We start from the raw sequence: 143,437 nt of genomic DNA, 5'->3' as shown, positions 1-143,437 counted from the left end.
AGGAAGGGGTCATTTACTGGCACAGCATTTGACAGGGGCTTGGTCAAGTGCCTGGGTTTGCCTCCCAGCTCAGTCGTTGCCTCGATGGAGAATTTGAGTAATTTGCTTAACTTCTCTGCATCTCCATGCCTTCATCTAAAATAAAGATAATACCCATTTGATGGAATTGTTGAAGAAAATCGTATATACAAAGTCCATGCTACTAAGTAAAATCTTCCTCCTCAGTTTTGTAGAAACCAATACTCCACAGAGAAGGGACAGGGTGAAGGATGGCAAAGCTAAAAGGGGGCTGCTGGATATACAGAAGGGACAGGTTCATAATTGGCCATTTAGGGAGACACCAGGTTTTGCCTGGACAACTTCAACCTTTTGAAGTGTGTGTCATGAAAACCAACTACTTTTTCTCTGTTGGACGCTTCCCGTACTGTCAGGCAGAACAGGGATGGAGGAATACGGAGGTGGGATGAAATGGGGTTGGGGGGATGACCATGCCAATTCCTATAGTCGCTCTGTCTTCACATTCCAAAACACTGCAAAGCTGATCTGACAAACCCTGTCAGAAAGAGACAGAAAATGCCAAACAGGAAGAGAGGTGGCCTTGGCAATGTCAGACACCATGATGCTCCCTCTTGCTGGAGTGGCACCAGGCAGAAAGCCAAAGGTTTCTTAACAAAACAAAACAAAACTAAGCAGCTCAGCAGGCTATAGACCATGATTTGTTGGGGAATGTGAGCAGCTACAAATAGCCAAGGCACTCCTAATATGTGTAAGATGTTATTATTCTTGCCACCTAGCCCAAATGTGTACTATCTCAACCCAAGTCCTCCAGAAGATGGTATCAGTTTGGGGGACGGTGGGGCTGGGTGGAAAGGGAGGATTTAAGGTAGCATATGCCACAGTGAGGAGGAGGGGGGGAAAGAGCAAACCGCCATTTAGTGAGCAGCCTGCATGTTGCTAGGTACTTAGCTAATTTCATCTTCCAAACAACTCTATAAGTGGATATTGGCATTATCCCATTTCTCAGATTAGAAAACTCAGGTGCAGGCCGGGCACAGTGGCTCATGCCTGTAATCTCAGCACTTTGGGAGGCTGAGGCAAGTGGATCACCTGAGGTCAGGAGTTTGAGATCAGCCTGGCCAACAAGGAGAAACCTCGTCTCTACAAAAATGAAAAAAAAAAAAAATTAGCCAGGTGTGGTGGCACACACCTGTAGTCCCAGCTACTCAGGAGGCTGAGGCAGGAGAATCACTTGAACCCTGGAGGCAGAGGTTGCAGTGAGCTGAGATCCCCCACTACACTCCAGCCTGGGCAACAGAGCAAGACTCTGTCTCAAAAAAAAAAAAACTGAGGTGCAAAAAGGTAAGTATTTTCCCAAGTTTACTGTGCCAAGTAATTTAATGGAATAATTGGGATGAGAATTTGTCTCATCCCAATTATTAAGAGAGCGTGTCACGGCGTCTGACATCACTAAGGCCACCACTCTTCCTGTTTGGCATTTTCTGTCTCTTTCTGACTGGGTTTGTCATATCAACTTTTCCGTGTTTTGGAATGTCAAGACAGAGCGACTATAGGAATTGCCACAGTCATCTGCCCCATCCCATTTCATCCCACCTCCCTATTCCCCAATCCCTGTTCTGCCTGACAGTAGGGGAGGCTTGCCCTCTTCCCACCACCCCAGGGCCTGTAGATGGCCTGTATCTACAGCAGTCAGTACTCTCCTCCAGCCAATGACCTCTACAGGCCTGGGACAGCCTCAGGTTCTGACACCTTCTTAGACCCCCACTCCCCACAGCAGGCCCAGCCAGTGGCACTTCAGGCAGGAAGGTGGCTGCATGAACTACCACGGCTAATGTCAAAGCTGCAGCAGGCACTTAACTGCCTACTGCAGAGATCCCCTCCTGCCCTACTCTAAGCGCATGGACCACAGCCATCTCCCCAAGGGTGTCAGGGTTTCTCAGGCTGCTGAGGACCTCAGCAACTCAATTAGCTCAATGACCATGAACTTGTAACAGAAAACTCAGGCAAACGCACCAGTGCTCTTAGGCAGGCTCCATCATCAAGCCTACTGAAGTATGACACATTTCTCCCCTGTTTCCTCGAGAAATACCTCAATTCTGACTATATCTTTGACCACTGATGTCTAACCTTGTGTACACTGTGTGACCACACTGAGCTTCAGTCCCACCTGGAAAATGGGTAGCACTGTGACTTTCAAAAGACAAACTCACAAACTCACAGCCCAGTTCCATCACTTACTAGTTGTACAACAACTCCCTGCAGGCTGGTTGCATGGCAGAGTTTCCTTTAGCAGGAAATGGGGGCCCGTACAATTATTTATGTGGTAGACAGACAGAGCATTAAGTAACATGGAATAGCAAGTGAGAACGTTGTTCTTTCCCCAGTTCTCTTTCAGTGGTTCAAGTTAAGGCAAGAAGAAGTGCCTGTTTGGTTCTAGTGCACTATTTATTTGTTTATTTATTGATACGGAGTCTCACTCTGTCACCCAGGCTGGAGTGCAGTGGTGCAATCTTGGCTCGCTGCAACCTCTGCCTCCTGGGTTCAAGCAATTCTCTGGCCTTGGCCTCCCGAGTAGCTGGGATTACAGATGCCCACCACCATGCCCAGCTAATTTTGATATTTTTGGTAGAGACAGGATTTTACCATGTTGGCCAGGCTGGTCTCGAACTCTTGACCTCAAAAGATCCACCCACCTTGGCCTCCCAAAGTGCGGGGATTACAGACACGAGCCACGGTGCCTGGCCCGGTTCTAGCACGCTTTAAAAAGCTAACACTTGTTAATCTTCCTTAAAGAGATCAGGCCTCAGGTCCAGAGTATTATCTAGTTGGAACTTGATAACACTGCTTTGTTTTAATTGTTTTTCTTTTCCTGGTCATCTCCTATTTGTGGTAGTTGATGCTGGCTTTCTATTTACAGTAGCAATAACAACTTGTCTTTTAGAAAATACATTTGTTTAAATAATAATGTTAGTCCATTTTAAAGAAAATTATTAAGTAAAATAATGGTTTAGGTGGCACACAGAAATGGCAAAACTTGTGAAGACAGAACACAAATGGCCAAATTTTTGTGAACACTGTTAAAAAGACTACAGACTGCATGCCAAATGCTTCGTGTACACCAACCATATAGTGGGTACTCAATAGATATTAGCTCTTGTATTCTAATTTTTTTTATTATTAGCCTTGGAATTTAATGGCACAGCTCACTGCTGAAGTACCCAAGAGCTCCCATTTCTGTTTCATGGTGCTCTGGCACTAACACGGCATCTTTTCTAATAAAAGAAGAGTGTGGCTGGGCATGGTGGCTCACGCCTGTAATCCCAGTACTTTGGGAGGCCAAGGCGGGTGGATCATTTGAGACCAGGAGTTCAAGACCAACCTGGCCAACATGGTGAAACCCTGCCTCTACTAAAAATACAAAAATTAGCCAGGCATGATGGCAGGCTCCTATAATCCCAGCTACTCAGGAGGCTGAGGCAGGAGAATCGCTTGAACCCAGGAGGCAGAGGTTGCAGTAAGCCAAGACTGCGCCACTGCACTCCAGCCTGGGTGACAGAGCAAGACTGTCTCAAAAAAAAAAAAAAAGAAGAAGAAGAGTTGAAGAAAAGGAAATCTATCGGGGGAACCAGCCCCCAGTATTTTAAAGTAGGTCTTTTCTATTTTCCCTAAGTGTCGGCCAGTCTAAGGAATAAAGAGAAAGAGTACAAACAGAGAAATTTTACAGCTGGGCTTCCGGGGGTGACATCACATATTGGTAGGACCATGATGATGACCCCGAGCGACAAAACCAGCAAGTTTTTATTAGGGATTTTAAAAGGGGAGGGGGTGTAAGAACAGGGAGTAGGTCACAAGGATCACATGCTTCAAAGGGCCATAAAGATCACAAGGCAAAGGCAAAATTAGAATTACTGATGAGGGTCTATGTCCCGCTGTGCATGTACTGTTTTGATAAACATCTTAACAGGAAACAGGGTTCGAGAGCAGAGAACCGGTCTGACTAGAATTTACCAGGCTGCAATTTCCCAATCCTTGTAAGCCTGAGGGTACTGCAGGAGACCAGGGTGTATTTCAGTCCTTATCTCAACCGCATAAGACAGACACTCCCAGAAGGATCGTCTATAGACCTATCCCCAGGAATGCATTCCTTCCCCAGGGTTATTCCTTGCTGGGAAAAGAATTCAGCGATATTTCTCCTACTCGCACGTCTGTTTATAGGCTTTCTGCAAGAAGAAAAATATGGTTCTCTTCTGCCTGACCCCGCAGGCAGTCAGACCTTATGGTTATCTTCCCTTGTCCCCTGAAAATCACTGTTATTCTGTTCCTTTTCAGGGTGCACTGATTTCATATTGTTCAAACACATGTTTTACAATCAGATTTCATTTTGTTCAAACACACATATTCTACAGTCAATTTGTACAATAGTGGTCCTGAGGTGACGTACATTCTCAGCTTACAAAGATAGCAGGATTAAGAGTTAAAGTAAAGACAGGCATAAGAAATTTTAAGAGTATTATTAGGGAAGTGATAAGTGTCCATGAAATCTTCACAATTTATGTTCTTCTGCCTCGGCTCCAGCCAGTCCCTCCGTTCGGGGTCCCTAACTTCCCCCAACAGAAATCAATTTCAAAAGATGAACTCACAGCCCAGTTCCATCACTTAATGGTTGTACAACTTTGGGTAAGTCAAGTAACCTGGCCAAGTTCAAACTCTCCATAATAGCTACCTTTATTAAACACTTATTACATGCCAAGCCACCTTGTTAAGGAACTTACATCAACCATCCTGTTTAAATCTCATAACAACCCTATAGAGGGCGCATTATTATCTTCATTATACAGATTAGGAACTAAAACTCAGTGAAGTCACTTGAGGGACTGCATGTCACACTGCTGGGGAATGGCAGCATCAGCATTCAAACCCAGTTCTTTCTGACTCCATACCTACCTCCCAGAGGTTGAAATGAGGATTAAAATATAGTAGAGAGGATGCACCTTCTGCATAATACGCATTTGATAAGTGGTTCTGCCTTAATACGTTTAGAATATTCCTAAATATTCATAGTTCGTAGAGGCAATGAACGAATGTTAGTTTCTCAAACTGAGTTCAAAAGATGCACAAGAGGAAAGAAGGAGAAACCAGCTGCTGTTTAGGAAGAGTTAAGTCAGTGAACATCCGGCTCTCAGCATCTGCAGCAGGAATAGAGCTTGCATTCCCCCGGCAATTTGCCTTGCAGCGAGATAGCTAATGAGGTTGAGCAGAGTGGGTGTACACAGCACATCTGCCGCTGCCAACCACGTTGCACTTTAAATGCTCAAGACTGACAAAGAGGGCATTGTGGGGAAGAATTACCCACTTCCAGCCCAGCACAGGGACCGACTTGCAAATGACAGGCTGCAGCACAGGCTGCACAGTGCTGAGAAGCCAGAAGAGGTTGAGAGGCACTGATGAGGCTGGCAGAAAGCTGCAGTTAGAGCCATGAGTCCCCAAAGAGCAACAACAAAACAAACACAGTGCGACTAGGGAGAGTTGGGAATGGCTCAAATCACTCTGTTGTCTACATGTGACAAGAGCACCCTCAGAAGTAGATAACTGCCCTGATTTAAATGAAAAATAAGGTTCAGACTGCTGGTCCCACACTTCAGGTGCTTGTACTGTACAATCAATTACATCATTATGATGAGATTACATGCTTAAGTTTTTTTTAAATCATCATAAAAAGAATGCCTTAAAATTTCCATATACTGGTAATAATTTTTCAGTTTTCTCAAAAATTAAGCTGTGAAAGGGAAAAGAACATTGTTCATTGGAGAAAGTACCCAGATAGCGTGGACAGGACATTGAAGGATTGCTGACAGGATGCACACTGTTCCTCTCTACATTGCTAGGGAGAAAAGATAATCGTATCTACAGGGAAATGGCAGGAGAGAGAGAACTGGGTGACTGGAGGCTCTGTGTTGGAGAGACAAAAAAAAAAAAAAGACAGTTCCACAGAAGCATTCATGGAATGATTCCATTAATTTTGAAGGGCATGAGCTGATAGATGTTGGTTGTACTGGCTTGTGTGTGTATTGTGCAAATGAACCCAAAGGGGACAGATAATGCTTCAGGGTCACCACCTGTCATATGCCAATACCTTGCATTTCAAAAAGGGTTAAGAATGGCTGACTTAGTCCTTAGAGTACCTGAGTGGGAGTCAATAGACGTGAACACCATTCTTTCACATCTGACTCATTGTGGGCAACATTAATTTCCTATTTACAGAAACCACTCTCCGAAACATAATAGATCCTATTTATTCAATTTACTACCTACAATATCTGTCAGAGGTTACTGATGTCCAGAGGCTCTACTAGGCTTCCCCCACTGACTTGGAAAAGCTATGCTTTTTCAATTATGTTCTTAAAATGGCAGCATTCAATGTTTGTCTCAATCACATTAAATTAATAGTCGACAGGTCATGAATTGTTAAAAAGACTTAAAAGTGCTGAAGGGGGAAGAAAACTGTATCAAAGTAGGTCAGTCCACCCAATGACAATCTTACCACAAAACAGTCCCATACCAGCCAATCCCCTCTCTCAGCCAAGGCCAGAACAATTCATCACCCTGGTTCAAAAGCATGTATTTAATGCCTTCCAATGACCCAGCCAGCCCTCAAGAGATTACACCAGAAGACAGAAAATGATTTAGAAGCTGCATTTCCTTCACATATAAGACTATGCAGTAGGAGAAAGGTAAATAAACATTATACAGATTCCTTTCTTTATCTTTACCTTCCTCCAGCTCCTCCAGCTTAAATTGTAAGAGTAAGGACTATAGTTTTACTTGTCTAGCCAACACTTATTTTAAAATTCAACAAAGCTATATTGCACTTCATACTAAGGTACCTCTTGGTGCTATTACAGAATGAGAGTTTTTTTTTTGACAAGTCCACATTTAAAGGATGCAAGATAAGTTGAAGACAATATTTATACATCTGCCAAGGGCCATCTATCTCTTTAATAAGATGGTTACAGTATTCTATTTTTCCCTTTCTTTTCATCCCTTATTGTTGTTGTGATGTTATCTGTGCAATAAACAAAAACCAGGAGAAAAGCCTAAAAAGCATCTGGTCTTTTCTTAACCCGTTTTTTAAGTAATAAATTCAAAAAGAGCTAAATCACCATAAGCCAGACAGATGGACAATCCTGCCAAGGTGGCGGCCTTCCTTTCCCCAGCACACTGCTACAACAGATACTAAGATGGAAGGATGAGGCTCTTCTTCCCACACGGCAAAATGGGACTGGATAATGAGATCGGTGGCCAGCCTCCTACACAACCCAAACCCATCCCAATTCTGTCTTCCCTTCTGATTTCTCTCCAGAGAGACAATCAGTAGAGTGATGGGAACTTTGGTGAGCAGAGCACTGGAAGAGGCGCTCTGGCCATTGTAAAGAACTGAATGAGAGTCCAACCCTCCCAGACCACTGCAGAAACACAAGAATGACAGACAATTCTCAGCAGTGGTCTCTCTCTGCTCCAGTCTATTCTTTACATTACCACACTGACCTTCCTTCTTGTAACGGACATTTGTTGGTTTGGGGCCCGGCCTTCAAGTACTGTTTGCAGCCACAAGCCTGTCTTCACTTAGAAATTCACTCCTCCCCTGCTTTCATTCAATGTGGTTGGGTTGGAGCCAACCCCACTCTGAGTTGGGGAAGGGGGACTGTGAATTTAAACTAGGCTTAAGGCACCTGGCACAATGCATTCTTCCAGTAACAAATACTGGTCCTGAGGTGTGCATATAAACCAAGCCAGGCGGTCCCAGCCATCTAGACTTAATTCAAGGATAGTTCTTGGAATCACTGGGAAAGCTAATGACCTCTCTTCCCCTAGACCTCAGTCTTGGAAGATGTGAGCCTGGAGCTCATGCACCATCCCATCACCATGAGAGGAAAGCCTGCCTGAGAAAGGAGCCTACACAAAGGATGCAAAGCAGAGAGACACAGGAAGAAGCCAGTTCTATCACTTGCGCTGCTGGATCAAGCCACGCCTAAGGATGTCTCTATCCCTGGACTTTCCAGTTAAGCCTATTTGGATGGCTTTCTCTCGCAAGCAACTCAGAGTCCTAATAGAGATATTTCCAATGCCACTGATTTCCAGATATTACCACTTATGCTCAAAAACTATCAATGGTTTCCTACTGCCTATAGGATAAAGTTGAAATTCCTTAGCCTGGCACCAAGACCATCCACAAGATGGCCTCAAGTTACTTCCCCACCTTTATTTTGAATTGCTATCTTAAATGTAACCCTTCTTCTGTCAAGCTGTACACTCTGTCTCCTGAATATTCACCTTCGAAAAACAGTCTTGTTTTTCTAAGAAATATCGTCTCACCCACTGCAGGCCCCAGTGATCTCTCTTCTCTGAATTTCCATCACACCCACTGTCTTGAGCTTTTCTCTGACACTCATCATAAGCTACCTAACTGCTCTCATTCTTTAACCATTATTTAATGGGCATTAGAGGTACTGAGGAGACGTGATATCTGTCCTCAAGAAACTTGCAGACTAATAGGCGAATCAATGACCAAATATTTATGCAAAGAGTATTACAGAATTAAGATAAGCAGTAAGAAAAATAAAAGGCCAAGTTTTCATCAGAAGGCATTCGTCAGAAGCGGCCTGATCTTTTGTACCTAAAAATAAGACCATAAGCCCCTCAGCCGACTGAACGGACCCCCTCTTGGCCACGTGGTCCCCAGAGAAACCTTAAAAACTGCGTTCCCAGCCATGGCCCGATGGAAGGTCAGACATGCCTCATTATACCTCCTTCCTTTTGCAGTTTAGACACAACAAGGCACCAGCACTAATATGAAAATAGAGATCACACAACTGACAGAATGGACCCTTTGTAGCAATAAGATACTAAACTATAAACAGGACCTAAGGCCACACCGGGCAAGGGTTAAGTCATATATCCTACACTTAAAGGATAAACTCTGTTCTAGCTGCCACAAGATTTTTCTTTTCCTCCAGAAGCTAAACAAGTGCTGGCCTGGAGTAAGCAATACTGAAACAATGGCAGCATATCCACTGCCAGATGCTGACCCACCGACTCCCTGCTCCACAAGCCGTAACTACAGCTTTGATTGGACAGGAAACTGATTTCAATAACTTTCTGCTGGTAAGAAAACCACCGACCATGCACTGGCTCTGGCCGGTTCACAGAGGCTATGCACTTGAGTGCCTTTGCGTCCTGAAAAGACCTTTTGACATATAGGGCCTAACTGTAATATATTTAAATGTTAAGTCTTCACCCCAAAGTGAACATGGGTTGTATGTAACACGCATGTTTATTCAGTATGCGGGTGTTAGGACCACCTTCGTGAATATTCATAGCTCCTCCTGTAACCTGTTGAGTATGTATATTTGGCCAACCCATTAAGCTTATGCTCTTGTCTTACCCCTTTCTCCCTCAAAGTGCCTGCCTTTTGGGCTCTGTCAGAGGCTATGCTTCCCAGCCTGTCAGGACAGCCACTGTGCATGCTGTAACCCTTTATAGAAAATAAAATCTCCTTTCGAAATTTATAAAGTGTGTAATTTTAAAGTTAACATAAAGAAACTTAATCTAAATTATAGGGGGCAGGGGAGGCCTCCCTGAAAAAGTAATCATCAATGCACAAAGAAACGGCCAGGGTGGGCCAGGCACAGTGGCTCATACTTGTAATCCCAGCACTTTGGGAGGCCGAGGCAGATGGATCACGAGGTCAGGAGATTGAGACCATCCTGGCCAACACGGTGAAACCCCGTCTCTACTAAAAATACAAAAAAAAAATTAGCCAGACGTGGTGGCGGGCACCTGTAGTCCCAGCTACTTGGGAGGCTGAGGCGGGAGAAGGGCGTGAACCTGGGAGGCGGAGCTTGCAGTGAGCGGAGATCACACCACTGCACTCCAGCCTGGGTGACACAGCAAGATTCTGTCTCAAACAAAAACAAAAAAGAAACAGCCAGTGTGGCTGGAAGGGGAGTGATGGCAGCTGGGAAGGGAGAAGCCAGTAGAGGCAAAGTATGCTGACTGTCAGAGGGCTTGGGAACAACTAAACTTTAATCCTACCAGCGAAGGCATTGGGAGATTTTCAGCAGAGAAGTGGCCTGATCTTTTTGTACCTAAAAAGATCACTCTTGTTGCCATGTGGAAAATGGATTACAGGAGAGTTGAGACAGACAGCTGTTACCACTGTAAATAAACTTAAAAAAAAAAATTCTAAGCTCCCAACCAATTGAATGGACCCCTCCTCCTGGCCAAGAACATTCCCAAGTTAACCTGAAAAACTAGGTCAGGCCATGATGGGAAGTGGAGGTCAGACATGCCTCATTATACCATCATCCCTTGGGAATTCAGGCCGAGGGTGACCAGCATTTAACATTAAAACACACCTTAAGACTGATGAAACAAGCCAGGTGCAGTGGCTCACTTCTGTAATCCCAGTACTTTGAAAGACTGAGGCAGGTGGATCACTTGATGTCAGGAGTTCGAGACCAGCCTGGCCAACATGGTGAAACCCCACCTCTACTAAAAGTACAAAAATTAGCTGAGCATGGTGGTGCATGCCTGTAGTCCCAGCTACTCAGGAGGTTGAAGCAGGAGAATCCCTTGAACCTGGGAGTCGGAGGTTGCAGTGAGCTGAGATCGTGCCAATGCTCTCCAACCTGGGTGACAGAGCGAGATTCCGTCTCAAAAAAAAAAAAAAAAAAAAAAAAAAAAAGACTGACAAAACAGATTCTTCATAGCAATAAGATACCAACATGGCAGATAGGGGGCCCTAAAAGAAATCAAAGTATTTTACCCCAAAATATATTTCTTTGACCTTTTTTTGTTTTGTTTTGTTTTGTTTTTGAGACGGAGTCTCGCTCTGTTGCCCAGGCTAGAGTACACTGGCATGATCTTGGCTCACTGCAACCTCTGCCACCTGGGTTCAAGTGATTCTCCTGCCTCAGCCTCCTGAGTAGCTGGGATTACAGGCACTCACTACCACACCCGGCTAATTTTTGTATTTTTAGTAGAGACTGGGTCTCACCATGTTGGCCAGGCTGGTCTTGAACTCCTGATTTCAGGTTATCCACCCACCTCAGCCTCCCAGAGTGCTGGGATTACAGGCGTGAGCCACTTCTTCTTTGACATATTTTGAAACAGCTCTTGCAAAGTTTGTCTCTACAATCTATAGATTTTCCCTTTCCTTTCCAGATCTTTTTCCTGATCCACGAGGAAATTAACTAAGAGTCTGGCACCTTTTTAAGTCTGATAAGAAACATTTACAATCTATTCTCTCTGAAGCCTGCTACCTAGAAGCTTCACCTGCATAATAAAAACCCTTGTCTGTATAACCCCTCATCTTAACCCTAAACACGCCATTTATTGGTTCCAGGTCTTTAGATAAACTCTTTTCAACCAACTGCCAATAACGAAATCTTTGAATCCACCTATGACCTGGAAGCTCCCCACCCCACCCTGCTTCAAGTTGTCCTGCCTTTCCAGATTGAACCAGTGTACATCTTACATGTACTGACTGACATCTCATGTCTCCCTAAAACATATAAAACCAAGCTGTAGACTGACCACCTGCACCTGTTCTCAGGACCTCCCGAGGCTGTGTCCCATGCATGTCCTTAACCTTGGCAAAACAAAATTCTAAATTGATTGAGACCTGTCTCAGATACTTTTTGGTTTATGCAGTGGTACAGGAGACAGATGATGGTAGCTTAAACGTTGGTGATATGAGTGGATATGGAGAGAATTGGGTGATTTCAGTTATACTTTGGAGGCAGAAGCTATATGACTTAGTGATTTACTGGATATACAGGCAGGGGAGATATGAGCGACAGGAGATCACAGGATGATGCCTGGGTCCCTGGTTTCAACCACTCCATGAAGAAGGGCAACACTGGAGGTAGAGCAGACTTGGAGAGATTTATTTCAGGTAAGTTTAATGTCACATAGTTGTAGAATAGGTGCATTTATTAAAGACAGTTGTAGATATGGGTTTGAAGTTTAAAAGTCTAGACTCTTAAGTATGAATTTGGAAGCCTCTGGCATGTAGAAGTCTCTGGCATGTGCCAGAAGCCACAGGGGTGGATGAGTTTACTCAAGAAGAGTGTAGAGCTAAAAGATGGCCTGAGAGAACTCCAATTTTCAGAAAGTTTACTTGTTGGGATAGAGGCAACATGGATAAGAGGAAGATATTCCCAGCTTCCCAGATAGACTGAAACTTCTTGAGAAGAGTAACCTGTCTCATCTCATATTTCTTTGAAGACAGTACAGTACTTGGAACTTAACAGGTGTTAAGAAACATTTGTGAACTACACTGAATAACGGACAGAGGATCAGGCTGAGAATCGGAAGTGTATTCTAAAATTTTATGATTCTGGATTATGAGAAAAAACTTTAGCCCACATTCATAATTTAACTGGATGTGACAGGCTCTCATTAATTAAACTGGTATTAAATGGAATCTATAGGCACAAACACTGTATAAGGCTGGGAACAGAAAATAAAAAGGGGTGCAGGGAAGGAAAGAAAAGTACTTCCCATCTTATTTAGTTATTTAATTCTTACCACGTATCTACGAGTAACAATCCTGCATAAGACAGGTTTTACAGATACGTGATTGCTGAAGAAACTGAGGTTCACAAAGTTTCAGTTACACGGCCAATAAACAGGGGGACCAGAATTCAAACAAGTCTATTTATCTTCCAAACCTGCGCTTTTTCTTCTACTGCACATTGTCCTCCAACCCCCGCTCAACAACTCACAGTCTTAGAATGAAAGTTAACTAACAATGCAAATTGGTCTACAATTAAATGTCAAGAGCCGTGTACCATGAATGCTACAGTTTCAAGGGGTGAACAATATGATACAGATGGTTAGGAAGGTCTGGTGGACTAGCTGGATCTTGAAGTAAGGATAAGAGAATATAAGAGTCATGGGACAGGGCAGCAAATCCTGAAGCCACACCATCAACACGAAAAGCAAAGTTAAGCCTGGGTCCCTGGTTTCTCCTTTTATGTATGTGCCTCATTCAGGTTCTTAGAGAATATATTCCCAGAGTTAGGTGGCATGTCAGTGATGATGGATATTGGAAAGGAGCAGGTATAAAACTTAAAATCTCTTTCATGACAACTAAAGGTCTGAAAAAGCATGTAACTTTAGCTCTAAATATAGTGTTCACTGGAAGACATGACGCCAATCACAAGTAAAATAATGGCTGTAATAAAATAAGGGAGGTTGTCTGTGAAAGCTTCATCTTGTCCTAATGTAACTCTACTTGCATCAGATCCCCTACTACCTTATTTTCTGTTCATACCGCGAGACCCTTGAGAGGCAGGACCATTATCATAGTCATTTTCTCATCTCTCAAAGGCTTGGCACAGTGCTTTTGATCCATGTTAGTTATTGCATAAAAATGTGTTTTAAAATATTAGAAAATTTGTCCACAAAAGGAATGGTGAGCTTGTGAATGCAAAGAGGAGGCAACGAGGATGCCAAGGCTTTCCCCCACTATAACTGGGGTTCTATCAACCAAAAGGGGAAGAAGGGAAACAGAAGCCAAATGTTCCACGTTCCATTTTCAACATCAACAATTTCCAACCTCCCAAATTAATTAGTAAACTGAGAAACATTCTGAAACTGCCAGAGAACTATACTTAGAGCAGCTACAAATTACTAACTCATTTTAATTCATTTGAAGGAGTATTAAAGATATACTCTACAGCAAGGACAAAATCAGTCGCCTATATGTACTGGGCCAACCTATTCTCAACTCTTCCAGTGATTAATTGGATCTGTTTGCAACAGATCTGGCCAGGGAGAGTGGGGTGACCAGAGCCCAGGAAACAGCAGAGTTCGACCTCTTTCTTTATAAAAACTAACTACATATAAGGCTCAGTCTTTCATAAGAGGTCACATTTATATCATGCTTAAAAGCGTGCCGATGGCTTTCACTTTCATCATCTCATTCGATTTCCCCACAATAATCTTGTGAATAAGAAGCACTTAACACAGTGCCCATTAAGAGTGCAATCAAAGGCCGGGCAGGAACCGGTCATCCCATTTCACAGATGAGAAATATAGGTTCAGAGAAATAAAAGAAAGCGATTGAAGCTCTCTCTCTCCAGGGCTCCCAGAGGGGACAGGGCTCAGTCTGCACATCTGTGAAATGTGTGCGTGGGTTGAGATGATTATCTCTGAGGTGTGGTGCATTCCATGACCTCCGAGAAGCTCTACACGGCCACCCGCGGGCCCTAGGGCGTCAGCCGTTCCTACACCCCGGGCCCTCTCGGGGACCGAGTTTCCCAGACTGCTCTTGGTCCCTCCGCTCCCACCCTCCTCGCTACCCCCGTCCTCCGCCCTGCCCCGTGAACCCTCTCCGCTGCCGCCTCCCCTCGCCCACCTCGACGGCCATGTTCGTGGGTGGGGAGAGGCCAGCCCGACCCTCGGACTGCGGGACTCGCGGGCTACTTTAGGTGGGCGCGGACCTGGGGCTCTAGCACTGACTAGGTCACTGCACCTGCGCAAGAGTCTCCGCCACTCTTGTCCGGGTGGGAATCAAACTCTAGCGCCACCCTTCAGGGCGCTGCGGATTTGTTTCTAGATCTCACTCCCGAGGCTACCCAGGGCCTTTCTCTCTAACCCTCAGGAGGAAGAGCAAGCTCCATAACAGACAGAAGTTTAAATTGTCATTCCCAACTGCTAATCAGGAAGCGGAAGTTAAACTCTTAGCAAAATGGCAGCACCTGGAAAGACAAATGGAGCCAAACTACCTGGGTTCAAATCCTGACTCCACCACACGCTACGTAGGTGACCTTGTCCTTTATTATAGTTTCTTCATCTATTAATATGAGGTTTGAATGTATAAATAGTTGTAAATCAACTGTACCAGAATAATGCCTGGCATACAGTAAGCATTATATAAGTGTAAAGTATTATCCCAAATATTTTACTTGGCAAACATTTTATCAATACTACTCTCGAAATAGGCTTTTTGATATTGTTAACATACGATTACAAGATTTTCCCTCTCCTGTCCCCTTAATTGCCAAGAAGTGTTTTCTCCTTTACCTGAGATTTTACCATCCCTCTCAATCTGCTGACCATAAGCCATTTTTCCAAAGGGGGTGTATGTCTTAGGTTGTACTTGTATATAAAAGAAAACTTATAATTTTGATGTGTTAAGAAACTGAGATGTAGTTGTCACTCAACATTTGACTAGTGGGGGCTCTCTCAATACTTCACTACTTAGTACAAATATTTCAATTAACAAAAAAGCCCTACTTTCATTTCTGAATCTGTGGTCTTACTTTCCATAAAACCTGTAGTAGATTGCAAAAACAAAACACTTCTATTCCTGTATGCATTTCCCTTTGCAACATGTGTTAACTGTATTTCTCATCAAGAGATGAAGTCTATTTCTCTACCCCCTTGAGTCTGGGTTGGCTTCGTAACATGCTTTGACAAATAGAATGCAACAGAAGTCCCACTGTGGAATTTCTGAGCCTAGACCTCATAGGCTTTGTAACTTCCACCTTCTTTTTTTCTTGTTGATAGGGTTACCAACGATCCTGATCTGCCCAAGGCTGAGGAGTTTCCCAGGATATGGGACTTTGACTGCTAAAACCAGGATAGTCCCATGCAGAGCAGCATGGCTGATCACCCTACTTGCTGCCATGAGACTACCACCATCCTCGAGGATGATAGATCCCAAGGAGAGAGTGACCCAGTCAACATCCAGCCCCATCAGCATGTGACTTATCCAGCCCCAATCCAGTCACCAGATAATAGCAAATGCATGAGTTAATTCAGGTGAGACCACCAGAATGATCTAGCCGAACTTATCTCAAATTGCTGTCCTCTGTTGGAGTTTTTCTGCACATAAAAAATAAAATTGCTGTCCTACACAACTGTAAACAAGCGAAATGGTTGTTTTTATAAACCACCTAGTTTTGGAGTTGTTTGTTATATAGCAGTAGATAACTGTTACAATACCGCAACCCTTTAACTACAGGGAATTGTGCTTAAAACCTAAGGAGTAGACTCCAATTTTAAGACAATAAAGCCCAGCCCTCCCTCACCACTTGTTCATTTCTTAGACTCAAAGAATATTGGTTGAGTGCTTACTGTGTACTAGGAACTGTATCATGGGCTTAGCATCCACTACTGAACAAGACAGGTAAGTACTCTGCCCTCAAAAATCTTATCCAGTTTGGGATACAGATATTAAATGAATAATTATAAGTTACGGGGTGCTTTAAAAATAAATGGGACTGAATAGAAGTGAAGGAGTGTAAAAAAAGCAAGTCTTTTTTAAAAAAGAAGTGGCATTTAAACTCAGTTCTGAAGTAGGAGTTATCCAGGTGAAAATTGGGCTGAAGTGTGTTCCAGGCAGAGAGAGCAGCATATGGGAAAGCTGTGGACTAGGAAGGCTCTTGATGAGGAGGGACAAAGTAGCTGGAGTTTAGGAGCTAGGAAAAAAGAGGCAGAAAGTGAAACTAGAGATGCAGGCAGAAGCCCAATCCTGCAGAATCTTATAGGCACAGTGAGGTTAAAATGCACCTATCTGGCATCCATCTTTTCAAAATATGTCCAGCTCCATCTGCTTTTTCTTAAAGACATCTTATGAGGCAACTGTGCTATATGGAAAGATTGATAAACTGGAAGATAGAATGCTGTATTTGTTCATTTTGTGCTTCTGTAACAGAATACCACAGCCTGGGGAACTTATAATAAACAGAAAGGTATTGGCTCACAGTTCTGTAGACTGGGATGTCCAATATTAAAGTGCTGACGTCTGTCAAGGGCCTTCTTGCTGCATCATAACATGGTGGAAGATCAAGGAGAGGGCGAGAGACAGCAAGAGGGGGCAAACCCACTCCCTCAATAACAAACCTATTCCCATGATAACAACGTTAGTCCATCCATGAGAGTGGATCCCTCATGACCTAAACCACCTCTTAGAAATTCCACCTCCCAATACTTTCAAAATGGCAATTAAATTTCAACATGAATTTTGAAGAAGACAAACATTTAAACCATAGCAAATCCCTAAATCCATTTCAGCAAATAATTAAATTTCACCAACCTAGGTTTTCTTATCTATCAAAGGAAATAATAATCCCTATACACTACAATATATATTTCAGGCATGGGATGGGTACAAAGTGAGTTAGTATGGGAAGGAACACTATAAAATGACAAGCGTTCTATAAATATAAGGGCTATGATATTGAGGTGCTGATAGGCCCACGCCCCATGTTTTTGGTCACATATTGTGTTTGGTTCCACCTATCCCAGTAAGAATCATAGATGATTTCATCATTCCTTTTGCTGTGCCCATGGATTCTCCCCATCCCAGATAAATAAATTTTGCCCTACTTTCTTACTGAACCAACTGATAATTAACACTCTAACTTCTGTGTTGCACTTTTTAAAGGTTGTTTAGCATTAAGTGTTTCATCGTCTGATTATGCATTCATTCAACAAATATTTTTTGTGCATCTACAACTGCGTCAGGCACAATCCTAGATATGGAGGATATGATCATGAACAAGACAAAGTCCCTGCTCTCTAATAGAAGAGACAGATACCAAAAAAAAAAAAAAAAAAATTCTGTAAATGTAACGGCAGGCAGTGACAAATGTTATGAGGAAACAAAAAGCTCAACAGGAAAACAGGGAGTGATGGGGTGAAATATTGTTCATTTCAAACAATAGTGTTATGAATGAACTAATTACCAAGGAAGAAAAATTGTAGTCAGTGTCCAAGGTTTAAGAGAAGCCAAGAAGCTGTTATTTCAGCACCTCTGTCATTAGTTCAGCTCTTTCATACACCAAAGATATTGGTCGTTTATTGTGATGTGGGGCATTGCTCTGGTAGGGTGAGAGGAGACAAGATAAAAATCATCAACTTTTCTTCAAAGGGATCACTATAGTTGGGAACATCACGAAAATGCACAATGCTACAGGACATTAATTTTGCTCAGTGCCATGCAAAAGGCAGATACCTGTATCCTTTCCTTGCCCGTCTCTCCCACCATGCCTGGTCACCCTTGGCTCTCTATATGCTCACCCCTAGGAACTCCTGATTTTTTTCACTTTCTCTCTTAAAAGTTCATGTCCTTCCTGTTTCAGGACTTTTGCTCATTTTGCTCCCTCAGCCTGAAATGCTCCTCATCTCTTCCTTTACCAACTTAATTTAGTTTTCCCTGACATGCCATTTCTTTAGGGAACCCTGCCATAGGCTGTTCAGACTAAGTCAGTGTAACAGTTAACTATAAACAATAATGCTGCGTAACAAATAGCCACAAAAATCTCAGCAACTGACAACTTAAGCATTAATGAACTCCCAAATGTGCAGTTTAGCTAGAGGTCAGCTGGCCTGGATTGGGATTGGCTGGGCAGTTCTGCTAACCTTGGCTGGCCTCTCTCATTCATCTTCAGGGATGAGGAGCCAATCGGGGCTCCTAGGCTTCACTTAGCTAAGGCAGTTCAGCTGGGATGGGTCTGCTCCACAGGTCTCTCATCATCCTCATGAGACTAGCAGGCCAACCAAGGCATGTTTTCAAGGTGATGGCAGAGGAGCAAGAGGGCAAGTGGGAACACACTAAGACCTGTCAAGGCCCATGCTTAGAATTAGCTCACTGTCACCTCCACTTCATCTTACTGGCCAAAGCCAGTAACATGGCCAAGCCCAAAGTCAAGGGGTTGTGGAAATATACTTTGATGTTATGGAAGAAACTTCAAAGTCACATGACAAGTTTGAGAATGCAAGGAGAGGTAAAGAATAGGAGCAGAAAATGCATTTTACCATAATCAAATTCCCCTTCCCACCATCTCCAAGCACCCTAAACTTCTTCATGGGGCTTGCCACACTTAAAATCATGTTACAGAGTAAGAATTTATTTGTTTGATGTTTTATTTTCTCACTAAATAATGAACTCCACAAGTGTAGAGAATAAGTTAAGATTGTTTATTTCTAACATGGCATCTAACACTGCACTTGGCACATAATAGGTGCTCAGTTTATATTCATTGATTGAATGAATGAATGGCAGAAGCATTAATGGGAGGCATTCACAGGAAGGAGAAATAATTTCTGCATGAGTTAAGCAAAGCTGGCTTCTTGGAGGAAGGGGCTATGAGTTAAGGATTAAGTGCATTTCTCTTCAGCTCACTTTACTCCCTCTGACTGGTTTCGAAGCAGAGACTGGAGTTTACATCTCTTTATTCCAAACAGCAGGAGGCTTGCTACTTCCCCTACCCTCCCTTTGTGGGTGGTGGCGAGGCCTTTGGGAGGGTCCAGATGGTGACTGAGGATGCCCTGGACTGAAGCCGCAAAATCTTTGGATTCTCCATTCATGCCCTCTCCGGTTGCCACTTCACCTTCAGCATCCCAGTCCTGCAATCCTTTCTCCACGTGGCAAGCAAATTGATTTTGTGAAAAACTTGGTATCAAAAGTGGCTTCCCATTTTCCCTAGGATTATGTTTGAAGTCCAGGCAGGTGTCAGAACCGTTCAAACCAGAGCAACTCCATCTTAAATAGGAGCTGGGTAAAATAAGGCTAAGACCTACCGGGCTGCATTCCCAGATGGTTAAGGCATTCTAAGTCACAGGATAAATTAGGAGGTCAGCACAAGATACAGGTCATAAAGACCTTTCTGATAAAACAGGTTGCAGCAAAGAAGCTGGCTAAAACCCACCAAAACCAAGATGGCCACTAGAGTGACCTCTGATGTTCCTCACTGTTACACTCCCATCAGCACCATGACAGTTTACAAATGCCATGGCAACATCAAGAAGTTACCCTATATGGTCTAAAAAGGGGAGGCAGGGAGGGGAACATCATATACCGGGGCTTGTTGGGGGGTGGGGGGGTGGGTAGGAGAGGGATAGCATTAGGAGAAATACCTAATATAGATGATGGGTTGATGGGTGCAGCAAACCAGCATGGCACAGGTATACCTGTGTAACAAACCTGCATGTTCTGCACATGTATCTCAGAACTTAAAGTATAATCGAAAAAAAGTAAAAAAATAAAATAAAATAAAAGGGGAGGCATGAATAATCCACCCCTTGTTTAGCAGATCATCAAGAAATAACCATAAAAATGGGCAACCAGTAGCCCTCGGGCCTGCTCTGTCTATGGAGTAGCCATTCTGTATTCCTTTACTTTCCTAGTAAACTTGCTTTCACTTTACCCTATGGACTTGCCCTGAATTATTTCTTGTGCAGGATCCAAGAACCCTCTCTTGGGGTCTGAATCAGGCTCCCTTTCCTGTAACAAAGGCATGGCCTACAGCAGCCTCAGCAACCTCAGGCATGGCACGTCCACCTCCCTCTTAGACCTCATCTCTTTTCTGTGCCCTGCCTTTCACCATGTAAGTGCCAGCAATACTATACTACTTTCAATTTCTAGAAAACGCCAAGCCATTTCCTGCCTGGGCCTTTGTTCACACAGCCTCCTCTGCGTAGAACACCCTGCTCCACTTTCCCCACCCTCACCACTGGCTTCTAAGGCTCTACTTATTCATTATATCCTCTGGAAAGTTTTGCCTGACATCTCTAGAAAATTGGTCTTCCCCTCCTTCATTTCCACCTCTCAGACTTCTATTATAGCACATGAAGTACTGTTTAAGAGTATTCATTTCTATGATGAAGTGGTTAAGATGAGAAATTTCAAATGTCAGCTGTGCCACTTGCTTGTGTTAGATGACAGCCTTTTCTTCACAACATATTGGTTAAATAGGTTAAAAGCACTCGGAACATTGCTGGCACAGGGTGAGTGGTCATTAAGTGTCAGCTATTGTTTTCTTTTCTCTTCTTCCTTCCTTGTCAACATGTTTCCTTTCTTGCCTAGGCTGCTAGGAACCTCTGAGAAAATAATAGGGATAGTCAACACATCTATAATCACCTCCCTGGTTAGGGGTTGCTTTCTTTCCAGAAAGGGAACAGACATTAAATCAATAATTTTACAACTAAGCAGTGAACTACAATGTTGATGGCCACTGTGAGTAAGGAGTATAGGTGCTTTGAAAACATATAGATTGGGAAAATTAAACTGTGTGAGGGGTGGTGTGGTAGGCAGAGTAACAGCCCCCAAAAATGTCCCTGTACAAATGCCACAACCTGTGCATAAATCATCTTACATGGCACAAGGGACTTTGCAGATGTGATTAAATTGAGGATCTTGGGATAGGGAGGTGACTCTGGATTACCACGGTGGGTCCTTATGTAACCACAGGGGTCCTTGTACATGAAAGACGGAGGCAGGAGCATCCATGTCAGAGTGAGAGGACATGAGAAAGATTTGACTGGCCACTGTGGCTTTGAAGATGGAAGAAGGGACCATGAGCTAAGGAATCAGCAGCCTCTAGAAGCTGAAAAAGGCAGAGATGGCTTCTTCCCTAGAGCCTGCAGAGGAAGTGCAGCTTTGCCGATGGACGCCGTGATTGTAGCCTTAGTGAGACCCATTTTACACTTGTGAGCTCCAGAACTGATAATAAATAGAAGATAATAAATGTGCATTGTTTTCAGTCACCGAGTTTGAGGTTATTTGTTACAGAAATTGTAGGAAACTAACACAGGTTGTCAGCTCAATGCATTTTTGGGAGAAAGGGAAGAAGGGAGAAAGGAAGGGAAGAGGGGAGGGAAGAGTCTAAACCTGGGGGTGCTGAACCAGTAGAAGGAGATGGTCTCTAGGGTCTGCTATAAGCTAATAGCTTCAGAGCTGTTTGTGGGAAGGAAAGCCTCTTGCCAGTCAATATTTACTAAAGGGGAGTCTTGACCTCTGTGCTGTTCCTCACGCTGCTTTATTATGAGCCACCTTTAGCCTTCATTTTAAAACACTCAAAATCAAACACACTGCTGGCCCCAGGGCTCCTGCAAACATATGGAGTTGAGATCCCCATGGACACAGGAGAAACGTTTTAAATGTAGATTAATACTTTAATATGAACCCAGCTCCAGCACAGTAATCCTTCATGCCACGTAGCAAACCCCAGGGGAAGCTGTGATTGGTTTGGTGGGATCACCCAGTCATCTCTGTACACAGAGTCTGCACGGCTGTGCCCTGAACTGCCCGACGGTTAAAACAGGATGGAGCTGAGCCAAACTTTGTTTCTCAGCCTCTGCCCTAGATTCTTCTGGGTGCCTCCCTGGCCAGGCCCATGGAAGACGGGATAAAGGCAAAGTCCAAGTTCAGAGCCGACTGTCATGTGCCACAGTGTCCTGGGATGTTCATATACCCTAGCGAGGCTTGTTTGATCTGGTTTTTAAAGTTTCTCTCCAGCAAAACCAATATGATCCTCGAATTCTCTCTCTTTCTGCAACAGCAGAAGTTGCTCTCTGGATGGAAAAGCCTCATTCCTTTTTTAAAAAAAGTTTTATTTTTATTTTAAGTTCCAGGGTACACGTGCTGGATGTGCAGGTTTGTTACCTAGGTAAACATGTGCCATGGTGGTTTGCTGCACCTATCAACTCATCACCTAGATATTAAGCTTGCATTAGCTATTTTTCATAATGCTCCCCCTCCTCCCACTCCACCCCTCAAGAGGCCCCAGTGTGTGTTGTTCCCCTCCCTGTGTCCATGTGTTCGCATTGTTCAGCTCCCACTTATAAGTGAGAACATGCAATGTTTGGTTGTCTGTTCCTGCATTAGTTTGCTGAGGATAACGGCTTCCAGCTTCATCCCTGTCCCTGCAAAGAACATGATGTTGTTCCTTCTTATGGCCGAATAATATTCCATGGAGTATATGTACCACATTTTCTTTATCCAGACTATCATTGATGGGCATTTGGGTTGATTCTTTGTCTTTGCTGTTGTGAATAGTGCTGCGATAAACATACACGTGCATGTTTATTTGTAATAGAATGATTTACATTTTGAGGGGTATATACCCAGTAATGGGATTGCTGGGTCAAATGGTATTTCTGGTTCTAGATCTTTGAGGAATTGCCACACTGTCTTCCACAGTGGTTGAACTATTACATTCCCACCAACAGTGTAAAAGCATTCCTGTCTGTCAGAGGTCTAATATCCAGAATCTACGAGGAGCTTAAACAAATTTACAAGAAACAAACAACCCCATTAAAAAGTGGGCAAAGGACATGAACGGACACTTCCCAAAAGAAGCCATTCATGTGGCCAACAAACATATGAAAAAAGCTCAACATCACTGATCATTAGAGAAATGCAAATCAAAACTACAATAAAATACCATCTCATGCCAGTCAAAATGGCGATTATGAAAAACTCATTCCTTATTTTTGACCACACTGCCTCTGCCAGGAATGTTCCACCCAAATGGGGTATTCAGATGGTGATTCCTGTCTCTCCTCTGAGTATCAGCTTTCAGATCTCCTTAGAGAGGCCACCTCCATCTCTCTAGCTAAAGTCAACTCAGTGCAGTCCCTCTATTGTACACCAGGTTTATCCTTCCAGGGCTTGTCATTGTTAGAATGCTGCAGTGTATACGGATTTGTTTGTTTGTGGAGCTCTTGCTCCTGCTTCACCCGTTCCCACTAGAACATAAGCCCCTTGAAAGCAGGGACCTCTTCGCTCTTGAATGTTGCTGTATCTTCAGGCCTTCAACATGTTTTGTTCCTGCCCAATAATCACATTCCCATTTCTCAACCACCATGTTAAGGGCTGAATCGTGCCCATCCCCCCCCCCCCCCGCCCAATTCATATCTTGAATTCCCAACCTCCAGTACCTCATCATATAGCTGTATCTAGAGATAAGGTCTTTAAGGAGGTAATTCAACTAAAATGAGGTCATTAGGATGGGCCCTAATCCGATATGACAAGTATCCTTAAAAGAAGAGGAAATTTGGACATAGACAAGTACAGAGGGAAGACAGTTTGATGACACAGAAAAAAGATGGCCATCTACAAGCCAAGAGAGAGGCCCGAAATAGATCCTTCTCTCACAGTGCTCAGGAGGAACCCACTCTGCTAACACATTGACCTTGGACTTCTAGCCTCCAAGAACTGTGAGAAAATCCATTTCTGTGGCTTCAGCCACCCAGTCTGTGGGACTTTGTTACAGCAGCTCTAGCAAACTCATACACATCACCACAAAGTGGACCAGGAACTTGCAAGAAAATACTCAATGGAATGTTCATTACCTTATCCATGAACATGCTAGCAAGAAATAGATGCCACTCTCAATTTGCGTAATTTGAGTTGAGTTTAATAAAAGGACTACCTGGAAGATGTGGGCAGGGTATGGGGCAACATAGGGAGGGCACAACACTGTGGGGGCGAGCAATGTGGGGAACCAGTACCACCCTGGGCTGCCAAAGAGAAGGAAGGGGACAGTTAGCAGGAAGCCGAAGAGAAAGAACATTTTGTGGAGAGAGAGTTGCCTGGATAAAAGCTGTGGTCTTTGGAGATCAGCCAGCTTGCAGTGATGCTGCGGGGAGCGGGGGCAGGGAAATAAATACCCGCACCTGACTCTTCCCTCCCACGCCAGGCAAGGCTCACAAATGGCAGAACTCACTGACGTGGTCCACATGGTCCAGCCTTCTGTGGCAGAAGCAGAGTAAAGAGGGGCGGAGAGTGGGTCTGGAGGGCTATGTGGAAGATTTCAGCATAACACCCTCTTTCCCCAACTATTGTCAAAGCACGTCTCTTCCACTTGCTAACTCCTACAGAGAAATGAAGCAAATGCACTTTCATCTTCACCTCCTGCAGGCTAGGAGTGCCATTTCTAAACAATGCTCTCGGTATTGAATTCCACTGCAGATGGCCAAATGAGTCTATTTATTGAGTTTTACCAAAGCTTTATTGATACCATGTTGGAGAAGGATAGCACAATCTCAGTCCTGCCTCACCCGGGCTAGAGAGATTGCCTTCCCTAATTATTCTCAGGCAAGAATAATCTACAAGTTTGATGTAAATAAGATGCGTCAGAAGCTCCATTTATCAATGCCCAGGAAGACTCAGAAATAGAAAGAGTGGGTGGCTAACATTTGCTGAACACCTATTAAGTGTCAGACAGTTAACTAGCTTAATCCTGGCAAGAATTATGAAGTTAGCCCAGGCTTAATGGTGTGGGGTTGTAGCCCCAGCTACTTGTGAAGCTGAGGTGGAAGGATTCCTTGAGCCCAGGAGTTTGAGACCAGCCTGGGCAACACTGCGAGACCCCTGCCTCAAAAAAAAAGAATTATGAAGAGATATTACGCCAGCTTCACAGATGAGGACTCAGGCACAGCCAGCAAGTTAGCAGAGCTGGGATTGGTGCTCTGGGGCACCTCACTCCAGTGTCTTCCTCTTGCCCCATCCCAGATGCCTTTCAAGGAAATGAAATGGCTCAAAAAAAAAAAAAAGCTAACAAATAAGGTTAGACTCTCAGAATAATAATAATGCCAGATACATTTTGAGTAGTTACCATCTGCCTAGGTACTCCGATTTACGTAAGTTATCCCATGAAAGCCTCAAAACCACCCTAAAGAAGTTTATGCTATTTTATCTCCATTTTAAAGATGAGGACCTTGAGTCTTAGAGGAGTTCAAGGACTTGGCCCAGGTAAGGCCTAGGCTCTCAATTCAAACCCCAGATAACCTGGCTTTAGAGCCCAAGTTCTTCATAAGAATTGGAACTGCAGAGAATGGAATTACGATGAACAAGAATACAGGACGTGGGTGAAGAAGGGAGAACCCATGTAAGCAGAAAACCCAACCAGCCCAGGGTATGCTTGCTGCCTTGCACTGAGCCAGCAAAGGGAGGTAAGAATATGGCAAAAAGTGCTCATGAAACCTTCCAGAAAGAACCTGCTCTCTTGGTGTTCGGGAAGAATACAGGAGACTAACTCAGCCCCAGCATTACTGATATTTTGGGCTAATTTTTTTCTTTTATTTATTTATGTATTTATTTTTGACGGAGTCTTGCTCTGTCGCCCAGGCTGGTGTGCAACTCAGCTCACTGCAACCTCCGCCTCCCAGGTTCAAGCAATTCTCCTGCCTCAGCCTCCTGAGTAGCTGGGATTACAGACGTGTGACACCACACCCAGCTCATTTTTGTATTTTCAGTAGAGATGGGGTTTCACCATGTTGGCCAGGCTGGTCTCAAACTCCAGACCTTAGGTGATCCGGCCGCCTCAGCTTCCCAAAGTGCTGGAATTACAGGCCAAGTTAATTTTTACTGGGATAATAAAATAATTATTGGAGGGATAATTTTTATGGGAGATAATTTTTATTGGATAATTTTTATGGGGGGTAATTTTTATTGGATAATTTTTTTTTTTTTTTTTTTTTTTTTTTTTGAGACAGAGTCTTGCTCTTTCGCCCAGGCTGGAGTGCAGTGGCCCGATCTCAGCTCACTGCAAGCTCCGCCTCCCAGGTTCACGCCATTCTCCTGCCTCAGCCTCCCGAGTAGCTGGGACTACAGGCGCCCGCCACCACGCCCGGCTAATTTTTTCTATTTTTAGTAGAGACGGGGTTTCACCGTGTTAGCTAGGATGGTCTCGATCTCCTGACCTCGTGATCCGCCCGCCTCGGCCTCCCAAAGTACTGGGATTACAGGCGTGAGCCACCGCGCCCGGCCTTTATTGGATAATTTTTATGGGGGGATAATTTTTATTGGGCAGGGTTGAGGTGGTCCTGTGCACTGCAAGGTGTTGAGAAGCATCCCTGGCCTCTCCTTTCTTAGATATCAGTAGCATCTACCTGCCAGTTTGTGACAGTCAAAGATGTCTATAAGCTCTTTTTTGGTTGAGAACCACCGCTGTAGCTCACAACAAGGGTGCAGGGTAGGAGGGAAACTCAAGGTAGAAGCTCTTCATCTTGCAGAGCCAGAAGTAAAACCTCCAGATGGAAGGGCTGACCTCCAGAAAGAAGGCAGAACCCAGGACCAGGAAAGCCACCAAGAAGATTTTGTGGTTTGGTGAAAGCACCATGGACTTCAGCACTGGATGGGCAAGACTCAAATCTAAATATGTCACTTATTGCTCTGCAGTGGGGTGGGAGGGTGGCAAATTGCTTCACCTCCCAGAGTTCCGGTTTCCCAGGCTCTCAAAAGGATATAAAAATATCTACCACACAGGGTTGTTGTGGGCACCAGCTGATGCCTCAGTGTTCTCTCAGATGATTGGTTGTCATTTCTCCTCCTCCCTCGTTTCTAAGACCAGCAAAGCCAAGTTCTGCAGCGGGGCTGTGTGACTGCTCTCCATCTTCCTGCATACATTTCACTCAGATGAAGTCCTTTGTCGCCCTCTAAACAGCTGGCCGAGGATGAGTCACCACCACAGGAGAGCCATATCCTAGAGAATGAAAGGGGAGGGGCATTGCAGGCAGTAAAAAAACCATCTTGTAGAAGGGCACGGAGATATAACAGAGTATGGAATATGTGGAATGGTAAATTGTCTGGAGCTCTAAAGCATGCAGAATGTCTTAATCCCAAAAACTGAGGCTGAAAGATTACATGGTAATCGGAGTTTGAAAGTTCTCACTGTTGTCTGGAGAACTCCTACTCATTTTCCAAGATCCATCCCAAAGAAGGAAAAATAGAGCTAGTTATAGGTGGATGCAAAGCATTCAGAGTGGGGTAATTCCAGGAGCTGGAGCCAACAGGGTGTTTGGGGACCAGCTTTTCAAAGGCCAAGCCCTTGCTCTGTTTCCCTGAACATTCCTGTCCCATTGTCATCCATCAGAAACGTCATCTTCTTTGTGATAGCTATTCCAGCTCCCCCAGGTAATCTACTTAATTTCACCTGCTCACTTTTCTGTGCTGTCACTCTTCTAATGTTATCTATGTTGTACTGTAAAAGGTTGGTCCCATGACTGGCTCCTCTACAAGGCAGTATGCTCCATGGTGGAAGCGGGGTGCATATATCTTAGTCATCTGTATATTCTGCTCACCTAGCACAGAGCCTAGATGACAGGTATTGCCAGTGACCTGCCCAATATCCATCCTTCCCTTCTTCCTTTCCAATAGAATCCCAGATGGGCAACATGCTTTATTAAAGATATTCGTGTCCCAGACTCCCTTGAAGCTCCGATGCCATACGACCCAGTTTGGACCAGTGAGATGCAAGTTGAACTCTATAGGGTGTGCTTCTAGCAAAGCTGTTGTTTTCCTGATAAAAGGTCAGCCCCAGGGGGCTCTTTACCTTTGGCCTTCATTTCTAACCACCTTTACCCCATCTTCCCACCTAGAAGCTTAGACTCCACACATAGAGGTGGAACAGTCATCTTGAGACCATGAGGATGCAAGACACACTGGGGATAGCTGCGCAGGTGCCTGAAGGGATCCTGAGTCCTCAGGATCTCCTTGAGCAGCTGCAGCAGCCTAGGACTTCCTTTGTCTCAATGGTCATTAGATGCAAAAAACAATTCCCAGTTTGGTTAATCCACTGGCTGGGCTTCTGCTTTGTGTAGCTAAATGCTACAACTTGGCACATAACCAATGCTTAGGGAATTTTGATGACCCAGTTGAATGGTCAGTTCTCCCTCTGTGCAGCTTAGGCCACTCAGCCTCCAGTGATGCAATAAAGAGCCATAAGGGATCTGCAACTTTGATAGACTCCTTGGGTTAAAAATTCTCAGGTATTCTCTCTCTCTTTTTTTTCTCCCAAGACAGAGTTCCACTCATGTTGCCCAGGCTGGAGTGCAATGGTGCGGTCTTGGCTCACTGCAACCTCCACCTCCTGGGTTCAAGTGATTCTCTTGCCTCAGCCTCCCAAGTAGCTGGGACTACAGGCATGTGCCACCACATCTGGCTAATTTTTGTATTTTTAGTGGAGATGGGGTTTCATCACGTTGGCCAGGCTGGTCTCGAACTGCTGACCTCAGGTGATCTGCCCACCTCAGCCTCCCAAAGTGCTGTGATTACAGGCGTAAGCCACCACGTCCAGTATCTCTCTATCCTCAATGCAGCAAGGACTCCAGGGCTTTCTCCTTCTGGGAACCCTTCTTTCTTAGAAGACGCTAATTTTGGAGACCATTTCTAACTAGTTGATATACATTTTGGGGAAATCTGTGAAACTGTGGCGTGGGTAGAAGCATTGACTTTGGAATTGGTTGGACCATTTGCCTTTTCTTTCTTTCAGCGGATACATATTGATGGGGTGGAGGTGTGTGGGCAAAAACAGTCCTCCTTAAGGAACTTAGTCTAGTGGAAGAGCAGAGCTGCACTGATGAGTGACTGATTATAAAGGGAGATAAGTAACACGTAGAGAATGCCAGAGTATACAAAAGGACTCTTCTGGTGTTCAGAGAAGGCTTCCTAGAGGAGATGCACTTAGATTGACATCAGCAAGTGACCTGGATTCAAATCTCTATCTGTCACTTACTATTTGATATACTCCGGGCAATCATTTAACCTCTCTAGGCTTCTATTTCCACAATTGAAACGTCAAATTTCTCATATTTCCCTCTCGTATTTGTGAAGCTTAAATGAAACAATGTTCATGGTGCCTGGCCCACAGGAAGCACTTCTTAGACTGTCAGTCACTCTTACGTTTTTTGTATCAGACCAAGTTCCTGACTTCTCCGGCCTGGGGTTGGTGTCCTCAACACCAGTGCTCAGGGTGGGTCAGACACTGTTAATCTCTGCCAGTTCAAACCTGTGTAGATGGGCTCAGAAGATCTGGGGAGGATGAGAACAAAGGCTTCAGGCAACAGTAAAAGATAATTAAGTCCCCAGGGCCGACCCCAGGAAAGTCTCCATTTCCTCTGCCTTGGCCCCTTCCTGGGGTCCCTCAATTACCCCAAGATTTCACTGGAGTCAACCTAGTCAAAGGGATGGCTAGGGTAGGGAGACAGTGGGGATCACCCCTGGGATATCCTGGGGAGATCCAAAGATACTGGGCTCTGAGGGGGCTGCATAGAGCAAAATGAGCTCCTTGAACTCAGAGTGTCTCTTCCCCAGTCCTCCCACCAGGAGGGCCGCAGGGCGGGCCCACACTCGAGGGAAATCCACTTCCCTTCTTTGACCCCCAATTCCCTTACCTGTAAAATAGGTAATTGGACTAAATTAGTGGTTCTTAAGCTTTGCTGCACATTAGAATCATCTGGGGGAAATTAACGCCCCCCACAGATACCAAGCTGCCGCCCCCCAAACCAACTAAATCGGAACCTCTAGGGTGGAAGCTGAGCATCAGCGCTGTGACTCCCTAGATGGTTCCATGTGCAGCCAGCGTTGAGAACTGGTGGCTCTGAACGTCTTTCCAGCTGTAAGAATAGATGCTGCTTCCTGGCTGTGTGAACTCAGAGAAATGACTTTAAAACTCCATCCCTCCACTTCCTCATCAGCAAAGGAAGAGTAAGAATGATACATCCCTCATCAAGGTATCATAGGATTAAAAGGATGGATTTCTATAGAGTGCTGATAAGAGGGACTGGGCAGCATGGAAGGGCTCCAGCAGGGCAGCTGGAGGTCCCTGTTGCTGCTCTTGTTATAGCTGTTATTGTGATTATGGAGAAGAAGGAGGAAGGAGAAGAGATGGAGGTTGGGGGTGGGGAAGAAGAAGAAACTCTGTGTTAGGCCCTGAACTCTGTCCCTCTCCCCACCGTGGCCATGACCTTCGCCTCAGTCACAGCAGTAGAAGTAGGACAAGTTCTACTCTCACATAGTGAAGAACCCAGGGGGCAGGTGTGCACTAGCTTTTGGGAGTGCCCCCTTAGTAGGAGAGAGAGTGGGTAAACCCACTCTCCTTAGTGGGGCCTTAGTGTTGCACTGCCCAGCGTCTTTGGGGAGCTACTAGAAGGAGTCTTAGACATTACCTAGTTCTAACTTTTTCTCATTTAAGCAATGAAGACTCTGAGTTACAGAGAGGTTAAGTAATTCACTCAAGGACACACAGCCTTGCACCAAGCCAGGTCTCAAGTCTAGGTTTTTAAACAAAAAAAAACTTCAGTCTCAAAGTCATTAAAAAAAAAATTATAATACTCTGCAGCCTCCTCTCAGAGGACAAAATCCATCAGCATTAATCAGTCTTTTTTACTTTGGCAGGGATGCCTTATCTCTTCCTTCTAAGCAGACACAGTGCCTGCAGCTGAAAGAGCAATTGTGATAATTAATAATAATATTTTGCACTTGGAATTTTCCCCTGGCAGCAGCTACACTAAAAGCATCTCCTCATTCAGCCACACATATCAGCCAATTGACCAGTCCACAGGAGCTCCTGGAGCTTCTGCTGCTGGTTCCACAGCCCTGCACGGGGTCCTGGGAGGAACCCAGCCGCATGGGAAATGCTTCCAGCACTCAAAGAGCTTGTTCAGGGGGCCATGCAAAAGTAAACCAGACTAGAGGCTGTCACTGAGAAAGGCATCTGGACTCTGCAACATCACTCTCCTAGGCACAGTAATAAAAGCCAGATATTATAGGAGCTTCTGTTTGATTTACCATCTTATTTCCTTCATCTGGAATGATGCCTGAAGTTCATTGGCCAAGGGTAACTAGCATCCATTCAGGAATAATGCCCGAAGGCACCTATTCCAGAGGGAGGGTTAAATGAGTTAAAACACATACAGCACTTAGAACAAGGCCATGCATATGGTGAGCACCCCATAAATGCTAGCCTTTGTTGTTGTTAACTATATGCCTTGGTGTCTGCATCAGCAAGGATCCCACTGAGAAACAGATGGAGTGCCCAAAAGGTTTACCAGGAAGACAGCATAATAAAGAGACTATTTTTGAGGTGTGGGCAGGGTTAAGGGAAGCCATAAGGGATAGTGAATAGCTTTCTGGCAATAGCAGAGAACTGTTACCATTAAAGGACAAGACCTTAAGGCACAAGGCAAGGGACTAGCTGCTGGTGAGAGCTGGAGCCACAGAAGAGGGAACTCCACAGGGGCTGTGGCCACTGCAAGACCCACAGTAGCCAGACAGGTAGGAGTGGGGAGGATAAAGGCCCCAATCTCTCTTTCTTCCTTCCTTGCAATCTCCTCTTGGTACCTCCTACTGGAAGCCAAAGCCAAGGACAGATGAAGATGGGGTTTGCAGTGGCCGGCCTCTGGGGACACAGAGCAAATCCGAGAACAGCAGATGATGAATCTAGCACGGGGCAGTAAAGGTAGGGAGGAGCAAACAGTGATTAACCAAAGTTAAGCACAACCAATAATTCAACATGGCGGCGATGCTTTGGTGTGACGATGCTTTGGTGTGACGATGCTTTGGTGTGACAATGCTTTGGTGTGACGATGCTTTTCATGCCATTGGCCCTGGAATGTTGCAGTTGCATTCTTACATGCCCTCCACACTCAGTTCTTTCTTAAACATTTTAATTTTTCTGGAGAATGTAGTATACCTGTTCCTTGTTCTAGAATTCTGGCCGTGGCCTTGGGCCAAATGCTTTAAAGCTTTGAAAAGGTAGACCCTAGGAAATAGGTGTGAAACTGTGGGAAAAGGTACACCCACATCTAAGCAGCCAAGGAGAGCATCCCAATAGCAAGGCAGGTTCACACTCTCACTACCTGGAACTCCTCTCACAACTCTAATCTCTCCTCTCCAGGAAGGGAGCCTGTGTGCTGGGCATACTTCCCACTTGCTCAGCAACATAGAGGTTTCTTTCCCTTGGGCTCTGGAGTTGGACAACCTGTGTCTGGCTCTCAGCTATCCACACTCAGAGGCTCTCTGCATTTCGGCGAGTCACTCAGCCTCATCTGAAAATGGGGATAGTAATTGTCCTAACCTCATAGGGGCATTGTGAAAACTCCATGAGACCATGCGCGTAAAGCACTCAGCATAATGTCTGGCACATAGCAGGTGCTCCATAAATGTCGGCTCTCATTACACCCCACTGACTGTTAGTTTCTTGAGGTCAGAGGTCATGACTTTTTAACTCTGGACCTCAGTATGAAGGACAGTGCTTGACACATACCTAGTAATAATTGTTGTACAAAGTAGGACAATCATTCCTATTTTCCCAGTGAGGAACCTGAGGCTCATGGAAGTTGTTTGCGTTGCTCAAGGCCACAGAGTTGTTAGAACCAGAGCTAGGATTTAAACCCATGTGGGTCTGATTCTAAAGCTGCATCTTCTACGTGGGTGGTTCTCAAATTCTAGCAAGCATCAGAGTCACCTGGGTGGCTTGTTAAAACATTGTCCATGTTTCTTATTCAGCAGATCTGTGGGCCCAAGTGTCTGTATTTCTAACAGATTTCCAGGTGACATGGATGGAGCTGGTCTGGGGACCACACTTTGAGAACTCCTGGTCTACACTCTCAGCCTCCCAGTCAGTGTCCATCTCCTCTGTGAAGCCTGCTCGGACTTCTTCAGTCTCCCACCAAACATCTGCACCATCCAGTTCCAACCCAAGCCCATAATCCTATCTCACCTTCCAGGCGAGGTCCTAAAGGTTGTCTGAGCTTTCCCACAGGACTGGCAGCTCCTAGTGGTCAAGAGCCCTGCACAGCATTGCCCCTCGACCCCGTTAGAGACCACCTATCATCTTTCCTTCCCTTCTCCACCCTCCCCCTGGGGCAATCTTGCTGTTCCATGCCTATCTGTATTCACACAAACATATAAACACTTGCAGCTTTTCCCTTTTTTAAAAACAAAAAAGGTTTATACTATACAATTTCTCTATCCCTTCCTTCCTTATTTCCTTCCTTACCTCCTTATTTCTTCCTTCCCTTCCTTTCGTTTCCTTCCTTCCTTCCTTCATTCTTTCCTTCCTTCCAGTTTTACCCTTCTGGAAGAAAATTTCTTCCCCATTCTTTTCTTTTTCTTTTTCTTTCTTTTTTTTTTTTTTTTGAGATGGAGTCTCACTTTGTTGCCCAGGCTAGAGTGCAGTGGTGCGATCTCAGCTCACTGCACCCTCCGCCTCCTGGGTTCAAGCAATTCTCCTGTCTCAGCCTCCTGAGTAGCTGAGATTACAGGCACGCACTACCATGCCCCGCTAAGTTTTGTATTTTTCATAGAGATGAGGTTTCACCATGTTGACCAGGCTGGTCTTGAACTCCTGGCCTCAAGTGATCTGCCTGCCTCAGCCTTCCAAAGTGCTGGGATTACAGGTGTGAACCACCGTGCCCAGCCTCTTCCTCACTCTTGATGAGTCCTCCAGGAGCCGAGCTATCATGACTCTGCTGACTGTCTCACCCCCCACATGCCCTCCCCTCTGAGTGACCTATCTCATTGGTGAGTCTGGGCTAAGGAACTGAGTGGCAGTAGCCCAGGCCCTTCCTCCCCGCTGTCTCTTGGGTATGAGCTGCCCACGGGGAGCCACGTTCTGTTTGGCTCTTCCAGTCCCTGCCATGGCCCAATGCTGCCTACACCTGGGTGGGCGAGTCTGCCTATTCTGAGTACAACATAAGGCAACCCACTTCCCCACAGAGCACCATCTCTCCCAGAGCAGCTTTATCTTTAGTGAAGGTGATATTTGGGGCTCCATCTGCCTTTCTCTGGTGCTTATTTCTCAGTTGGTTCAGAATGTGGGTGGGGAAAGAGGGTTATTGTTTATCAGCACTTACAATATATCACATACCTAAAGACCTGGCTCATTTTAAGCCACTGATTCTGTTGGGATGCTTTTGGTGGCACATAACAGACGGTCCAACTAAAAGTAGCTTGGACAATAAGGGGGCTGTTCTCTCATATGGTAAAAATTCTGTGGGCAGATCTCTCCACCCACCTCCTGATCTTAGACTCATTTCCTTCCTCAACTCCTGGCCCAGCTCTGGGTCAATTTTCCCATCACTATGCCCGCTGTAACAGGAGAAGGTGCACCACCAGGGCCCAATATCTGCTGTGCTACTTCTATCTGTGGGTCCTTGGCCAAGTGATCTAAATGCTCTGACCCTCAATTCCATCCTCTGTGACATGAAAATAACAAGATCTTCCTGCTAAGAGTGCGGTAGAGATGAAATTAAATCATCAAGAGTGCCTAGCACAGTCCTTGACACATAGCAGGACTCAGTACTTGGTAGTTCATGCCCCATTTCCCCTCCTATGACCTTCTCAGTGAAGAAGAAAAACTTAAATCATCCACTTTAGTGCTTAGAAATGCTTTGATTTATGCCTTAGCTGTGTGTGTGTGTTGCTCTTTGTAAATGGGAAGCCACCCTCATGTACCTGTGCTTTCAACCAGGTCCCAGGCAGTAGGGAACGAGTTTCTCCCATTAGCCACTCCCTGACCTATTTGCCTTTGAGACAGGAGATATTCTTGGGGCTAAAAGTGCAGCTCCTAAGGCACAAAACAGCATTTCTCTCTTGAGGCCACCTGCTGATACAGATGCAACAGGCACCAAACAGACACCCCGTATGAGTCCGCTAGGGCTGCTGTAACAAAATACCACAAACTGAGTGGCTTAAACAACAGACATTTATTGTCTCACAGTTCTGGAGGTGGAAGTCCAAGATCAGGGTGTTGGCATGGCCATGCTCCCTCCGAAGGCACCAGGGAAGGATCTGTTCCACGCCGCTCCCCCTGGAACACATGGCAGTCCCTTAGCACATGGCAGCATCACGCCAATGTGCACATGGCATTCTTCCTGAGCATACATCTTTGTGTCTAAATCTCTCCTTTTCATAGGGACACCTGCCATATTGGATTAGGGGCCCACCCTACTCCAGCATGACCTCATTTTAACTAAATACATCTGCAGTGATCCTATTTCCAAACAAGGTCACATTCTGAGGTGCTGAGCATTAGGACTTGGACATAGGAATTTGGGGATACGTTCCAACCCATAACATACCCCATGCTTAGCCATAGTATCTCTCAAACACATCACCCTCTTCCCTCTCTCTGTTCTTGCTCATGGGTTCCCTTGACCTGAGATGTCCTTTCCCTTCCATCTCTGTCAACATTCTACCCATCCTTTAAGGCCTACTCAAACACCACCTCCTCCATGCAGTCTTCCTTCAACCATCTGGTCAGAAACAGTCTCTCCGTTCTTTGTCTTCTCTGACATTCTCTTTGTGCCCTCATTATAGTGCTGTTCTGAAGTCAGCCCCACACTTGATTTAGTTGTGAGATGGTGTGTCCAGGGGCAGAGCCCAGATCAGCCACCTTCCAGCTATGTGGTCTAGGACCTCCTTACTCAAGTGTGGCTCATGGCCCGCAGCATCCATATCGCCTGATTAGAAATGCAGAATCTCAGGCCCCACCACAGCCCTACTGAAGCTGAACAATCTAGAGTTTATCAAGGTCTTCAGGTATTTCATAGGCACACTACAGTGTGAGAAGCACTGGTCTAGCACAAGTTACTTATTTGAGCCTCAGTACTCTAACCTGTAAAGTGGGGATGGTGATAGTACCTGCCTCATAGAATTGTTAGAGGAATAATCAAGAAAATGTGTGTACAGTGCTTAACACAGCACCTGCAGCAGGATAAGTAACTACTAAATAATGGCAGTTATTATTAGTATTAATATACATTCTTAAAGAGCAAAGATCAAGATTAAATAAAAGAATGCAAATAAAGCTTTCAGAATAACCTCGCTAAGCCCTCAACAGGGGAGAGCTGTTGTTCATCTTAATGACTCTCTCCTGTTTTTCCTACCCACCCCATCTCGGGCTGGTGCCTTGCTAAAGTGTTTATTGGTGTTTATTGAGAAGAAGACAGTGGCCAACTTAACAGGCCCATATGGAGAGGGAGCCCTGGGCCTCATCAGCGCTAATTGCATTCTCTGGCCAATGCCAAGGCCCTCCTCCCAGGCAGCTGCCCCTTGCCCCAGTTCCACTCCCAGCCAAGAGCCCTGGACACGCATACACAAGAGTTTCCTATCTTCATTCACCTCCTGCAGTGTCCACAGTAGAAAGAGAGAGAGAGAGAACATGCTGGAATTGTCACTGAGAGTGTAGAGAGGTTGTGGAATGTGATTCTGGAACATGAGACACTGAGTTTCTGCCGGGAAGGGAAGGGACAGGCATGTCAGGGCCGCCCACTCTGTGCTGGGATCCTCTTGGACCTTTGCAAGTTCCTTATCTCATTTTTTCCTCACTACAAAGTCCCTAAGAAGCCATTATTTTTCTTTTCATTTTGTAGATGAGGAAACAGAGGCACATAGAGATTGAAGAGCTTATGTGAGCTCACCAGGCTGGTCAGTGACAGAGTTGGGATTCCAATCTATGTCTCTCTGATCCTAAACCAGCTACCCTGAGACAGATGGGAAGAAAGGGGAAATGGGAAGACCTTCAAAACCCCTACTGCCCAGTTCTGTTCAGAGCAGAATAAAGACTAGCATGGAGAAGAAGGCTGCCACACAGGTGAGGACCACAGAGGAACCTTCTGGAGCAATCTAGAAGGAGGGTGTGTTTGAGCCGGGAGGAATTTCTGTTTTTATTTTATTTTATTTTTGAGATGGAGTCTTGCTTTGTCACCTAGGCTGGAGTGCGGTGGTGCGATCTCGGCTCATTGCAACCTCCACCTCCCAACTTCAAGCAATTCTCCTGCCTCAGCCTCCCAAATAGCTGGGACTACATGTATGCACCACTGTGCCCTGCTAATTTTTGTATTTTTTAGTAGAGATGGGGTTTCACCATGTTGGCCAGTTTGTGTCTCGAACTCCTGACCTCAGGTGATCCACCCACCTCGGCCTCCCAAAGTGCTGGGATTACAGTCATGAGGCACCGCACGTGGGCTCAAGCTGGGAGGAATCTTGGTGAGCATCCCATTCAGCCTTCCCGCGGCCACTCCTCCCACAGACAGGCAAACAGAGGCCTGGGGGTTTCAGTGGGCCTTGTATTAGCAACGTAAGGAAAATGCACATTTATTGAGTCCTGCACTAGGTGCTGTCGCGAGTGTCTCATCCCCTCCTTTGGAGGCTGCATGAGCTCACCAGCCCATGACAATCCCTATCAGCTGCCATTCCAGATCTTTTTGGGAATTAGGTGGGGAACACATGTTTCAAAAACTCTTATCACTCCCATTTTACAGATAAAGCAACCGAGACTCAGAGTGGTGAGGTGACTTTCCCAGGGCCTCAGAGCCAGTGAACAGCAGGGCCAGGATCAAAACCCAGCCCTGCCTGATCCTGAAGCCCGAGATTCCTGCCACTGCCCCACTTAAGAGAAGGAGTCTCAGAGAAAGAACACAGATGGAGGCTGCTCTCTTCTGCCCCCTGTAACCACAGCACAGCTTGTCCCAGGGGGTGGGGGACAAGAGTTCCTTTTCCCAAAGCACAGCAGGCACAACCCTACGATATTAGGAGGTGGGCAGAAGTCCAGTCTAGAGGCCCCCGCTCAGTGGGAGCCTCTGACACCTACTCACCATTGCCAGAGGTAGAATATTCCAGACATCTCCAACTCTGAACCCAGGGGCCCCTGATTCAGCCAGGCCTTGCTTTCCACTGTTCCTGTCCACTCTCTCCAGCCACGTTTGTCTCCCCAATACTCACCTCTGTAAGCACCCTGTTTATAGCTGCATTCCTTTGATCGCCGCATCCTTTTTCCTCCTATACTTTGATTTACTTAATATTTTTCGTTAAAGTGACTAACTCTTATAATCTGACCTCTTCCTGAAAAATAGCCACAAAATTGCAGCCATAGTATGCTCAACATTCATGTTGAAATCCATAGAAATAAACATGCAACTATTAGAATAAAATTTGTTTATTCTTGTGCCAATTAAAAGTATCTAAAGTTGCACCAGAAATAAGAGTATCAAATTCCAGAAAACTCTGGCCTACAGAAACTGAACTCATCTCCACAATGACTTTTGCACGGCAGTGTTATCCTTACCCTCAATTTGACAAAGAGGAAATTGAGCAACAGGGCGGCTTGCCACCCAAGGTCACATAGCCAGTGAGTCGAGGAACCCAGGTTGCCTGATTACTGGTGCCCCACTTTCCCTACTGACCTGAAAAATACAGTTACCTCTGCTTCTCCCTCACCAACTCTTCCCTGAGTCTCTGGCAGTGGCTTCTGGGCCACTCTGCCAAGGCTACCATCCAAAGAGCTGTCCAGTAGCCTTCCCTTTGTTGAAGCTCCTGTTTTCTTTTTTTTTTTCCAACTATCATTGCATTTTTTTTTTAAATTTTTTTCTTGTTTTTTTAAATTATACTTTAAGCTATAGGGTACATGTGCACAACGTGCAGGTTTCTTACATATGTATACATGTGCCATGTTGGTGTGCTGCACCCATGAACTCGTCATTTACATTAGGTATATCTCCTAAAGCTATCCCTCCCCCCTCCCCCGACCCCACGACAGGCCCCAGTGTGTGATGTTCCCCTTCCTGTGTCCAAGTGTTCTCACTGTTCAATTCCCACCTATAAGTGAGAACATGTGGTGTTTGGTTTTTTGTCCTTGCGATAGTTTGCTGAGAATTATGGATTCCAGCTTCATCCGTGTCCCTACGTTCTTGCAACGTTTGGCACTGTCATATTCAGTCTGTGAGCCCTCCCCCTGCAGACTTTCAGGCAACTGGGAAAGAGCAATCAAGATTCTGCAAGGGAGGCAGCCATGCAATGCCTCCAAGTTGTCTAAAATGGGCACATTCTAACTCTCCCTCCCCAAATGACAGCTTGAAGAGAGGTCTTCCCTGAGTCTAAGCTCCTTCATGCTACAAAGGCCAGCAAAGACATGCGAGATTTCTGCAGCCAAGATCAATGTTACAGATCGTTGATTTCATGAAACAGAAATCCACACTGAACCACTTAAGCAAATAAGAAATTCATTGGGAAGATGGGGGAAAGCTTTCAAATTAAAGGAAAACTGAAACAAACATACAAACCAGATCTCAGAAAGAGTAAGAAACCAAAAATCCAGGTAGCGGTAGCAAAAGGGCATCTGCCAGGGCCCTGAGGGTGAATTGTGTTCACACAGTCACTATTTCTGTGTGACTCCCTTTATTTAAACTCCAGAGCAATCTCGGGTTCTGAGTTCACCTCTTAGCTGGGCATTGGACAGGATACCTCGATTGACAGCCCCACCAATCCCGTTCATGGTAGAGAAGGGGATGCTCATACCAGGAGCATCAGGGCTGTCTTATCATAATGAGGAGGGATGGGTACTGACATCCAAGATCACCACCACATCACCTTTAGAAGACGCCAAGGGGTCCATTATTTTCACAGTCAAGGCAATTCTAGGTCCTTATCAGAGCTGTGAAATGATGTAGGTTTCAGTGTGGATGTTCTCAGATAACCAGCTAGACTAAAGGAGGGTGAGAAGAAGTTCTCCTGAGGAGGTCTTGGCCTACAAGTGGTTCTGCCTCCAGATAACTGTCAAGTCCCTTGGTGGTGACCAGAGGTCTAGGGAGAATTTTGCAGGTTCCTACTCACTCATTCTCGAAGCCTCTGTGATGCCTGCTTCCAAAGATGGGCACACAATCTTTCCCATCCCACGTGCCCTTTTGCAAATGTGGCTTTGCTACTCCTCCCACTAAGAGATGAAATCTATTCTCCCCACCTTCTTGAATCTGGACCAACTCTAAGAGTTGCTTTGACAAATAAAATATAGTGGATGCAATGCTGTGTGACTTACCCATTGAAGTCTTAAGTGGTCTTTTAGCTTTTGGTTTTGCATTTGGTACCTGAAACTTAGGAAATCTACCTGTTATGGACTGAATTATTACTGCCTGCCCACCCCCCACCACCCCCCAAAATTCATATGTTGAAGACCTAATTCCCAATGTGACGTTATTTGGAGATAGAATGCAGATGGAGACCGCCGTCTTCTGCCCCCCGTAACCACAGCACAGCTTGTCCCGGGGGGTGGGGGACAAGAGTTAAAGTTAAATGAGGTCATAAGGGTGGGGCCCTAATCCAATAGTACTGGTGTGTTTACAAAGAGAGGAAGAGACACCAGGAGTATGTGTTCGCAGTGGAAGGGCCATGTGAGGACACAGTGAGAAGGTGGCCATCTGAAAGCTAGAAAGAGAGGCTTCATCAGAAATGAATCTGCCAGCACCTGGATCTTGGACTTCCAGTCCTGCGAGTGGTTAGAAAATAAATTTGTGTTTTAAGCCACCCAGATTTTGTGATACCGTTATGGTAGCCCAAGCAGGCTAAAGCACCTCCCATTTTTAATGGGTGGAATCCCTCAAGGATTAATCCTGGCCCCTTTCCTCATCCCACACTTTAGTACTGGTATATCTACCCCAGGACTTAAATGTCACCTATATGTTGGCAACTGTAAAATATAGCTTAAACATGGCCACTTCTCTCCAGCCCTGTTGCCATCACCTTAATTCAAGCCAATCTTATCTCTTGCCTAGTATATCAGTCAGCTAATGCTATGATAATGTTGCATAACAAATACCTCCCCCCCACAACACACAAATCCCATTGACCTGCCACAACAAACATTTATTATTCTTGCCAATAGATTTGTGGGTCATTTTGGAAAGTTCTCTGGGCTACAGGTCAGATTCTGATCTTCTCTGTAGGTCTCCTCATTCTCTGTGAACCAGCAGCTACCCAAGGCATGTCTTTCTCGTGGCAGGTGGCAGACGCATAAAAGAGTGAGCCAAACCATGCAAATGCTTTTAAAGTCTCTTCTGTGTTCCATCCACTAACATTCTAACATTTAACTAATGTTAAAGCAAGTCACATGGCTAAGCCTAAAGACTAGGGGGCAGAAAAATGTATTCCTCCCATGGAAAGGAAGCCATGACAAGAGGCAGGAAAGGAGGAAGAAACAAAGACAAATAATACAGTCTACCACACCTGGGCTGATATAATAGCCTCTATTATGGGCATCCCTCCCCAAACCACCAGAAGAGCCATCTTTTAAGATAAAAATTGGATCAAGTTGCTTTTCTGCTTAAAACCTCTTGGTGGCTTCCCATTGCTCATGGAAAAAATTCCAAATTCTTACTGCTGCCTGCAAGGTTCTGCATGGCCTGGCCCCTGCCTCCTGCTTACACCGTTCACCCACTATTCACTCTACCCCAGCCACACTGGTCCTCTTTTAATTCCTTGAACTCACCCATCTTAGGAAAGTTCCTCTCCTTAGAAGTCCATCTCCATCTTTCCTCTCTGATATGGTTTGGCTGTGTCCCCACCCGAATGTTATCTTGAATTGTAGCTCCCATAATCCCCATGTGTTGTGGGAGGACCCCGTGGGAAGTAATTGAATCATGGAGGCAGGTTTTTCCTGGGCTGTTCCCATGATAGTGAACAAGTCTCACAAGATCTGGTGGTTTCATAAAGGGCAGTTCCCCTGCACACTCTCTCTTGCCTGCCACCATGTAAGATGTGCCTTTGCTCTTCCTTCACCTTCCACCACGATTGTGAGGCCTCCCCAGCCATGTGGAACTGTGAGCCCATTAAATCTGTTTTTCTTTATAAATTACCCAGTCTCAGGTATGTCCTAATAGCAGTGTGAGAACGAACTAATACACTCTCCCTTCCTGGAAAACTTCTAGTGCTTCAAGTCTCTATTGAGTTGTCATTTCTTCAGGTAGGCCTTGCTTGCCCCTCTCCCACCCTGATACCTTGTATCTTCCTCTTATACATTCTCCTCACTTCCTGTTAGGGGCTTAATTCTGTCCCCCCAAATTCATATGTTGAAATCCTAACCCTCAGTACCTCAGAATATGACTATATTTGGAGAGAGGGTTCTTAAAGAGATGATTAAGTTAAAATAAGGTCATTAGGGTGAGCCCTAATCCAATATGGCTGGTGTCTGTAAAAGAAGAGGAGATTGGGACACATACACACACAGAGGGAAGACCATGTGAAGACAAAAGGAGGAGGGAGCCATGTGCAAGCCGAGGAGAGAAGCCTCAGAAGAAACCAGTCCTGCTGACACCTTGATCTTGGACTTCCAGCCTCCAGAATTGTGAGAAAATAAATTTATTTTGTTTCAGCTACCCCATCTATGGTATTCCATTATGGCAGCCCAAGTAAACTTTCATACTTCTGATACACTTCTTGACTGCATGAATCACAAAGGTAATCACATGTTTATGATGTAATTTCTTTTACATGCCTGTCTCTCCCACTAGATGGTGCAACCATACAGAGACGTCATCTGATTTACCTAGCATGGTGCTTGGCACATAGTAGGTGCTCAAAAAATTACTTGAATGAATGAATGAATGAATGAGCTTCATCTTAGTTGACAAAGCAACGGGAGAGGCTGGAGATGGACTTGGTACGGATCTACCCTGCACCTTCCCTTGAGGCATCCACCCTTTCCTCGTTCCTCACAACCCTTCCAAAGCAAAGCTGTTCAACTGTGAGATTTGCAATTTGATTTACTCCCGAGTGACATCATAGCCATCACCATGGCAACACCCAGCGATGCCTGTCTGCCAGACAAAGTCTCTCCCATCAGCAAAGGGCAGATGGACACCCAGGATGGAAAGGAGCCATTTGTGAGGCACAAGCATCAGCCTTTGCTGCCTTGCAGCCAGGGGCTGATGGAGCTGGTGCTGGTATACCAGGGGTGGATGCCCCTGCGGGATGGCAGCCTCAAAATCCTTCCTTGCCATGGAAGAACTCTTTATCTCTAAGACAGGCCAGCTGCAGCCAAAAGCAAAATTACTCCAGTGGGGGCCAAGTATAACACAGGCAACTCTGGCTGGCTTATCGGTGTAATCCTCCCTTCGGCCCTCAAAACACTTGAGCAGTAGACAAAGCTATTGTTTTTCTGTCTATCTCTCTCTTTCCCTTCCTGATTTCTTACTTTCCCTCCTGCTGCCTTTCTGTCCTCTCTTTCTCTTACCTTACCTCACTACCATCTTCTCTCTGTTTTTGTCAACAGTTATCACAAACCTGAAGTGTGTCAGACCCTGTCTTGGACAGACGTGGAGTATTAACTGGTGTCTAGGATGGGTCTCTTACTTATGGAAAAAGGAGTAAAGCCCCACCCTTTCCTTTTGGGAGGAGGTCTTAGGTTGCAGCTTGTGGGTGAGGGGCATTGAAGAGTAAAGAAATGTTGCTGGTATGATGAGTAAAACCTCAGAACACATTTCTTATAGCAACAGAATTATAAACAAGAGTTGCTTGTAGTTAAAATACTACTAGTATCTCTCCAAGTATTTAGGGGTCAAATAAGATTTTATGGATCAGTCTGGAAATCCAATCAGCATCTTAGGTGAAAGGATTCTGATTCTAAACTTTTAGACACTATCTCACATGCACTGAGAGCTGTATCTAGTGTTCTCCCATTTCCTCTCTCTGTGCTTCTCAGGGCCACTTAGACTTCCTTCATCCCCAGAACCAAAGGGACCAGAAACTTAGAAGATGTCACAATTTTATCTGCTACTGACCCTGCAGGCAGGGCTGCCTGGTGGTGAAACAATATGTTACGTAACAGAGTCGAGACAGGTTTGTGTCGGATGGATGCAGGCTCCAACCCTGTGCTGCACTACCTGGCTGCCCAATCTCCCTCAACGAGCCTCAGTTTTTCACCTGTAAAGTGGGGATAATGCATCCACATCTCAGGATCATTGCGAAGAGTGAGGACATCACATATAAAAAACTGGCCCACAGAAAGCATGGAGTAAATGCCAGCTGTTACAGCAGCTTCTGTAGGAAGGCAGAGCCTGCCTTGCAGCCACTCCACTGGCAAACGTGTCAATAGGAAGAGTGAGAAGTGAGCAATGCCTCCTGAGCTGATGCCTACAGAAGAGCTGTGACAATCTGCCTCTAGAACAACCTCAGCAAGCTGCCTGGCCCAGGGGAAATCCAACCGTGGTGACTTTGCCCAGATTCTGCAAGATGCTTTCTAATTGTTGGTGTTCACGAGGGACAAGCAACAGCTGAGCTCATTCCCTTCCCATCAGTTTGCAACATCTGCCCCAGCCCTTACTGACAGTAGAGAAAAATAAGGACTTTCCGATCACACCTTTAGGCCACCAATCTTCAATGAGTTACTGGGCCCTTCCAGAAATCAGATTTTCTAACTGGTCCCTGCATTGGCTCCAGCAGCTTTGGAGTGTGAGTGCTGTCTCTTTGGAGAGATTGTGGGCTCCTTGAGGGCTCTGTCTTTTTGTTCTGTGTAGCCCCAGCACATAGTAGGGGAAGTCACACAGTAGGTATTAATAAATATTGGGTGGATGGATGGATGGATGGATGGATGGATGGATGGTTGGATAAATGGGTGGATGAATGGGTGGATGGATGGATGGATGGATGGATGGATGGATAGATCAATGGGTGGGTGGGTGTATGGATGGGTGGGTGTATGGATGGATGGATGGATAGATCAACGGGTGGGTGGGTGTATGGAAGGGTGGATGGATGGATGAATAAATGGATAGATGAATGGGTGGGTGGATGGGTGTGTGGGTGGGTGGGTGGATGGATGGATGGATGGATGGATGAATGGATGGATAGATCAATGGGTGGTTGGGTGTATGGATGGGTGTATGGATGGATAGATGGATAAATGGATAGATGAATGGGTGTGTGGGTGGGTGAATGCATTGGTGGATGGGTGTGTGGGTGGATGGATGGATGGATGGATGGATGGATGGATAAATGGATAGATTAATGGATGGATGCATGGATGGGTGAATGGATGGATGGATTGGATGGATAGGTGGATGGGTGCATGGGTGGGTGGGTGGGTGGATGGATGGATGGGTGGGTGGATGAGTGAAGTACAATGACTGAAGTAAAAATTGCCTCCTTTCCATAGGGAAATCCAAAAGCATGGGAAGACCCTGGGCTGAGGGAGCAGAGGCTGAAACTCTGGGAAAAGCTGTGAGGACCACAAAAGTGGTTGGGCCCCTAATGGCCTCGAGACCCGGGGCAAGTCATTTCTTGTACCCATACAAAGCATACTTCATAGAGGCGGGTTGGTGGGCTTGGGTCCCAGTGCAGCCTTTTGCATTGTAGATGAGGGCTTGGGCCTCCATTTCCTCTCCATGGCAGGGGCATAATTATGACAACTCCCTTGTGAGATTCTTGTAAAGTTTTTATTGAGATAATGCTAGCTAAGCAGTTCACAGAGTCTGATGTTTATGCATACTCATGATATAGTCAGAATATATTCATGTTATTTATAACACACAAACATTTATAACACATAAACTATTAATATAATTGTCCAAGGCAGAGGAATCTCTAGAGAGGGCAGCTACAGAGAAAGGGAGAAGTTTGCCTTTATTTAGTTACATTGTTTTCTGATTTCTTCCCTCCCCAGGTACAACAAACCCCACAGGAGGCCCAATGACACCCCCTGTCCTAACTCAGCTCAGGAAGAGGCAGCTGCCATGGTTTAAAGAATGTGGGTTTTTAGGGTAGATAGACCCCACATCTGCTTCATACCTTGCTGCATGAGTTATTTCCCTTCTCTGAGCCTTAGTTTCCTCATTACAAAAATGTAAATAAAAATATCTTCTTTACATGATCATTGTTACTAGGATGAGATGAATTTATGTATTTTTAAGAACGTGGGCCGGGCGCAGTGGCTCACGCCTGTAATCCCAGCACTTTGGGAGGCCGAGGCGGGCAGATCACGAGGTCAGGAGATAGAGACCATCCTGGCTAACACGATGAAACCCCGTCTCTACTAAAAATACAAAAAAATTAGCCGGGTGTGGTGACGGGCGCCTGTAGTCCCAGCTACTCGGGAGGCTGAGGCAGGAGAATGGCGTGAACCTGGGAGGCGGAGCTTGCAGTGAGCCGAGATCACGCCACTGCACTCCAGCCTGGGTGACAGAGCGAGACCCCATCTCAAAAAAAAGAAAAAAAAAATAACCTGGTCTGGGTAGATATTCCCATCAACTCTCTCCCTCCCCTAAAGAGGCAGGGTAGATATAAATCGGGAGTTGGTCCAAGTACAGGAGAGAGATGGTCAACCAGGGGCAGAGCCATCAGGAAAAACTCTGCTCCCAGTCAGCTCTGAAAGGATGAGGCAGAGCATTCCTGGCAGAGAGCAGTACCTGGAAGTAAATCCAATGTTCCAGAAGCTGAGGGGAGGAGGGGAAGAGGGGAGGAAGGAAGGAGAGGCAGGTGGGGAAGTTGCAACCGCAATGACAGAACTCTGCATTTCAGGCAGAGGGAAGGAAGACACAGAACAGCTTGTAATCGTGGAGGACATAATCAGAGCTGGAGTTTTGAATGGGAAACTGCTGGCCACGTGCGAGGCGGCTAACAGATGGAAAATAACAGAGGCCATGCTTCTAGTGTGGAGGAGACGAGGGGGCCTGAGCCAAGGCAGTGGCAGTGAGGAAGGGAGACTGGGGAATGGATTTTAAAAATCGTTTGAAAATATCCATTGAGCACTTTCCCCCAACCTCTGACCACTCCATTATCCACTCCAATCCCTCCCTCCAAAGTTTCACTCTGCAGCCAAGTGATCATTTTAAAGCAGATCTCATCACATCTCCCCTGCTTACCAGTTCTCTGATGGCTTCTGAATTCCTTTGAGATAAAAGCCCATGTTCCTTAGACCCCACAGGGTCTGGTGGTCAGCGTGTCCCATGCTGCTCCTTGCTCTTCGCTGCTCCAGCCCATGTGTTCCCCCAGCACAGGGCTTTTGCACGGGCTGTTCCCCTTCCTGGGAGGCTCTTCCTTCTCCTCCTCCTCTGGTTAACACTCACTCATTGAGATCTCAATTCAAGTAGATGTCCAGACCTCCCTGATTAGCTCAAATTCCCCTAGGAAAGGCAAGCACCCTGTAGCTCTCTTGATGGCATTTGTAATCCCAGTTGTTTTTGTACTAACTGATAGCTCCCTCCTCCACTAAAATGTAAGCTCCATGAGGGTCAGCACTGTGTGTTTCTTATCTCATTGTATCCCCAGGGCTTGGCAAATAGACGTGCTCAGTAAACATGGGTTGAATGCTTGAGTGAAAGCATGAGCACGCACTGCATGACAGGTACTATGCTAGGCATGGTGGGAGGCATTGACAGGCAGGGACTCATTCAGGAGCAGAGAACCAGCCCCCCTAGAAGAGAGCTGTCCTTCTGAACCCCTGTCCCCATTTCCCACTGGCTCCTCTCTAGTGTTCAAAGGGCCAGAGCATCTCACAGGGCCAGCATCCCCTTGGCAACGTTGCCACCAGTCAGGCATGATTTGATGCTTATCGGGACCATGCTGGCTGGGCCCAGCCTTGGAAGAGCTAAGGCGGATGCCATGGCAACGACCTAGCTCCTCAGAGGCCCTGGCTTGCTCCTAGGGATATCAAATCAGGCTTCTCCATTCTCTGGGGACTCCATCCAGCATCCAAGGTCACAGCGACAAACGTCTGAGGGAGAAAAACCACCTTCAAATTTACTTGGAATACATCATTGCAATCAATTTCCTCTGAGAGCCCAGGGGAACCACAGATCAATTAGCCCAGCCCATAGGTCTGTCCACAAGTCCATAGTGACTGTCACCATGGGGACCTGAGGCTTCTCGGTGGAGACAGAGAAGTCACATCTTAGAGCAGGTCGTGGAAAGCTCCATGCAGCAAGCAAGAGGCAGTAATATGGTACTGAGGAGAGAGGCAGGCGTCCTAGGCTCGAATCTTGGCTCTGCCTCCTACTTCCCTTCACCTCTCTGCATCCAGTGTCCTCACTTACAAAATGAGGATCATCATAAAGACTTATCTTCTGAGGCTCTTGTGAGGACCAGATCTGCTAATAAGTGAAAATTTCCCGGGCCACCGAGAGTGTACAACAAATCACAGCTGCCTTCATTGGTATCACTGTTGAGAATCCACAAACAGGACCCTATAGAGAGGTGTTGCTAGTTCTTCTCTGTAGATGCTTAAATTGGATTAGCCACCTTTGGAAAATGATGTGCCAAGGTCCTGGTTCTTTTGGTAGGGCTGAGACCAAGGGTTACCTCTCTGGATGTTGAAAGGTATGGCTTTCCTGGCCTGAGAGAGGATGGTTTATCTGAAATGAACTAAATTTCTTAAGTCTTGTGCAATGCAGATGGAGGAAGATTTCTGTGTCAACTCTGTGTGGGGTAGGGGAAGAGGCAGCTTGGCCTGTACCAGGCCCTGTGCTGAGCCCTTGACCTACCTAATCTCTTCTGTCTTCACAACAGCCCCACGAGGCAGGTATCGCCATCCTACTTTATAGAGGAGGATATCGAGTTCCAGTAACTTGCCCATGGTCCATCATGTAATGAGTTCATCTATTCTCACAAATACAACTGAGAAGACACAGGGGTAGCTGCTAGCCCACATGCCATGAAAACCACCATGGGCCATCTTTGGCCAGGAAGCCACCAGTCCCAGTCTCTCCCTGGACTCTTCCCCAACCCAAATACAAATGCTTTTTGATAAGGAGGAGGATTGCATGATTGCATTTGCTTGGACGATGGTCCTGGCTGGACCCTGGGCTCTTTTGCCAGCATGTACTGGTTTCCTCCAATTCCATAGCCGGGACTAAGGACCCAGAGCAGACAGGTGCTCCCCTGGAGGATGTCTGTGAGTTAAATAGGCGAACAGACATCCCTCAGCTCCTAAGCACTATCCCCTCCTTTTTCTCTTTGAAAAAGACTCAGCACAGGCCAGAAGCCATTTTCATTTATGCTTTTTGCCCATGTTACACAGGCCATGGAATGTCTGCAAAAGTAAGGAGCAAAGAAGCAGTTGTGAGAGATTATTTTTTTCACACGCTCTCTCCAGAAGCCCTTGTGAGAGATGATTCTGTTCATGTGTTTTCTTTTCTTTTTCTTTTTTTCTTTTTTTTGAGACGGAGTTTCACTCTGTTGCCCAGGCTGGAGTGCAGTGGTGTGATCTCGGATCGCTGCAACCTCCGCCTCCCGAGTTCAAGCAATCCTCTGCCTCAGGCGTTTTCTCCAGAATTAAGTCATATTGTTGCAGTAAAGGCCTTCTGCCTCTATCAGAGCCAACTTTAGAAGCGTGTGCTGATCCTGACTTCCCGTGTGAGGATGCAAGACTGGTAGGAACACAGACACGCTTACTAAATCAAAACTCGACTTTGATTTACTGCTGAGAGCAAAGGGCCATAATGAAGATGTCTTAGTCCATTTTGTGTTGCTATAAAGGAATATCTGGGACTGGGTAACTTATAAAGAGAATAAGGTTTATTTGGCTCATGATTCTGATGGTTGGAAACTTCACGATTGGGCATCTGCCTCTGGTGGGGGACTCGGGCTGCTTCCACTCATGGCAGAGGGTGAAGGAGAGCTGGTGTGTGCAGAGATCACATCTCAAAAGAGGAAGCAAGAGAGAGATGGGGGAGGTGTCAGGCTTTTTTCAACAACCAGCTCTCTTGGGAACTAACAGAACAAGAACTCACTCACCCCCGAGAGAAGGCGTTAATCTATTCATAAGGGATCCACCCCATGACCCAAACACCTCCCATTAGGCCCCACCTCCAACATTGGGGATCAAATTTCAACATGAGATTCGAAGGGGACAAATACCCAAACCACAGCAGAAGCTGAGCAACCATTAGCAAGTGTCATTAACGTGAATACACAAAACCCACAGGCCTGGGGCTGCCGCCAGCTGGGTAGGGCCTCTGATGCCTACAAAATCCCTTCCTTTGAGTATTTCTGGAGGTCCAAGAGTGGGGAAGGGCTTGTCCTGCACATACCCTCAAACAAGTCCATGCTAGCTGGACAGCACCACACCATCGTGGTTGTCTGCACACGGCTGCGTCTAGTTTTTGTGGATGCTCAAACTACTGTCTAGGATACGATGCTATAGTTTAGTGTTCTCCAAGATGAAGCCTCAACATGTCAAAGTGGCCTCTCTTCCCATTCTATCCTCCCCATGTGGGAGCCATACTGGGGTCCGTGCAGGTTGGGAAGAATTTGTTCATGCAACAACTATTTATTGAGCATCCACTATGTACCAGGCACTGGGATAAGGTGGTCAGGGAGGACCTCTGTGAGGAGGTAACATTTATGCTGAAGACTAAAAGTTATTCATGCAAAAAGCAACAGGCATAACACCCTGGTCAGAGGGCACAGAGTAGGGGGAGGACCTGAGGGTTGGGCTTGAGGCACTGAGAAGAGGTTGAGTGGCTGGAACACAGGTTAAGGACAGGGAAGTAGGAAGTAAAGTTTGTAGGCGAGTCTGGGCCCGGTCATCCAAGACTGTGGTGAGGAGTCAGGGTTTTATTTTGAGTGTGATGTCATCCCCAAAGTATTTTAAGCAGAGCAAGGATGTGATTTAATTTATGGCTACCAGGCAATGAGTGCACAGTGGGGTGAGGCATGAAGGGCAGCTGAGAGCGGGCAGGAACCACCCATGTGGGCCAGGAAAGAGGCTGGGGCTCGGTCCTGCAGGGAGGCAGGGGGAATGACGAGGGGTGTGTGGACTTGAGAGATATTCTGTAGGGAGAATCAACCATGCTTGCTTATGGACTATCCATGGATAACTTGGTTTTTTGTTGTTGTTGTTTTTTTAATTATAAGAATAACATGTGCTCATCATATCAATGCCTTTCTCAGTAGAGCCCAGACCTGGCCCATGTGTCTACGTCAGGACAAGGCACTCCACAGATTTCTCCCTCTCTGGCCCTGGGCATTGGCACCCAAAGCTTCCTCTACACACTCTTCCTTCCCCAGACAGAGGTCATGACTGCTTCTGTGGCCTGTACTGGCTTCAGTTCAGCCAGGAGCACCACGCCCCCCACAAATGAACAGGTACAAATGGGTACATGCTATAGACAGCAGGAAACCAAGCATTGCAGACATTTCTAGGCTATGCCTAGAAGAAACCACCATGTGGGCCAGGCGACTACATTTCTAGGCTATGCCTTGAAGGCCCAGAGAGGTCAAGAGACTTCCTCCATATTCCACAGCTACCATGTAGTGAGTTTTAAAACCACAAATGTAGTTTTATTGCCACTGGATCATATATAGTAATTCCAAGAAGCATCACCTAAGAGATATTTTTGAGAATCTGTTTCAATAAATAGCTAGGAATTCACTAGCAATAAACCCATCAAGTTTCTATTATCTATTATGGTCATGTGTTATCTATTATCTGCTAGATATCTGGCACCCAGCCATCCCCTGGAGTTATAAAGATAAATCAGATAAGGCCTCCTACCCTTGCAAAGCTCCAAGTTTGGTGGATGAGTGGGTACAGGGCAGGTGGGGAGAGGAGGAGTAAGGGTGCCTCCAAACCAAAGGGCTACAATACCACCAGAGAAGTGCTGTGACAAAGTCATGCTTAATATGCTACAGGAAAGCAAATTAATTGTGCATAAGCCCATCAAATGTTTCTGATATAGAGCCTGTAATAGGTACTTCTAATGGCTTGAAAAGAGTTGTTCTCAAGCTCTTTGTAAACATTTTCCTCGCAAGTGTACTTAGCCTATTAATTTGGACCACCCACCACAGCAGGTTCTGTGAGGCTAAGGAAAATGTCAGTCCTGAGGCATACAAATGGTCCCTGATTGCAAATTGGTCATGTGACTGTTTTATGGATTTAAGGCTGTGTTTGTTTCTGGGTGCCCTCACCTAGTATAAGTTCCTTGGCGGAAGGGATCATGTCTGTGGCTTCCTTTTATGTTCTCCCTTCGGTCTTCAATAATGACTCAAGTGCCTACCACGTGCTAGATTGTAGGTGCCGCCGGGCAGAGAGCAATGAACAAGACAGGCACGGTCCCTGCTGTCATGGAACCTGCATTTGATGCTCAGAGGATCTTGTTGCTGGGTATTAATTTCCATGTATAGCTTTACGACTCCTGAATTTCATCTCCAGCTCAGTGTCATCTGAACTCCAAGCTAATATATTCAACTACAGTCTGTACCTGGATACATGATTTACTATAAACTCATTACATCCTAAAAAAATTTCTAGCTTCCCACCAATGCCACCACCCAACTGGTCCTCCCCCTGCCTTGCCTATTTCTGCAAATGGCACCACCACCCATGTAATTACACAAACCCCTAACTGGGGAGGCACCCTTGATTCTTTCCTTTCCCTTTCACCCACACCCAATCCATCCACTGCTCTCCGTCCCCTACCGCTCCCCACCACCACCACCATCTTTGATCTATTACCACAGTAGCGTCTCCATGATCTTCTCCTGGCTTTCCCTACTCTAACCCATTCTCTACCCAGTGGCCAGGATGAGCTCATAAAATGCAACAAAAGCACATTTGCCCTCTTTATATATCCCCCAGTGAACTCTCATGGTGACCCGTCTGTCCCTCCGACCTCTTACTTGCCCCTCTCCTTGGTGTGGGCCACTCTCACTTTGCTCTGGCCCGTTTCATCCCCTTTCTCTTCCTTGGGTTTACGGAGCCCCTTCCTACCCTTTGGAATTATTGCTCCCACTGTCTCTGAATGCCCCTCCCCTGCCCCACCCTTTGAACAGCTGGGAGCTGGGTTCCTCCTCATCTTGCATTTTTCAGCTCGGGTGTCACCTCCTCAAAGAAGCACCCCCCTGACTTCCCAATACAACATAGTAATCCCAGTCCCCCACCCTAGTGACTCTGTAGCAAATGACTCAAGTTATTCCCTTTGCAGCACTTATCAAGACTTTAATGACCTCATTGCTGTGGAGTGTAGGATCCAGATGGTGAAGACAATGTCTATTGGGTTGACCAATCATGGCCCAGTGTCTACACAGAGGAGATGCTCAAATACTGGTTGAATTAAAACAAAACAAATAAAACCCAAACACTTCTCAGGGCTGTTTCGAGGATGGCACGAATCAGCATGTGTAAAACACAGCCCCAGGTACCTGGTAGGTCCTCAATATACTCACACAATGTCCCAGGCAGCCTGAAGATTTCAGGCACTAGAAATGCACTCTCCTTTTCTCCTGGGTGTGGGGCAGAGGGGAGCATGAGAGGCCAGAGGGCAGGAAACACATGGAAGTACTCCTGACCACACTTGAAAGAATCTATTTACCTTTGTTTTCCTCCTTTTTTAAAATTTGTTTTTGCCATGTGTCTATTTTTAAAAAGCTGGAAGAGCACGGTGCAAGATTGATAGCTTCAGAGATTCAGCCCTTTTTTGTCCCTCTAGCAGCCCTCCCTTGCCTTGATCAGCCACCTGTTCTCAGACGCTTGCATCTGCCCAGCCCCTGGCTCTCCCTGCCATCAGTGAGCTGCCTGGGGCCCCTGGCCAGGCCAGGCTGTGTTCCTGCCCCCAGGACAGCTTTGAAGCCAGGAGCTGTCGCTGCTTGTTTGTTTGTACCAAGGCACTATGAATGGCAACAGATCATGAATAAGAAACAGGCACCTGATGACAGAGCAGTCATCTCCAGCCAGCACCGACCTCTGCCAGCAGCCATCTGTACACTCCAAGCAGCCTGCCTCCAGGAGAGACAGCAGGGTGCAGGGCACAGGGTGCTGAAGTTGTAGGGAGAACCCGCATCAGCTCAGTAAGCAGGGATCAAGCCCCTCTGTGTGCCAGGAACTATGTCTGGGTTCCGGCCCTGGCTCTGCCACTAAGCCAAGAGACAGGTAAGTTCCTTAACTTTTTGGCTCTTCAGTTTTATCGCCTATTAAGTAGGTATAATAATAATTCCAAATGGATACCTTTTATTCTTGATAAAGGTCTTTTCCATTAGTGATTTCATTTGGCTTATACTCAGTTGTTCAACAAATATTTTCTGAGTGCCTACCTGGTGCAGGCGCCAAGCGTGGCATAGCAGAGGAAGTAACCGAAAGAGCTAAGGTATTGGCCTTCATTGAGCTTGCATTGTAGTAGAGGAGAAAGACATTCATCAAGTTGTTAATTGCAGTTGTGATAAGTGCTACACAATCTACAGAGGGACTGGTACTCAGGGCACGAGAACTGGAGATTGGAGGGTGTGACCTTGATGGTCTCCTGGGGAAGTGATGCTTGAGCTGACACCTGAAGAACTAACGGCTTTAATTGAAGGGAGGAGGGAAGAACATTCTGGGTAAAGGAAACAGCTTAGACAAAACCCAGATAGCCCAGAGCCAATGAGGGCCTGAAAGGGATCCAGTGTTTCTGGATGGTGTGGAGTGGATGGAAATGAAGTGGGAGCCATTTGCAGGGACCAGACCTGCAGGCTCTTGTCGGCAGAGGTGAAGAGGAATTGTGTCTTCATCCAAGCACAATGGGAAGACATTGACCACTTTAATCAGCGTGTCTTAAGATTGAATTTGATGCTTTGCAAGGTCCATTCTGGCTGCTGCATAGAGAGCATTTGGGAGGTGTCTGAGGGGAAGCAGGACACGAGAGGCTGTTGCAGTTGTCCCAGAGGGAAATGAGGGCAGGGCTGGAGAAAGCATCACGGTGGCCTGGGCTGCCATTCACCAGTGGGGAGACAGGAATTCCCATCCCCACTCTAAAGATAAGAAAATCAAGCTTCAGAAAGGAAAAATGGTCCCCACAAATAGCCAGTGATGGAACAAGGACTCATGTTTGACCCCCAGGGATCCAGGGGTGGGTGTCATTATTTAGGTGAGTGCCGGGTGGCTCTGAGTAAAGACTGGTCCCCGAAGCCAGGGAGGACCTCTTTCCTAAGGCTTTTGCCACTAAAGGTGATGAGAGCAGGCTCCAGTTTGACTCCTCCCTTCTCAACAAACGCTGAGCCTTCAGCCAAAGCCCAAAGGGGCCAGCAGTGGCCAGAAGGAGACCAAGCTCGAGGACCAGCTACAGACAGGACCTGGAAGGTGCATTTGTGAGCTTTGGTAGCACAGAGACCTGGCACAAACTCTGCCTCTACCACCTTCTGGCTATGTGCCCTGTGAGCTTGCCTGTGGCTTCCTGGCATCCAACCTAAGCTACATAGCATTACACCTAGGGCATAAGCCTTTGTAACCTAGGCTGGATACACTGAGGTTGTTAGGACCCCTTTGACAGATTCTCAGCTGTCCTGTCTCTCCAAGGCTGTCCTCTGGCGGGACAGACTCAACATCATGGCTAAAAGGGGGTTTATCCTCCCTGTACTGGGGCATTAAGGCATAGGCACTGGCGTGGTCAGTGAGGAGGATTATTTTCTCAGTGCTTTGTTTTAACATAACACCATAAGGTGATAATAAAACGAAAACTGACTTTGAGTTGAATTGTTTTTAAATTCCCTACAGAAAATGCAACTCTTATTGCCTGGACCTAGAGCAGATGGCTTCCACCACCCGGCCCCATGGCATGCCATGATCTCTCTCCCACCTTCTTCCCGCCTATGTCAGGTGCCAAGGCTTCCCCACTCCCTGCCACTGCCACCTTCTCTGGGGAGGAGAGGAGTAGCTTGCCATGATTCTTTGGGGGTACTGAGGTAATAGGGTCATATGTTCTTTCATTTGCTGATTCAACAAATAATTATGAAGCCCCTCTGTGTGTCAAGATCAGCAATAGATGTCGTGAATACAGGTGTACATGAGACATGATGCTGCCTCTGAGGTCTCATTTACTTCTTCATCCAGTATTATATTAATTGAGCACCTACTGTGTGTGGGGCCCTGTGCTGGGCATGGGACACTGTGGCCCCCTACGTCAGGTAATCTAACAGGATGGTTCTGCTTCCTGGAGGAGATGCTTCAGCTCTCCTTTGCAGGGCAGGTAGAAGAGAGCCAAGAGGGGAAGTGGCAGGGTGTCTTCTAGATGGAGGAATAGACATGGGTAAAATCTCAGAGGTGTGAGACAACTCCAAGTCCAGGAAACCTCAAGTAGTTCTATGTGGTTGGAGTGAAGAGTCCATAGGAGCAGGGCCAGACATCAATACAGATCATAAAAGGCCTTGAATGTTATGCTAACAAGTGGGACTTTTTATGGAAGGCCATGGGAGAGTCAATGAAGGGCTTCAGGGCAGGTTGAGAAAAGGGATTAACAGATGGGTACAAGTATCATCAGATATTACAAAGATCTGGCTACAGGGTGGGGAATGGACTGGAATCCATGAGACTAGAGACAGAGAGACCAGGTAGGAAGCTGTTAGGAGGCTGGAACTGATGCCAGGGGAATGGAGAGGAGGACTTACCCAAAAGACATCAGGAAGCTGAAATCTACAAGAGGTGGTTGATATGGTTTGGCTGTGTACCCACCCAAATCTCATCTTGAATTCCCATATGTTGTGGGAGGGACCCAGTGGGAGGTACTTGAATCACAGGGGCAGGTCTTTCTCATGCTGTTCTCGTGGATAGTGAGTAAGTCTCATGAGATCTGATGGTTCCTATAAGGGGGAGTTTTCCTGCACACACTCTTTTTTGCTTGCTGCCATCCATGTAAGACATGACTTGCTCCTCCTTGCCTTCTTCCATGATCCTGAGGCTTCCCCAGCCACGTGGAACTGTAAGTCCAATTAAACCTCTTTCTTTTGTAAATTTCCCAGTCTTGAGTATGTCTTTATCAACAGGATGAAAATGGACTAATACAGTGGTGTATCAGTTAGCTATAGCCAGAAAATGCTGCATAGCAAACCACTCCAAACTCAGTGACTTAAAGCAGCAATAATTTATGGTCACATATCTCTAGATAAGCTAAGAATTGGTTGATCCTGGCTGGGCTCTGCTGGACAGCTCTGCTGAGCTGTGCTCGACTTGCTTCTGCATCTGCAGTTGGCTGATTTCAGCTGGGCTTGATTGGGGTGGTTTGGTGCTGCTCTGTGTATCTCTTCTCCTCCTGGAACCAGTGGGCCAATCTTGGTGTATTTTTCTTATGGCAACAGGGGCAGAGTCCCAAGAGAACAAACCCAATCAGGCAAGCCCTTTATCAGCCTTTAATTATGTAATTCCCACCAATATTAAATTGGCTACGTCATGTGGCTGAACCCAAGGTGAAGGGATGGGAGCAACATTCCACCTTTTTAGAGGAAGAACTGCCAAATCACATAGCAAAGGGCATGGACACAGGGAGGGGTGAAGAACTAGGGCAAGTCATGCAATTTCCTGGACCAGGTAAGAGGTTGGAACAGAAGAGTAGAGAGAAAGGGAGTTCATGAGGGTTTGTTTGTTTGTGTGTTTGTTTGCCAAGAGCCCAACTGTCTCCAAAACTTGAGCTCGGCCCCCTTCATACCCCACAGCCATACTTGGCTGGGTCCAACCCCTTCAGGAATTAAGCCTGAGGCAGGGGTCCTCTCAGATGCAATGCCTATGCAGCCTGGCTACCCTGCTCAGGATGTTCTAGGGAAAGAGCCACCCCTAGGCCCCTGTCCCCCATCTAGACTCTCCCTAGTCTCTCTGACAGCCCTGCTCTGGCCGCCCCCCGAGGCTGCATCACTGAAGGACTAGCTTTCCTTTCTTATCCAGAATGTGTTAGTTACACACTCCAGAGATTTGTTTCCCTCCATGTGGGCAGAAACAGCTGCACAATTGCTTTCAATCATGTAAACAGAGGGCTGGGTGGGAAAAGAGGTGTGTGTTTGCAGGCAGGAGGAATCCATTGCTTCTGTCCTCTGAATTCCCTCTTCATCTCTGCACCCACCTCTCTTCTCTTGCTGCCATTCCAGACCATCCACCTTGCATTCTCCAACTGCAGAACAAATAGGAAGGAGATTTAGCCTCTCCAGAGGGCAACCCTGAAGGAAGGCGGCAGAAATGGCCTGTACCCTGGCTAGCCTGACCAGGTGACCTGGGAGAAGTCACCTCTCCTTTATGGATCTCAGTTTCACCCCTATAACATAGTAATATTCATCTAGGGAACATTGCATGTTTATTAACATTGCATGTTATTTTAACAGATGCTTGTATGGTGCTTACTAAGCCCTTTGCAAATATTAACTCACTTAATGATCATAACAGCAATTCAAGGCATCATCATTTTGCAGAGAGGAGACTGAAGCACAGAGAGAGGTTAAGTAATCTTCCCAAGGGCACACAGCTGGGAAATGATCAAGCCAGGGTTTGAACCCAAGCTATTTGGTACCAGAGTCCACATTTAATCATCCTATTATGCTGCTACTTCCTTTCCTGGCCTCTCTGAACTTCTAGAAGTTCAGCAACCTGGCCTATTGGAATCATGCCTGTCCTGTGTCCTTTATTTCCTCTGAATGGGTATTGTGGATTAAATTGTGTCCCTCTGGAAGATATGTTCAAGTCTTTTTTTTTTTAACTCTTAAGTTCTGGGATACATGTGCAGAATGTGCAGGTTTGTTTCATAGGTATACACATGCCATGGTGGTTTGCTGCACCTATCAACACCTCATCTAGGTTTCAAGCCCTGCATGCATTAACTGTTTGTCCTGATGCTCTCCCTCCCCTCACCCCCACCCACAGGCCCTGGTGTGTGTTGTTTCCCTCCCTGGGTCCATGTGTTCTCATTGTTCAACTCCCACTTATGAGTGAGAACATGCGGTGTTTGGTTTTCTGTTCCTGTGTTAGTTTGCTGAGGATGATGGCTTCCAGCTTCACCCATGTCCCTGCAAAGGACATGATCTCATTCCTTTTTTATGGCTGCATAGTATTCCATGGTGTAACATATGTTCAAGTCTTAACCCCCAGTACCTGTGAATGTGACCTTACTTGAAAGTAGGGTCTTTGCAAATGTGATCAAGCTGAGATGCAGTCATACTGGGTTAGAGTGGGCCCTAATCCAGTGTCTTTATATGAGAAAGGAAAGGGAGATTTGGAGACAGACATGGAGACACACACAGGGAAGACGGGCCTGTGAAAATGTAGGCAGAAGTTGAGGGATGCAGCTACAAGCCGCAAGATGACAAGGATTGCCAGCAACTGCCAGAAACTATGAGGGAGCAAGGAACGGTTCTTCTGCAAAGACTTCAGAGGGGGTGCGGCCCCACTGGCACCTTGATTCCAAACTTCTAGCCCCTAGAAATATGAGAGAATAAATGCCTGCTGTTTTGATCCACTCAGTTTGTGGTCATTTGTTCTGGGAGCCCCAGGAAACTAATACAATGGGGTAAGAAAATCTTGAACCCTGCAAGAAGAGGCAGCTCTCAGCCTTCTCCACACACACCATTCACATCTCAGGTCCTCTGTCTCCCGCCGCCTCTCATGTCCTCTTCATGCCTTGTATCCACTCAACGAGGCTGATGTTGTTCTCCCAAAGAGTTTTGGTCCTAAAATGTAAACTCCAGGCTTGGGACAGTTTAGTCAAAAGGATGACCAGTGGATACAGATTTCTGGTCCCATATTCACTGGGAGACAGGGATCTTGAACTTTGTGGGGGACTGAGAATTGGACTTTGGGAGCCTGGGGATGTGTGGGGGTGGTGGAGGTTAGAATTCTAAGTGGCTATGTCCCCAAGCCCCGGTCCCCTATCTCCAAGGAACCAGGACTCTCTGAGCTGAAAAGTGACTCATAGCCACTCTAAGAGGCATGAGGTCATGTGGCATTGTTGCAAGGATGCTAGACTTGGGAGTCATGGAGAACTGAGTTTGAATCCCAGCTCTGCCACTTCTTGGCTATAACAAAAGGCCAGTCACTTCACCTCTCAGGCTCAGTCCCCACCCCCTGTGGAGCGGGGCTGATGGTACCTGCTGCACTGGGTGATTATGAGGGTTAAATAAAATAATGCATGCAGAAAGGCTTCAGGGAACTGTTGTGTGGGACAAAATCTGGTTGGGAACCTGTGTGCCAGGTTCCTGGAAATCTGTGTCTTACTCATCATCACTTTCCCCAAGCACTGGCTCCAAGGCCCGGCTCAAGGTGAGCAAGTGTAAGTATCGAACTGAAGGTAAGCTTTGTCTCATCCTTGGTTAGTTCTTGTATGACAGAGGCACCTTTCCATTGCCCAACCTATCATTTTCTCCTCAGCCTATGACAGCAGTTTTGCTTCTCTCTGGAGACTGATCCAACACCCCAGCCGGCCTTCAGAGGTAATCCAGGCAAAAGAGCCAAGCCTGAGAAGTTCATTTGCCCGTGTCTAGTTCACCTTCCTCTCACCTCCTCCATTCCCTCTGCCCAGCAGTGCCCCCAAATTCCCCCTCCAGAATGTTCTGTAAGGTTCTTTTGCTGGGGCTTCCCTTTCAACTGTCTGACACCTTCATGGATGGGGAAGTCCTGAGACTTCAGGTAGCATGTTTCATGAAGTTCTTGGGGGAGGATTCAAAACTCTTTTGGAACCCTAAGGTGTGACTGCATAATGGGGAATCACCGGTTCGTGGACTTCTGGCTAAGATCACATATCATCTGTTACCCCAGCTGGGAGTTCTTGCACCCCACCTGACATCTGTGCTCCCTTTTGCCATTGCATCCACCCACTACCCCTATCCTATCCTCAGGCTCCTCTCTCCTTAGGCAGAGAGTCCAGAAGAGGAGCTGATCATCTGTCCCAGATGAAGTCTCTTGTGTGGAGAAGGAGGTAGGGTGGAGAGGTGGCATCAGACAGACCTGGGTTCCAACTTTGGCTCCTCCACGTCCTGTGTGGCCTAAGGAAACTCACATCACCTCTCTGAACTCATATTTGAAATGAACATAGCATAGCATCCACCTCCCAGTGTTTGGTACAGAACAAGTGAGATGCACTTCTTCCAGGCTATGTGTGCGGTGCCCAGCTCACAGTGACAGCTATAAAAAGCCAATAAGATATGGTGGAGTTTCTGGTGTTGGGATCACTGTGAATTTGAATCCCTGCTCTGTCATTTCATGGCTCTGTACCTTCAGCAAGTCATTCTGCCTCTCCAAATCACAATTTCTCTGTAAACCTGGAAGAAAGGCCCTCTTCTTGAGGATTTTTATAAGGCTTAAATGAGATGTGTGATCATTTGCTTCATCCTGTACCTCTGAAGCATCTTTCAACTTTGAACTCTTTAACTCTAGGCTCTGAATTTAGATTTTGCAGTCCTTAGAGTTCAGTTCGATACTTACACTTGCTCACCTTGAGCCGGGCCTTGGAGCCAGTGCTTGGGGAAAGTGATGATGAGTAAGACACCGATTTCCAGGAACCTGGCACACAGGTTCCCAACCAGATTTTGTCCCACACAACAGCTGGCCACTGACTTCCTTGATTATAGCAAGCCCCTGGCTCTCTGGGCTACGCAACTTTGTATCTCCAAAGGCCAGACCTCCAGTCTGATGCCCCCAGGGGCTGCACCTAGAATCCTAGCAATTTCCCGTGTGGCTTTGGCATGGCCAGGAGCAGCAAGGGATGGCTTGGGACTCTAAGGGTGAATAGGCATGGCCAAAGGCCCCGGCAGAGGACCTGCCCATGACCACGGTCACCAATACTGTCTGTTCACTACACCGTGGCCTCATGGGGGAGAATGGATTGGCAGCTTGTAACACTTGGCTAAAAAATAAACTTGCTGGGGGGCAGGGAGATATAGAGGGGCCAGCTCCTGCACAGGCAGTAGGTACCCCTGGCCCAGGCAGACTCTGCACAGTGTTGAAATACCCTGGAGGCAGCCCCACTCCCCAGGGAGGAGCTGCCCGCAGGACTATTATCACAGGCCAGGCCCTTTCCTTCAGCCCCAGCAGGGATTAGCTGAGGCTGCTAAGTGGCCTCCAGCTTTCTCCTGTGCTCCGGAGAAGGGGGGAGGGAAGGGCGAGGGGTGGGGAAACAGCACCAGCGGTGTGTGCGTATGGGGTGATTGTCATGGTTACGCTCTGACAAAACAAATGGCTCGGCTTCCTGCAGGCCACCTAAACAGCTATCGCAATGTGGGCATTGATCAAGCCAGCTGCCAGGGCAGCGGGCGCAGGACTTGGGCACTGGAGCCCAGCCCCGGACCGCACCTCCAGCAGTGCTGGGTGCAGAAGGCAGTCACTGTGGCAGTGGAGAGACAGAGTGTGTACCCAGACACGTGTTGCTTCTGGGGTAAGGTAAGGGCTGGCCCCACTTGTGTCAGGAGGAGAGGCTGGACAAGGGGGCTGCTCTGGGTGGGCAAGGGCATGCATGAGTGTGTGTGTATGTGTGTGTGTGTGGTGAGTTTGTGTGTCTATGGGCATGTGTGTCAGGGTGTGTACACTGTGTGCAGGCACCATGGGGAGGAGCCCAGGATGCTTCAGCATAAGAAGTGAGGGAGCACGGCCACATGTTGCTACTCAGGTCCAGCTCTCTCTCTCTCTTTCTCTCTCTCTCTCTCTCTCTGTCTGTCTCCTCTATTTCTCTCCCTCCCCACACCTTCTGCTCCCTCTTCTCTTTCTCGTTTGCTTTCTGTGTCTGTTTCTCTTTTTTCTGTGTGTGAGTCTCTGCGTCTCCTTCTCTCTGTGTCTCTGTCTCTCTCTTCTCTGTCTCTGCCTCCTTCCTCCCTCTCTCAACCTTCCGTCCCTGCCACCTGTTTCCACCACTTCCTGGTCAGTCCCCCATCATCCCTCATCTGTCCTCCAGAGCTCTGGGACAGTCAGGAGCTCTGCAGGGTGCCCACCCCGGCAGCCGGGCTCATGCCTGCTGCCCTTCGGATGCCCCGCAGCTTGTGACCATCCCCAGAGCCACCGGCCAAGCGCACACCCTTTCCTGGGCCCCGTGTCTCCTGCAAGGTAAGAGGGGAAGGAGAAAAGGTCCTCGGGCAGAGGGAGGCGGCTAGTGGAGAGGAACTCAGCAGCGGGTGCAGTGTGGCGCCTGCTAACGCATCAAGCCTCCGCTGGAAGTTCCACCATAACGTCTGCGGCAGCCCCAACAGTTCCACCCCATGCTCCCGCCGCCAGCACCACAGCAGCAGAAGGAGGCCTGTGGGGCGGGGGCCAGAACCTTTCCCTCCTCCCTTGTGAAGAGCAACAGGCGTCACACCATCCTGCCTCTCCCACTAACCCCGTTCCTTCTTTTGCTTTTTCTCTCTTTCTTTTTTCTTTTTTTCTTTTTCTTTTTCTTTCCCTCTCTCTCTCTTTCTCTTTTCTTTCCCTCTCTTTCTTTCTCTCTCTTTCTTTCCTCTTTCTTTCCTCCCCCCCTCCTGTCCTTCCTCACCTCCTTCCTTCTTTTTTTTTTTAGACTTAGGAAGTAAGTCTTCTCTGCTGAGGCGCAGCCCCTTCCCTGGGCTCACCTGTCTAAACCCAGCCAGCTCATGGGGACTGGATGAGGCTCAAAGGGGTCTGGATGAGCTCTGGTCCTCCTGCTCCTGGGAAGAGGTGGTGAGGCCACGAGGCTCTGTGGTCAGCTGGGTTGGCCGGTGGGGCTGAGCACATGTGCATGTGTGTGCGTGTGATGCATGCAGGCATATGCTCTGGAAAGGTATATTAGGGCATGTGTGTGTGTAAGGGGATTACCTGGAGGGTAGGGACGTGTATCAGGGAACTACATGAGTTGGTAAGCGGGTCTGTGTGTGTATATAAATGTGTTTATGTGTTTGTGGGTGCATGTGGGGGACAGCCTGTGTTTGCTGCTGTGCAGGGATTTAAGAGTGCAGTGGCATACGTGTGTGTGTGTGCACACGTGTGCACATGCAGAGAATTGTGAATTGAACTTGACCCAAAGGTTGCTGGGCAGGGTCCCCAAAGTCTGATATGTGGCTGTGGGGCCCTCATCACCCAGCCTTGGCTGGCATCTGTCTGCAGGGATAGTGCTTCAGTTGTCTCCAATCCAGCCCCATCCAGGTGATGGTGCAGGGCTGGTGGTCACTGTGCCCGGGTGGGTGGCCTGCAGACCCCGCTGCCTTGCTGGCTTGAAATGTGCCAAGGCTCCTGACCTGGAAATGGCTCAGGCTCTGAGCAGCCTCCTCAGCTTCAGGGATTAGGAAACTCAGGATCTGTGACCTCACAGAAAATGGGGTGAAGACCAGCCCCAGATCTGGGCCAGACACAGCTCTCAGAAGGTGCTCTAGACACTGGCGATTAGGCTGTTAGTAAAGTTGTCCCAGCTGGGAGGAGGAGGTAGAAGACAGGCAGCCCCACCCAGGGTGATGACACCAGTGTTCTGTTCCAAGGAGCTAGGACACCCACTCAGCCATCCCTGTGGCCCCTACTCACCTGGCAGCCCCTGGGCCCAGAGGGAAGAAGCACTTTTGTGCTTCCTCTGTCTCACTCATTGCGGCTTTGCTCCAGGCTCTGCTCTGAGCCAGCACCTTCACTGACTGGCTGGCCTCTTGTTACCAATGATGCGAATGCTGGTTATGGCTCTGTGAGAGGCCAGCTCCATGGGGACAAGGGACAGCTCTGAGGAAAGGAGGGCAGTGGAAGAGGCACCCAGGGGCTCAGGGGCAGCACTCCTCCAGGCCACTGGCCTGGGCTCCTTTTCGGATACCGGTTGTCCTCTCTGCTAAATACCTACCTGGGTTTCTCTCAGTACCTCGATGGTTCCCTCTACAACACAACCTCCAGTGACCAATGACCAGGCTATACAGACACAGGTTTCTCGTGGTCTCACAGGCGTCCTTACTCCAGTCAGCCTGGGAAGGGGCTTGAGCAAGGCCAAGAAGAGGGTCACCTAAACAGGAAGCTGACAGACATCCCTGGGGGAACTGGGAACAGCCCAGTGGGGTCACTGGACTGAGTATGACTCCAGGTCACCAGGGGTGCACAAGTCTTTTCATCCTATGAAACCCTCTGGGTTCCTGGATTCCTTAGGGAGAGGGGATTGGGATCAGCGGTGTTCTGTGTGGGGCTAGGCAGGCTTCCTGAAGGAGGTGACACTAGAGTGGGGATTTGGAGGAAGCAATGGATGGATGTGGCTACGTGGGTGGACAGAGAGGAGCAGGGAAGTGTTTCCCACATGACTGGAGTGTGAGTGCAGGCAGGGCTGGGAGGGGCAGGAGGTCTTCGTCGATCAGTGTCAGTTTGAATGAACAGACAAGAAAGGGTGGAAATAGGGAAAGGAATGAAAACCATTGGATCACTGGGCACCCACTTCATGCCGGGCTCTGGGCGGGATGTTGGGTCTCTGTCCTCAAGAGGCTTGCAGTCTCAAGTGGGGAGACCAGTGGTCATCAATTACCCAAGCTTATGCAAAATAACACTCAGGAGAAGAGCTCCTGGATTTGAAGTACAGAGGCAAGGGCTGGGTCAGAGACACATCTTTACTGAGTCAACTGCTTATGCATCAAAGCAGGGTAGGGCAAGTTTGAACCTGGAGGAATTTTTGTCTTCGGCGTCTGGTCACTTGCCTCTCTATAGTCCTGGCCCCAAGGATGAGCCTGCAAAACTAGCAGAGAAGGAACAGTTAGACACGGGGGTTGGGGAAAAAGGGACAAAGAGTAGTATCTAGTTTCTTTCTTGCCTTGTGTCATTCCCTTACCTGGTGCCTTACCCATGGGGTTTTATTTATTTGTTTATTTATTTTTGAGACGGAGTTTCACTCTTGTTGCCCAGGCTGGAGTGCAATGGCATAATCTCGGCTCATTGCAACCTCCGCCTCCCAGGTTCAATCAATTCACCTGCCTCAGCCTCCCAAGTAGCTGGGATTACAGGCATGCGCCACCACGCCAGGCTAATTTTGTATTTTTAGTAGAGACGGGGTTTCTCCATGTTGGTCTGGCTGGTCTCAAACTCCCAGCCTCAGGTGATCCGCCCGCCTCAGCCTCCCAAAATGCTGGGATTACAGGCGTGAGCCACCATGCCTGGCCTCCCATGAGGTTTTACTAATCTCTACTTTACAGGTGATAAAACTGAGCCTTGGAGAGCTCAAAGAGCTAGCCATAGCAAACAGCAGTGCCACCCTCTAGAAGAGAACTTAAGACCGCTCCATGCATGGAGATTGTTACAGCAGGATTTAGCTGAGCAAAGCTGGATCCTAGGGGCCCAGAGGAGGGAGCAATCACTCCTAGATAAAGGGGTGGGGAAAGGCTTCAGGGAGGAGGTGGATTTGAAGGGACCCAGCAGGATGAGTAGGTTTCAAAACACAGAGATGGGATCACAGGGCTCTGGGTTGAGGGAGGAACGTAAACAAGGGTGCAAAGTTGAGGCTCACAGAGGTCTGGGGAAGAGCACATATTCTAGTCTGGAACACAGAGTCAGAGTGGAAGAGAAATATGGAATCAGGCTGCAAAGGGGGATTGTGGGGCAGAGCTGAATTTGACTTGAGCAAGTCAGGCTTAGTTAAGACTATGAACAGTCCCAGAGCAGGGAAGCACTGTGGTCAGATCAAGATCTCAGGAAGACAAATTAACAAGCCGGAGAAATTGAAATCTCACCTCTTGAATCCTCACTGGGGTCTGGAAGGATCCTAGTCCCCAGTCTGAAAACCCTTTGCTAGATCGTGCCTTGTGAATCTTCCTAAGGCAAGGGTCCCCGGGTGTCTCAGCACAAAGCTCTTCTCCCTATTCCCATGACCACACTGAGGATCAAACTGCTGGGCGCAGGACTCTCTGCCAAGAGGTTCCTTCCATGGGTGCCACTGTGGAGACAGAGACAGGACCCAGGGCCAGGGCAGGCAGCTGGAGTGATGGTCCCAACCCAGCCTAGAATGTGGCCATTGAGGGAGTGGCTGGAGGGCAGGAGATGGGTCTACCTGGTTCGCCGTAGTGTCCCCCCTTCCTTATTCAGGCCCCATGGAGGAGTCTGCTTAATCATTATCTGTGACCCCATAGATGTGAGGTTGTAGGTTGGTTTGTTTGTTTGATGGAGTTTTGTTCTTGTTGCCCAGACTGGAGTGCAATGGTGCGATCTCAGCTCACTGCAACCTCCGCCTCCTAGGTTCAAGTGATTCTCCTGCCTCAGCCTCCTGAGTAGCTGGGATTACACGTGTGCACCACCAAGCCTGGCTGATTTTTTGTATTTTTAGTAGAAACAGAATTTTCCCATGTTAGCCAGGCTGGTCTCGAACTCCTGACCTCAGGTGATCCGCCCACCTCAGCCTCCCAAAGTGCTGGGATTACAGGTGTGAGCCACCATGCCTGGCCAAGGTTGTGGGTTTTTTAAAATGTCACCCTAATAGAGAACATGAATAGACTGTCCACTTACAAAAATAGTCCCTGAATAAATGTCTGTTCTTGCTCAGAACCAGCGTTGATCCCTGCCCTTCACCCAATACCCATGTCCATCAGTTTCTCCGTCAGGTGGGGTAAGCAGCTGATTATACAAAGCCAAAGGATTGCACGGTGAAACTGACATCATGTGAAAGTTGTGGGAGTTAGTGAGGCCAATAAAAGAGGACATTGGAGGACTCCTAGTCCTACACAAGGCCATAGATAAATGAGAACCTGGCATTTAGGCCAGAGAATGACAGAAGAGAATATGGACAACAATGAGTTCATGATAAGAAACTTTAATCATTATGCTGTGACAGTGAAATATGACCTTTTTAAAAATGTCATATCATGCTAGCATATAATTTTGTTCAGGAAAACCATGCCCTGCTAAACCAATCAATATTTGATTTGTCCTTTGAGGACTGAATGTTTTGGCACATGGTTGTAACTATAATCTTATTTTGGTCCAACATAAGATTCTATTTTCATATTTTTAGTCTCATTTCTCAAAATGAAATCCCAACTGAAATCTTTTCTTCATTCACCCTTTCCTATGACACGTTGGTCCCTGTTCTAAGTGGATTCACTTACAGTGGGCTTTTTCTGGTCAAATTATTGGGTTAACATGGGGATCTCTCATGATGAGTGTTTAATGCTTGTAGAGTTTATGAATGAATGACTATGGAGTTCTTTCCAGAAACATTCACTTTTGCCTTTCAGGCCTCTTGCTTCTGCATTGCCTGCCTCGCCTCAGGTCATTCATTAGTTTATTCAACATTTAATGAGCACCTGCTGATTGTCAGGCTCTCTTCTAAGGCACTGGGAATGCAATTGTTGACAAAATATACAAAGATCTCTGTCTTCCTAGAGCTTATATTCTAGTGGACCCACTAGAATCTCACCTTCCTCCACCTCTTACTCCCTTTGGATTCCATGGATTCTATTCCTGGGACCATAACCTTTGCTCAAAGACCCAAACATTCATGGCTGTACTAGCCAATTAGATTAGGTACGCTGCAGTAAAAAAGCAGCAACGTTTTAATTCCTGCTCTTGCCACATGTCCAAAGTAGGCCATGCCTCTAACGGAGGCTCCTTGGGGGCACATTCCTCCATGATCGCTGTGGCAGAGAACATGACATGGGCAAGCACACATTGGCTTTGAAAGCTTCCACCCGGAAGTGACACACGTCGCTTCCACACATTTCATTGGCTGAAGCCAGAGGCACATCTAGGCCTTCAAGGAAGCTGGGAGCTGCAGCTTACCACGCACCCAGAGGAGGAGAAGGCAGAAGATCTGTACAATGGCATGAAGATCACATGCAGCCTTATTTAAGAGCGGGGCATCATAGCCTTGATCAGAATACTTATGGGAAATAGGGGAGAAAGGACAGGTCATCTTGGGTTGAGTCCCTTCAAGGATCTTAGCCCTCCTTCTCTGACAACTAGCACTCAGGGCTGACCAGCAGATCTGAATGCCTGGTGGCCAGCAGGATTGGCCTCTGCCACTCTCAAGCCTCAGCACAGCAAAGCAGCAGGTCCCCTATTCACAGAGGAAGCTCTGCCCTGGGAGCTCCAAACCTCTTGTGTTGTTTCCCCTCCGAGCCTCAGTCTCCTGATCCTTAAAATGGGATAATAATCCATATTTTGCTCCTATTCATTGAGCCCTAATTAATTCATGGATGTGAAAGTGCTTTAATTATAAATTGCTTTCTATGAGGCATGGAGGCTCATTATGATTACTTTCATGACTCGGTGGTGGATTTTTTTTTTCTTTTTTTTGGTAGTGGGACAGAGTCTTGCTCTGTCTCCCAAGCTGGAGCACAGTGGTATGATCATATCTCACTGCAGCCTGGAAGTCCTGGGCTCAGGCAATTCTCCTACCTCAGCCTCCCAAGAAGCTGGGATTACAGGTGTGCCACCACACCTAGCTAATTTTTGTGTATGTGTGTAGAAATGGTCCCTCTATGTTGCCCAGGCTGGTCTCAAACTCCTGGCCTCAAGCAATCCTTCCACTTCAGCTTCCCAAATGGTAGGATTACAGGCATGAGCCACCCTGCCCAGTCTCAGTGGTGAATTTGAAAGGGTAAGCTGGTCAGGGGCTACAGTCTCTTCACTGCTTACAATTCCATCATTTTTAATCCTTTCCTTTGAATTCTTGAAGACTTTTCTAAGATACCCCATTTCTAAGAGATTCCTTACAAGCCTATCAGGAAGTCTGGCCTTGATTAGCTTTATCCCCACATCCCACCTTCCCCTACACAGGGCAAAGCCACCAGCTCACCTTCACAGTCAGCCAGGCACTGTGCCTGGCGCTTTACGCACAGTCCTATTTCTCATCATCATGAGGCAGTGAGGCGAGCTCTACTTCTGTGCCCTTTTATAGATCAGAAAACTGAGGTCAGGGAGGTGAAGTAGCTTGCCTGTGTCACCCAGTGCTACAAGTCAAAGCCTGGCTTTGAGCCTAATTCCTAGAGCCTGAGGAGCTCCTGATGCCCAGGCTGGCTGACGAGGGGGACTCTGCAGCTGGCCTCCATTCTCTGCTTCCTTGTCCCTGGTTGGTTTAGTCTGTGTTGCTGACAACCCCATGTTGTACCTGGGACTCTCAAAGAGAGGGCTTTTCTCTTGCTTCTGTGGATGTGGGATACCGTTACCATGGATTTTGCTATGGCACAGTGGTAAATGCAGAGGCACTGGAATGGAAGTGGCCGGAGTTCAGTTCCCAGAGTCATCCCTTCCTAGCTTTATGACCTTGAGCAGTTTTACTAACCTCTCTTATGTTCACTTAGATCACCCGTAAAAAGAAAGAAAGATTGCACTTACAGGGTTATGAGGGATCCATGTGATCATCCACATAACTTTCTTAGCACAGTGCCTACGACCCAATGGAGGAGTTTGTGCAAAGTGTTGGAAACCTCTAAACCCTAAAACCCTGCCTGCTTAAACCTGGTTGGCAATGGGAAACTCGGTATCCTAAATACAGCCTCTCCAACTGTCTCTCCCTTCCCTCTTAACCTTCAGCTGGTTCTGCACCAGCTGGAGCCCAAGAAGAGGAGCAATACCAAGCTTGCCTGAGGTTTTCCTGCAGTAAGATGCCCCATGAGGTCCATTCTGAGGCCTCTTTGTGTGTCCCTTGTGTTCCAGTTTTGGTTTTTTGTTTTGTTTTTGTTTTTGTTTTTTGAGACAGAGTCTCACTCTGTTGCCCAGCCTGGAGTGCAGTAGTGCGATCTTAGCTCACCGCAAGCTCCACTTCCCAGGTTCAAGCGATTCTCGTACCTTAGCCTCCCAAGTAGCTGGGACTACAGGTGCCTGATGCCCTGCCTGGCTAATTTTTGTAGTTTTAGTAAAGGCAGGGTTTCACCATGCTGGCCAGGCTGGTCTCAAACTCCTGAACTTAAGCAATCCATGCACCTCAGCCTCCCAGAGTGCTGGGATTACAGGCGTGAGCCACCGTGCTCGGCCTCCAGTGGCATCTTGTTGAAATGACTTCGAAGTGGGAGTCTTCTGTAGTGTGCTGACTTGGTAGGAGAGAAAGCCAGGGTACTGATCTACTGTCTCCACTCAAAACATGGGGAAGATGCTGTCTCCTTTCCCCACTCCTACCCCCACCTCCCCACTCCTAGAAAACACAGCAAAAGGGCAGAAGCCAGTGAGAGGTGGAGCCCTGGGGGTTTGCCGCAGTTGGTGTGGAGGGGTCACAGGCCCTGCGTAAGAGCAGCTGGCTGGCAGGTGCACTAACTCAGCCTGGGCACCTGGACCTCACTGGAAAGGAGCAGGCAGCAGGGGGGCGCCATTAACAACCCAGGATCTGGGGCCAGATGCTTGGATTCAAATCCTGGCTCTACACCCACTCACTGTGTAACCCTGAGGTTTTCTTCACCTTTCTAGGTCTTGGTTTCCTCTGCTGCAAAGTGAGGATGAGCTGCTTCATAGGGTCTTTCTGGGGATTCAGTGTGAAAATCCCTCTGGCACTCAGGAAACAGTGTCACCTCTGAGAAGAGACTAAGTAGTCAGACACACAGATCCCTTCAACTGGGCCGGGTGCATGAGGAATGAGTATACATCTTCAGTCCTGATGTGGGTTGTCTCTCAGAGCAGCTGAGACCCTGGACTGTCAATCTGAAGAGATGGGTGGCATGAATTCTCCAGGTGCACCTCCTCTTGTTGTTAGATAAAGATGCCAGGACCCAGAGCCCAGAGGGACCCCGTGGGAAGGACCTTCTCCAGGTCATTCATGTATTCATTCAGCAAATAAGTATAGAGGGTGATGAATCTCTGAAGGTGGAGTCCAAATCCCACCACCAGCTCCACCACTTACAAGTGTATTACCTTGACCAAGAAATGTAACCACGCTGGGCTTCAGTTTCCTCTTCTGCAAAATGGGGATAATAGCCTTGCCTTCTTGATAGGATTGTCCCGAGGGTTACTAGAACTAATTCATGAAAAGCACTTAGAATGCCACCTGGCATCTACTCATGGCTCAATATGTGTTAGCTGATATTTTTTGAAAACTGTTTTAGGCACCGTTCCATGTGCTAAGAACCATAACAAGGAAGAAGTACAGCTTTGACCCCTACCCCAGGGTCTTAAGACCCCACCAATCTTTACGCCCCACCAGCTGTGCTCCATCCAGGCCCAAGAGGTATAGCTAGACCATATGTGTGATGGCAGGGTCCCAGTCTGGGGTTCACATGCAGTTGGTGGCAGGACTTGTCCTCAGGCCAGGGGGCACTTTGACTCCCAGTGCAGTGCCCTCTGCCACCCCACAAAGCCTCTCTGTGGAGGGGGCGCATTGTGTACGGGGAAGCAGGTTGGCCCAAACTGCTCTGGGACCTCAGAGAGAAGGGAAGGCAATGAATGTATTCTTTAGCCAACATCTAGGCAGGGGGCCCTAGGATGGCTGGGTGGCAGGTCTGAGGACTGTAGGTGGCCAGAGCCCCCATGGGGTAATGCCAAAACTCAGATGCCCAGATGCAGTCATAGTGGGTAGGAGAGTGAAGCCGGGAGGATAACCCAAAGAGAAAAGGGAATGAAAGCAATAGCCAACATTTACTGCGGACCAGAAACTGGGGCAAGCATTTTATAGGGCAGTGTCTCCCTTGCAAGCCTCTCAATAACCCTAAGAAAGAGAAGACATTTTTACCCGCCCACTATACAGAGGGTGAAACTGAATTTCAAAGAAGCATCCAGTGAGAGAGCACTGGAGAAGGAAGAGGAAAGACAGGTTCCAGGGGCAGGAATTCACTTCCAAGCCTGTCATTTTACCACTTCAAGGTTTTGCAGGCAGGCACAGCACAAGGATTTACTCTTCAACTCCCTAGAAGCCCCACTGCAATGGAGTAGCTCTAGAGGGGCAGTGGCTGGATTCAGAAACAGCTCTCCCTGTGCGCCACCAGCCGGTGAGCCCCTCAGCACACGGGAAGCGGTGTGCGGGAGACAGGGACAAGGCTCGAAGCCACATAGAGAATTTACTTAGTGCTTTTCAGCGGAGCCACAGGGATGCTGGCAACTCTGCTGGGTGAGCTCAACTTGCAAACATGCCCCCGGAAAGGTGGGTGTACACTGAATTTGTGTAATACAGCCCAATTTTCCCAGCGATGTGTGGGTGCATTTCTGAGTGACCCTCAGTGAGCAGAGGCTCCAACGCAGGAATCTTACTGGGCCCCCAGTGGACAGGCATGGCGCAGTTTCTGTATATGTAAACCACTTCCTCGTTGATCTAATCCGACAAGCATCTTTTCACACGCTTAGCCCAGATAGATGGCCCTCATTTATCTTTTCAAATGTGGATGTGCCTATTTCTCCCTTCTTTAGCAGGCCCAAACACAGTCTCCTAGCTGGAAGCCCCAGACACCGTGGGTGGCTTGGCCCCAGCCTCCTGTCCAGACTGACTGTCCAGGACATCTCAACTGGCTGGACTCCAGGTCTCTCAGGCAGTGTGAGGACATAAAGCACCGAGAAGCCTGAGCATTCTGTGCCTTGACTACTCCCCCAACCCCCTGCCCCCACCAAAGGAGACTACAGCTATCTCCAGGATAGAATCTCATGGGCTCTGGGCTGAAATAAATTTCTCCCATTGTTAGATTCTTCAGACGAACCCGTAGCCAAGTCCTATATCCACCCCATGACACATTTCATTCTATTTATTTGGCCACTGACTCATTCATTCAACCAATAGAGCACATGCCATCCATTCATTGTTGAGCACCAACTATGGGCCAGACACTGAGGAGAGACAGAGTCTCCTGCCTCAAGTTCTGGGGGCTAACTGCTCCTGGTTGGGGTGGGTGGGGGACAGGACACAAGGCCTGAGGGCAGGGGCCCTGTACTTCTTGGTCATTGCGGTAGCCCAGCCTAGCAGTGTCTGGCACAGAGCAGGTCCTCCATATAGTTCTGTTAAATGGACACACGGCACATGGATGATGAGACAGATAACGTGAGTGGTGCTGACTGTGCTGGTGGCAGGGGGCAATCTTAGGCAATGCAGGACCCCGAGAAGGCTCCATGGAGGTGGTGGCATTGAAGCTGGCCTTGAAGGATGGCTAAGGAGGGAGAGGTGGAGACAGCATTCCTGGCAAAGCCCACAGTGCCAGAAGAGATAGCGGTAGCAGAAGTCAGCCTTGTTTGGAGGCATAGCAAGAGGTCTTGACTGGCTGGAGCTTGGGGTAAATGGGGTGAGGGTGGGCCTCATCATCAGGGATTTGTTACCCATGTTGGCTGGATATAGGCCTATGCGGGGAGGTTTAGAGGAAAGAGACCAGAATACGAGAAGGCCAGAATTCTGGAAGGTTAGGACAATCAGACCAGATCCAGAGAACCTACCGACTTGGCCCCACTTTGATAAGAGTGTTGGTGCTATCGGTGATTGGGTGGCCCTTAGAGCACAGGCTTCTAAAGGGTCCATGAAAGCAGGACTTCCTAGAGGGGGCTGGAGATGAGAAAAGAAGCAAAGGCCCCTAGCCCCAGGTAAGAGGGCAGGTGGCAAGCCCAGAATTGCTTGTGGGCTCACAGTCTTCATCTAGCCCAGGCCTGGCTGAGCCCACACAGCTAGGGGACCCCAACTCTATGGAGAAGCATCTGGGAGGGATCAGGCCAGGGTGAGGGTGAGTTGCTTCCAGAATGGCTTTGCAGGTGGGAGGAACATGTTTCTGGGACAACAATGTGCTGGAGATGCAAGGGAAAGGGTAGACTTCAGCAATAAGATCAGAGTCAGGGTCAGGGGTTACTAAGGCAGATGCTAGGCAGAGGCCCATGGGACCTCCCCAGCTCAGACCTGGAGGAAGCTAAGGCACAAGGAGGTTAAGTAACTTGCTCAAGAACACGCAAAATGTGAGTGGCAGAGCCCAGCAGAGTGACTGGGCCAATTACTATGGAAGTGGCCATCCCAGGGACACTAACCTCAGGCAGTTCCACAGAGACTGGGACCTAGGCACCCCTAACCACTACCCCATGGGCAAGTTTCTGCCTTCCCAATCTCTTTCTGAAAAGCAAATATCCCCCAGCAAGAGGGGCATGAGGGCCTTCTCCTTGACCCCAGGAGCCCTGACACAGCCCCCTGCCACCTCCACCTCCCTTGTGATGGCTGAAGCCAGCAGGGCCCCAGCAATCTCTTCCCTCCTGTGCTCAGCATGAACTGGGAAGCAGCCTGAGCAGGGGAAATAGCAGGCTTTGGAGTCCGGGCTGGTTTCCATTCAGCTTGGCTACTTTCTGGCTGTGTGATGGCTTTTGGACCTCCGTCTGAACCTGGAAATTGGGAGTAGATGTATTAGCAATGCCTGTAAAGCACTAGAACCTGGTAGATGCCCCTATTCAGAGTCCCTCCTCCAAACCAAGCCCAGTCCAGGGAGCTGGAACAAGGCAAAGGAGGAGGTGCAGCCATTGGTCTTTCAAAACTCACAGCCCCATGGGAAGATAAAACCATTGCAGATGAGTGGTTACAGTGCCGCAGGATGTGGGGTGTGATAGACAAGGGCCCAAAGGCTATGGAAGCCCCGAGGAGAGCGTGTCTGATGGACTGGAGTGTCAGAGAAGGAGAAGGCTTCCTGGAGGAGGTGGATCTAAGCCTTGAAAGAGGAACAAGACTTTGAAGGCAGAGGAGGCAAAGGGTGGCAAAGAACCTGACGTGTTCAGGTCATGATGAGAGGGTCAGTGTGTTTGGAGGAAGGCAAGCATGTAGAACGTGGAGGGCGGTGGCACTGGAGAGAGACAAGGACCCAATGGGGAGAGCCTTGAATGCCACACTAGATGTTTGACTTACTCTTTTGGACAAAATCAATGGGAAGCCATTACGCTAAGGAAAAATGGAGGGGTGTGTGTGTGCGCGTGCGTGTGTGTGTGTGCGCGCGTGCGTGTGTGTGTGTGTGCGCGTGCGTGTGTGTGTGTGCGCGTGCGTGCATGTGTGTGTGTGTGGTGACAGAGGGGACCAGAAGGGAAACAGCCTGGAGGTTGAAGGAACAGGTAGGAGATGATACAGTCTAGGGGAGATCAGTGAAGCAGCAGCAACGGGAAGAGAGAAGAGAGGATTGCAAGACTCGCTCAGGCAGAGGTGACAAGGCTTGAGGGAAGCTCAGCACAGGAGATAGTGTACCCTCATGTTTAAGCACATGGTCCTTCTGCTGTGCTTTACTCTTAGCCTCATTGTTTACTGGCTGTGTGGCCATGGGCAAGTTGCCTCACCTCTTCGAGCCTTGGTATTTTCATTTATCAAATAGGGATACTAAGAGTACCTACCTCCGAGAGATGCTGAAAATCATATATGTAAAGCACTCAGAGTGGTATTTCATCCATTCAGCAAATACTTATTGAGCATCTACTATGTGCCTGGCACTACTCTGTGGGCAGTGGATACAGCAGTGAATAAACTAAAACAAAATCCTGGCCCTCACAGGGATTACACCTTGAAGCGTTGGGAGACACATTAAACAAGATAAATAAGCAAGATATATATTATGTCAGATGGTGATAAGTGCTAAGGAAAAAAAACAAAGAAAGGAAGCTGGAAAGTGTTGGGAGGTTGCAATTTTAGGAATGAGCGAGTGGTCTTGAAGATGGACCCATCACAGATGGTATGTGAAGTTCAAGGCATGGGAGTGGAAATGCAGGCTGAGCTGGGAAGGAAGCAAAGGTTGCTGACATGCGGGGTCAAGGGGTAAATGCCCAGGTTGTTGATGCACTGTTCCCAAGCATGCTCGAGTCACCTGAGATGATGGCAGGGCTTGGGAAACAGAGGAAGTCATGAGCCAAGCGCCAAGTGTTGACTAAAGGAGTATGATTGAGACCTTAGAGAAGGCAAGCCACAAGGATGGGATAGCCAAAATGCATCAGCCCCCCAAGGAGAAGGGTTTTGACAGGACAGAAGAGTGACAGTCTTGGAGCAGCAACTGGGACCAAGGACACAGAGAGTTTCAGGAGAGGCACAAGATCTGGGGGAGTTTGCTGGCCATGCAGGGGCAGCTGTAGAGGACACAGGGGGAGGTTTGGAGAGGTGGGCAGTGGCCAGGAGCTGACTCAGGGGCACAGAATTACAGAACTTCCCCCATGGTTTGATGGCCTGTTACAAGACGGGTGGCACTTATGGTAGGCAGGGAGAGTGGGTTTGGGCCATGGTACATAAAAACTGGAATGGGAGCCCAACAGATTGAACCTCCATAGCTTCTCTGTGGAGCCGCCCCTGACCTCATGGCCAGAGGATATCTCTCCCTCAGCAGAACCCATGCAAAACCCAGAAATGACCAGCCTGGCATTGTGATGACATATGGATCCATGCATTCATTCAACAAATATGTTTCACCCCTTTCTATGAGGGCAAGCATAGTTCAAGGTACTAAAGATGCATCGATGAGAAAAACAGGCCCCAATCCCTGCCCTTGTGGAAGGAGGCAGATGAAAAACAATAAATGCAATGTTTTCTACATAACACATTGGAGAGACATGCTATGGAAAAAACTCCAAACAGAGAAGGATGAGGGATCTGAAGGAAAGGAGGAGAGGGGTGCAATTTTAAAGCAGGTTTTCAGGGCCCTTCCTGAGAAGGTGCCACCTGAGCAGACGTGAAGGGGTGAGGGAGCGAGCCATGAGCACGTGCATGTCTAGAGGCTGGAGTGAATCAATTAAGGGGTGGTCAGAAGGGAAACCAGCAGGGGCTCAGATCAATGGGGGCTTGAGGGACGTGGGGGCCATCAGGGAGTTTGAGCCACGGAGTCACACAACTGGATCCTTGTCTTCAAAGGACGACTCTGACTGCTCCACTGGGAATAGACTGTAAGGGGACAATGTGGCTGCTGCAGTGGGGATGACAAGAAGAGGCCAGATCGTGAACTTCTGTCTTTATTTACTGGCTGTCTCTTCCATTAGCATCTCTACTCACGCCTGCCTGTTCCCACTGCATCCCCAGCACCTGGTGTCCTTCAGTGTCCTTGGGAGGCTGCTGGCACTCATTCATTCATTTCACTTTAGAAATATTTATTGAGCACCTATTATGTGCCAGGCATAAATATGAATAGTGTCCTGCCCAGAAGGACAGCAACCATTTGGGATTTAGCATCTCTAGGCCATCAGAAAAGTGTTGGTATTTAACAGGCACACCAAGAACCTCTCTAAGCCATATAGAACTCTTAGCATCCAGGTTTGACCCAACATTTCATCAGGAAAACACAGTCCAGAGCCTCAAATCATTCCAATCTTTCTATGTGCCTCTTAGAGAATATGAGAGGGGATCCAATTTATAACTCCGGGCACTCCTTCTGAAAAATCCTTTTTTCTTGCCCTCCCCAGTCCTCCCTCCCTTGTTCTTTAAGGCCCTCCCTCCCTCTTCTCCCCTGGCCCCTTTTGCCAGCTCCACTCAATCCCTTTCTGGTTTCTCTCACCTCACCAGCTCTTTTCCAGATGTAGCATCCCAAAAGTCAAGGAACTGGACAAAGACATGCTGTGTGGCACACTGAGGAAGGAGGTGGGGAAGGTAAACATAGTGTTGACCCTCACACACTTGACACTCACACCAGACACCATTCCTAAGACTGAGCCCTGGCTTCCCACACCCTGACCCGGAGATGCCATGGCCTCGTCCCTGTCCCTGGGTGTTTCCTGTGGCCCGCGCCCACCTGAGGCCCAGGTTGGGACAGAGCTGGAAGGGAAGACACTCAGCATAATCTACTCTGGTCCTCATGGTTCCCGTCTCTCATGGGGATGGCCCTGGGCCCCTCCCAGGAGAAAGTCCTACACGCACACCCATTTACCTGTGTGTCATTGAGGCACCCCAAACCCACATCCAAAGCCAGAACACTCCCTTGAAGTCTCACTGTCCTCATCTGCAGAAGAATAATACCTTAGAAGGTTTTATGAGGATTAAATGAGATAATATATGTGCCTGGCACATTTTCAATGTTTAATAAATTCCAGCTGTCATGGCTATGACCTTTCCCCACTCCCACATTTCCTCTGCTGCTAGATTATAAACTCCTTGCCATTTGGGCTGGGTCTCATCTTTGTATAGCCGGTGGCTAATTCAGGGCCTGGAATACAGTAGGTGCTTATCAATGCTGGATGAATTGATAAAAAATATGCATTAACCAGGCCTCCACAGGATTTAAAGTTTATTCTTTCCAAGGGGTTCTGACATTCTTTTTTTTTTTCGTAATATAGATTTTGGTTTTTTATTTGTGTGTGTGTGTGTGTATGGTTTTTAAAAATAATTTCAACTTTTATTTTAGATTTGGGGGTACATATACAGGTTTGTTACATGGATATGTTGCATGATGGTGAGTTTTGGGGTACCACTGATCCTGTCACCCAGGTAGTTAGCACAGTACCCAACAGTTAGTTTTTCAACCCTTTCCCCACTCCTTCCCTCCCTGACCAGTAGTCCTGAGTGCCTATTATTGCCGTCTTTATGTCCATGAGTATACAAAGTTAAGCTCCCACTTACAAGTGAGTACATGGGGTTTTTGGTTTTCTGTTCCTGCATTATTCGCTTAGGCTAATGGCCTCCAGCTGCATCCATGTTGCTGCAAAGGACATGGTTTTGTTCTTTTTTATAACTGCATGACATTCCTAAAGGGTCAATGCTGAGGGAGTCTGCCGTCTGTTATCAGAAGTCCCTCATCTAAGCCCCGCTCCCTGGGCCAGGGACAGTGTGGGCAGATTGGGTTGGGTAAGATGCCTCCGGCAGAATCTCACCCCAAGGTGGACTGGAGCTGCGGTCTGGGATCGCTGCATGTCTGGGTGCTGGCTCCCTAAGGCTGCGTTCCCCAATCAGCATTCCAGACAGGAGCGAACCAGGATGCAGGGGGACTGGGGGGGAGAGAACATTGGGAGGGCGGATGTGGCTCTGTCAGGAAATGAAGGCCGCCATCTTGTCCAGCACCCTCACGTCTTGCCTCCCCACCCCCTTGAAGTTGCCAGGCTTTGCTCTGGCCACCAGGAGAGAGATCTCCTGAGAGAAGGCCACTTGGGGAGACAGCACCTCCCTCCTGGCTCTTTATCTGCCTGCTGCTGTCAGTCAGCCCAACAGGAGATAAGCCCGGAGCTGTCTGGGCCTGAGCCCAGAGGGAGAACATAATTAAAAAGCCACTGCTGGCCTGGCGGGGTGCCGGGGTGTGGGGGAGCACCTGAGGATCTCAGCTGGGGACAGGGAGAGGACCCAGGGGGAAACAGTCCCTTCTTTGAGAAAGAGCAGGGTACTCAGCACTCACTGAACAGCCTTGCAAATAAAGGGCAGCAGGCTACCAGCCCAGGGAAGCTTTGCCTGGCACCTACCCCGCAGACAGGAAAACCAGAGGGAATCTGACCTCAGACTTCTATCCCAAACCCTTCATTTGACTTTGCTTCCCATTCCCACCCCACTTCTTCAAGGCATGTGATTACTTGGGCGAGGGTCTTGGGAGGCCCTAGATCATTGAGATGTGGTCCTGAGAAGTGCTATGGAGGCCTTCATGCTGCAAGGATGAAAGCCATGCATTCTCTTATTCATGCAATCAACACAAAGGGGGTTGTGAAGCCAAAGTCGAATCAAGGTGAAGCCAAAGTCGATGTGGCCCGTGCCCACGTGTGTAGCGCCTATGCTCAAATGGGAAACGGAGAGTAACAGACATCGCTCAGAAACAGAACGCAGCACAACAAATGGATAGAGATACTCTTGGGGAGAAAAACTCAGCTCCGTAGGGGGATGACAGAGGATGCTGGGCACACTGGTCTGGCCTCCCTGCAGAGGGGACCCAAGTTGACCATGAAGGATGAGTAGGGGGTTACTGGTTTAAAAATGGGCATGGGGTGGGCCTTCCAGGCGGAGCAGCAAGCACAGGGATGGAAGGAACAGGACACATGTCCGGAGTGGAAACTGCTGAGACCCACAGGGTGTGTTTGGGGACCGTAGTGATGCTGGGCTGGAGAGGCCAGCAGGGGCCCAACCCCACAGAGCCACAGGCCACCTTAAGCTTTGGTTCTCTGTCCAAGAAGCAAGGGAACCCATTGGTGGGTAGAAGAGGGTAGTGGGGTAGCAGAGACCTGTCCAGTTTATGTGTCCAGAATGTTTGTTCTGGCCAGTGGGTGGAAGATGGATTCTTGGGCAAGAGTAGATTCAAGAGGCAGATCAGGAGCTGCAGTCCAGGCAGAGGTGGTGGTGGCCTGGGACAGGGTGCTGGTGGCCATGAAGGGAGGATGTGGATGGATACAAGGGCTTTTCCAGAGAAGACACACGGGTCTTGGCGATGGATTGGCTGTGTGTGTGTGTTGCGGGCGTGGGGGTGGGGGGTGGTGAGAAGGAGGTGCAGGAATAACTCCCAGGTTTTGGCCTCTACACCTGGAAGAATGTGGCTCCCCTTACTTTGGTGACTATTGGGGTTGGCCCTCACCTACCAAGCGTTCACTGCAGTGGGCAGCCTCACTGAAGTCAGAGAAGGAGGGACGTGGCGAGCTATTCCAACGCTCTCATTCTGCAGAGGCAACATCTGAGGCTTAGGGATTACCGGACACATAAAGGATGGGGCAGAGCCTGAGCCCCTCGACTCCCCTCCCCGCATGGTCTGTTCGGGAGAATTCAAGGCTGAACGTGAGGCTCCCTGGGCTCTAGCCCTGACTGTGCGCCAATGCTTTGAGTGAATCCCAGCAGGTCACATGCTTTCAAGCCTCAGTTTCTCTACCTGTAAAATGAAAGGAAGAGAATGGCCACTTCTCCTCTTCTCAGGGGAGATTGGTAGTTATCCTGCGGTCACTTCCTTCCCAGGAACTGGGAAGTTCTTGGGGAAAATGAAAACAATGATGCTCTGATTGCTTGGGGGTGTCTGAAATGGGAAAACTAGGTTGAGGGGACCTGGGGGAGCCTCTTCCCACTTCCTGCCCTTCCTGTGTCTCGCAGGTTCTGAAGGCTGAGTAGCCAGCGGGATGCCCGGCTTGCTGAATTGGATCACAGGGGCAGCCCTGCCCCTCACCGCGTCTGATGTTACCTCCTGTGTCAGTGGTTATGCCCTGGGCCTAACTGCCTCCCTCACCTATGGCAATCTGGAAGCCCAGCCCTTCCAGGGTAAGGACACCTGCTGGGGCCTCCCCGGGACCACCCCCTCCTCCACACTGAATCCCTGTCTTGACATTTACTCGCTGACTGACCCTAGGCAAGTCATGCCACCCCTCCGAGTCTGTTTCCTCATCTATAAAATGGTGAGACTATTTCTGCTTCGCAGGCCTCAAAGCTAATAGCAAGGAGGGTCAGGGTTTGAGCTGAGGAGGTTTGGATTCAGCCCCAGCCAACTGTCCCTGCACTTTTCTTTTTCTTTGAGACAGGGTCTCATTCTGTCGCCCAGGCTTGAATGCAGTGGTGCGATCACGGCTCACTGCAGCCTCCACCTCCCGGGCTCAAGAGATTCTCCCACCTCAGCCTCCCAAGTAGCTGGGACTATAGGCATGTGCCACCACACCCAACTAATTTTTGCATGTTTTGTAGAGACGGGGTTTTGCCATGTTGCCCAGTCTGGTCTCGAACCCCTGAGCTCAAGCAATCCACCCACCTCGGCCTCCCAAAGTACTGGGATTACAGGCATGAGCCACAGCACCAGACTGTCCCCACATTTTTACAGTCCACAAGGCACACTGTCCACAGGTCAGTCCCACATTTTCTCCAGGGAGCCTCACAAGAGGAGAGGCATCAAGACTCAGTCAAAGCCAGGAGCCTCCACTCCTAGCCATGGTTCTTGCTCCTATGACCCTGGGGAAGCTGCCACTCCCTCAAAATCACTATGCTCCTCTCTGCTGTCCAGATGCCCTGGATTGTGGCAGAGCAGATGAGGTAATACAGAAGGCAGGACTTTGTGGACTGAGAAACCATCTGTGAATATGAACCACGGTCAGGGATGTGGAGTCACACTGGCCTGCCAGAGTCATTTGTAAATCAAACTCCTCTCCTTCCACTTCAGGAGGGGAATTGTGGGAAGGCTAGGAGGGCACCGGCCAGGATTCCCTTCGTATCTGCAGTGATGGGGCCTCATAACCACCAAACTTCATGTCTTTGGTCACCAACCTTTGGTGACCAAACCTCAGCTCCACCTGAGGTTCTGAAACCCCTGCAGGCTGCCCTGAGGACCAACACTACCCAAAGGGAGCTGCAGGGAAACTTTCTTCCCCTTAGAAATCTCCTGGGTAGGGCAAATGGCCCTGTTCCTGTGTTCCAGGAAACCTAGAGAGGGTGACTTAAATGAGAATCCACCTGCGGACTCAGGGGGCTAAATACCAAATAACTTCCAGCAGCCCTTTGGCTTTCCACATGCAGAAGGAACAAGTGCCCCCATTTTACAGATGAGGAAACTGAGGCCCAGAGGGAGCGGAGGTCGGGGTTTGTGAGGGGCTCACCCTGGACCCAGCATTGTGCTGTTCCAATATTAAGAGGGTAGATAAAATAAGACCTTAATACTGTAAATGTGATCCCCAGCCACCAGCATTACTCAGAAGCTGCTTAGAACTGCAGGACGTCTGGCCCTACCCCAGAGCTACTGAATCTGAATCTGCATTTTAACAAAATCCGAGGTCATTCGTGAGCTTCGAAAGTTTGAGAAGCACTAAGATATAATAATGTGTGGCACGTGGCTTAATAAATGATGCCTATTTTTTCGATTCTCACTACAAACCCTGGGAATTAGGCTTCCTTATCCCCATCTTACAGGTGGTGCTAGGAGGCCTAGAGAAGCTAAGTGTCTTATCCAAGGTCACCTGGCTAGGAAACATGACGGGGTCTGGATTAGAACCCTAGTCTTCCTCCAAAGCCCCAATCTTACATGCCACAGGTGGCAAACTTGTGGCCCACAGACAAAACTGACCACACAGATGTGCTATATGAGGCCCACACAAGTCCCATAGAAACCCATGTTTTCATTCTCTTGGAAAATCAGAAGTTCTGGCCACACCAGGCTTACACACCTGCAAAATAAGAGCTGGCCCTGCTGCTGTGCTTACCCACCTGGTCCCAGTCTGGCTGTCTGCCAAGAGGCCTCTCGGCATCCACTAAGTGGCAGTGGGCACCACCCAACGGGCAGGCCAAGGGTTCAGCTTCCTTCCAGGCAAGGGGTGTGCAGGGTGGGCCTGGGGCGCCCCACGATACTGGGCCCTGCTCCTATAGGCCTCTTCGTGTACCCCCTGGATGAGTGCACCACCGTGATCGGCTTTGAGGCAGTCATTGCCGACCGTGTCGTGACAGTACAGATCAAGGACAAAGCCAAGCTGGAGAGCGGCCACTTCGATGCCTCCCATGTTCGATCCCCAACAGTCACAGGTAAGGAGACCAGAAGGGCTGCCGCGGGACCTGGGTTTGGCCAGCCAGAGGCTGCCTGGGCTGGAGCCTCAGGCCAGCTGCAAGGATAGCAGTGGGATATGAGGGAGAAAGAGCACTGAACTAGTCAAGAATCTTGGACGGAATCCTGTGCCACCTTGGGCCAATAATGAACTTCTCTGAACCTCAGCTTCACTGTCTGTAAGACAGAGGTAATTGACTTTCTGTAGTCACCTCAAAAGTGTGAGGATCAAAGGAAGGGAGGCAACAAAAGGATTTTAAAGGTCTCTCTAGAGAACAGAATAACATATCTTTTAAGTTCAGAGGCTGTGGGATGAGTCACACCAGGATTTGACTTCCTTTCCTGTTGCTCACAAATGGTGGAGCTTAGAGAAAAAATGAACCCCCTCTGTAAAATGGAATAAATAGCTGTCCTCACCCGATGCTCAACCAGGATAATGCACGCAGAGGACTCACATCACAGTAAATACTCAAAGCATGGCTACTAATGCCTGCTACTGAGGAAACTGAGGCTCAAAGAGGGAGAGCAACTGGCTCAAGGTCAGTAAAAGACAGCTGTTACTGCCTTTTAGGCAGCACGTCACACAGCATGTTAGTGGAAGAGCCAGGGCTAGAACGTAGACCAGGTATAATATAATGTAAGAGATTCTTACTATTGAATCTACGATCAAGGTGAAGTTTGTTCACGTGGTTATTAAAATGTTCGGTAAGCACTCATCCTGTGTAACGTGCAAAGTTGTCCCTGAGTTGTTATGATTTATCACAGTCTGAAAGTCTAGTTAGGATCTGTCTAGGAGTAACCATGATGGGAGCAGGGGGTGGAAAGTGGCTGTGTCAAGAGAGGTTGTGATGATGTTAGAGGAAAAGACCAGCCCAGATCAGGGACCAAGGAGGTGTTCACGGAGGGGTTGCGTGGGTGGGTAGACTGGCTAATTAGGGATGAAGGAATGGGTGTTTTGATAAAAGGAAAGAGCATGAGCAAAACTATGGATCCCCAAGGTGGAGGATGCTTCGATTTGGTTCTTGGGGTGGGAAGTAGAGTTTGGAGGATGAAAATGTAACCTTCTGTTGGGGGTTTTGTGAGTCCAAGTTTTCCACTCCCAGCAAGGTAGAGTGGAAAGTTCACAGGCCTAGAGTCAGACACATGGGGGTTCAGATCCTGCTTCAATGGGTTACTTATTCACAAGTCACACCCTCAAGCTGAGCCTTGATTTTTCCCATCAGCAAAATGGGGCCACTCACACTTACCACAAGAGCAATCTTAGAGGGGATCAGAGATAATCTATGTACAGCCTCTGACGCCAGCCTGGCACTTAGGGAACATTCTGCAAGAGGGGGTTTCCATCGCCCCTCATTCCTGCACACCGGGAAAGGTGACCTTGGATGAGGATTTGGAGCGGATCCTGTTCGTGGCCAACCTGGGGACCATTGCCCCCATGGAGAATGTCACCATCTTCATCAGCACCTCCTCGGAGCTCCCAACGCTGCCCAGCGGGGCTGTGAGGGTCCTTCTGCCTGCTGTCTGTGCCCCAACTGTGCCCCAGTTCTGCACCAAGAGCACTGGCACCTCCAACCAACAGGCCCAGGGGTAAGGAAGCCCTGCCCAGACCAATCAGAGTCCCAGGTGGGCAGCAGAGAGTGCGTCAGGTGACATTAGTAGGGGACAGGGTGGGGGGAGACAGGGAGGAGATGGGGAGGCGCTGCTGTACGATTGCCACCCTCTGAGCCATTTGCTTCTCCCCTGCTCACTTTTAGAACACTTAAAAGTGTCCCTGAAATGCCCCTGTAATGGTACTGGCCAGAAGTTACGAAATTTGGACAGCTTGGAATCAGCATTTCCAAGCTGTCCAAATTTCATAACTTTACTCAACAGGTACTTTCTGAGCACCTACAATGTGCCAGACACTGGGCTGGTTGTTAGGGCTGACACTGGGCTGGTTGTTAGAGAAAGAGAAAAACCGACATGTTTCCTGACATTTTGGAACTTGGTGGAAGACCATTATACAATGAATAACACAACTAATTATGTGACTAATTCTGTACTGGAATGCGTTATTGACTGAAAAGTACAAGGAAGGAGAAGTTCATTGGGCTAAGAGTATAAAAGAGGGACCCAACCCCGGGGGACCAGGGGCCGGGCCAGGCTTCTCCGAGGAGTGATGTTTCAGCTGAGAACTGAACGATGCAGAGGATGCAGGCACAGAGAGGAGCGTTCCCGTGGGTGAGAGAAGCAGTAACAAAGGCCCTGGGTTAGCAAGGACAGGGCCCTGGAGAGGAACAGAAGCACAGGTGGCACGCAATGAGGCTGCAGAGGCATTGGTCACCCTTTGGCCCTGGCTAAGACTGCGTTTCTCCCAAAAGCAACAAGGAACCATTAAGAGGGTTTTCGACAGGATGGGGAGGGGAACATGAAAAGCCCAGTACTTGGGCAGTTTCTCTGTCCTCCCCTGGTGTATAGGAGGGAAAAGGAGGTGGGTCACAGTCTAAGGCACTTACAGCTGAGATCATTTTCTATGAAAATAAGTGCTATAGGGGATGGAAGGGGACAGAGTGGGACAAGTGCTATTTTAGCTCCAATGGACAAGAACTGGCATCATTTGTGGCCTGACCTGAATGAAGGGGGCAAGCCATGGACGTATTCTAGAGGGAAAATTTTGTGCAGGGAGAGTCACAAGTGCAAAGGCCCTGAGGCAGCAGCAGGTGCCATGTGTCACGGCAGCAGCAGAAAGGCTAGGGTGGCTATCGCAGAGTGAGAGAGGAAAGGAGAGAGGTCAGATGGGTGGTGACAAGTGGGATCGTGCAGGGCCTTGAAGGACAACACTTGGCACAACAGAGAAGCTGGTGGCATAAGCCAGTCTCAGACCAAAGAGCGCCAGCCTGTGTGTTGTCTTTGTAAGTGCTGCCAGTGACAATGAGCCTTGTGCATTTGAGAGGCAGGGCCTAGCTGGGACATCGGGACCTCAGTGGATCAGGGAACAAGAAGCTCAGGTGGCCCTGATGCCACTGAGCGGGTCCTAATACGCTTATTCCTGCCCATTCCAGCAGGCAGAGTTAAGAGTGACACTCTTGGGAAAAGATTGCCTCAAACCCCTGTGAATCTCAAAGGAGCTCAGATAGAGTGACACAAGACAAAATTCAAAAACCAGATGATGCCAAGTATTAGTGAGGAGAGGGGGGATGCTTGTTCACTGCTAATGGAATTAGGAACGGGGACATCCACGCTGGAAAGCAATCTGGCAATCCTCGGTGTGGCCTTTCACCCAGGGATCATGGAGAAGTTCTTTCACAAGTCCAAAGGGAGCACGGACAGGGATATTCATGGTGGCGTTATTTGTGGATGCAGGGAGGCTGAGCTGGGAACAACAAGTACAATGTAATGGATGCCCCCAAGTGACACCAAGTTAGCAGTGAGGACTTGGGTTTGCAGCCACCTGGGTAGAGTTTTAAGACATAACATGGTGCCAAAAAAAGTAAGAGATCGAGGGAGACTCATAATATAAGGCAATCGTGTCAGCTTAAAGCACACTCACACCCAAATGCTGCCAAGTATTTTACAAGGATGTGTGCATATGGAGGGACATAGATTAAAGACCTTAGGGGGTGTGCCTGTGGAGACAGAGCAGGATGGGAGATGGGGTGGAGATTGCAAAGAAAGAGGGTCCCGAAATGTGAGCACTCAGCAGGTGACAGACACTTGGCTAAGCCATTGCTCCTGGAGTCCTCAAAGCAACTGCAAAGTATTGTCCCATTTAAAGGATGGGAAAACAAACACTTAGAGGAGAAATGACTCGCAGGGCTTGCAGCTCACAGAGACAGAGCAGAGATTCAGGACGTGGTGTGACGCAGTACAAACTCTTTCACCATGGAGCCAGACAGACCTAGGCTAGGAGATCTGGGCCAGGACTCTGCCAAATCTTAATAGTGGGAATGGAGGCCGAGACGGGCGGATCACGAGGTCGGGAGATTGAGACCATCCTGGCTAACACAGTGAAACTCCATCTCTACTAAAAACAAAAAAATGAGCCGTGCGTAGTGGCGGGCACCTGTAGTCCCAGCTACTTGGGAGGCTGAGGCAGGAGAATGGCATGAACCCGGGAGGCGGAGCTTGCAGAGAGCCAAGATAGCACCACTGCACTCCAGCCTGGGTGACTGAGCAAGACTGCGTCTCAAAAAAAAAAAAAAAAAAAATAGTGGGAACTTGTGCCAGTCACCTCACCACACTGAGCTTCAGTGTCCCCGCATGGAAAGTGGAGACCCTGACATCTTCCTCCCAGAGCTGTGGTGAGAACGATGTGAGCTACCCCTCGGGAGCACCGTGCCTGGTGCCTGGCCCCGTGTGGGTGCTCCTTGGAGGTGGCTGTGCCTTACATCAGAATCCAGGCTCTCCCTGGGGTGAGGTTGAGTGGGAGAGTACGGGTCTGGGGGCCCCCTTGGTGGGCTGGGCTGCCTGGAACTCATCGTCCTCTCCTTGTCTTCTCGTGCTGGACCCCTTCTTCCACCCTGGCTGGGCTCCTTTCCTTCCCCCGGCCCTTTTCCAGCAAAGACAGGCACTGCTTCGGTGCCTGGGACCCAGGCTCCTGGAATAAGTTGTGCCTGGCGACTCTCCTGAACACCGATGTGTCCAACCCCATGGAGTATGAGTTCAACTTCCAGCTGGAGATCCGTGGGCCATGTCTGCTCGCAGGTGAGAGGGAGACATCCAGATGGGATGGGTGGGCTTCAGGCCAAAAGCCAAAGGCTGTCAGGGATGGGACGGGGGTGGGAAGGAAAGCCAACTGGCCCAGATGGCAGACCTACTAAAGTACACAAAGCCTGTGGACCCCCATTTCCCATGGCCCCAACAAGCAGCCCAAAGATAAGTCCCTTCCTGGGATGGATTTCAAGGCAACCGACTTTCACCCCAGTGGCTTCCTCGGAAGAATGTCTGTGGGGAATAGTGGCCCTTGGTCCTCTCCTGGAGGCCACAGCTGTAAAGCTGCTTCCTGGTTCTCACCTTGTCTGCATATCAGAAGCACCCAGAGACACCCAAACATCCTGCATCCTAGATCCCACCCCCCAGAGATTCTGGGGTGAGTTCCAAGCATGGAAACATTTAAAAGCTTCCCAGGAGATTCTAACATGTAACCAGGATTAAGAACCATTGCTCTGAAGCTTCTCCCCACAACCACTCAGAGCCTTAAGAGGACACTAGGATATGGTTTCTTGTCAGTGCGTCCTCTCCTAGAGCAACATTGCATTCCAGTGTGAGGTGCGTTTATGGAGCACCCATCAAAAAAGCGCCCTCTGACGGAGCGCTGAGAGCCATCTGCTTGGCAGCATGCTGGGGTCTGTGCGTGCCCTATAAGAATGCAACTCCTCCGACCCCCACTAGATCCTGAGTTCAGAGCAGGAAGAGTCATCAGACACCATCTATCTAAGCTTTCATTTTACAGGTGGGGAAATTGAGGCAGCCTGGCCATGGTCACACTGCAGGTCAGGAGCCCCTAATGGGGCTGGCATGTCACTCATCTCTGGCCTGGATCTTGGTGTGCCCCAGCGAACTCCTCTCTCTCCTGACCTCATGAGCCTATATCCCCCTTGCCTTTCTATGCCACTCAGGGGTGGAGAGTCCCACGCATGAGATTCGTGCCGACGCCGCCCCATCTGCCCGCTCGGCCAAGAGCATCATCATCACCTTGGCCAACAAGCACACCTTTGACCGGCCTGTGGAGATCCTCATCCACCCCAGCGGTACGGTGCCCTACAACGGGCCCCTGGGCTGCCTGTGGGAGGGAGGAGGTGCTGATCCTGTGGGGACAGAACATGTGGCCCCCTGCCCAGCAGCTAGCTAGCCAGGGAAAGGGTCGGGGGGGTGTGGCCAAGGAGAGGAGACCCACTACTTGCCCTCTGGGAAAGTTGGCTCTAGCTGGTGGAATCGAGTGTCTCCTGCCGTGATTCAAGCTCCAGAGGCCTAGGGTCTCATCCACTCATCGGGGCACTTTACCCCCAGGCCAGCTGAACAGAGAGAGGATCTTTGAAACCCAAAGCTCAGTGATACCCTGGAAATTCTGTAGCCTCAAGGAGAAACTCTTGTCTGTTCAAGAATTCACAGAATGTCAGGACCTAAACACATCAGAGAGTCATTTAACCCCATCCTACTACCGTTTTACAGATGGCTCAGCTGAGGCCCAGAGAGGGGCAGTGAGTCACCCATGGCCACTAGGCTCCCCTGCCTCCCAGCTAAGGAGCCTTCCCTAGCCCTACACTGCTTCAGACAGCCAGGGCTTCCACCCCGCTTCCAAATGGGAGTCCCACCCCTGTGAGAATCTTGCACCTAAACCAAAGCCCCCAGCATCCTTCTCCTACGATACCTGGCCAAGTGCTGAAAGTCGATCTCATCTCTGCAGAGCCCCATATGCCCCATGTCCTGATAGAGAAAGGGGACATGACCCTGGGAGAGTTTGACCAGCACTTGAAGGGAAGAACAGATTTCATTAAAGGGATGAAGAAGAAGAGCAGAGCAGAGCGGAAGGTGAGGGCAACTGAGGTGGGGAGTGGACGGTGGCAGAGTTGGGGTGGCGCTGAGGCCTGGTCTCCACTGAACAAGTGAGGTGGGGAGGTAACCTGCCCGAGGTCATCCAGCAAGCTGGAGGCAGACACCAGGCAAGAAGTGTTTCCTTCTGTGGGCCCCTGGGCACTGCAGGGCACTTTCAAATGCCCCGTCATCCTGGCTCTATTCCCGCCTCCTGCCAGATCACCTTTCTCCAGGACCTAGCAGGTGCCTAAGCCAGGAAAATTTATATATGGTGGCAGAATGGCCTTGGCCTCCTCCAGGCCTCTGCATCCCCAGGGGTGCCCAGGACCCTTCAGCTCCTTACCTCCTGGACCTCCCTTACCCACCAGCTGAGTAGCCTCTTGCTCTTCCTCCCTCTGGGGCCCTTGCTTGCTATGACATAAAGGACAAAGGCAGAGTGGGGAAAGCCTGAGAAAGATCCTCTCCTTCTGCTGTCCCCCACCCCATGAAGCTGCAGGACAAGGAGGCCTGGCCAGGGGGCAGGAATGGGAAAGGGAACGTTGGAGGCTGAGCGTCAGCCACAAGTCACACCCCATGCTCTGCCTCCCGCTCATGGTCCTGCACACTGAGCCAGGTCCTGAATGCCAAGATAGGTTTCAGAATGATGGCTCATTTCTTTCCATTAGCCCCCTTTTTAGATGAGAAAACTGAGATCTGGCACCCAAAGATCACCAGTAAGCTGGAGGAAGGGAAAGACTGTGATCTCAGAAGTTAGATTTGGTGACCAGGAGGCTAAGGGATGAGAATGGATTCTGTGGGGCAGTTGAGCTGGATTTCACACCACCACCCATGCTCTGCCCGCCTAGCTGGCACAGGGCAGTGGCAAGGTGGGGAAGTGGACAGAGACCCCCCCTAGAAGCACATGCTCTCCCAGAGGTGCCCCTCAGCCAGATGAGTCAGTTGGGATAAGAAGCTGGAGCCCGGGGTTCTCAGAGTAGGGGGTGGCAGTGCCAGAGGTCCCATTGAGCTCTGAGAACTGCTGCCTATGGGCCAGTGGGGCCCAGTGGGCCTCCCAGGCCTGGGGCTGGCTGCCCTGCCTGCCAAGCCTTAAATAATTGGCTCGGGGATGGCGGAAGCAAATGAGAATTAACTTGCCACCTTGGGGTGGTTATGCAAATAGCCTGTATTCTCACAAACTCCAGGGATGACAGCAATCAACCCACAGCTGCTAAGAAATGATGAGTTTATTGTAATTGGATAATGGCAGCTTGAGGAGACATTAGAGAATCCTGAGCCAGGGCACCAACCCAGTCCCTCTGAGAGGCAGATAAGGTTTCTGGAGGTGATTTCTCTCACTGGCAGATGTGGCTGCTTCTGCCTAGGGCTCTGTCATCAAAAGAGCCGGTCTGGGCTGTGGCCTCTGGTGGAGCGGCTTCACGTGGGAGAAAGACAGCGAGATCCCTTGGCAGGGAGAAGAGTGGGTTGTGGGTATCCACAGGGTGAACATCAATCAGGAAGAGTGGGTGGGACAAGCTGTCAGAAACCCTGGTTTAGCAAGGAGAGGGTAGATCACATAGAAGGGCACACCACGCGTGAGACACAGAGATGCCAAGAGTAACAGAGGCAAAAAAAAAAAAACAAAAACATGAAAAGATGCACACACAGGTTAGTGGCAGACAAAAAGGCCCACATAGATTAATTCCCTCACTTATTTATTCAACAAATAAATCTTAGGGGGGCAATACTGAGAATGACACAGTCTTCTTCTTCATGGAGCTTATATTCTGGGATGGAAAGACAGAGGAAAAAAAGCAAATCAGGCCGGGCGCGGTGGCTTACCCCTGCAATCGCAGCACTCTGGGAGGCCGAGACAGGCGGACCACAAGGTCAGGAGATCAAGACCATCCTGGCCAACATGGCGAAACCCCGTCTCTACTAAAAATACAAAAATTAGCTGGGCGTGGTGGCGCATGCCTGTCATCCCAGCTACTCGGGAGGCTGAGGCAGGAGAATTGCTTGAACCAGGGAGTTGGAGGTTGCAGTGAGCCGAGATTGAGCCACTGCATTCCAGCCTGGTGGCAGAGCGAGACTCTGTCTCAAAAAATAAAAATAAAAAAGCAAATCAATGAGCCAGATCTGTTTGGAGAGGGCTGATATGATCATGAGTAGTAGGTGCTGGGTGTTCTTTAGCCGGGCGTCAGCAAAAGCCTGTCTGAGGATGAGACCTGGCAGAAGACCAAGAGCCCAACGTGGGAGGAATGGATGGAGAGGGCACAAGGGATGAAAGAGCAGGAAGCAGAACAATGGTGACCTTTTTGGAAAACAGGAAGAAGGTCAGTGCGGCTGAAATGTAGGGAGCAGAGTGGGTAGAGAGGAGGTGGACAGGCAGGCAGGGGTCAGGCCACAGGGGGCTTCCTAAACTATGGTTCAGAGTATTCAGTGAGGGCACTGCTTGAGCAAGAGAATGACAAGAACAGTCGCTCTGGCTGCTCTCTGCAGAATGGACCACAGGGAGATAAAAGTTGGAGAAAGAGAGCAGGATGAGACTATTGCAAAGGTCTAGAGAGAGAGACAGTCCTCTCCTGAACACGGGCAGTAGCAGTGGAGTCAGAGAGATGTGGACGCGTTCTGGCTGCATGTTAGCAGCAGGACTGGCAATGCTTTGCTGCAGGATGGAATGTGTGGAGTGAGGAAAAGAGGGGAACTGAGGACAACTGTTAGGCGTTTGGTTTGAACAACTGGGTGGGTGGTGATGTCATCTATTGAGATGGGGAAGGAACCCAAATAGACAGAAACTGAGAAACAGACACAGAGACACGTGTACACACAGAGACAGCCAGATAAGGAGACAGAGAGAGAAAGTCGGGGTGGAAAGTGAAAGCAGCGTGAGAACAAAGGAAATGAGATTCTGTGTGAAGGGGAAGGGGAGAAGCAAGGGGAAGGGTCCTGGCCTCAGGGCCAGCTAGGAGGCCACATAAAAGGATAAGCACCAAGGCGCTGTCCTTCCCTTAATCTTTACTGATCCATCTCTGGACTAGGCCCTGTGTTAAATTCTGGAGAGGTAAAAGAAGCTAAGAGATGACCTGCCTTCAAGTATAATAGCAAACAAGTTGATGGGAGGCAGAGATCGGAGCAAAAAACTACTCGGTGTGAGAAGTGCCTGGGCCTCCAGGACCAACAACAGCAGCAGCAGCAATGGCAATGATGGCTGCTGTTTAGAGGCCATTGCTCTCTGCCAGGCAGCCAGCTTCACAGGTGCACTGAACCCATGCAACAACTCAGTGAGGTATGTCTTCTTGTCCTCATTTAATGGATGAGGAAACTAAGTAATTAAGTCCACCTGGAAATTGGGAAAGCCTTTCCAAACAGGTAGAATTTGAAGAATGAGTAGGAATTTAACAATGGGAGAGAATCGGTAAACCAAGGAAACCCAGTTCACAGCCAAGATGAGCCAGAGAGCAGTATACACACTGAGTGTAAAAGCAAGAGACCATTACTCAACCAACGGGCTTCTCACATCTGTGCTGACTCAGTTCATCCTCACAACCACCCTGAGAAGGGGACATTATTCGCCCCATTTTACAAATGGGTAAATAGACCCAGAGGAGGGACTCACCCCCATATCACACAGTCGGATGGTGACAGAGCTGGGATGCAAACCCAAGTCTTTCTGTCTGCAAAGTCCATGCTTGCTGTTGCAACCCGTGAAGGTCTAGCAAACAGAGGAGCTGAGCACAGTCAGCCCGGAAGTCTTCCATGCAGAGCCTGAGCAGGATGTGGGTGCACGGTGAGTGACAGGGACCAGCATGAGTCCCCTGGAGTACCTCTTGACCCCCTGATTGCCCAATCAGAGTGTTCTTTTCTCTTCCAGACAGAAATCATTCGAAAACGCCTCCACAAAGACATTCCCCACCACTCCGTCATCATGCTCAACTTCTGTCCCGACCTCCAGTCAGTCCAGCCATGCCTGAGAAAGGCCCACGGGGAGTTCATCTTCCTCATTGACAGGAGCAGCAGCATGAGCGGGATCAGCATGCACCGAGTCAAGGTACCTGCTGAGAGAACCCCTCCCGAGGGCCCAGGGCTCCAGGGGAAATCAGCTGTGTGCCCCCAATCCAGCTTCCTCAGCACTTTCTGTTCCAAGAAACAACTTTTAAAAATCAGTTTAAACAGAGATACCGAAACTCCATTTGCATCCCCATAAAAACATGAAGTGGTGTGAGCAGAGGCTGAGCTGGCATCCATTTATAAGGGATGAAGTCATCCGTAGCTGTCCTTTGCATTCTACAAACTTTAGCTAAAACACTCCAGTAGGTACTGAGTGGAGCAGGGCACAGGGAAGAGGGGAAGGGAAGTAACATTTGCTGAGGGTCTGCTATGTGTTGGATACGGTGCTAGCCACTTAACGTGAAGCTTGGTATCTAATCCAGACAATAATCTTATGCGTTTGATCCTATTTTTGCCATTTTCCATACAGAAAAGCTGATCTTGAGAGTTTCAGTCACCTGCCCAAGGTCACATGGCCACTGTGGTCTAAAATTAAATCCATGTCTCCCTGATGGTCCCCACCACCTGACATCAGAGCTTCAGTGGACATGGCCCCTGCCATCAAGGAATGTGTAGAATTTGGTAGAAAAGACTTGGTTTCTCTTTTTTTCAAATGCCTAATAGGTGCCAAGCCTTGCCCTTGGCCTTCTGGAAAAACAGCAGAATGCAAACACATTTGCTGTCCTCAAGGAGCTGACAGTCAAGAGAGAGGCACAGGCCTGCTAGCCAATCAGAATACATGGGAGCTTGGTCTCCCTGCTAAGGAGAGCTCCTCAGGAGGGTGGAAGCAATGGTGATAGAATCCTCCCCCCTCACAATCCAGATGCGTTTCACCTGCCCCCTGCCCCACCCCCAGGAGATTACTGGTCTCCATTGTGGCATTATCCAACACTCCCTTGTATTTTTGATTGTGCAGATGTCTGTCTCTCTGGAGTTATGAACTCATTTAGGAAAAGGGTCGTCTATCCTCTCACCTCTCTTTTTCCATGGGGCCTAGCTCTGTGTTTATGCATAAAAAGCCTTCTATCTCTTTATTGATCCGGGTAAAGGATAACTGAGTTCAGGAGAACAAGGAAGGAGGGGGCAAGAACAGAGTGGGGCTCTGCCGTCACCTGAAATTTCATCTTTCCCCCTAGTTTGTTCCCAGAGCAAGCTCTTGTTTCCAGGGCACCAAGCTCAGCAAGGAGAGGAGGGTTGGGTGGGATCTAGGATGCCAGGTATCTCCATGGGTTTGCTACAGTTGTCTTGAAGTATGACAAAGGAATCATACACAGGACCCAAGTTCCTGTTTGAAGTCTCATGACACAGGGGTGTAGTAGGGCTGATTGGCACCTTCTTCCCCAACCTGCCCACCATCAGAGGCAAACATTGGAATGAGAAGCTGTCCTCGGTGCTGGAGTGCTGAAGCACGCTCAAGGCCTCTGTGGCCATCTGTATCCCGTTCTGCATCTTTATCAGTTCGTAAGATGTCTCAGTTACCCTAGAGCGTCACAGAAGCATAAACCTAAAACATGCCTTAGGGAGCATTTAATCCATTTTCCCTCCACTTTCCAGGTAAAGAAACTGAGTCGCCAAGAGGCTAAGTGCTTTTGCCAGCATCACAGGGCTAGTGAGAGAGCCTGAGCCTTCTATATCTTGCTTCAGAGCTCATTTTCCTTACATTGCTTATGGAGAATTATGCATACTGTTCCACTAAAAAATTCTCTTCTCTGATGATGTCATCTCTGCTGCATGGCATCATGCCAAAAGCAACACCTGGATTCCAGGGTCAATTCTGCCACCGATTTGCTCTGTGACTGTGGACAAGCTGATTCTCAACTCTGGGATTCATTCATACTTTCTGTAGAGAGAGAAGGATCAATTCAGGCAGAGTGAACGTATGTCATATATCCCTCTGCTCCCCTCTCCCAAGCCCAGGTAGACCTCAATTCAATAATTGGTCATGACATTTTTTTTCCTGCTGAGCCTGGACTCAGTCTATATCCTTCTCATCCAGTGTTCCAGGCAGTTACTACCAGTTAAATGTAATTAGTTCATAAATGGAAATCCACTTCCTGGACTGAAAGCCTGTCCAATCTTTGCATTCCAGAATTCTCGGACAATAACTTTCTCTGGCTCTCCTTTCAGTCCTCTTTCTCCTTGGAATCTCTCCTGCCCTTCTCCAGTTCAGCTCACTGAGCTCAAGGTCATGCCTTCACAAATGGCTTTGCATTGGTGCCATCCATTCTGCTAAACATGACCCTTTTAGAGAAAGGCACAGAAATTACTCAGGCTACACACCCCTTTCCTCACTGACAATGAGGCCACTGGAAGGTTGCTTGGGTCCTTAATTGTGACCCACTGGGTTGAAGTTTTAGGAAAATCTAGGCTCAGGGAGGAGGGAGAAAATAGAAATCCAAAGAGCTTATGCCAAAGGGGAAAGTCCGGCCAATTTAATTTCCTGCAGCTGGTCTCATTCTTCAGCTGCCACTTGCTGCCAAAAACATGGCTTTAAAAATTCTAATAGGTGTGAGCAGAGACAATCTGTATGGATCAGCAGAATCTCCTCCTAGCAGGAATATGCATTAGTGACTAATGAAAAAATAAGCAGACATTGACTTCTTTTGTAGAGAAACCAAATGTATTGACGCAAGCAATGAAGAGAGATTGAGAGAATGTTAATGTTAATGTTTGCAGGGTGGGGGATGGGATTGGGGTGTGAGTATGTGGAGCCTGGAAATCTGTGTGGTGTAAAAGGTGCCAGAATCCTCTTGCAGCTGTTTTCTTCTAGATCATGAAGGATGACGGCTTCCCTGAAGCCATGCTGAGATCCCTGGGGTACTATCAATAAACAAGATGGGGGACATGGGGGTGAGGGGGAGACAGACCTTCATTCCTCTGCCAAGGCAGAGCCAACGTGAATAAAAATCTCAGAACTGTGGGGTTTTTTTGTTTTGTTTTGTTTTTTTTGAGATGAGTCTCACTCTGTTGCCCAGGCTGGAGTGCAGTGGCGTGATCTCGGCTCACTGCAGCCTCCGCCTCCCGGGTTCAAGCAATTCTCCTGATTTAGCCTCCTGAGTAGCTGGGATTACAGGCGTGTACCACCATGCCCGGCTAATATTTGTGTTTTTAGTAGAGACGGTTCAGGCTGGTCTCGAACTCCTGACCTCATGATCTGCCTGCCTCCACCTCCCAAAGTGCTCGGATTACAAGCGTGAGTTACCGTGCCCAGCCAAAGCTGTGTTTTTAAAGCCTCTGTCATTAGTCTTAGGTTTTGCAATCCAGGGCAATTCCTTAGCTCTCCTGAGCCTCAGTTTCCTCATCTGTAAAGCAGGGTTATTAATATTAATATAGATCTCATTGAGTTGATAATGATAACCATTTACTGAATGTTTACTATGCACCTAGCTGAGGCTCAGAGGGGTGACATAACTTAGAACATTTAGCACATAGTAATTGCTTGATATTTATCATTGCATTGTATCATAACCATCGTCACCATCATGATCATCATGATCATCATCATCATCAATTTTGCTTCTACCATCACCTCCACCTCCCTCATTGTCACTATTTTTTTTCAGTCTACCTTTATCAAGGTCTCCTGCTGGGGTTACATGGGTTATGTTTAGTGTCCATAGACTTTGGAGGCAAAGTGACATGGCTTTGAGTCCAGACTCCATTATTTACCCTCTGGATGCTCACCAACATGTTACTTCCCCTCTCTGTGCCTCAATCTTCTCTTCTATAAAATGGGGATAAAAGCGTACCTGCCTCGAAGGGTTATGGTGAAGATCAGTGAAGTGATGCATGTAAAGTACATCCTGTGTACCTGACAAATATGAGCTGAAGAGACTGCCCCTGAGGATGTGTCCTTAGTGATGGTTAGGATGAGTCTGATGCAGAAGGTCCCACAGGAGGGCCAGAAGCCATTCCATCCACAGTGTGACCTGGACCAGGCCACTTTCCTCCCTTGGACATCAATTCTGCTTTGGCAGCAGGGAGAGGGTGCTCCCTGCTCTCCCCACCTCTCAGGATCAGGAAGAGGTTAAGTGGAACTGGAAAGCCATAATAGAAAGGCTTTAAGAAATCAGACCTGCTACATGGATAAGTTTGATGATGATGATGATGACGACGATGATGATGATGATGGTGGTGGTGGTGGTGGTGGTGGTGGTGGTGGTGGCTTTGGTCCAGCCTCTGGTCAGTGTCAGCAAATTTCTTGATGTGAGGGAAAAGGAGTTGCTGGGTGCAGACAGAGGAGGGTAAAGGCCTGTTTGAAGGCTGCTCGTGTGCTGGGAAAGGGAATATTGGAGTGCAGTGGCCGAGTGACAAGAACTCCTTCCTGAATCCTGAAAACCCCTTTCTCTTCTGCCAGGATGCCATGTTGGTGGCCCTTAAGAGCCTCCTGCCAGCCTGCCTCTTCAATATCATCGGGTTTGGATCCACATTTAAGAGCCTTTTTCCTTCCAGCCAGACCTACAGTGAGGTAATGAGGGGGCAAGGCTGGGACCAGGAGGGTGGTGCATGGTGGGGAGCAGAGGAAAGGAGGGAAAGGGGAAAAAATAGTTAAAACCCTAGTGCTGGCCTCAGAAGCTGCCTACCCACAGAGAACCCAGATCACACCCGGGGGCAGAGAACTGAAGAGAAACTATCTCTGTTTGGACATTTTTCTGACATCTCAGCCTTCTGACATCCCCTCCTCTTTAGAATCAAACAATATTTTGGGCAAAGTGTGTGTGTGTACAGAAATGAGGTACGGAAAGTGGGTAGAGAGAGGACATAGCCCAGGCCTGCCACTCACTGAAGCCTCCGTTTCACAAGGATGATGGACACATGCAAGGTTGAGCTAAGGAAGCGGATGATAAGGAGTAGGGGAGTGAATAGGTGGATGAGTGGGCGTGGCAGTGGGCTAAGAATGGAACTCACAAGGCTCAAGATACTGTGTGAAACAAGAAGGCTGTGGCCCCAGCAGCGTGTTCAAAATTGGAGCATCCTACCCAGATCTAAGAAGAGGAAGAGAGGGAGGGAGGAAGGAAGGAAAGGAGGGAGGAAGGACAAGCAAATGGGACACTTTTCAACTAAAAATAATGTTATGAGTTTTAAAAATGCAAGAATAATATATGTTGCATGTGCTTGTAATCTCAGCTACTTGGGAGGTTGAGATGGGAGGGTTGCTTGAGCCTAGGAGCTTTGACTCCAGCCTGGGCAGGACAGTGAGACCTCATTTCTACAAACAATGACAACAACAAAAGAATAATATGTATTGATCATTCCACAGTTTTTAAATGTACACATCAAAAACAAAATTTTTAAAAAAAATCTCCTGTGATTATGTCAGTCAGGATAAAAGGAAGAAAAGACACTGCTAAGAGCTTAGTATAAATCCTTCCAGCCCTTGTTCTATGCATTTACACACATTTTCAATAAAGATAGGATTAGGCCTTCCATACTGTTCTGTAACCTACTTTTCTAACGCAGCAGTCTATCATGAATGTATTTCCATGCCAGTAAGTATTAATCTGTAATGTAACTGTAATGGCTTCCTAGTATTTCACTACACAGATAGATTGGGACTTATTTAACAAAACCCCTGCAGTCAAGCATTAAAGTTCTTTCCATTTTATTTAGTCATCTTTGTATCACAGATTTTGCATGCATCTTTAATTATTCCCTTAGGATTAATTCCTAGCCTTGCTGGCTCAAAAGCTACACATACATCTTAAGACTTTTGATACATGCCATTACTGCTTTTTTTTTTTCTTTTTTCTTTTCCCTTTTTTTTTTTTTTTTTTTTTTTTGAGATGGAGTCTCTCTTTCTCTGTCACCCAGGCTGGAGTACAGTGCTGCGATCTTGATCTTGGCTCATTGCAACCTCTGCCTCTCAGATTCAAGCGATTCTCCTGCCTCAGCCTCCCAAGTAGCTAGGATTGCAGGCATATACCACCACACCTAGCTAATTTTTGTATTTTTAATAAAGACAGGGCTTCACCATTTTGGCCAGGCTGGTCTCGAATTCCTGACCTCAAGTGATCCACCTGCCTTGACTTCCCAAACATGCTGTTACTTCTAAGTCCTGTCCAAGGGTGGATGTTGAAATAGCATCCCCCTGAGCTAGGAGGAGGTCACTGTATCCAGTGGGAATTTACTCTTGCTGCAAATGACATCCATCCTTGGCCAGTTGGGACCCACACAGTTGGTCCAGAGCAAGGAAATCTGAAGCCTGGATTAGAGAAATGATTTTCTCAAAATGTCACAGGGGGCTGGTGCCAGAGTCAGTCTCTGCACTCAGATCTTAAGATTTCTAGTCCAGTGCTCTTTCCATCACACCACCCACCTCCCTCATTAGAAAAAGAAACCTCATGTGTGCTAAGGAATCAGGGGTTTAATGTGTTCCAGGAGTGCTTCTATTTTTAAAGGAGAACCCAGAAAGGACAACTGGTTGGTGTTTCAGGCATTGGTACGGGGTGCTGTTGAGCAGGATGACACCAAATGAGTGGCCACCCATTCTTCCTGTGAGTGTGGGCAGGGATGAAATTGGGAGCATGGGTCAACTCTGGTGAGGCTAAAAGAAGATCTAGGGAAACAAAGTCCTCTTCCTTAGGTGGTCTAGAGTCTCTGTACCATACGGTGACACTGGGGACTGTCTGCTTCTCTGCAGGACAGCTTGGCCATGGCTTGTGATGACATCCAGAGAATGAAGGCCGACATGGGTGGGACCAACATCCTTTCCCCTCTCAAGTGGGTCATCAGGCAGCCAGTGCACCGAGGCCACCCACGGCTCCTCTTCCTGATCACAGATGGCGCTGTCAACAACACGGGGAAGGTGCTGGAGCTGGTGCGAAATCACGCCTTCTCCACCAGGTCGGCCTTGGCTGAGGGTCTAGGCTCGGTGACTCCAGGCTGCCGGGGCTGGGGCGTCAGAGCCCAAGGGCAATGTGGAAAATGCCAGAGGGAGAGGATAGGACCCACAATTCCCAAAGGGCTTTGCTTCCAAGATAGTGTGGGCTGATTTCAAAGTTCATCTTTTTCCCTCTCAAGTTCTGAATGGGTGAGCTACCCATGCCTCTGCACACGACTCACAAGAGAAGCCCAGGGAGAGGTCCCACAGCCAAGGGAGAGGCTGCTCCCGCTCTGTGCTGGGTGGGAATTAATGGACTGTCTGTGGGTGAATTGACGGGTGTGTATGTAGGTACCCCCGATGGCCCCTCTTCCTTCTCCCTCTCCCTCTACCTGAAGATAGGGCCAGCTCCAAGATCCTGCCAGACCATGCTCTGTCCCTTTCTGCATCAGGAGGCAAAGATGCAGAGAGGATAGGACATAGCAGCCTCTCTTCTCCCCTTCCCCCAGGTGCTATAGCTTTGGAATTGGACCCAACGTCTGCCACAGACTGGTGAAAGGACTGGCATCTGTGTCCGAGGGCAGTGCTGAGTTCCTGATGGAGGGGGAGCGGCTGCAACCCAAGGTAGGCAGCAGAACCCACGCAGTCCCTTCTGGTGCTGGAACCTCAGAGGCCCAGACCAGTCACATGGCAACTCAGTGGTGGAGCTGGGATGACACCCCAAATCTGAGCTCTTCACTAGGCCACACTGCATCCCAATGAGAACCAGAGACTTGCAAGCCACAGAGCAGGCAACTCTTGAAGCAATGCCAGGACGCTAGATCCCCTGGTCTCCAGCCACTGGACACACACTCCATCCACTGCTGGACAAGATGAGGCTCCTGAAAAAGCTACCACCTATATGGATTGAAGTTGTGTTTGAGGTCCCTATCTGGACATGTTCCTGATGATGACAAATGGTGGCTCAGAAGAATCTAAAGAACCCAGAAATAAAGGAGGCTATAGTCTGCTTTCCATGTCCTGCACATTTGACACGAATAATCTAACCCTTAGAAAATCCCCTTGTCAGTCCAGTAAACAAAGACAGGGCTGGGATTAAGAGTGAAGATGTTTATTGGGGATAGGTCTATGAAAGGTGGAAGAGGAGGAAGCAGGAAGAAAAACTCTTCAGGCCAAGAGGCCAGTCCAACAGCTGTGAAAGGAAAATGGGAGCAGAATTGGGCAAGAGAGCCTCAGACTGTGATGCCCTGGCAGGGTCTCAGCCATCCAGCAGGGAGCTCTGGAGCAAAGGTTGCCCATCAAAGTCAGGGATGTGCTGAAATGACCAGGATCTAGTATCCCTGCCATGCTGAATCATTGACTTGGGGCTTCCAGGGAGAGAGATGGTCTTGGCTCAAAAGCTGGGGTGCTGCAACTGGAAGCTGTCACCTAACAGCATTTCTTGCAGCAAGAAGGCATGGTCTTTCTTGAAGAGAGATTTGAAAGCTCACCTCTATACTTGCCACAACCCCCAAGTCATTTTCTCCAGGTTTGCAGTACAGAACATCCAAGGAAATCAGTCTAGGTGATGACCACAGCTGTCATTTACTAAACACCTACCACACCTAGCGCATGTCATTTACTAAACACCTACCACATGTCAAATTCAGTATTGCAAATAATCCTTCAACTACACCCTCCTACTTTAACAGAAGGGAAAACTGAGGCCCAGAGAGGTAAATGAATTTGCTCAAGATCATTATCCAGTCCATGGTTTGGCGCAAACCTGTGTGTCCTTGGGCTAGTCACAGCCCTACTTTGAGCCTCAGATTTTCTCATTTATAAAATGCTAAACTGGCCAGGTGTGCAGTGGCTCACGCCTGTAATCCCAGTACTTTGGGAGGCCTAGGCAGGTGGATCACTTGAGGCCAAGAGTTTGAGACCAGCCTGGCCAATTTGGTGAAACCCCGTCTCTATTAAAAATAAAAAATTAGCTGGGCATGATGGCGGGTGCCTGTAATCCCAGCTACTCAGGAGGCTGAGGCAGCAGAATCACCTGAACCCAAGAGGTGGAGGTTGCACTGAGCCGAGATCATGCCACTGCACTCCAGCCTGGGTGACAGAGCCAGACTCTGTCTCAAAATAAAATAAAATAAAATAAAATAAAATAAAATAAAATAAAATAAAAATGCTAAGCTTAGAAAAGATGAAGCGAAGATGCTCCCCAACTCTGACATTCTGTGAGTCTAAGAAGCTCAGAAGTGTGCTCAGTGCTAGGCAAGTCACCACAAGGCCTGCTGTCCCCTTTTCCCTGCTCCCACTCCCCACTAAGCTGATACTTACATGATCTTCTGTACACATCTCTTCTCATACATCCCCCAACTGCATTCTGACCCTGCCCTACAGATGGTCAAATCCTTGAAGAAGGCCATGGCCCCAGTCCTGAGCGATGTGACTGTGGAGTGGATCTTCCCTGAGACCACTGAGGTCCTGGTCTCACCCATCAGTGCCAGCTCCCTCTTCCCTGGAGAACGGCTGGTGGGGTATGGCATTGTATGTGATGCTTCTTTGCACGTCTCCAATCCCAGATCTGTAAGTATCCTAGAAACTCCAGGGGTCCGTGGGGGCCCAGAACCCATGCCTACAAATCATCCTTAGCTGGAAAGACTATTTGTGACAGCTAGAAACTAACTGGAATTGGGTTTATAGCTGTGGGTTTAGTTTTCCCAGTTGTGGGTTTACAGTTGCCAGGCCACAGGCATTCAATCACAGTGGCATGGCTAAGGTAGATGCCACCATCTCAAAAATGTGGTTATTAAGAGCCCCTACAGTAGAACCACTTGAAGAACTTGTTTAAAATGCACAGCTTTGGGAGGCCGAGGCAGGAAGATCACTTGAGATCAGGAACTTGAGATCAGCCTGGCCAACAGGGTGAAACCCCGTTCTCTACTAAAAATATAACAAAATTAGCCAGACATGGTGGCAGGCACCTATAATCCCAGCTACTCAGGAGGCTGAGGCACGAGAATCACTTGAACTCGGGAGGCGGAGTTTGCAGTGAGCTAAGATCGTGCCATTGCACTCCAGCCTGGGCGACAGAGCGAGACTCCGTCTCAAAAGAAAAAAAAAAATGCAGAGCCCTAGCTTCCACCCAGGTCTGTTGAATAAGAATCCCCAAGGATAAAGCCCAGGAAACTGCATTTTACATAATTTCCCCTAAGTGATATGGTGCACACTTTAGTTCAAGAACAAATGCACTCAGATTTCCTTCTCCACACACTCTAGTAAGCGCGTATCTCCTTAGATGAGTTTGTGTTTTATTTCTTTACATGGATGATTCTCTTGTCTGTGGTGGCAGAAGTGGGATGAAAGCCAAGAACTTCTGAAAGGGAGGTGAAATTCATGCTAAAATGTGAGAGGTTGCCAAAGAAGCTGTTTCCTCACCTATCTTTCCTCTTTCGTGAGTCTGTCCACTCTCTCTAAAGGATTTCTCATCTTGTTTTGTTTTTCAAAAAAGAAGTCACAAACTCAATGCCTATAGAAATTGGGCAGGTGTGGAATGAATGAAATGCACTTGGTGTAAAAATAAAAGGGGCCAATGCTGTGATGGATAGCAGTTACCACTGAGCTCACAGCTGGAAAGGCAATAGGGAGCGGTGAGGAATATGGCAAACTGGATGGCACACACCCTGGCTAAACTGGGCAGCCCCTACGCAGCCCTAACAAAGTGCCATCATGCAGAAATGTGAGCCCTATGTTAAATGTGTGTCTCATTTTTCAGGAGAAATTGGAACTTTATGTGAAAGCTCCAGATTTTTTAATGTTATGAAATGTTTTCAGAACTGTGATCAGGTTAATGGTTAATGTGTTATGGAAAATGGAGTGTTCAGCCGCAGGGAGAAAATGCTAAACAAAATGCTGGCCAAGTCCTTGCACAGTCCAGGCCTTCCTGGGAGGTCTAGAAGGCACCAGTTCATCAACAGACCCTCCCACTAGAAGGGACTGGACGCAGTCATCAAATCCATTCTTCTTTGCTTACTCAATACTGGCAACGTTTGCCCTGCTACTGGTAGGGATAAAGAGGACCTTCACATATTGTTGGTGTAAATATAACTTGCCACAGCCCTCCTGGGAAGCAACCTAGAAATAACTAATAAAATTAGAGATAGGCCGGGCACGATGGCTCACGCCTATAATCCCAGCACTTTGGGAGGCCGAGGCAGGTGGATCACCTGAGGTCAAGAGTTCGAGACCAGCCTGGCCAACATGGTGAAACCCCATCTCTACTGAAAATACAAAAATTAGCCAGGCGTGGCGTCAGGCACCTGCAACCCCAGCTACTCGGGAGGCTGAGGCAGGAGAATCACTTGAACCCGGGAGACAGAGGTTGCAGTGAGCCAAGATCATGCCACTGCACTCCAGCCTGGGGGATAGGGCGAGACTGTGTCTCCAAGAAAAAAAAATTAGAGATACATAAACCTTTCAACCCAGAAATCCTACTCCTAGGAGTCTAGCCTGTAAAAATAAAAGTGATGTAATGGATTTATGTCCAAGGATTTATTGTAGTATTTTTTATGGTGACAAAAATAAATGGCCACAAACTGAATGCTTAACAACAAGGGGTGGTAAAATATTGTGCAGTCAAATGGTAAAAAGAATGGTTGAGGCCAGGCCATGGTGGCTCACACCTGTAATCCCAGCACTTTGGGAGGCCAAGGTAGGTGCCTGGCTTGAGGCCAGGAGTTCAAGACCAGCCTGGGCAACCTAGTGAGACCACTTCTCTACAAAATATAAAAATTAAAAAATTAGCCAGACGTGGTGGCATATGCTTGTAGTCCCAACTACTCTGGAAGCTGAGGCGGGAGGATTGCTCAAGCCCAGGAGTTGGAGGCTGCAGTGAACTGATGATGCCACTGCACTCCAGCCTATGTGCAGTGTGGAGACCCTATCTCTAAACAAACAAACAGAAAATAATAGATGAAATGCAGAATTTCCAAAGTATTTCAAGTGCAAAATTCAAGATACTGATAAGTGTGAGCAGTATAGCAAAGTTTTTATGAAACAAAAAATGACCCCCAACAGCTGATGTGTTATTTATACATAGAGGTGACCCTTGAACAAGGTGAAGGTTAGGGATACCGACCCCCTATGCAGTCAAAATTTCACATATGACATTTGACTCTCTAAAAACTTAACTACTAATAGGCTACTGTTGACTGGAGGCTTTACTGATAACATAAACAGTCAATTAACACATATTTTGTGGGTCATATGTATTATGTGCTGTATTCTTACAATAAAGTATGCTAGAGAAAATAAAATGTTTTTGAGAAAATCATAAAGAAGAGAAAATACATTTACTATTCATTAAGTGGAAGTAGATCATCATAAAGGTCTCCGTCGTCATTGTCTTGACATTGAGTGGCGAAGGTGGAGGGGCTGGTCTTGCTGTCTCAGAGGTGATAGAAGGGAATAAGTGGAGGAGGTGGAAGGCGAGGCAAGAGAAGCCGACACTCAGTGTAACTTTTATTGAAAAAAACCCACATATAAATGGACCCACGCAGTTAAAGCTTGTGTTGATCAAGGGTGAACTGTATGTTTATATCAGGGAGAATGGAATGGAAGGAACAGATGGTTTATTTTGTTAATTTCGGTTACCTATTTGGAGGCAGGAGTGGCATTTAGACTTACATTAAAAAAATTTAATGAAGTCAATAATTAAAAACATAAACAACCTAAGTGTTATGAAACGATAATTCCATTCACCATCTCTTGAACAGAAGTTTGTCTCAATTCCCTAAGCAAACACAAAGCTTTCCTATTGAGCTGTTTCTTCAGAGATGAAAACCGCACCACCTCTGCTCACACCCCTTGCTCCCTGTGGAAGTCCTTCCTGACACCTAGCCTCACTCCTAGCCCTCTTTTCTGTTTCTCCCTCCAGGACAAGAGGCGCCGGTACAGCATGCTGCACTCTCAGGAGTCTGGCAGCTCTGTCTTCTACCACTCTCAGGATGAGGGACCCGGGCCGGAAGGTGGAGACTGTGCCGAGAACTCAGGGGCACCCTTCATCCTAGGGCAGGCCAAAAATGCCCGGCTAGCCAGCGGAGACTCCACCACCAAGCACGGTTGGTCTGCGGCTCTAATGATTGCTGCCTTACACTGAGCACTTACTATGGGCTAAGCACTTGGTAAAAACCACCTCATTGAATAATTAGCAGCTGCAGAGGTGGGTACTGTCATACCCACTTTACGGATGAGGAAATTGAGACTTGGAGAATTTGAGCAACTTGGCTAAGCTCATAGAGCAATAGAGTGAGTACAGACAAAGAGTCCGGATCTATCTGACTCCAAAGCCTCGTTATGGTGTTAGTTTCCATTCAAAGGGTACTTATCGATTCCTTACTAAGGTTAGGGGCTGAGAGCAACATGGGAAGCAAAGATGACTCAGACATGTCCCCTGCCCTTCCGGAGCTTTCCACATAGTGAGAGATACATCTGGCACTAACTCTGATAGAAAGCAGAGTGACAGGGTACCAGGGACCCCTAGAAAATTTAACAAACTATGGGAATCCCAGGAGAAATGAGCACATCTGCTAGAGGATATCCACAAAGACTTCACAAGGGGACTGCTTCTTAGAGGTGGGAAGGGAGAGGATGTTCCAGGCAGCAGAAACTGCCTGAGCAGCAATGTGGAGAGTGTGACACTTAGAAAGCACACACACAATTGGCTTCTGATCTAGTGTGTTTGACCCACTTTGTACCTTTTATTTTATTTTTTATTTTTGAGGCAGAGTCTCACTCTGTCACCCAGGCTGGAGTGCAGTGGTACGATCTCTGTTCACTGCAACCTCCACCTTCTGGATTCAAGCAATTCTCATGCCTCAGCCTCCCAAATAGCTGGGACTACAGGCGCATACCACCATGCCTGGCTAATTTTTGTATTTTTTGTAGAGACAGGGTTTCGCCATGTTGCCTAGGCTGGTCTGGAACTCCTGGCCTCAAATGATCCACCCACCTCGGCTTCCCACAGAGCTGGGATTACAGACGTGAGCCACCACACCCAGCCACATTGTACCTTTTGAAAGAAGCAGCAGGGAGAGTAGCTGGGAAGCTAGACTAGGGCCAGATCCGGAGAGGCTTTGGATGCCAGGGGAGGCATCTGCATATATTTCAGTAGGCAAGAGGTGGAGAACATGAGACACTTCCAAACAGGAAAGGGGATGCAAGCCCCACTCTTTCCCTTGTCCCACTCTGATGGTTCCCCATCACTATCCCTGTCCAGATCTGAACCTCTCTCAGCGACGGAGGGCATACAGCACCAACCAGATCACCAATCACAAGCCCCTCCCAAGAGCCACCATGGCAAGTGACCCCATGCCAGCTGCCAAGAGATACCCACTGCGGAAAGCCAGGCTGCAGGACCTCACCAACCAGACCAGCCTGGATGTCCAGCGGTGGCAGATTGATTTGCAGGTACCCAAGCAGGACAGATTAGGGAGGAGCTGGGGAAGGCGACAGGCAGGGGAGAGCTGTGTCCCCTGCTTCAACCGCAGGACGTGGCCATCACAGCTTACACTGCCAAGTGAGTCACTCCCTCTTTCCTTCCCTAGGCCTTCATCTGCCTTACCTCCGAGGGCACCTTCCAAATCAGGACACCCACCAGTCAATAAGCTCGCTCATTCCCTGCACACACACTGCCCAGTTGGCAAGGAACATTTGCATGTGCTCTTTCATTTGACTTTATAGCAGACCTGGGGGAGGAGAGAGTTTAGGGGCCCACCTTGGCTCAGTACAGATGTGGAAATTGAGAGCCAGAGAGGTAGGGCACTTATCCAAGGTCACACAGCCAGTCAGAGGATTGTAACCCGTCTGACCTTTGAAGGACCCCCTGCCTTCAAAGCCTTTTATTCCCCCTCATTAGATTGCACCTCCTACAAATTCCAGGGGATATACATTTACCCAGGGCAGAGAGGATTTTTTGTTTATTTGTTTGTTTGTTTGTTGAGACAGAGTCTCGCTCTGTTGCCCAGGCTGGAGTGCAGTGGTGCCATCTCAGCTCACTGCAACCTCTACCTCCTGGGTTCAAGCAATTCTCATGCCTCAGCCTTCCAAGTAGCTGGGATTACAGGCATGTGCCACCATACCTGGCTAACTTTTGTATTTTATTTATTTATTTATTTTTGAGATGGAGTTTTGCTCGTGTTGCCCAGGCTGGAGTGCAATGGCGCAATCTCAGCTCACTGCAACCTCTGCCTCCTGGGTTCAAGCGATTCTCCTGCCTCAGCCTCCTGAGTAGCTGAGATTACAGGCATGTACCACTATGCCCGGCTAATTTTTGTATTTTTGGTAGAGACAGGGTTTCACCATGTTGGCCGGGCTAGTCTCGAACTCCTGGCCTCAGGTGATCCACCTTCCTCGAACTCCCAAAGCACTGGGATTACAGGTGTGGGCCACCATGCCTGGCCTGATTTTTGTATTTTTAGTAGAGACAGGGTTTTGCCATATTGCCCAGGCTGGTCTTGAACTCCTGGGCTCAAGCGATCTGCCTGCCTCGGCCTCCCAAAGGTCTGGGATTACAGAAGTGAGCAACCATGCCTGGCAGCAGAGAGAATTTGAGAGTTAGAGAGCCACAGCTAGGCCAAGGTTTCTCAGCCTCAGCACCATGGACACGATAATTTTATATTTGGGGGCAATTCTGTGCACTGTAGAATGTTTGGCAGCATCCCTTGGCCTCTGCTCGCTAGAGGCCAGGAACAACACCATCCCCAATCATGACAACCAAAAATGTCTGCAGACACTGCCAAATGTTCCCTGGGGAGCTAAATCACCTGGTTGAGCACCATCGTCCTAAACCAAATTGTGGTTTCATCCATTTTATTAAGAATGGGCTTGGCCAGGCATGGTGGCTCATGCCTGTAATCTCAGCACTTTAGGACAAAGGCAGGCAGATCGCGTGAGCCCAGGAGTTCCAGACCAGCCTGGGCAACATGGCAAAATCCTGTCTCTACAAAAAATACAAAAATTAGCCGGGCATGGTGGCACATGCCTGTAATTCTAGCTACTTAGGAGGCTGAGGCAGGAGGATCACTTGAGCCCAGGAGGCAGAGGTTGCAGTGAGCTGGGTTGATGCCACTGCACTGCAGCCTGGGAGACAGAGAGAGAGATCCTGTCTCAAACAAACAAACAAAAGAATGGGCTTTATGTAGATTTGTCCTTGTAAGGCAGTGGTTCCATAAAAGCAGCCTTTTCACTCTCCCTATATGCCCCCTCCCACTTCCAACCACCACCCCCATCCCTCCCTGCCTCCACTTACACATAAGCCCACTCTCTAAGGGTAGGGACACTGCAATCTTATCCCTGGGGGCCCTTCTCTGTGCTTATTGAGGGACCACTTGATGCAATCAGAAGGCAACTGGCCCTGCGGTCTGGCTGACTCTGATCCTCAAACATGTCACTCCACTCTCTGAGCCCCAGCTGCCTCATCTACAAAATGGGGAGAATAGCTTAGGCACATGATTGAACTGCCATCCATCAAAAGATATTTATTGAGAGCCAACTCTAAGTGGAGGACTCTTCCAGGCATTGGCTGATAAAAGATGCAGTGCCTGGCTCAGCACCTGGCACCCAGCAGGCATCCTTGGCTGGCAGCTCTATTTGGTGAGAGCTCTGGACAGGCTGATTCCCCTTTACTTCTTTCCTGCGCGCTCCCTAGCTCTTCAGACCCATCTCTGCTCTTCTCTCGCCCCCTCCTGCCTGGTTTCTTCCCCAACCTGATTCCCCCTTAGGCATGCACACGCAACACACTTATATGTGCGCGCACACACACACACACTCCATGCACCCTCTGGCTGGATGAAGGGCTGGATCTTAGACTCATCTGTTGCCATGGAAACCTTACCAGCTTCAGTTGCTCTCTGTGACCCAGTGTAGTGTTGACGGCTGGGGGAATCCTAGTGTTTGATTGGGCAAGGAGCAGAGGGTAGGGATCCCCTGGGACTTAGCAGCCCTGGCTGGGGTCATCCTGGGAGTGACCAGTCCCCTCCTTCTCCCACATCCTTGTACCCTTCCTAGGACCTCTGGCTTAGAAAGACAGAAAGGCAGCCCCCGTTTAATGGGGAAGCACAGTCCGCCTCCTAATAAATACTTGATAGGGATGGAAAAGCCCCCATGGTTAACTGCTGGCCTAAAAAACTGTTACACCTGGTAAGTGTCTTTTCGCCCTCATCCTCTCCCCCTACCAGGGGATATATATGGTCCCAGAGGCTTCAAATTCATTTCTAATTAATTTAATATTCTTCAATTACAAAAGTAATACATACTCAGTGTTCGCAATAAAAACCCTCAAACAATTCAGTCAGGTATAAAGTACAAATAAAAGTCCCCCTGTCCTATTCCCAGACCCACTTGGTTTTGAGTGTTTCCTTCTAGAAATATTAATACTGTACACACACAAACACATGCATACACTATACACGTATGTATTTTTAATAATCACATATAAAAACTGCTCTCCAACTTACTTTTCAAATGTCTTTTTAATTCACTTTTTAAATAAATAACAGTGCAAGGTATTTATTTAAAAGTGAATTTACCCTTTTTGGTGAACAGTTCTATGAGATTTGACAAACGTATATGGTCATGTAATCATCGCCACAATGAGGTTACAGGACAATCACAATTTACTTTTTTAAAATAAGTTTTATCTTGGACGTCTTTTCACTTTGGCATGAAGAAAGATACTTCTTTATTTTCAATGTTGTGTGACGTTCCATTGCATGGGATATACCAGAACTTATTTGCCAACCCCTACTGATGCCAACCCCGACTGATTTGGATCGTTTCCAGATTTTTACATTTACAAACAATACTGCAACAAATATACAGTACTTGCATATCGATATTTGCACTCTTGTGTATTTCCACAAGATTGAATTCCTGAAAGAGGAATTACCAGACCAAAGGGGCTTGTGCATTTGAATTGATAGCACATTGCTAGATTGTTCTCCCACAGCTGTGTACCCATTTACATTAGCACTGACAGTCCATGACAGACTCTGTCTTTCCATTGACCACAGGGGTGCCATCAAACATTTAAATATTTGCCAATCTGCAAGATGGAAAAAAATTACAAACTTGTTTTAATTTACATTGTTCAAATTTTTCGTGAGGCTGAGAATTTTTTCCTGGGTTTATTGGATACTTTTGCTATAAACGGCCTGCAAATGCCCTTAACACATTATTCTATTAAGTTAGTCTTTTACTCCCAGTGATTTATGAAAGCTTCTTGAAAATGATCTTTGTCATGACTATTGCAAATGTATTTCTCCATTTATCCCTTGCCTTTTGATGTCTGTTTGTACCAGCACAAGAATAGATAGATTAAATCAACAAAACAGAACAGAAAGTCCATAAATAAAACCAAACGTGCATGAAAGTTTGTTGGGATAGAGGTAGGAAACTGATTAAACTGCCCGGATTCAAATGGAAAAACTGCATTCAATAAATTGTGAGATTCTTACCATTTGAAAAATCAAGAAAAAATCTGATTCCTTTCTCCTTACTCCAAAATAAATTTCATGTAAATCAAAGATTTAAACACACAAACAAACAAAAATGAAATCCCAAAAATTCTAGAATATTTTTTGAGTGAGAAAGACCTTTTAAGTATGACATATGGGAAGACATAAGGAAAAAAGATTGATAATTTTAACCATACACACAAAAGTTTAAACTTTATGGCAAAAAAAAAAAAGTGGGTTTAGAATTATCCATGGTGTATGATTTTCCATGGCTTTCCATGGTTTGGGATTATGATTGTTGATGTTTCTCATGGATAATGGAGACTGGGTCATGCGTCCCTGAGTACTGGAGGGGCAGTGCCCAGGAGGAGCTGCTGTGCCCCAGGAAAGAGCTGGTGGGGTGGGGGTGGGGGAGCAGAAGGAAGGAGGGTCCAGCCACCAGGAGCTCTTCCTCCTCCTTCTCCTCCTCCTCCTCCTCCTCGTCCTCCTCCTCTTTCTCTTTCTCCTCTTCCATCCCTAGCCCTTGCTGAACAGTGGTCAGGACCTGAACCAGGGCCCCAAACTCCGTGGCCCAGGGGCCCGAAGGCCCTCTCTGCCGCCCCAAGGCTGCCAGCCCTTCCTGCCCTGGGGCCAGGAGACCCAGGCCTGGAGCCCTGTGAGAGAGCGGACTTCTGACAGCCGAAGCCCTGGAGATCTGGGTAAGTGACCACAGGGTCCAGGACCCGACTGGGGACAGGGAGGAATCACTGGCTGTTGTTCAACTTCAGATGACAGGCCCAGAGGGCAGATGCCTGGGTCTGTCCCCTTGGGGTCTGCTGCGGCTCACCCCTCTCTGAGGACCTCACCAATCCCACGCTTCCCAGTCACCCTGGTTCTTGGGTGGCCTCTGAGGCTGCAGCTCCATTCTCTGTGCCCCTGTCCCACCCCATCCTATCTGGCCCCCTCAGGCACTGGCTTCCTGGGAGGCGGATCTGTCCTCCCTTGGGGACAAGCCCATGCCCCCGCAGCTGTCCTAGGAAAGCAGTTGGAGTTGCCTGTTCCCTGGGGAGATGGAGTGGGTTGTACTTGCTTAGAAGTGTCTGCTCCCTGGGGAGGAATGATGTCCCCTGGGAGTTGGCCGTCTGTCCCCCAGGTCAGCGCTTGGCCCACTTGTCCCTCTGCCTGCAGAGCCGTCCCACCATCCCTCTGCCTTCGAGACAGAGACGTCTTCGGACTGGGACCCCCCAGCCGAGTCCCAGGAGCGAGCCAGTCCCAGCAGGCCCGCCACCCCGGCCCCGGTGCTGGGCAAGGCCCTGGTCAAAGGCCTGCACGACAGCCAACGCCTGCAGTGGGAGGTGAGCTTCGAGCTGGGGACCCCTGGACCGGAGCGGGGCGGCGCGCGGGATGCCGACCTATGGAGCGAGACCTTCCACCACCTGGCGGCCCGCGCCATCATCCGCGACTTCGAGCAGCTGGCGGAGCGCGAGGGCGAGATCGAGCAGGGTGAGCGCCACGGACCTGCGCCCCTCCCGCGGACGGCCTCCGGAGGACCGCCCCCCTCCACAGCCGCTCCCCCTTCCCCACCCGCCCCCGATGATCCTCTCAGCCCCGCGTGGTCCGCCCACCTGCTTCCCGGGTCCTGCTCCACCCCCTCCTCACAGCCCCGCCCAATTCCCCGCCCACTCTCCCTATGACCCGCCCACCTCCTCCCCTTCCGGGCCCCACTCTCGCCCCATCCCCTCATTACAACCGTGCCTAGTGCCCCGCACACCCCACCCCCCCATGGCCCGCCCACCCCGCCACTCCCCGCCATAGCCCGTCCCCACCTCCATGGTCAGCCCACCTCCTTCCCTGACCCAGCCCCCACCCTGTGCCTGTCCACTTCCCCCAGGACCCGCCCCGCTCTCTCCCGTCGGCCTCCAGGGCCCGTCCCTCCTCACAGCCCCGCCCACTGCCCGCCCACTCGCCTCTCCGGCCTCCAGGCTCCGCCCCCTCCCCATTCTGCTCAGTGCCTGGGCTCATTCCCTACCCCCACTCCAGGATCAGCCCTTCATCTCTGGCTTCAGCCCCCTTCATCTCCCCACAGCCCCGCCACGGCTCACTGCTCCCCTACTCCACCTCACACCACAGCCTTCAGGTGCCTCCCCTCATTCCCAATCGCCCTTCCCCTCACACCCGTCCACCCACCAACACACGCATAGCCCAGGGCTCCATTCCATTCCCGCCAAGATCCACCCTCTTCCCCCTGCCTCTGAGTAAGTGGTCTTCTCCCCCAGCCCTGGGCTCTTCCACCCCCATTCAGTGACCCGTCCTCTTCTCTCCTGCCTCATTTCTCTCTCTTATGGGCGCCCCATTTCCCAGTGCTTCTCCCCTGCAGCGGCCCCTGTCTCTCCAGAGACAGAACAATGGTGACAGCCCACACCTTCCTCCAAGTCCCCCAGTCCAAGGGCTCCACGCACTCATTCATCACGCCATTATTTACTGTGGATCTGCTGGGGGCCAGGCTCCCACTGGGCCCGGTAAACCAGCTGAACAGCCCAGTGAAAAAGCAATCTCCATCCCTTCCTTACCCATGAGTGCTTGACAAACTAGCAGGGAAGCCAGCATTAATCAAATCATTACACAAATAATTAATTGAGTGCATTTGTCCTAAGTGCTATTAAGAAAAAAGACAGGGATCCAAGAGATTGTATAACAGGGACGATGGGGGAGCTAATTTAGTCCAGGAATTGGGGCAGACTTTACTGAGAAAGTGACTGGTGGGATCTTGATGGAACACACTTGGAGAATATAAATATAAATAGAGAACGGTTATATCATTTCTTTGTCGTGGGTTTTGCTTTATTTCTATAATAATATTATTTTGTTTATATTTTACTTGTATTTTTGTATTGTACGTGTTACTTTTTTTCTTCCCATGAGCTCCTCACCTTACAGTTCACGAAGCACTTTTCTACCCTCTCTCTCCTTGGCTCCTCACACAGCCTTCTGCAGGCTGCAAGCCACGGAGACTGCTCACCTGTTCAAAGGAAAGGGATTGGGCTCTGGGGTCAGACCATCCTGAGTCGTGATCTCAGATCCGTTCCTAACTTGCTGTGTGACCCTCAGCTCACCACTCTCCTCTGATTTGCAATGTCCTCAGCAGTTAAATGGGTCAGATAAGTGGTCCCCACCCACCAGCCAGGGCACCTGTGAAGTTTTACGGCAACGTTCCCATTAGACATCTGCAAAATTAAAGTACAAAATACAGACAACATAGTGGGTTGGGTGTTTTTAAAAATAAAACTACTGTTATTTAAAGGAAGTAGCTGTCTTTTATTCTGAGACAATGTCTTACATTTTTACATTAAAATATCCTTTATTTTGTGAAATGATGACGTGAAATGATGGTGTTTTTTTAAAAAATGTCTTTAGTTAGCAAGTTGGCAAGCCCTTGATTTTAAAGGCTTATTTAATCCCAAAGATGGGGACCACTTAGGTAGAGCCCCCTTTTTAGCTTCCAAAGCTTGTGTGTCAGGGAAGACTTTCTGAGTCCAAACAGTGACCCCAGTTTCTCCCTCCACAGGGTCCAACCGCCGCTACCAAGTGAGCGCCTTGCACACCAGCAAGGCCTGCAACATCATTAGCAAATACACAGCCTTCGTGCCTGTGGACGTGAGCAAGAGCCGGTACCTGCCCACCGTGGTGGAGTACCCCAACTCTGGTAAGGCAGGCGAGCGGCCGGGAGCACTCCTGGGGGCCAAGCAGCCCCTGTGGACTAGGGGAGGGGCTGAGATACAAAGGACCACAGACCAGCAGGGAGCGGGGTGAGACAGGGCCTAGAAGCAGAAAGGCCCCCAGTGGATGATTTGGCTGCTAGGGGGTGGGCACCCCTGGGGCCTCATCCCACTGCTCTGCAGAGGCCGTTAAATCACCCCACTCCCTTTTCTCCACCAGGTGAAAATGATTTTATTGTATTTCTTCAACTGAGACAATATGTGCTCATTATAGAAAATTCTAAACTATAGAAAGATATAAAATGTAAAAAATAACTACGACCAACAGTCATCCAGGAGTGTATACTAGTCACCCGCTTGGTGTGACCATCCTTCCAGACTTCTGTCTATGGATATCAGCATGTAGAGAAATCAAAAGACAGATCATTTTACATGAATTGGATTATCCTAATATGTGCTATATTTTACAAAATATGGGCGTGGAAAGTGCCACTCCATGAAATGAATCTATATCATTTTAATAGCATATTCCTCTGCAGGGAGCTGTCATCCTCGGAATAGCCAATTAGTGTTCCAAAGCACTTTGTATATATTTTCAATCCTTTAATCCTCAAAACAGCTCTACAAAGTAGACGCTATTATTATCCCCATTTTATAGATGGAAAACAGAGGCAGAAGGAGCTAAGTTACTTTCCTGAGGTCACACAGCCGTGATGGGCTGGAGCCAGGCTTTACATTTATTGCCCTGGCTCTGGATTATGCATTTTCTTCCACTCCTTTCTACTGTCTCTGAAAATTTATTGCAATCTTTTAAAATCTATTTAGACCTTTATTTTATTCCCCATTTGGTTATTGTAAATTATACCTTAAAGAACATCTTTGTGCATCTGTCTGGTTATCTCCTCAGGGTTAATTAATTCTTAGAAGTAGGATTGCAATGTCAAGGGGATGCCCACTTAAAATTGTGATGTATGTTACCAAACTGCCCCCTTACCATCCCACAGGTTATTCAAATCTCCATCCTCTCCAACACTGAATATTGTTTATCTTTCTAAACTCTGCCAGTCTGATAGGTGAGAAGAGAATCTCTCTTTTGTCATTTTTTAATTGTGAGATGCTTGTCATGTTTATGAACTATTTGTGCTTTTTTTGTTTCAAATTACATTTTCCTGTCCTTTATGGTCACCCCCCCCCCCGCTTTTTATTAGCAGACGTCCAGAAAGAATTGTGTTTGGAAATAAAATATGCCCTTCCTAATTCCACCTGTTCCCCTTTTCTTATCTGTGGTACCAAAATGATCAACCCTCTTCAACTGCTGTCATTTCAGGCAATGGAGTGGCCATTTAATCAGGCTGTTCGCTTATTCATGTTGCAGGGATGAGCATCCCTCCCACCCGTCTATGACCAGCCTGCTAGCATCTGTAGCCACAGCCTAGGAAGTTAGGGACCTGGCCCATATCTTAACCAAAGTCCCAAAGCCCCCTAAGATCCAGATCAGCACTTCCCCAAGTGTGTTCCAAGAAACTAGAACTCTAGTCTCGTGTCCTATGAATAGCCATCCAGCATAAAAATAGAAAATACCAGATTAGGAAATACATTTAAGAACCACTGGATTAGATAAAGTTCAAACGCTTTCTTTACTGCAGAACTTCTCAGAGCATTTAGTATGTTAATATACATCAAGAGGCTCAGAGAATGGACTACAGTATGCAGCTTCTGCAAAACTTGTTTCCCAACACAACTCCAATTTTTAAGGAAAAACTTACAGACTAGTGCTCTCTGAGAGTGGGGTTCCCTAAAGCATACTTTAGGGTGCTGTAACTTCTTTCTTCTTCTTCTTCTTCTTTTTTTTTTTCTTTGAGAGAGTCTTGCTCTGTTGCTCAGGTTAGAGTGCAGTGACACAATCACAGCTCACTGCAATCTCTAACTCTTGGACTCGAGTGATCCTCTCACCTCAGCCTTCCCAGTAGGTGGGACTACAGGCACGCACTACCACACCCAGCTAATTTTTTATTTTTATTTTTTTTATTTTTTTATTTTTTGGTAGAGATAGGGCCTCGCTATGTTACCCAGGCTGGTCTTGAACTCCTGAGCTCAAGTGATCCTCCCATCTCAGCCTCCTGAAGTGCTAACATTACAGACATGAACCACCCTGCCCAGCCCAGGGTGCTGTAACTTCATCTCTTTTCTATCCAACACCTCTTGGTGATGCCCTGGGATTTCAGGGGCCTGCCCTGTGGGAGGGGTACTTGGGACATGGATCTCTGAGACAGTAAACAGAGAGAAGAACAGAATGTTCCTGAAAAAACTGGCCTTTTAACTTCCTGGAAAACATTGTGCCTTCTTGAACATTCTCTCAGCAATAGTATCTACCCAGCAAGCTAGATATTATTATCCCCGTTTTCTAGATAAGGAGACTATGGCTCAGTGGGGTCCGCACCCATCCAACTGGAAAGAGATGGGGCTGGGGCTCAAACCTGGGTCTTTCTGACTCTAAAGCTTATGGTCTTACCCTGTACAACACCTTCCTGCCTTTGGATAATTGAAAGATTGAAGCCAGAATCATTCCTGTCAGCTCTGGGGGAAAGGCAAAGGACTGGCACATTTGTACCCAACCACCCGCTTCCCCTTGTCTTCTGCGAAGGAGCTGCCCTGCGTATGCTCAGCTCTCGGGCCCTGGCCCAACAGTGGAGGGGCACCTCTTCTGGCTTTGGAAGGCCGCAGACGATGCTTGGAGAAGATTCGGCACCAGGAAATGGTAAATTTCAGGCCCTAAGTAAGAGCCACCCTGGGCACTTTCGGAAGTCTGGGCCCCTGAGGTTACCGCGTCCTCATGTCCGAGGCCCTAGGACCACTCTCTGAGTCTGCACTGTGGGCTTAGGCAGGCCCAAGGCAAAGCCAGGCCTCCCAGGCTCTCTGAAGCCCAAGAGGGACAGAGAGGCTCGGTATGGCCGGAGCGCACCACCACTGACACAGCTCTCTCTTTGCCAGGGAGCGGCACCACCTCCCTGCCGGCACCTCTCCCCTTCTGAGGTCTGCTGACCCTGGTGCTGTTCCCTGCCTCCAGCCTCTGAGTCCTCCCAGGCACCAACTGCCAGGAAACCTAATAAACAAGGGAAAAAGCGAAGAGTGAAGAGGCAGTCCCATCTGTTTGGGTCCCACCATCTGTTTCTTTCAGGATTCCCAACAGCCTCCTTTGAGCCTTCACCTGGTTTCATTGTGCCTGCAGCTTGGCTCCTTGAAGAGCTGGGATTTGACCTTTTTGTGACCTTGCACTAGTTCCCAGGATGGCTTTAACCCTCTGTGTTCTGCATGGATGTGTGTCTTTCTGTCTCTCTAAAGACAGCCTAACTGCTGCACTCATCCTAACCCCTTTCTAGGTTTCCTCACATGCACAGGGAGGATCTCCTGCCTTTTGCTGTGCAGGAGGAAGACATCAGAGGTCCCGACTGGCCACTAGCCCAGCCACCCAGACCATAAGGATTTTTTTATTCCAGGTCCTAGAAAGTGCTCACAGACATTGATGGGTTTTAAAACAAAAACAAAAACAGAACACAGTGTGAGGGGGTGGAAACCCAGAGGAGCTCTTCAGAATCAAAGTGTTCTCTCAACTTCTTGGTCCCATTGGCCTCCAAAACCCAGGAGAACTAGCTCCACCCCTGAGCCAAGCTGAACTTCCAGTCTTCAGGAAACTGCTGGTCTGTACCTTCCTTTCTCCGAAGCTTAGCTTTTGGTGGCCTATGGCTTCCATCAAAATCACAAATCCTTTATTTTATTTATTTATTTATTTATTTATTTAGATGGAGTCTCACTCTGTCCCCCAGGCTGGAGTGCAGTGGCACGATCTCGGCTCACTGCAACCTCCACCTCCTGGGTTCAAGTGATTCTCCTGCCTCAGCCTCCCGAGTAGCTGAGACTACAGGCACCTGCCACCATGCCCCACTAATTTTATAGTTTTAGTAGAGTTGGGGTTTCACCATATTGGCCAGGCTGGTCGTGAACTCCTGACCTCAAATGGTTCACCACCTTGGCCTCCCAAAATGCTGGGATCACAGGCATAAGCCACCATGCCTGGCTACAAATCCCTCCCTTGAAATTGTTCTCTGATTCATGCCCACATTCCTGACTTTTTTTTTTTTTTTTTGAGACAGGGCCCGTAGTCCAGGGCTTTACTAAGCACTTAGCAATGGACTAAGCACTATCTGCATATTATCTCATTTCATCTTTACAACACTGTGAGATAGATAATATTATCCCCAATTTGCAATCAAAATGTATAAAGTAATTTTGCCAAGTCCCCACAGCTCGTCAGTGGTGGTGGTAGTGGTGGCGGGGGTCAGGATTTGAACCCAGGCCTGTCTAACCTTATGGTGGGGCACCAGTTATATCTGTGAAAGATGAAGGCCCATCCGAGCAGGGATGGAAACCCTAGCCTTGTTCCCCAACCCACCTGCAGACACCGTGAATTAGACCATCGCTCTCCTGAGGGGATGGGAGGCGAGGAAGGGAGGGGAGAGGTCCAGCCTCACTGGCTCCTCTGTCCTAGACATGGAGGCAAGTCCCACTGCTCTCTTCAGCAAGGCCACGTCCCCCGGCCGCGAGAAGCACGGTGCTTCTGAAGGTGAGTGGGCAGGCGGCGCTGCCTCTTCATCAAGATGGTGACAGGCATTGGTCCTGGGGTCAGGAGAGTGTCTTAGCACCGAGAAAGTCCTCAGGGCTTCATGGAGTCCTCAAAGCAGCCGTCTGCATGGGGAATAGGATTATCCCCAATTGAAAGATGAGGAACAGGTGCAAAGAGGTGAAGTGACTTGCCCAAGGTCACAGAATACACTGGTGACAGAGCTGGGCCTGGATCAGGCCTCCTAGTTCCCCGCTGAGGGACCATTTTTGCCACTCCGCTCTGCCTAGAGTCCTCTAGCAACGTGCCAAGGAGGTCAACTCAGTGTCCCCATTTAGGAATGAGCAGGGCTAAGTGAAGCTGTCACTGCCCCCACAAGTAACTTTCCAGAAGATCCCAGGGGCTGCCGGCCAAGGAATCTTAGAGGCCAGCTTTTTACAGGCAGACATCTCATCCCACCCCACACCAACTGGAGCGGAAGGAGCTCCACAGCCGAATGGTTAGCTCGAGTCCCTAGGAACTTAGCTAAGCCCCTGCCCCTCTCTAGGCCTCTGTTCCCCCAGTTGGTCAGTGAGCAGTTGGACGGGGTCATCTTCAGGTCTCAACTTGGTCATTCTGTGGCTCTCCAGGTCCCCAGCGCAGCCTGGCTACAAATACTCTTTCTTCCATGAAGGCCTCAGAGAATCTCTTTGGATCCAGGTAGGTAGGATTTCCAATAAAGGTACACTCTCCTGCCACCCATTTTCCTGGGGTGGTCCCTGGGGTTTTCCCTGACTTGGAAGGCCAGAGGCAGGTTCAGCCTGACATTTAGGCAGGTGTCGTAAAGAAGGCACTCCTGCCCAGAGCAATCACGGTCTCCCAGGTCTCACCCTACCTCAAATCCCCCACTTTACTTTATCTCCCACACTTCCAAGATCTCTTTCCAAATGCAAGTATGCATGGGAGGGCTGACATAAAACTCTTCTGACCACTGGACTGGACAAGAATGTGATAGTAAAAGAGGGTCACGATCCAGGTGTAGTAGCTCACACGTGTAATCCCAGCACTTTGGGAGGCCGAGGCAGGAGGATCACTTGAGGCCAGGAGTTCAAGACCAGCCTGCGCAACACAGTAAGACCCTGTCTCTACAAAAAATTTAAAAATAGGCCAGGCATGGTGGCTCACCCCTGTAATCCCAGCACTTTGGGAGGCCGAGATGGGCAGATCATAAGGTCAGGAGTTCGAGACCAGCCTGACCAACATGGTGAAACCCTGTCTCTACTAAAAATGCAAAAATTAGCCAGGCATGGTCGCATGTGCCTGTAGTCCCAGCTACTAGGGAGGCTGAGGCAGGAGAATCACTTGGACCCGGGAGGCAGAGGTTGCAGTGAACCGAGATTGCTCCACTGCACTCCAGCCTGGGCAACAGAGCAAGACTCCATCTCAAAAAAAATAAAAAATAAAAAATTAGCCAGACATGGGTGTGTGCCTGTAGTCCAGGAGACTGAGGTGGGAGGATCGCTTGAGCCCAGGAGGTTGAGGCTGCAGTAAGCTACGATTGTGTCCCTCCAGCCTAGGTGACAGAGTGAGATCCTGTCTCAGAAACAAAACAAAAGAGGGTCATCAGGAGAACACTAACCTCTTCCTAGTCCCAGCTGCTGCTAACTCATTGAGTGACTTGGAGCAGTTGCTTCGAGCCCATGTTTCCAGGCTTCTGCTTCCTTAGCTATCAGATAAGGAGGCTGGAGGGAGCCATCTATTGCATCCCTTCTGACCCTGACTTTCAGGGGCTTCTGGGTGGGCACTGGAGGTTGGGATGCCCAGGGCCACCTGACTTCACCTGCACAGGCTAAATCTCAACAAGTCCAGGCTACTGACACGAGCAGCCAAGGGCTTCCTGAGCAAGCCACTGATCAAAGCTGTGGAGTCGACCTCCGGGAACCAGAGCTTCGACTACATACCGCTGGTGAGTGCCCTGACCCCAGGTGTCAGTCTCCCTCCGCTCCACTCAGCAGCAGGGCCTTCCAGTGATCCCCCTGCCCACCTCTCCACTTCCTCAAAGAGAAGAAGGCTTTGGTCTTAGAGCTCAGATCCCCTGAGTTTTGAGGTTTCCTAGAGCTTCCCACCCAAGTAGTTAGCAGGGCAGAGGGAGTTTGCATGAATCTCCCCTGCCCAGAGGCCTAGGGATATTGCTAGAAGCCAGCACCAGCATCACGAAAATTCTTTGCAATCTGCTATCTTTGCCTTAAAAATTCGTGGGAATTTTGCATTCTACTCCACGCATCTATGTGTATCTGTTTTTCAGTACATAAAAATAAGCTTTGAAATGACTCATGAGTGAGTAAAATTAACATCCCAGGGACATGGACTGTGTTTAGCAACTGGGTCTGCGGACACCTCAGCATGCTGTAGCAGGGTGAGAGGCTCAGGTCTGGAGTGGGCTTCTCTGAATTAAGGAGCAAGGGAGACTGGCCCTGCCACATCTGGGGCCCCTCAGGGCTTGGGAAACAGAGGATGCTCAAAGGAGGAGCACAGTTTGAGCATCACTGCATACCTCTTCTGTCCCTCCATACCCAAGTGCATAATACTCTGAATTTCCAAATATCCAGGGCAACTGAGCACTAGGCATGTTTTCACTCAACAAGTATTTATTGAGTTAGGCCCAGTGCTAGACCCTGGAGAGACAGCATTGAACTAGACAAACATAGTTTCTGCACTTATGGTGCTAAGCGTCTAATAGGATTCAGACAAGGAACTAGGCAATTCTAACTCTTGGGAGTGGCAATGGGAGAGGTCTGGTTTGGTTGGGGAGTACAGGGGGTGGACATCTAGACCAGGCTTGAGATGTGGGGAGCAGACCCAAGCATGACTTCTTGGAGAAGGTCAAGGCTAAGCCAAGACTTGCAGGATGAGGAGATATGGCCAAAGGCCTCCAGAGGAGAGACAGAGCTTGGCAGCTGGGGAATGGAGTTGGAGAGGGTAAGAGTCAAGGATTAGGCGGTGCAGAGCTTTATTGATCATATTTTGGACTGAGTCTATGAGACACTGAAGTCATTGAACTGAGCCTCCAAAAAGTGTGTGATCTATGCCTCATAGAGATCCCTCTGTATGTAGGACAGATGGATTGGGGGTGGGGAGAGGGGAGGAAAGAGGAGGCAGGAATAACATGAGGAAGCACGTGATGGATTGCAGAGCGATTTAGAAAGTAGACCTGTTGAGACTTGGAAACTGATGGTTACACAGGGAGAAAGAGGAAGGTGAGCTGCTAGCGTTCCCTGCGTTGCAGGGGACATTCCCAGTGGCTGAGGTGAGGCCACCCCCCCAGGACAAGAGGCAAATACGGAGTGAAGATGTTGACTTGGGCTTGGAGAATGATCTGTTTGAAGTGTCTGCAGGATAAAGGATAGAGATACTCAATTGACCTGGGTATCCTGAAAATCCCCCAGGCAGGCAGGGTGGGGTGGGCAACATGGATCCAGACTTTTGCATGGCCTGGGGCTCCCTGGGCTAAAACATTTGAGGCCCACTGAAGGGCTTCCCCCACACACAGGTGTCTCTGCAGCTGGCCTCTGGAGCCTTCCTGCTCAACGAAGCCTTCTGTGAGGCCACACACATCCCCATGGAGAAGCTCAAGTGGACGTCCCCCTTCACCTGCCACCGAGTGTCCCTCACCACCCGCCCGTCTGAGTCCAAGACCCCGAGTCCCCAGCTGTGCACCAGCTCCCCGCCTAGGCACCCCTCCTATGACAGCTTCTCCCTGGAGCCTCTGGCCAAGGGCAAGCTGGGCCTGGAGCCGAGGGCAGTGGTGGAGCACACTGGAAAGCTGTGGGCCACGGTGGTGGGGCTGGCATGGCTGGAGCACAGTTCGGCCTCCTACTTCACTGAGTGGGAGTTGGTGGCTGCCAAGGCCAACTCATGGCTGGAGCAGCAGGAAGTACCCGAGGGCCGCACGCAGGGCACACTCAAGGCCGCTGCCCGCCAGCTGTTTGTGCTTCTGCGGCACTGGGATGAGAATCTCGAGTTCAATATGCTCTGCTATAACCCGAATTATGTGTAGTTGGGTGACGGGGAGGCTGGGTGGAGGGAAGGGTGGGGAGGAGAGGGATGGGCAGGGCCATGTCAGCCTGGTTTCGGGGAGCTTTTGGAGCTGTAACTAATATATCAGTTACTAGAAAGAGCCCCGGACTGGCAGCCAGGAGGCCTGAGTTCAATCCCAACTTTGCTACCATCCAGCCATGCAACTTTAGGCCAGTGCCTGCCCCCATCTGGGCCTCAGTTTCCTCATCTATAAAATAAGAGGGCGAGATGAAGGAGGTGGAGTGGATCTCAAATGGTTCAGTGGTTCCTTTCTGCCCATTCAGGCAGTCCCGGGCCGACTACTGCTGGGGCTGGGGAGGGAAGACGCAGTGGAAGCCTGAGCCCTGTCTGGAGGTAGACCACGTGAGCACAGAGTGGACACAGCAATGCCCACTCAAATAAAAGGGCAGATGAGAGAACCCAGTGACCTCAAGTAACCAGGCCTACAGGCTTGCATAGGCACATAGACACTAGCTTAAAGTCTGGTGCCTGTAGGACAGGCTCTTGTCTCCATGGTAACAGCCAAGGACCCCCCCTAAATCCCACTTAAAAGCCAATTGGAGAAGCATCCTTCTCAACGCTTTACAAAAGAGTACCTTGGGGGCCTTTTGTTTTGGCTAGGAAGCTTCCTTAATACACACTAGTATTGCCTTGCAGATCATTAGTGGCTCCCTCACTAAGAAGAGGTGGTGGCAGGACGAGGGGAGACACCTTGTGAGTTGACGTGTTAGATTTAAGTGGCAGTCTGTGCAAAAATAGTCCTAAAAGAACAGACATGGTCACAGAAGTCAGTGAAGACACCAGAGAACACCTTACTTAATTTTCCCACTTTTAGGAACTGGGTAAAGCGAACTGCATCACTTGTACTGAGGCACGAGGGAGCCACCACCAAGTAGGTCGCACCGTGGGATCAGGGGGTCCTCTGGAGCCATGCCACACTGTGGGAGAGAGGCTTGGCTGCAGTGCCTTTGGGGATGGCAGCTCTGGCCAGGGGAGGCCTGATTTGTTTGGTGAAATGAATGAATTGACACTTCAGGCTGGATCCCCTAGGGGCTTCCTGCCCTCAAGCCAACTGTGTGATGCCTACATGGGGAATGGCGTGCTGTGGCCTCAGATACCCTAATGGCTGGCATAGAGCTGCCCAGTCTCCTCTTCCCCACTGACTCCCCTGGAGGTGGGTCTAGACCTCACCAAGGAACCCCACCAGCTTGGGACTTCAGGCTGAATCTATCCACCCTAGAAGCCCCCTCCTTCAAAGCCTTAATCTCTCCTCATCAAATTCCTGTCCCAACCTTGGAGTGAAGCTCCACAGACTTCCCTCGTGGGAAGGCCTTGAAAGCTTAGCTTATCAAACCAACTCGTGGGGTCCTGCGGGCTCTGGCGCAAGCCCCGGCCTCAGGAAGACTCGAGGGGTGTGCAGCCTCCAGCAGGGGCTAGAGTCAGGGAGGAGGCTCCAGCAGAACGCCCACTGGGCACAAGGGGAGAAAAAGCAGCCCCAACATGATATGGTGCCCTGCCCCCCACCCCCACCCCTCCATCTGTGCCACAAGTCTCCCACGAGGGATTCTCACAGCCCTTTTGAATACTTAAGATAAAATCCCATTGCTGCCTTGTGGACTGGCTCTGCTTCAGACTTACCCTCTGGGGAGGAACCCAGGCAGGCAGGCCTGGACACTGTGGCCATCACAACCCCAGGTGGGGCAGGATGCCAATCTGGGGTGTTGGCTCAAAGTCAGTGCCACCAAGGCGGGTAAGAGCTTTGGGTTGTCTTGCTCCAGGCTTCCAGGAGATGTGAGCAGAGCTTTGTCATCTCCCTGCACACTCCCCATCCCCTGCCAAAATCACTTCTTTAGCTATGCAGGCAGCAGCCTCAGCTTCAGGGTAAGGGTGGCCGGGGGTGGCATCTACTTCCTGGACCACAAGTAATGGGAAAAAAAATGCCAGGTTTTGAGTCAGAACACCCAGACTCAGGTCTCAGCCTAGTACTAGTTTGGGCAAGTGGTTTCTCCTCCTAGGTGCCCTGGAGCTGGGGCTTTCTCCTGCTCTGACAGTCCCAGACTCTCTGCCTCTGAGAGGTTTCCCTCTTCATGAACATGAATTTGCTTGAGTTCTCTGTGTGACCTTGAACAAGTGGCGTGTGTGTTCTGGGCCTCTTTCCTCCTCTACATAACCAGGCTGAACTGGGCTGTCCAGCACCTCCCCGCCCCACCAGATGAGTCTGATTCTGGGTCTCTAGGCCTCAGCGTGGACAACGGCCAGGGCTCGAGGTGAACCGGTCTCTGCCAGCATAGAACTAGTGCTACAAGATGCCTAACAGGAGCAACCAAGAATCCAGCAAGGTGGTGGGCATGCCACCCACTTCTCTAGGAAAGTTCCTCAGACTCTGCTCCCGCACCGGCCCCTGGAGCTCTGCAACATGTTTGAGGCCCAAGAAAACTGCTGATCTCTGCAACCCTGGCTCCCCTGCCCAGCCCCAAAGGTGCAGAAGAACAAATCTTCATTGGTTGCAGATAACCCAAGAGCTATGGGGGCAGGTCTGGACAAGAGACATTTTTAAAGAACTTCAGCGGTATTGAGAAGACATGCAGCCTCAAAAACGTGCTACCGGGACTGCTAGGCAGAGGACCTAGGGGACTTACTTTAAGGAAAAGATAAGAACCTTCGGTAATTAGTACATACATTGAAGCTAACAGAGTTCTAAAGTTTCTCAAGCAGGGAACACATTGCCCCTGCAATCTCATTTACTTTGGGTTAATCTGGTTTAACTTGCTAAACCAGCCCTTGCTTTCTAGGTCATACAAAGGAATATTTATGCCCTGCACTGTCTGAAGAAAGGGCTAATGCCACCGTATGACAAAGCCCAGCCTCCAAGCTGCCTTCAGTGGGAAAAACACTGAGCTGAAAGTTGAGGAACCCAAGCATGGGTCCCAACTCCACCACTAGTGTGCTGTGTGACTTCTGGCAAATTACTTGCTTTCTCCGAACCCCTGTTTCATCTTTTGTGGAATGACGGGGGTTCACAAGATCAGCATTTCCAACCCTGTTCCTCACTCAGATGAGACGTGAATAAGCAGCCTATGAGAAACTGTGCTACGGGCAAAGATGTTGAGGAAGCAGTAGAAAAACAAACTTCTTTAGATTAGGACAACCTGACCCGTTAATATGTTACTGTGCGTTGTCAGGCTCCGAGCAGGTGACCCAGCAGCAGCTCTTCTCTGGTTACTAGGTCGGAAAATGCTGGTCTAGATCTCCCTTAGGGCTCCTGGGGCACTGGCATTCAGAAAGCCTTTACTGGGTGCCTACTGTATGCCAGGCATGGCATACTGGGGTACCACAGTGAACATGCGAGGTGCTGTCCCTGTCCTTTTTGGAGCTTGGCAAGGAGCATTTGAAGAGTCTCTGTTTCATGAATCATTTTCCCACTCCCTGGTTCTCTAGATGGGTTTGTCTTCACTGGCCCTAGAATGGTCCTGCCATCTGTGGGTGTGGCCTCATATTAGCACTACCTAGGTACCCTTTGCGCTAACGGCCAGCCCCCTGAGCTTTCAGACTCTCATTTATGGTATGGGTACAGATGACCACAATAGCTCATGGTATTGCACAACCAGAGGGGAGTTCGTGCTGGGGGCCTCCTTGTCCAGGTGGAGCAGGAATGTCCCTGCAACAGAGTGCCCCGAGGGCCCAACCTCCCGCCACACACAGATGCAGAACCCTGTCTCAGGCCCCTCAGCTCGAGACCAACTCCACATGCCAGGATAACTGGGCCCCATCCTTTGGCAGACTTACACTGGACTTGTCCATAAGCGGCCTCGGTTTCCAGCTGGCACCCATGTTTCCCCAGCCAGTCCCTTCTCTGTGGGTAAAATGAATGGCATCCCCTGGCCTTCACTGACCTGAGCTGCCACTCACTGCCACTTGCTGTGGCTGATGAATGGACTAGCTGCTTCCAAGACTCGATTCTGGTGGGCTTTCACCTGCTCTTCAGAGACATGAAAAGCAAGGGTTCCTCCTTCTCCCTTCCAGCTGGTTCACCAGGAACAGCTGTCAAAAAAGGTTTCTGGAAGTTTCCTGTAGATCCTGACTTGCCCTCTGTTAATCCCTACCCTTATTTGAGGGCCATGCTACTGTTCCCCTTCTCTCTTCCTTGGCAGGGACTCCCCATGAGAGGGAAGGAGGAAAGGGGTCTCCCCTATCTGTGTACAGTCTGCCCCCCACACTGCAATTGCCTGCCCCATTGACCTGCCTGGCTGGATCCTGTGTGACACCCCAGCACCTATCATTCAGGGGTCCAAATGCCCAAATGCACGTCTCTCTATGTGCCCATTATAACATCTCTAAGTGGTCCCTAGATTCAAATGCATTCCATACTTTTAGTGCCCTGGGAAAGGAGAGGGAAGGGTACTGCCGCCCCATGAATGGGGCACGTGCTCATTGCCTTGGCATCTGGAAGATTTTGTTCTCACCAATCTAGCAGAGACTAGAGAAGTCAACAGAAAAAAGATGGACACATTCTTCAGCTGTAACATAGCATGCTCTGCAAAGCCAGTGTAAAAATAACCAGGGCAGGGGTGTGTGTGCGTTTTGCAGCTGGGTAATCTGATCCGCAGAGATCTGTCCAAGGTCAGGGGCTTGGCAGCAGCTCCTGGCCACGCCTACAACTCCCAACCGTGGACCTCTCTGCCCCGTGTGTCCAGCCCTGCTCCCAGCCCGTTGACTTTAGCCTCTCAACAGCACTGCCTCCCCGGGTTACCCGATGAGGTGGGATTTTTCTCCTGTTCATGCTGCAAATCTCCTTGGCTCAGGGCCAGCCGTTTTGAGCTTACAGCCACGTCCCAACGCAATGCGCCTCATCTCAATGCCGCTGACTGTGGTGACACATGTGGTATAGTTTCACTATCTGCCCAGGTGGCTTTGGCTCAAGTGGCATGGCTGGTGCTTGTCCCCATCAGAGCCTCAAGTGCCTATGACATGCTACCCGTGCCCTCGCCTGCTCATCTGTAATGTCCCCATAGTGCCTATGACACTTTCTTCTTCTTGGGATATGCATCACCTGCTTGCCTGGTAGCCAATTACACAGATGTCATGGAAGCCCTGGATGTCAGCCGTCTAATGTCCACTAATACTCAGCAAATCCTACCCTGGGGCTGTATGTGTGTCTGTTCTCAAAGAAATGGCTTCTTTGTACATAGTGGCTACTGTTATCTAGGCTTTGAGCTGATAAAAATTGTTGAACCTGATAATATGACAAAGTTATACTTGTGTCTGATCTTTTGTTCTCAAAGCCAAGGATACCTGGCTTTCAGACTAACAGTTCGGCGATCTGTTTGCCTCACTTCACGTGTCACATCTGTCTTCGTTTGGGTTCCCCATAAGGTGACTAATTGTCGCGGTGTGCCAGGGACTGAGGAAGGTTACCAGGATGTGAGACTTTCAGTTTTAAAACTGGCACAGTGCCAGTCAACCTGGAACAAGTTGGTCACAGCAGTTCCTTCAAAAGCAGAGCCTGAGACAAGGATTCAGTGCAAATAGTTTATTTGGGTGATTCCAGAAAATACCCTTAAGGAAATGTGGAAGTGAAATAGGAACGCAAAGAACACCAGTAAAGGGAAGGTTACCAAGGAGATTACTGCTACAGGTGTGGACCCTCGCCCCACTGGTAACTCTGGGAGTCAGAGTAGATGCACACCCCAAAGCTCACAGTGAAGGAACGGGGTGCGTGTACACCAGCTCCACTCAGCCCTTGGGGAGGGCCACTCTGGAGGATTCATTCCTTGGTGCTTCTGGTGTAGCACAGGTGCACCAGCTGAGCAGGCTCCTGCAGCCCGCGAGAAAGCTGCCAGGCAAAGAAAGGTAGGCGCTCGTGCTAATAAAAGGAGAACATGATGCAGTGTGTACCGTGCGTTTCCTTCAACCCTGGCACCTCCCCTGCACAAATGATTGAGACATGCGTACAGTATCTTTGCAGATTTTAAAGTTCCAGATATGCTATCTACTATTCCAAGACCTCTGTAATAATAAATGACCAGGATGTATCATTATTGAATAGAGAGAGCCTAAATTACAAAGGGTAACCCATATTTTTTTTTAGTACATTTGGTTTGAAATTAGCAAGATGAACCATGAAACTGATTTTTTTGGCTTTTTTAAAAAGAAAGAGATGCAGGTGCTGGCAGACGGGAGTCAGGCCCAAGTGCACTGACCTGAAACACGCCAAGGGGCTGCAGCAAGGCACTGACGGCACCTGCAGCAGTGTCTCTCCTGAGCTGCTTGCCACATTTCAGATTTCTCCCAGAGGCAATTCGTGATCACAAAATATATTTATTTGAAAATCATTACCAGCCACCATCTTGTCTTGGAACCCACACAGACTGACCCCAAAATCAAACATAAGGCTCATTTAGAAATCCTTCAGCAACTTGCCTTGTTTCCTCCAAATCAATCATCCCTTTTCAGATTTGAGGGAGGACAATGGACTATAATAGGAATTCCCAATAAGCCAGAAACATTGCAGCGGTGTGCTAAGGGCTCCTAATGGGAAAAATTGGAGGAGCCCCCAGGCCGAAGCTGACATGGTAAACAGAAACCCTGTTCACATGCATGGCCCTCCTAGATGATGTTCAGCTGGATAATGGACTGTCACTGTGATAGACAAGCCCTCTCCCTGGCCCTCACCATGGCTCTAGGCTGCTGGGGGGACCTGACGTCCCCTTTGTAGTACCTCACTGACTTCTATGAGCCTGGCACTGCCTCTCCCTTTGTAAGACACGTGCTTCTTTGTTCTTTTCCTCCACTGTGCATCCTGTAAAGGCCAGTTTTGTGTGTGTGTGTGTGTGTGTGTGTGTGTGTGTCCTGCTGGGATGGCAATTAGGATGTCCTAGTCCCTCACGGGTGAAGAACACATTGAGGAAAGCAGGTTCTCGGGGCTCCTGGGTTAAAGAACTCTGTAGGAGACGAAGTCAGCCCGACAGTTCAGGATCCTGGGTCTCCTGGGTCCTCCGTCCCACAGTACCCCACTCCCTCCAAGGCACTGCTTGCCCCCCGCCCCGGGAAACCTGAGCTCCACTGGGCTCAATTAATCCGTATCCTGGTCTGAAACGGAGAGAAAATGCCAAGTCGAGTCCAGCCTAGCTCTGCCAAGCTCTGTTGTTCTGCCATCAAGCAGCAGTTGCCCTCATTTCCATCTGAGCATCACCTAGAATCTCCCAATGATGAATTCATCCTAGAAGCATCCAGACCACCCACGCACCAAGTCCAGCAACCCCAGATCCAGGGCCTGGGAGGAGGAAGGCGGCACACGTCCTCTGTGATAAGTGAGACAAGGGTAGTCTGGGCAGGCATCTGCTGGGAGGGGTTCCTCTCCTAGCCTGGGGGAAGGAGGGGCCCTGGATACCCAGGATGGTGGCCATGCCAAGTTCCTGAGCCCTCAGTAAGATCTCGGGGACAGTTGTTTAAAACGGCTTCCTCAGCCATCCCGAACTGAACTAACCACCCCCTACGCTACTCCCAAGCTCCAAGATCCTCCAGGTTGCACATATGGGTCCTCTCGGGTGCTGACCCAGGCTCCATCTACCCTTCATTCCTGGCTTCAGAATCTGGGGTTTCCCATGGGTAGGAAACCAGGGATCCTTCGTAGGAATTGCCTTCGCCCTCCAAGCCTGCTGTTCTGATACCGTTCAGCAGAGGGCGCTGTGGCCGTGCACTGCCTTCCAGGCCCGGACCAGCTCCTGCCAAAGACATCTGTGGAAAGAGGAGCGGCAGGGATGAAGGGATGCTTCAGAAGCTATTCCTGTCCCCTGTCAACAGTCTTTCTTCTCTGCTAAAAATGTGACACTAGCTCACCTGGGGCTGGAAAGGAGAAGGTGACCTCTTGGTCCTTCCCTGCTTGGCCCACTCCTCCTCCTCTCCACCTGTTGGTACCCTCCCCTCCTCCAAACTCCATGGGAAGCCACTCTCAGGAACACTTCCCAGAGCTTCTCTCAGCAGCAGCCTCACAGGGGACACTCTTATTACACGTATGTGTGTCCTGTCTCCCCCATCGGATTGGGAGCTCCAATCATGCTTGGAAGTCTCCTCCAGGGCAGGATGCTGTTAGGTGAAAGGCACTTAGAAGAGACCTCCTGACAAAGCAACACAGGGTAGAGACCAGATTCTCAGGATTCCCCAGACAAGCCATTCAAGTCCTTGCATGTTCACTCTGCCTATGAGGGACATTTCCCAGGGACACACTCCACTCCTGTCATCCTTCAAAGTTCAATGCAGAGCTCATCTCCTCCAGGAAGTCTTCCCTGTCTGGCACCCCCAAGGCAGACTGGGCCTCTCCAACCTCTGCTCCCACAATCCTTTGTGCGTACTCTAGGTAATGCCTGCTACGAGCACTTCTCAATGACATTTCAGGGCTGTGTGGCCATGTGTCTCTCCCATCAAACTATGAGCAACTTGAGAGAAGAGACCTGGCCTCAGTCATCTCTAGGCCCTCTGCAAGGTCTGGAACATCCTAGCTGCTCAGTAAATGTATGCTCAAGTGCAAGGTTAAAGTCTGACCCAATCATTCCATCTTTAGTGAAAATCATCAAAAGTTACAATTAGAGAGTCTTAAATGTCAGACAGGAGTCCAAGGTCTTTCCATTGATTCATCTCATTTGCTCCTCACAACTCTACAGATTACCATGTTGGTGTTATGAATTAAGGACACTGAAGTTCAGATTTATTAATTAATTTTATTTTTAATTAGATAATTAAATAAAATTATCTATAATTCTATTTAATATAATAAATAAAAATAAAATAAAATAAATAAAAAATAAAATAAAATAATAAAAATAGATTTTATTATTAATTTACCCAAGGTCACCCAGCTAGAAACCAGTGGGGCAGGATTCAAACCCAGGTCTGCCCCACTCTGCAGTCAAGTCCCTTAAAGGCATTTATGCGTTCATTCATTCATTCCATCTGTGAATTCACTACACAGCTACTGAGTGCCAGGTGCTACCAGGCTAGGCTAACACAGCCAAGTAGGGGGAAGACGGGAGAATTTGTTACTGAGCTGTTCATTTTCTCCCAAGTTAATGGAAGAACTGCTCTTCCCTGCTCAACTGCTGGGACTGCAAGTTCCCTCTCCTCCCTCTCCTCTTGCTCACCAAGTCTCTCTCGCCACACCATCTCCAGAAGGCAAATGAAGCCCAGCTCTTCCTGTCCCTCCCCAAGGAGGCAGCTGGGAACCAGGAGGCTCAAGACACAGAAGGAAAATCAATGACACATCTTCCTGCCTTTCCCCAGCTCATCACACACTGCTCATTGGGCCAGCAGGAAAAGCAGCAGACGGGCTCCGGCCTGGGGGACCCAGGTTCCAGCTGCTCCTACTGTGAGCAGTCCCAAGATGTCAGACCTGGAAAGGGTGCTTAGAAACCTCCAAACACTCACCCCCACCCCCATTTTATGGATGGAGATACTGAGGCCCTGGGAGGGATAGGCCCTGGGCCAGAATCACTCAGGTCCCCAAACATCTGCCTTCACTGGGCCTGAAGCTCTCACATTAGAGCTACTCTAGGGTAATGCTATGCTTTGAGTATCTGTCCCCTTTGAAACACATGTTGAAATTTAATCCCCAATGTGGTAGTATTCAGGGGTAAGGCCTTGAGGAGGTGATTGGATCATGAGCGCTCTGCTTTCATGAATGGATTAATCCATTAAGGGGTTATCATAGAAGGGGAACTAGTGAGTTTATAAGAGGAGGAAGAGGGCCAGCTGCAGTGGCTCACGCCTATAATCCCAACACTTTGGGAGGCCAAGGCAGGTGGATCACCTGAGGTCAGGAGTTCGAGACCAGCCTGGTCAACATGGTGAAATCCCATCTCTACTAAAAATACAAGAAATTAACCAGGCATGGTGACAGACACCTGTAATCCCAGCTACTTGGGAGGCTGAGGCAGGAGAATCACTTAAACTGGGGAGGCGGAGGTTGCAGTGAGCCGAGATCATGCCACTACGGTCCAACCTGGGCAACAAGAGCAAAACTCCATCTAAAAAAAAAAATAATAAAGGACAAGACCTGAGCTAGCACATTTGCCATCTGCACACTCAGCCTCCTCACCATGTGATGCCCTGCACCACCTCAGGACACCAGAGTCCCCACCAGCAAGAAGGCTCTCCCCAGATGTACCCCCTTGACCTTGGATTTCCCAGCCTCCATAACTGTAAGAAATACATTCCTTTTCTTTATAAATTACCTAGCTTCAGTTATTCTGTTATAAGCAACAGAAAATAGACTAATACAGGTAATGTATTCATAAGAGCCACCGTGAAAACGTATGTGTTACACGTAGAGGTGAGGGCTAGAGATAAGTGACGGCAGAGGGGCCATGCACATAACCTAGATACTTAGGATGGTGGAGATGGGGCCCTAGAGCAGCAGGGAACCCTAGATGGAAGGGTAGCAAGATCCGGAAACGGGCTGGAAGAACAGGTGGGGCCCAAAGAAGACAAATCCTGCTGCCCTCCCCAGTTGGTAGTAAAACCCAGATCCCTGGATGCTGCAATAAGATGGGGGGAGGGGCTGTCCACAGCTCCCAATAATCATTCAGCAAAGGCACAGCTCACTACAGGTGCACAGACTATGTGCCCCTAGGCAAGTGCCTTCACCTCTCTGGGCCTCAGTTTCCCTGTCTGTTAAAAGAGGGAGGTGAACTGGATAACTCCTAAGGTTCCCTCCAGCTCTGAGGCTGTACATTAAATATCTTGCTTCCAGACCTGAGAGCATTCAAGGATGACAGGGTGAAGGAGACTGCCTCCATCCCGCCCTTGCTTGCTGTGAGGTTGTGTCTGCTTTCCTGGAGGCACGGACTCTTCTTCAGGCCAAAAAGCCCAGCTTTCAGGTGGCACAGTCCAGCATGGGTGCACCTGGTCCAGGGCTGGAGAAACGGGCTCAAGGAACCCAAACAGCCACCTTGAGCCTCCAGTAACCACCAACCAGGCAGAACACCCGGATTCAGTGTCAGAAGGCCCCACAGCCACCAGGACAACATCCCTCCAGGCTTAGGGACAGGAAGAAATTACAACCACCATCAATCAGAGGTTTGGCCTCGGGTAGCGAAACATGCATGAGCTTCTGGGCTGACCTCCCTGGCCAGCCAGCATCTGCCTCTCACTAGCTGGGCAAGTGACTTTACCTCTCAGTGCCTTCGTTTGCCCATCCGGAAAATCCCCATACTACCTCACTTACGTTCACGCAAAGAAATGTGCTTGGCCCAGTGTGGCTCAGCAGAGGGTCCCAGGAGGTCCCTGCACAGCTGGCTTTGAATCCGCCTTTATTGTGTGGGATGGGAGGGGCAGGGCACAGTTCCCTGGATTTTATTAAGCTGTGATTCCCAGCCCAGAGAACTTTCAGGGTGACACCAGCAAGGCCTAGGAGTTGGCAGACAGTACCCACAGTACCAGTAATAAAATTAAACGAATCAGTGTTCTCAAGTTAGCCGCTCTCCTAATCACAACGGCTGCCTAGAGTGGGGCAGTGCTAATGCATGAGGCATGGGTGGTCCCGGCAACAGGGGTGAGGGGTGAGGGCCTCCACCAGGCAGGAGGCAGAAGCCAGCGTGGCAGGATCCCGCTCCCTTCTGGGTCTTTCCAGCCTCCAGCTGGCTTCTGGCTTTGCTGGGCTATATTTTATGTCCCTCTTCATCTGCTTCTCTGTCCCAATAGGTCGCCCACCCCTGGCTTTGTCCCATCTCTCCACGCTCCTCCAGGGTCTCTCAGTCTGTTTTCCCCCTCCCCTCACCCCTCCTTCCTCCAACGAGCACCCTCCCCAACCCCTGCGCGCGCGCTCCTCCAAACCCCGCAAAGCCGCAGCTGTCCTTAACCCACAATCCTGCCAATTAAACCGCTCCCTCCGGCTCTGGCTGCGGCTGCTGACGTCGGAAGATCCAGGCGAGGCGAGGCCGCCGCCTACGCGGGTGGGGTTGGGAGAGGCGACGGCCCCCTCCTCGGGCCCCGCGGCCGTCGGTCAGGCAGCCGGCGGCAACACGAGCCCGCACTAGACCCAAGCGCCGCCCGTCGGTCCCCACTCCCGACGGGCCTCGCATTCCTGGTCCCCCACCTTCTGCCAAGACCCTGCCCACGCTTTCCGCACCAGCCTTAGGTCCCGAGGTCCCCAACTTTGGCGAAGATGCCGCCTGGGCTCCCCGCATCTTCCCTTGGTCCCAAGGTCCCCAACTTGGCGCCAAGACCCCGCCTGGGCTCCCAGCACCGCCCCTCGCGCTCGGGGTCTCCCGCCCCACGCCAAGTCAGCAAATGCACCCCAGGTTCTGCCTCTCGCGCTGCAGCTCCGCGACCCCCACTCCGAGTTCCCCGCGTCCCAGCATCCCAAGTGCGCTCCGAGCACCCTCCGCGCCCCGACCGCGCACGCCCCGCGGTCGCCGCGCCGCGACCACGCTGGGTCCCCCGCCCTCCCGGCAGCCTCCGCGCGCTCGGTCCTCGGTTTCCCCGCTCCGAGCGTCGCTGGCTCTGTCTCCATGAAGGCGTCGCAGTGGGAACCGGGAGGGGGCACATTAAGAGCAATTAGCCTGCGCACACTTGGCAGCGATACCTTAATAAATAATAGTCTGAAAGTCATGTAAATAAATATTAGAGCGCATTACGCGGGCAGGAGGCGCGGCACGGGGCCCGCGAGCTGGTGGCGAGACACCGCCGCCTCTCGGGATTGGCACGTGCAGGCGGGGGCCCGAGATCCCCGCGCCCCGGCGGCCTGCGACCCGCTGCCAGGGGCCGGGCAGGCAGGGGTGGAGGGAAGGCCCGGGGAAGGAGCCCCAGGGAGACAGAGAAAGCCACAGAAAGAAGTAGGGAGAGGGGAGGGGGAAGAGAGAGAGAGATGGAGGGTGTGAGGATGGAGGGTGTGAGGATGCAGCAGGGAAGTGGAAGAGGCGGAATTTGGTCCCCTAAGGCTCTGGGAGATTCCTCCCTGCTCCTGGCCAGGCTTCTTTTCCTTGGCCGGCCTCTCCTCCTCTGCCTCTCTGACTGCCCCTTCCCAGTCTCCTTTGCTGGTCTCCCTACATCTCCCCAATCCCACCGCTGGAGGCGCAGGGCTCAGACCTTGAATCTCCTGGCCCCTAGCCTCATTCATTCACTCGATGAGCACAGCCCGCCTAGGTGCTTCCCAGTCATCCGCCTGTCAGGGGCTCCCACCTGCAGACCTCCAGCCAGATCCGTCTCCTCTGACCCACAGGCTGACAGCTCCCTTGGACGTTGGACCTCAACTGGCCGGACACTGAACGCCTGCCCTCCCCTCTAGAACCTGTTTCACCCATGCTGTGCCCCAGTTCAGGAAACAGCTCTAGCTTTCCACTTGTGGAGGCCAAAAACCTTCGTGCCATTCTTGACACCTCTCTCTGACACCTCATATGTAGCCCCTCAGAGAGTCCTGCCATGTCCACCTCGAACATGTTTCCAGATTCCTCCCACTGCCACCTGCTCCGCGCTGCCGCTTAGCCCAAGCCTCCCCCCTCTCTCACTGGGACTGCAGCCACAGCTCCTCCTCCCTGGGCTCCTGCCCCCCTTAACCCTCACCATCACTGTGGACAGAGTGGAGGCTATAAAAGTACAAGTCACCGGAGTGGCTGGGACTATAGGCACGTGCCACCACGCCCGGCTAATTTTCTGTGTTTTTAGTAGAGACAAGGTTTCACCATGTTAGCCAGGATGATCTCGATCTCCTGACCTCGTGATCTGACTGCCTCAGCCTCTCAAAGTCCTGGGATAACAGGCGTGAGCCACCGTGTCCGGCCAAGGCAGGAGAATCGCTTGAACCCGGGAGGCGGAGGTTGCAGTGAGCCGAGATCCCACCACTGCACTCCAGCCTGGGAGACAGAGCACGACTCTAATTCAAAAAAAAAAAAAAAAAAAGGAAAGAAAGAAAGAGAGAGAGAGAAAGAGAAAGAAAGAGAGAGAGAGAAAAGAAAGAAAGAAAGAAAGAAGGAAGGAAAGAAAGTGTTCACCTCTCTGCTCAAAACTTTGCTTCAGAGGAAAAGCCAAAGTTTTTAAACTGCCCCACCAGGCTCTACCATTTGCCCTCCACCCCGTCCTGGCAGCTCCGACCTCCTCACCCACCCCTCTCCCCCTCGCTTCTCTGATCCAGCCACCAGGACACCCTCCCTGCTCCTCAAATGCACCAGACCTGCTCCCACCTTCGGGTTTTGGCCCCGGCTGGCCCCTCTTCCTGGAACATTCCCCAGATGTCATCTAGTTTAGCCCATCTCCTTCCAAGTCTTTGTTCAAATGTCCCATTCTCCCTTTGGCCATCCTATTAAAACTGAATTTCTCCTGCCGCCCAAGAAAACCTCCTCCTTGACATTCCGCTTTCTATTCCTTCATAGAACTCAACCCTTTCTAATACCCTACATCACTTACTGATTTTGTTCATTCTCTCTCTCTCCCAAATAGACAGTAAGCTCCATGAAAGCACGGATTTTTGCAATTTTTTCCCTTCACTGTTGTATCCCCCATACTAGAAATAGTGCCAGGAACATAAAAGAGATTCAGTAAATATTTGAAAGAAGAAAGAGGGTGGATAGGAGGCTGGAGGGAAGGAAGGGGGAAAGGAGGAGAGAAAGAGAGCCCGGAAGGAGGGAATGGTTTGGGCAAAGGCAGGGCAGCCTGGGCAAGCATCACGGGAAAGGGAGTACTTGGAAGGACCCTGCCTGCTTGGAGCTTGGGGTGGCCCCAGGGCTGGCATTTGTGAGTGACTCCTTCACCAGTTGGTGCCCAGGCTGAAGGGGCACCAGGTTGGGGATCTCAGATGCAGCAGCCCTACCCCAGCCAACACCCCCACCCCCAAACCCATGGCAGGGAGCACCAGCTCCACCTTAGGCCCCAGCTGGGTGTTGGACGCCAGTGCTGAGGGCGGCCCTGCATGGGTAGGCCCCTGGTAACAGCCACAATAATTACTGGTTGTATGCGATTAGGGGATAATTATGCTTAATAAGTCCAAAAGTAATTACCACGCAGGCTGCTTGCTGCTTTGGAAAACAGGGGCCCCCAGTGAGCGGGAGCCAGATAATTGAGAAGGGGGAGAGTGGGCATTATGGGCATCGGGGTGCTGGGCCATTTCTCTGGCAGATGCCCGAGTCCTCCCTGCCTCACCCCCACCAGGGGCTTGCTCACCTCCAGTGATGAGGAGCTCACTGTTGCGCAGGCAGCTCCTTGCATCATTGGAAGCCTGGGTATACAATTTTGCATACAATTTAGGCTATTGCTATTCCTGACAATAGCATAACCTCTTCACTTTCTTACTAACATCTTAGCATGTGAATAAACACAGACCTAAAGTATTATTCATAAAAGAAGCAAAGTGTATCCTTGTAGGTATCACCATGGATTGTCTTATTGACTCACCACAACACCGATGTAGTGTTTCTCATTAGTGCCACTGCACAGCGAAGAAACCGAGGCTCTTGGGGCCCAAGGTCACAACAGTGGAGGATAGCAGAGTCAAAACTCACATTGCAGTCTGTGTGATGCTGAAATCCATGTTCCTAACTCTTTAGCTATACTGTTACTCCTTGGGGGCCCCACAGAACCAATCCAATCCACTTTTCCAGAAATGAATCCGTGTCTTCTTGAATCTTTCTTTCTTTAGACAGAAGCCAGTGGCTGGACACGTTGCACCCTGCCAAGGAGGCCTTGTGGTGCAATGAAAAGGGTGCCCTGATCCTGCTGCCAACTAACCTTATGGCCTTGGGCAAAGTCGCTTGACCCCTTTGGGCCTCCATCTTCCTGTCTGTGCAAAGGGGGCAGGGGCACCCCAGCTTTGCTCCCTCAGGCCAACCCTAAGACCCAAGCAGCCCCAGGCCCATGCTGGCCAAGGGCCCCCATGCTAGAGGCTGGGGGAAACTCAGGGACCTTTTCCAACCCTGGAATGGTTCCCTTTCTTTCTCACTGTGCTGCCCTTTAGAGTTACCTCTGGAAGAGGCCTGAGAAAGAGCAGCGATCAACACTCTGATCTGGACATACAACCCTGCCCTCCCATGACCTCAAACATCTGCCTTCAACTTCATTGTTAGAACTCAATTTCTACTCCACTAGAGGAGTGGAAGTTTGCAGGACTCGAAGAATATCACAATAAAATGTAAATGCTTTTCTAAAGTTTGCCATCGTCACTTGGGTAGAGATCCATTTGTATGATTGTAATAAGCTACGATGGTTTATAGGATGACACTTTATATCAATTTTCTTACTTGATCTCTACCTCAACCCTGTTGAGGCATGTGTAGTGCTGTCTGTATTTTATACATTAGGCAACTGAGCCCAGTAACTGGGAAAGAAAAAGAAAAAAACTTGTCCAAAGTCAGATGGCTAGCAAAAAGCAGAGCCAGGATTTGAACCCAGGTCCAGTTCCAAATCCTGTGCTCGTAACCATGACTGTATACTTCCATCTGGCCTAGAGCTACCTGCTGTAGCTTCTGGGACATCAGATAAGAGAATGAGACAGGATGCAATGGTAGAATCCACCCTCCTCCCCAGTATTAGAGCCCAGGGGCCTCGTCACGGGCTAATGAAGCTCTCTGGCCCCATCTCGCCGGCATCTTTCTTGGCAGGATGCCCAATGCAACTGTTTCTCCACCAAGGAAGATTTTCCTGAGGATCCCAGGGGAAAAGAGAAGTGCCTGAAAGAACAAATACCACAGCAGAAGCTTCTCATCTCTGCCTGGAGCAGTGCAACATGGAGACAGAGAACACACGAACATAATTAAGACCATTCCAGCTCTGTAAACCACAAGACCTGCAGGCCAAAAGAAGGAATGGAGAGGGAATAGCCTCATTTAGCTCCTGTGGACTCCAGAGGACCACAAATGTGGATTCACTAGGAATATGCATCCTAAAGCCCCCAGAGTAGAAAAAAATTGCTACTGCCATAAAAATAATAGAACTGTCAACAGGCTATAAAATCTGCTCCATTAATAGGAAAAATATATCATGGAGTTTTCTTTCCTGCAAGAGTATCAAAATTACAATTTTTTTCAGAAAATCACAAAATAATATCACTGACAAACAATGATCCATGAGAGAGGTGGACCAGGGTTGGGTTACATAAATGCTCCCCAAGGTAGTGGGGTCCCAAATCACCCTCCTCAGGAGATTTTCGAACACATGGAAGGCAGGTGCCCACCCCAGGGGATTCTGATCCAACAGGTGAGATGCGAGACCTTGAAATCACAGAATTAAGTGGAAATCTCCCGTCCACTCCCACAGGAGATTCTGCAGCAGCCCTTCCAGCCAGTGCCGGGGTTGGAGACCACTGCCCAGGTGCCCAGCCATGTTTCAGCACCAGGGACAGGGCACACAAGTCATCTCTCAAAAGGATTCTACTTGGTCACTCTGCCTATGTGGGGAGCTTTTTTAAAAAAAATGCCTTAGCTCTTTTACTTTTCTTTTTCTTTTTTTTCTTCTTGTGGGTGGGAAACTGAGGAAATCTCGCCTCCTCCCTCTCTCTGATTGGGAGAAAAGCATGGGCTCTGGGGTGAGCACTGCAGCCCAGCTCCCGAAAGGCATGAAAAGCCAACCAGGGAGGGAGCAGATGAGGAGGGACTGTCCCCTAGCAGCAACAACACAAAGACCTCCTGCCTTTATTTGATAATGAGGAAGAGGAGGGAGATGGAAAGGTCTAGGTTTGGAAATCCTGTGTAATAATCTTGAATCTCACCCTAACTGGCTGTGTGGTCTTGGGCAAGCCTTTTCTCCTCTTGGGGACTGCCCACACACTTCCTGGGCCCTGTGCCTGGGGAGGGTAAAGTTGGCATTTGACCCTACATCTTCCTGATGACTCAGATAATGCTTTCTCGCTCTACCTCACTCAACATGGTCTTCAAACAGTGAATAATCCCAAATCAGCAGTTCTGAAACTGTGATCCACTCAAAAAGTGAGAGTGTCCTCAGAGACAGGTGTTTTGTGCATAAAAGAAGAGATTGGGAGTACTATAGTAA

General features: G+C 48.7%; 1 protein-coding gene and 1 long non-coding RNA gene across 6 annotated transcripts; both read left to right on the top strand.

The window, feature by feature from the left end:
• Nucleotides 1-14,396: 14,396 nt before the first annotated feature.
• Nucleotides 14,397-15,957, top strand: LOC130541110 (uncharacterized). Its single transcript, XR_008955142.1, has 2 exons — nucleotides 14,397-14,516; nucleotides 15,598-15,957. It is a non-coding gene; the product is annotated as an uncharacterized LOC130541110 (long non-coding RNA).
• Nucleotides 15,958-61,733: 45,776 nt separating this feature from the next.
• Nucleotides 61,734-132,487, top strand: VWA5B1 (von Willebrand factor A domain containing 5B1). Of its 5 annotated transcripts, none has more exons than XM_003814406.4 (22): nucleotides 61,734-62,462; nucleotides 81,826-81,990; nucleotides 84,073-84,225; nucleotides 85,561-85,831; nucleotides 88,782-88,927; nucleotides 89,842-89,973; nucleotides 90,630-90,754; nucleotides 94,608-94,784; nucleotides 99,141-99,251; nucleotides 101,424-101,626; nucleotides 102,113-102,227; nucleotides 103,989-104,174; nucleotides 107,524-107,707; nucleotides 108,865-109,055; nucleotides 113,622-113,799; nucleotides 114,269-114,583; nucleotides 116,646-116,783; nucleotides 119,441-119,554; nucleotides 121,343-121,417; nucleotides 122,044-122,113; nucleotides 123,242-123,359; nucleotides 124,944-132,486. In XM_003814406.4, the coding sequence occupies exons 2-22, from the start codon at nucleotides 81,852-81,854 to the stop codon at nucleotides 125,448-125,450; spliced, it is 3,648 nt and encodes a 1,215-aa protein (XP_003814454.1). In that variant the 5' UTR covers nucleotides 61,734-62,462; nucleotides 81,826-81,851; the 3' UTR covers nucleotides 125,451-132,486. The 5 variants fall into 5 exon arrangements, with proteins under 5 accessions (XP_003814454.1, XP_063450417.1, XP_054953258.1 ...); XM_063594347.1 differs by having other exon boundaries at nucleotides 61,734-63,119; XM_055097274.2 differs by lacking the exon at nucleotides 61,734-62,462 and adding an exon at nucleotides 74,256-74,441.
• Nucleotides 132,488-143,437: the final 10,950 nt, after the last annotated feature.

The sequence above is a fragment of the Pan paniscus genome, chromosome 1 (genome assembly GCF_029289425.2).
Source record: "Pan paniscus chromosome 1, NHGRI_mPanPan1-v2.0_pri, whole genome shotgun sequence".
Lineage (NCBI taxonomy): Eukaryota > Metazoa > Chordata > Mammalia > Primates > Hominidae > Pan > Pan paniscus.
Note: the sequence above shows the minus strand (reverse complement) of the source record. Positions and strands in the feature narration are given on the sequence as shown.

What these genes read in the sequence shown, in the direction of transcription:
- VWA5B1 (XM_003814406.4), top strand. Translation starts at nt 81,852, where the DNA reads ATGCCCGGCTTGCTGAATTGGATCACAGGGGCAGCCCTGCCCCTCACC. An exon ending in TCCAACCAACAGGCCCAGGG is followed by an intron (nt 85,832 to 88,781) that starts GTAAGGAAGCCC and finishes GCCCTTTTCCAG; the next exon opens with CAAAGACAGGCACTGCTTCG. An exon ending in GGTGGAGTACCCCAACTCTG is followed by an intron (nt 116,784 to 119,440) that starts GTAAGGCAGGCG and finishes TCTTCTGCGAAG; the next exon opens with GAGCTGCCCTGCGTATGCTC.